At 41.1% G+C, this 144179-nt stretch overlaps 1 protein-coding gene across 3 annotated transcripts; it reads left to right on the top strand.

Annotated features, from left to right (window-relative positions):
* The first annotated feature begins 58486 nt into the window (after positions 1-58486).
* Positions 58487-138278, top strand: SPTLC3 (serine palmitoyltransferase long chain base subunit 3). 3 transcript variants are annotated; one of them, XM_071582117.1, is made up of 12 exons: positions 58487-58925; positions 87461-87649; positions 89101-89255; positions 90169-90317; positions 101162-101286; positions 103385-103478; positions 112767-112872; positions 120086-120305; positions 122408-122534; positions 134145-134280; positions 135393-135522; positions 137811-138278. In XM_071582117.1, exons 1-12 carry the CDS (start codon positions 58812-58814, stop codon positions 137922-137924), a joined length of 1659 nt encoding a protein of 552 aa, XP_071438218.1. In that variant the 5' UTR covers positions 58487-58811; the 3' UTR covers positions 137925-138278. The 3 variants fall into 3 exon arrangements, with proteins under 3 accessions (XP_071438218.1, XP_071438217.1, XP_071438219.1); XM_071582116.1 differs by having other exon boundaries at positions 87458-87649; XM_071582118.1 differs by lacking the exon at positions 58487-58925 and adding an exon at positions 79802-79869.
* Positions 138279-144179: the final 5901 nt, after the last annotated feature.

Below are 144179 nucleotides of genomic sequence, written 5' to 3'. Positions count from 1 at the left end.
AGCAGCAGCCTGCTCTGCCTGAAAGAGAATTAAGAAGGGAAAGCATGAATTTCCTTTGTCGATCAGCCAGGTCAGAAAATGGTCACTTTTGCCCTAGGAAATATGATCATGACACCCCTCAGAAGGTCATTTGATGCATCCTCTGCCCAGAGACAGAATTAAACAAGTTTCTTATTCCTGGCAGAAGCTTGGCCATCCTGTTTCCCTGTTACTTTTTTAATTGCTCAAAGAGCAAATGTTGCTTCCAGGCCTGTTTTGTGATGAGTCATAGATCCTTCACTTACATTGCATGATATATAAGCAATACCCAGGCTCACATGAGAATGGGGGATTACTGGATTTTTTCTGAAGTTCTTCCACAGAAATCTGAACAGCAACTGGATGATCCTAATTAGATGGTGGTCCCTGTTTTTTTCTCAATATTCTGCTGTCACATAGCCTTTCATTCTCCAGACTTTGACTGTTACAACATCCATCTGAAAGCACTCAACAGACTTCATCGTGTTCTCAAACTCAACATCTTCAGAACAAGATGAAATATTGAGGAAAGAGCGCTCTTGTTTACCTTTAGGTTGGTCTCTTTGTTTTTTTCCACATGTTATGACAGCACATGAAGATGCTTAAAGAGCTGGTCCCTGACCAGTTACTTCATGTTTATCATTCTCTCTCATGCAAGTTCTTACCACAGCCACTTTTTGTCATGACATTTATTTTATATAACTGGTCATTTTGTCAGAATACACTGTCCTGGATCAGACAGTCCAAAAATAGAAGTGGCTGCTATACAGCCTTTAGTTTCCAATAATAAATTACAGTGAAGACCTATCAATGCATGTACTGGGGGAAAAGTGTCCAATGGACAGAGTTCCAGCCCAGGGAGGAGCAGCTGCTGCTGTTCCTTACTGCCCATGACTAATTGACAGCAGATTGTTATTGAAGCCCTTCCTTCTTTCAAAGAATATGGTTGATTTTTTCCTGACAATATGAGAAAAGTACTTTCTGTGCTGAGAAGGATTAATGGCTAGTATCCATCAGTCTCATTTTCTATAAGGTAATTTCAAATCCAGCAGAGTCAGAAATAAGATTTTATGGGTCTGCAATTTGGTTTGGGTTTGTTTTAAAGGATTAAAATGATTTAAAAAAATAAACTTCATTGGTTATGATAGTGTATGATAGTAATACAATTTCCTGCTGTGGTTTTTACCTAAGTCTGAAGCCACACAGGCAGTGTAGCCAGGTTAAACATCTGGCATTCAAACTAGTTTGATAATCACAAAGTCAGCTGTCCCTGTGCCCCAGTGAAGTGATGGTGGAACTGTGGGGTGCCGAGTTCCATAAGAAGGGCAAAGACTGTTGGTGTTTCCTTCCAAAAAGAAAAGGGGAGCTTGGGGGAAAGGACAGATCACCCAGCTTGTATGTAATATTAGATAACTACACTTGGGGATAATGAATTAGGAGGCCTGGATTGATAACCTCATCAGCTGAAAGAGATTCAAACTCACCTGTCTTGGTTCCCAAGGGCAGGTCACACTTCGGCTCAACCCCAGGTGGTCAAAGTCACCTGCAGATGTGGAGATGGAAGGAGTAGGAGTAAACACAGCATTGCTCTCACAAAATCCAAATGCAGCACAGTAAGTGCTGCTTAGAACAGGGGAAGGACTGGCGGGAGCAGTGAAGTGCAAAAAGTATCTGTGGTTTCCTGTCCAGCAGCATCTTTCAGGATGTGTCTGGGTATATCAGGCTTGGGGTGCAGGAAGGACAGTGTCATTGAATTGTAAACATTCATCCCTTTTCCAGTTTATTGGATGGCTTAGGCAGCTACCAGAAGCCTCTTCCTCCTCCAGTGTGCTGGCTTATTAGTCCATTTTTAGGAGTTAAGGTCTCAGTGTGCCTTGTACAGGGTTATTGGACACCCAGCTTGATTGTGTGTCCCTCATGAGTCTGAGCCAAGGAACTCATGCAGTGGTTCTTACAGCTCACCTGTGGGTAGCTGTGGTGAAGTCTCCTTTGGAAGCAATATAGGAAATTATTGATCAGGATCTTGGTTATTAGGAGGGGATGTTCAATGATTAGAAGCTCTGGAGCTTTGAAATTTTTTGTGCTGTTATCTTCAATAATGTATTAACAGAATATAGTATAGGAAGAAGTGCTTCATTATGTGGATATTGGCCTAACAGGCTCAGGACCCAGTGTTAGGGAACTGTTCTCCTTAGTATTCCTTATGGATGTTATAAATACCAGTGTAAGAATTTCGGTCCCTAAAATCTTCAAAAAAAGGAACCAGTGATGAATAGGGAGTAATGAGCACAGCTGGAACAGGACTGTTTGAAATCAGGAGCACAGAGATGTTTGATTGTGATTTTAGGGAACGTAATCTGCTATTTGTGAGCTTAGCAATTTTAACTCCCTTGGGTTTTATAGCTCTACTGATTTATCTTTAACTTCTTTGCTAGTAGTATGGTTGAAAATATATCTGTAGTGATATGTTCTTAATGAAAGCATAAATATCTGAGTGAAAGTAGCTGGCATGTTCCAGGTAGCAGGAGTTTCTGTGCAGCCCAGTGAAAGGTGGCAGTGAGTAGAACAAAGCAAATTAATGATCAGGGACATTTTTGTTCAGAATGCCTCAAAGTGCCTAATCTAGTGCCAGCAGTGCTTTTGGAAAATGTAGTTGCTATTCCACCAGTTTCTTTATTTTAGAGAGGGAAGCAGGGGGAGGGGAAAGTATGTTTGTAGTCTAAATAGTTCGGTTTTTATTTTCAAAATAATGCTTGGATTTATTTTAGCTGAACTAGATTTTTGGAAGATTTTCTTTAATAAAGCAGGGAGTTCAGAATGGTAATGAAGTGCTCCACTTAGAACTTAAATTTATTGAAATCTAATTTTGCAATTTTTACTTTTGCCTTTCACTGTAGGTGTTTTTCCTTTGTATTAGGTAAATCAGATTCCTTTTGCCCTTCCTTGCACAATAAGCTAAAGTATTTTTAGACAAATCAAATAATTTCTTATTACAAAACTCTACTCACCTGCTCATCAAACCCCAAACATTGTCAGGTAGCTTACCAGATCAACACTGCAAAACTGTTCAGGATTAACAATTAACTGTGATTAATTGTGTAACCACTGTACCATGGAGGTGACAAACATATTCATGACACTTCGCAGCCCGATCCAGAGGTACAACTGGCTCTCCTTTGTCCCAACTAAATACCTTTTACACTAATGTAGGTGGCCTTTTGAGTCGAGCCTAATTGTCTTTCTGTTTACACCACCAGTTGTGCTAAAGCCTCGCCTAAGCCTTAGTTAATGACTCCCTGTGGTGTAAATTATCTCTGTACACATGCACAGACTGGATCTTCTGTCTCCTTAGTCTTCAGGAGGTCCTTAATTCATGTCTGGAACAGAAGACTAATGAACACAATCAGAAAAACAGGCAACTGCTTCCTTTTCAGTTTGCAGAAGAGTAACAGCTGTGTAGTCATAATTTTCATACTTGTTGGTTTTTCTTTCCCCACACTGCTACTTCTGAAGAAACATGCAGATCACAACAGAGATGGACCATCTTTCAGATAAATCTACTGAGCAATAACCCATCCTAAATGATGTGCTTCTCATTTGCAGTAGTGAAGTTTAGTGGAAGCTCAGGCCACCTGAATAGGGTACATGAGACCACTTTAGCTGTGGACAGATGTGGTCCTGCCCTCACTGGAGACCTCCATGTATTTACTATCATGTACTTACTGCCTTGCTTGCAAAGCAAATCTATCTTGCAGTTGCTCTCATTGCTATGTAATCAAAATTAACACGAGCAAACACAATTAGTGCAGGGCTCCAACAAAGGAAGGGTATGCTCTTATCCATTTTCCACCTTTTAATTTTCCACTTACTAATATTTTATTAAAGATAAGCAGAGCTTATGCCAGCAGAAGCAGTTTTCTTATGTGAGTAGTGAAAGAGGAGGATCCAAGACAAGCAGACCTCAATCAATAGAATTGAAAAGGTACTGAAAGCATAAGTGCTCCTGGTTTTGAGAGCTAAGTCATAATTTATTTCAGCCAATCTATCTCACTCGGTGTCTCCTTTTGTTAGGGATGAATTTAGGACTAGAAGGGAGGCAGTTCACTGTCCTCTCTTCTTTTATTCTGCTCAGCCACGTTCCTTCCAAGAAACCATGAACAGCAGAACAGCCAAGGGCAGATGTGGGAGAGAAAGATTGAATTGTGGTGCAGTGATCAAGGGCTGAGGAAATGGGATTTTGGCAGGGAAAGAGGCAAAGCCAGGGAATACTTTTGCAGGGTTTGTCCCCTCCCTGGCTTACACACAGCTGGAACTCCAAAAGTCTGTGCTATTGCTAAGTTGTAATAACCTGACTGAAGCCAATTTGAAACTTCTCTGGTGGAAAAATTCTCTCCTTCCCTACTGTAGTGAAGCCTTCTGTGATGCAAAGGCCATCTGAGGGAGGGGCTTGCCCCTGTTGGGGGAGTGTTACTCCAGTAACATAGGACAGTTCTCAGTGGGAAGGGCTGAGAGGATTTGAAACACTGCTCATCTAAACAGCAAATGCTTGTGCTTTGATCTCCTTTGCATTGCTTGTCTGACAATCATTCTGTATGTAAATTATCCTAAATCATGGTTAGATGTATAAAGGTGTTTTTTTTTTTTACTTTTGGTGCTTTTTACTGTATTTCCAGATTTCCAAGGTACTGGAAACATGGGGATGATGGTGGTTTGTGGTTTTATTCATGCAGATAAAAGGGCAGCTCTCTAGGACTAGTTCTGTTTGTCTGAAATTGAGGGCTTGACCTGGGGAGAGCCACAGTGAGATCCTACAGAGCTCTTTGACCAAAGATATTTGACCAAATTTATGTGATATTACTATGGCATTTCCCCCATTTATAGTACTTTATTTAGTCTTTAGCTAATGTCTCATCATCTGTGATAGAATTTAAATTTTACTGGCAAGAATTACAATGCAGTTGCTGATTGGGATGCTCTTCACAATAAAGGTAATTACATTACTGTTACTGTATAATTCTGGTTCTCTTACATGTTTTGCATTTCCCAGTACAGGTAAATCTTTCTAGCAGCATCTTCTATTTTATTCCTGTTTTGCCTCACATTTTTTTATTTCACGCATTGATGTTATGCTCAACACTTTGGTTATATGTCTTCAGTGTGGCCAATAGTTCTCAGATTTATTATTTTATCCCTTGATATAACAATATACTTATTTTCTTGGAAGGAGTTCAGCTTCACTCATTAGTGTATCATGGAAAATCACTGTGAAAGAATGACATTTTGGTGAAGTTTATCTGGTTTACACACCAAGCAGGATAACAAGGAGCTAAAGCAGAGCAGCTCACCAGATTCTCTCCTCCTTTTAGCTTCAAAATCAGTTCACTTTCTTTTTCTTAAATATGAGAAACTTGCTGTTGTTGAATGGCAGAACCTAAAACACAGAATAGTCTCCCACACAGGTAATTTATCATAGATTTCTGTTTCTGGTCAATTAAAAATTTCTTCCAATAGCTGTTAGATAAATGTAGATCTGGAATGAGCAAAGTAAATAGGATCCCCAGTTGCCTTGACAGTGGGCATTGCAGCCCACGGTGTGTAGAAGGGAGTTCTTGAATAATTGTTCTCTCTCGAGCCTGAGCTGCCCCCAGCCCACCAATAGTGTGGGAATCTCAGTGTTATTCCAGCAGCTGGGAGGGAAACAATCTGTGTGGAAACCATTCTGGTTTCACAAACAATCCAAATCGAAGGAAAAGAACAGAACCAAATGTATGGTTGGAGAGAGATATAAATAATTAGCAGCTCCATTATGGGTAAACAAATATGGATCCTTCACCTTTTTAGGCTTATGTTAATAATCCATAATGGCAACAGGGCCCATATGAATATGTTATCAACTTCAGATAAAATACAATGATATGACATTTAGAATTAATTTATCCTGCTGAAAAGGCAGTAAGCTCCAATTATCTGGAATTCAAATAATCTAAGTTTAATTATGACTTTTGTCGCAACCTTAAATGTTGCTACCTCTACTGCACATTCTTTTTTGTATTGCCCACTTGACTTTCATTAAAAACAAAAATGTTGTGGAAATACCTGTAGGTTTTGGTTTAGTCATCCTGCTGAAGGCTGGAAGGAAAAAAATTATTCTGTCTCAAAATTCACAGTGCTTTGTGTTTTTAAAAGAACTAAAAACTTAACAGGAGAATATAAGGGTGACCGAGCAAACTTGTTATCTAAGAAACAGCTACTGAGATTGTAAATTATAAGAACTTTCAAAATATTACAAGTCATAACACTGAAAAGGGTTTTTCCATTACTGTTTTTTACTTTTTTACTCGTCTCAAGTAGAAATAGCAGAGTGTTTCAGATCCCCCAAAAGTTTTTTCTCCCATCTTGAGAACTCAAACCATTATTCCCATTTAAAAAAAAATAAAATCAAAGCAATTGCATATTTTTTCCACATTCTTACTGTAGTCCAGTGCCGTGACCCACCTTCTGTGTTCGTTGTGCTATGGTAGGTTGCAAATAACTGAGATTTGCGTGGCCGGGGACTTTGGCAGGTGAGAGTGAGCCTGGTGAGAATTCTTTCTCCTTTTCTTTGTTTTCAGTGAAGCATTTTTAACAGTGTATCCAAATGCAGTGCTCAGAAAAGCAGGGGATCATCAGCTTATGCTGGCAATGCTGAAAAGAGTAATTTCAGTTACCTGCATGTACCTCTGCAAGGGCACCTCAAAGCTGACCTGTGAAAACTTTTTCTTCCACCCTGACCTTTTGCAAGCAGATGGTGTTGGCACACATAAATAGCAAACTGTGCAGATGGGCTTGGTTTTTCTTGAATAAACTGAGAGCAACAAGTCCAGTGAGTGGTACACTGAATTTTGATGTGAAACTGGATCCCCAGGAGTGGGAAGGTTATTTGAGTGCTTCAAACCCATGGAAATGCCAGTTTCCTGAACAAGATTAATTTGATGGAGGAGAAAAAAATAAAAATCAAGAGCCTGCTATTCTAGCTTGAAGATTGAACTGAGACAGGCCTTGTCATCTGTAGCTGGCTGGGTTTCTTTCACGTTTGAATTTCACTCCTTGAAAATGCTGAATTAGCCCATCTGTTCACATTTAATTTTTCCTCTCTGCTGGGACTTGAGTTGGTCTTGTTGTGTGTCACTCGGGCACATTTCCAAAGCGCCTCCATGCAAAGTATTCGTGGCTTTCTCCTGAAATAGTAAAAATGATGCCTGTTATCCTCAGCTAACAACAGCCTGCTGGGAAACTCTGCAGTCCAGGGAACATCTGTCCCTAGAATCTGTGCAATGCCTTTGGTTGTCTTAGATTAATATTTTCCCAAAGAATTAACTGTAAACTCTGTCCTGGATAGTGTTGATACCCCAAATTGTTGTAGCTACACTGAAAATGTTCACACTTTGAGTAATACTTCCTTTAAATGGAGAGGAACAAGGATTGTCCACGGGAGCTTTCATGCACTTTGGATTAAGAGGAATTTTATGTAGTTTACAGAGGATTGAATGAACTATAAAAAAACAAACCCACAAACAACAACAAATCCACTAAGTATTTTACAAGCATGAATTACAATTTTTTAAATTTATACCTATTAGGATCTATACCTCACCAAGTGTTTGTTTAATAAGTTCTCTGAATCTGCTGACTCTGAGAAATTTCTCTTAATATTAGGACTGAGATATTTAGCAGTTGTGACCATGATCTGTGTTTGTCTCACCACACCAAGTCATTGTAGCTGTTAATTTTTCAGCAAAGTATGGTGTGTATGAGCAGTATGAAAACATAAGTGATATTCATTTTACTCAGTTTTAGCAACCCTAAAGTCAGGAGCTAATTTAAAGTGATTTACACAGAGTTAAACACTCCCAGAGAGCGATGCTTTCCACCCTGTTACAGGATAAAATCTTCTCTGGAAGTGTTCACCTCTTTCCTGATGTTACAAGGGGTCCTTAGAAGTTAAGGTTGTGCTTGACCAGGAGCATAATCAAATACAGTAAAGCTGAATTCCTTTTTCCCCTGACACTCATAACAAGCTTTAAAGTAAAGGGCTAACACTGAGTTTCTTCACCTTGCTGCTGTCTCAGTCATTACAGAACAGAGGGTTTGGCCAGGATTTTTTTTTAATGCAGGTTGAATACACACTGATTCTCAGCACAGCAGTTACAGCAGCCAGCTAAAGGTTGGGTTTGGCCCCTGTCTCAAAGTCAACTTCTGCCCTCTTGCTAAGAAAGAAGTCAAGAGCTTGTCACTCATGTAAGCATAAAAGTGAACATCTGAAATATCTGTAATCCCAATGTCTTACTTGTATAGCACTCCTTATTTTTATAATTAATAATTCAATACCTCGCAAAACAATACAAGTAAGCACGAGAAACACAGAAAAATATTTCACCAAAATGGCCTCTGTTAGTTTCAAAGACACTGTTAGCAGCAGTGTTTAAAATCAGTATTTAAGAACTAACTGTTCCTGGAAGTGGTCACTCTTTCAAATGGTGGCTTAAGGAGTCACTGCTGCAGGGACGTGACACTGTCAGGCTCTGAACGTTTTCAGCTGCCACTTGACATTTCTATGAACACAATTCTCTCTTCAGTGAAGGCCAGGAAAGTTCAGAAACAGCCTGTTTCCCATTCTTGGAAAGAGCACAGATGTGGTGGCATAAAGGCACAGCACAAACAGGTTCTCTAAAATATAGACTAAAACGTAAAAATCTAATTACCTGAATAGCTCAATATCCATGGAATTCCTGCTGACTAAATGTTGCCCTCCACTGTTTTGATGCCTCTGCTCAGCAAGAACATTTGGTTAAATCCTCAAATCACACACAGTAAAGCAGATCTTGTGCAACAGGTGGGTCATGGTGACACACACCCTGTGTATCTCAGTGCTCTGAAAGAGGCACAGGAACACATTGATGAGGCAGACCTGAGTGTTCAGGTTCTGTATGTGCACATATAGGCCAGTACACCCCACAGCAACCAGAGTTTGTCCTTGTGCACATGTACACTGGGAATTTGAACTTCTTAACTCCAGATCTCCAAAATATGCCGAGCAGAGAGGAAATTTTTTAGGCATAAATATTTTTCTTTCCTGGCACAAAGCACAATTAAGTTATGACAAGGAAGGGGAAAACTCTTTTTCTTAAAATCAGGCAAGTACTTGCTAACTGTGCTTTAGCTGTGTATTGCTTCCAAATTCCTTGGCCATGGGCAAAATGTGTCATTAAGTTTTTTCTGCATCTTTTCTTCTTTCTCCTGGGAAATTTTTCATTTCTCATTCTGCCATTTTCTTACCTAATACTAAACAAAGATGTTTGTGCCTTTTCTTCTCTGTATAAAGCTGAGAAAAGTTGAATTTTGTGTACCTTTTTATACAATTTGAATAGACCCTATCCTGCTCCTATGAATTGCAGAACTGTTTTGTTGTAGCCTCTGACAACCTCATTAGTTTGTTACCAGCGGCAATTCATTACAAACCTCGCAAGGAAAGCAATCCAAATATCCCTCTGTTGTTGCACCACTGAGAGCCAGACAAACTGACTGAGAAGAAACCAATCTCCTTGGCTGATTTTTGGGTTTTGATTTGCTCTTGGGTTGGTTTTTTTTTAATAGGAATTAATGAGATAATGGGAAAGGTTATATAAGAATCTAAGAAAATAGGCATCTTCTGTTCTATACATTAATTTTAGCTGAATCAATGCATGTATTTCTTGAAGGCTGCAGGACCTTGTGGTCTATGAGGACAGTGTTTCACTACAAGTACAAGTTTGCTTTGCACCTTCTTTTTTGTGGGAAAAAGAGAAGCCAGACCCAAGCTATGTCTTTTAATGGTGCTGCTGTTTTGAAAGCCAGTCCTTGAGGAAGTCCTGTCAGTATGATGAATGAGAGTTTAGAAAAGGAGCATATGCTAATCAAACAGGAGTGAGAGGTTGATAACTGTTTATTTTTAGCAGAAATTTTAAGCAAAAATGTCCAGTTAGGGTTTACTGGATCAAAAATGCAATGAGAGATAAAGTCTTTGTTTGCTGTGCTCAGGTGTTTTATCTGAGTCCAGTGGTCTGACATGTTTTGTGATAGTCCAGCCTAGTGCTTGCAGTGTGTTTGCAGGGATGAGGGAGAAGGTTAGAAAAGCAGATTTCATCCTTCTAAAGGCCATGTGCCTAAGGCAGTGTCTCTGTCACCGCAGAGAGATGCTCCAGACTCATTAAGTTGGGCTCTGTAAAGAATAATGCAGGACGAGCAACTCCCTCCCTCTCTTCTCTCTCCCTTCTCCCCTCTCCTGGACAACAGATTAAGCTGAAAGAGATTAACCTTCTTAGTCTAAGGCAGAGTATGGCAAACAGTCCCCAGGATACTGAAGTGACAGAATTTGGAAAAAAACATGAAATCTTCACAATTAACCCTGAAAAGGGTGCTGTGATAATGAAAGCTTCATGCTTGCAAGTCTGATGGCTGCCTCCAGCCCAAAGTGCAAGATAATTTGCAGAAGCTCATTTTCTGGCTCCTTTTCCGAAAAGGTCCATAAAAGCACTGGTTGGTTTTGCTGGTAATCTGTGAAACCACAACTGGACTGAAATCATTACTTTATTTCACACAGGCCATCAAATAGTTTTCCCCACATTAATTCTCAGCCACCGGTGTTGCTGGTTGCATCTGAATCACTGACCTGGAAAAGCTCTGAAAGTCGCTGCCAATTCCCCAGAGCCATCCAGATTCCCAGTGAGAGACAATTCTATGGGAGACCAATTAAAATAGCATCTGCGAATTAAATAAATCTATAAAAAGCATCTATTTTTCCCTGCAATGTGCATGGAAATTAGCAGAGCTTGTTTGGTTTTTTGGTTGTCTTTTTTTTTTTTTTTAATAAATGCCTGATGAACAAATAAGCCTCTTGGGAGAGGAGGGGAGGAGATAAACTTTTCCCTGCTTAAGCTTGGAATAATGAAAGAGCAAATGAAGTCAAGCAGTGCTTCACGCAGGTAGGAGCAAAGTCTCTCCTTCTGCCTCCTGTGCTGCTGCAGCTGCAACTCTGCCACTGTGCAAATGAAGAACAGGCCTCAAAAGAGCAGATCAAAGGCAAATTTGCCACCAACTCCATTTTCTCCTACTCTGTGGGCTTTTGGCAGGGGCAGGAATGGGAATGGGCAGGGACTGGAGGTCTTGATGTGGTGAAGAAACAAGATTAGTGTGAGACTTAAGGGAGAAGGGGATTGCAGATCCCTTAAGCTCTGTAGGTGCTTCAGTGCCCTGTGAAACCTGGGGTGCTTTATCTGTAATTTGGTGTTAGTCCTCAGAAATGCAGCTGATTGGGGCCATGCTGAGGGAGCCATTTCACTGGAATTCTGTCCCAAGCAAAACGCTTTTCAAAATTGACAGGTGGAGTTTTTCAGGAAGGAAAGAAGACACTTTTGAAAACAAATTTTTGACAATCATGTTTTCCAAATGAAATATTTTGTGTTGCTTAGTGCTTATTATTTTATTGTTGATGTCGCCATTTGTTCTGATTTGGGGGTTTGATATCTTAAATTCAATTCAACTGTGACTTTTTTACATAGCTAAAGAAATAAAAATCAAAATAATCAGAATGTCTAAAGATCTAAACCCACCTTTTAGAGTGTCCCATTAGATACTTTTTGATGCAGTTTGTGCATTTTGCTCTCCAGATTGAACTGAAGTCATGTTGCAAATCTCTGTATCTTTTGAGGAATGAAAGCACCTGTTTTCCTGCACAGAATCAGATATCTTGTCATTACTTACTGTTAAAAGAATGATGAATGGTGTCACTACTGCTTGATAGTAGTTTAGGATGGATTAACCTTCAGTACTAAATCAAAATTGTGCAGACAGCTTAAGATATAGAGTATTTCTCTTTCTTTTCTTGTGGTGAAGCTTTTTCATTGTTCCTTAGACTACGAGAACTTCTCTGCCTTTCATGTAAACTCATGAACACATAGTTTTGATTACTTAGCTGATCATTTAGCTGATAATTCTGCTGATGCCTATTTATCATCATAACCCTTTTTTAAATACATTTGAGCAACTGCTTCTAACCCAGAGGTAGGTTTTAAGTAGTTTCCAGCCAAAACTGACTGGCACAAAAGAAAGGGAGCTTTGATAGGAAAACTAAGCCTGTTTATATTACAGGGGTTTTTTTCAAACTAAAAAAGTCCTATTTTTACATATTGGGTTGTACAATTTGACTTTGTTTTGTAGCTCATACCAGTAACATTAAAGGGGTAACAAAAACTTAATATATCAAAGAATAAGCTTTGCACGTTGTGCTGCAGTACTGCAGGCATGGAAATGGACAGTTTGTGATGATTGGTAAGACAGTTGGTGAACACAGGTGTTTCTGAAGCTCCTGCCTCTTTATAGTTATTTGTCTTGCAACAGTCACTTGCCATAAGTCCATTTTGATGGTGCTCCTCCTGACCTCTAATTTTCTTCCCTGCTTTCTTGCTGTTTGCCAGAGATGCTTAGCCACTGCTTGCCAAGAGAGAACACCCCGCAATATGGTCATGTGCGTTACTCACCTAGAGCTCAGGCCCAGGCAGGTCTGTAGCAGATTGTCCTGCTGCTTTTGGGGACCTCCAGAGCCTGCTGTGAGACAGGTTTTCTAGAAGTTTGTCAGTGAACAGATTTGCCACCCACAAAAGTACAGACTGCTTCATGCATGTCAGGTTACTTCATGTCAGATTTTCCGCTAGACAAGATGAAGGATAAATTAATAAGTTTACCTTTGCAAACGTGGAGAGACTTATTTTTAAAAGTTATTTTTAAAACAGCAAGTTGGGTTTTTTTTTAATATTTGATTGCAGCTGCTATAGAGTTTCTTGTGGTTTAAACAGCTAATTGCACTCCTCAGCTCTCCTGGGTTTATTGCTAAAGACAAAATTGGAAAGACGTGGTACGGGCAATCTGTCTCTTTTCAAGCTATTGTTTAATTAACTCTTTTTCCATGTTGTTAGATATTGGTTCTTGGGGTGTTTTCTGCCAACAAATAGTATGGAACCTTATAGATGATGGGACATACTTAGACTATCATGTCCTATTGATCTGCTAATGCTTGTCCTTCTGATATAATGTAATTTTATCTCTGTTCATTCACAGAATCACACACAGACTATTCTGCATTGGAAGGGACCCACAGGGATCATCAAGTCCAACTCTTAAGTCAATGGCCCACGTAGAGGATCATAGAGGGATTCAACCCATGACCTTGGCATTATTGCAAACAAGTTTTAACCAACTGAGTTAATCTCAGCTTCATTGCTGCCCCAGCCCAGACTCTGCTTCTCAAGCTCTTCATGGTGTGCTCTCTGACAAGTTCTTAACTTTAACAGACACTGGGTCTTTTTAGTGCAGCAGAACCTGTAACTTGGCACCTGTTTAAGCCCTGAGCTGCACTCTTGGCAGGCTTTGCTGAGGCTGAGCATTCCGAGCTGCTGCCGCCTGGCAGTGCCGCAGTGCCCTGCGAGGGGTGTGTTGGGCTCTGAGCGCAGGCACTGCAGGCAGGGAGCACTGCCGTGTGGCTCTCATGGACCTGCATGTGCAAACTTGGCACTTGCTGTGTGATACATTGCACCTCACTCATTCCATCCACCTTGGAGGGAATTATCCGTGAGAAAATACAAAAATTGGATGCTTGTCTTTCAGATGATGGTACTTCTGACACAGTTGGGGTTAAATATAGGAGGAAAACTGTAAAAGAAACTCTTTGGCATAAGCACATGATTGTGTGAGTTCATAGTAAATCTTGAAGGCGAGAAAAGATTAATTAGGCCACAGCTTACACGTGTCACACTCAAAGACAGTTTTACTCAAGAACTCCATGGAGAGAGAAAAGACAGGTAAAAAGTTCTAACTCCCCATTACAGAATATATCTCTTCCTTATTCCCACCCATAGCTCCATCCCGTAGGTTGAACCACAGTGTCCATAAAACTCATCACACCTTTAATTGGATGACACTCTTCAGCAGATGTTCATTTTTGCTATGAGAAAATTTATCTCTCAAGATTCCTTTCTTGTGAGCAAACCGACCTGAAACCTTTTTATCTTATTTGTTTTGCTAACTGTTGGTCTTTTTCACAGAACTAAAATCCTGCTCCTGTCAGCAGGCCCCAGAACTTCATCTGCCATTGTAAAAACCTTTTTTCTCACTCAAAAATCTTCCTACACTTTGGTTTCTGTGTCTAAATTACTACAAACTTGTGTCTCCACTGAGTTCTGGATCAGGCCCTGTATTGTTTTCCTTGTACATTTGTCCATAGATAATAATGGCATCAGCTTCTTAATTATTCCTAATTTTTTCCACAAGTTGCAAAGAACTGGAAATGTTCCAGTGCCTGCTACCAAACAGTAACACATTTAACCAGTCTCTTACTTGAACAGATTGTATCTCTCGAGTTTATTTGCTTTTTGCAGAGCTATTCTCAGTTCTTCCCAAGCCTTATTAGCTATCATTTGAGAAAGGGGAAAAATGAACCACATTTTGATTACACATATTGATCTTATACCTTAATCTTTGCTGCTCAGATACAGGTATGTCTGGCACATGCCTTGACAGATACCGAAGATTTATGGAGCTTGAAAGGATTAACTCTAAATTCAAGCTCTTGGGTTTGGTTTTCTTTCCTCCTCATTTAGGGTTTATTTTATAATTCAATGGATGGACTTAAACCAGCTCCTTCAAACAGGTTCCTAAAAGCACATGTATAGCAATAGATCTATCCTATTTACTCAGGGGTGAAATCATATTAACATTAATACTTCATAAGCAAAAACATATTGTGTGCATAGATGATGTGTTAATGCCCTGAATGAAAGGAATTTATTTTTTTTCCTCCAAGTCTCAGAGCAAATTAAAGCTTGTTCCTGCTGACTGTTCCTGACTGATAGGAAGCTTATGATCTGTGCCCCCCCGCTTCAATAAATAAATAGATATTTTTACAGTATTTCCAAAAGAGTTCTTCATAAAGGATTATATATTCTGTAGAGGTTTAGTACTTATCCCACAGAATTCCTTGTTATTCCTGCTACCTTCTCCATCACATCATCTGCCTCTGCAGAGGAAAGGAGAAAACAGCTTGTTCTGTGGAGAGCAGTGAGCAAGCCATGGGTGGGCAGGAAGAGGGAGACACATCCACTTAGCCCTGTCTGAGTCCAGTCTTTAGGCTCTATAGCATGGGGTTTGGGTCAGAACTATCATAGGGTTACCTTTGTAAAGTCTCTAAATAGATTAGATTCATGGTGTGTAATTGCTTGGCCAAGGACACCACAGTACTACAGATGACTCCTGTTCATTGAGCTGCCATCACCCTGGGAGCAATTCCTTTCCTTCACTTTATTCCTAGTTCTTCTTATGGCACACAGGGATCACTCAGAAAGTCAAATAATCCATGCAAAAAAATTGGAATCTAGGCAGATAGGCACTAGTATGGATTAAAGTCTCCAATGACACAAATTCCAGTAGATTTTCCTGAATAGACTGTTTTCATGAACAGTCCTCCCCCCATCCATCCTTCATGGATCAATCAGCCTTGGTTCTTTCTGCCACTGGACCCACTTCTGTCCTCAAGGACCTATTTGTCAGGTTCTGACTATTCTAATAGAAGGGATGAGTCCATATCACAGCTGGTCATGGAGAGCAGGGGATTTCTGACTGAATACTCTTTTGGCTGCTTCTTCATGATTCCTTGGACTTAAATGAAGCAGTCTTAAAGGAGGCCTGATCCCGACTGTTCTGAATCTTGGCACTTGGTTGGATATTTCCCAAAGGTCTCCATGTTAAAGGGAAGTTGAGATATTTGCTCTGTGGAGCTTGTACCTTTGTCTTTATACCAACATTTTGAATATTCCCTGCTGTCCTGTGCCAACATGGCCCCACATCAGCTTAACAGCAGCTTCTGAGTGACATGGCTGAGACATCAATGGCAAGAGTAAGAGAAACCCCCAGTTACCACAACAAATATATTATGAGAGCCTGAATAGAATCACCAATATTGTGACATCTTTCTATTCTGGCTTCCCTTTTTGAATATGCACTTGGCAGCTGGTCATCACCAGCTGCAGTTCAGTCATAGTATTACTTTCAGCTTACCTGGGTTGAGGCACACTCAGCCACCACCATCCACTCTGTGATGGCACTGCATTGCTTGTGCTATTCCAGTAGATTAGTCTTGAGAGCTGTTTTTCACCCTGAGCACAGTGCTGTGCAGGTTTCTGCTTTAGTAACCCCCTTGAAAATCCTGGACGCTGTAAAGGGAACAATCCAAACTTAGCCCTGCCAGGAAAACATACATAACAACCCAAAAGGAATAGAGGCTACAACGAACAAGTCTTGGCTGTTGCAGTCACCTGGCCAGCATTTCCAAAGTCTGCATTCCTAGTCTTTGGGTCTCAATCTGAAATCAGCTTAGCTATGGATTTGGAATAGGAACTAAGTAATAGGTTTTGGACACTAATCAAGCACTATTAAGCAAAACCTACCTGGGTGACTTGCTGAGCTAGAGCAATACTCAGTTGTTTTCCATAAAAGTCAGCACTGCACTTCCAGAAGGCAGCACCAATTACTGTCCAACGGACAGACATATCGATTTTCATAAGGCAGAAAGGCTAAGAATTTCATTTTGATGTATTAAAAATGCACAGACTTAGAGAAATTCCGTGCCAAATAGAAGCCTGACTAAGCAAAAAATGTGGCTCAGGCCTTTTTTACATAAGGGACTGGCTGTTCTGAGATGGTTTCATGACAGCTGTATTTATCAGAGTGTTGATTAGAATAAATCATCTTATACTGAAGCCATTTATTTGTAAAAGCCATCAGCAAGACTTCAGGACACTCCTTGATTTCTAACTTGGACCATCAAATTTTTGCTTTAGAAGGTCTGCTGCAGAGTCCTCAGGTGCGTGTTGTAGAGCTTTATCATGGAGTCATGGATGTCAATAGTTCTACATCCTAGTGCAGGAAAAAATCGGCAGAGCATCTGATGGGAATGACAGCTGTGCCTTTCAGAAAGGGGGAGGACACTCAGTGGTTGTGGCTGTTCCCTAACAGGCAGGAGAACTTCTGCCCTGTGGTGTCACAGCAGGATTTAGGATTACTCCAGCTCCCAGGCCACTGATGAAAAATGCATGAACGCAGATACCCGTGCTGGTACTATTAAAAAGGTGATTCCCCCTGAATTGGCATTATCATTCCAGCCCAGCTCTCCTTGTGTGTGCTGTTTATTAGCTTGATCTACTCTTGCTTGAACAGTTGTCTTGGATATGCTCCCCATCTTTTACAGCTTTCTTATGATAGTGACAGTATTACAGAGCCTTCTGCGTGTTTGAGGAATTTAAACAAATGTGACTGGTGTGAATGAACTTCCCAGTTTAGCAGAAGCCTTGTTAGTGTGGATTTTCAGTTCTCATTAGTTGATCCAGCGAGGAATTTCATTTCCACTTGGCTTATGGTGGGCACAGTGGCCCAGCCATGGTTGAAAAAGCCCTTTTTATGTAGAGAAGTAGGTTAAGACATGCACGTTGTTGATAGACATCTCTGGGGCTTGGTTAATTAGTTTGCATACCATCATATCTACCAGAAATAGATTTCATAGTATCAGCTAAAATAGCCAAACATAACAGAAGAAATACTGAAAAATGGGGGCAAAGAGAACACCTTAAGCTCACAAAACTTGGGCTGTGTCAAGTAGATTATTGTGGGAAATATATGTGCCAATTAAGAAATGTGGGAATATTTTACTGCCCAAAGAAAAATGTTTTTAATTAGCATTATGCTCCAATATGTTTTGAAAAGGGCATATCTGAATACTCAAAAAGATTCATATAGCTGAGTGCGTAGAGCCCTGACGTATTTAGAAATGATACCATAATCACATACAATTTAATCTCTTTCATTTCAAGTTAGTGTTGAGGGGTGTCATGCTTGTAAAGCCAGCAAAGTACACGTCTGCTGTGGCCTGGGGGGTGGAAATCAAAAAATGCATAGATTTCAGACATGTATGTATAGATTTCTATGTTATATTATTTTTCATATATGAAAGAAATACATAAAATATTTAGCAGGAACAATAGGAAGCTGACAGCCACCCAGACATGGTGAGAGTAAAAACACCAATACCTGTTTGCCAGAGGTTGGAGTTACAATAATGGGTGTGGATATCTTAGCAGCACTTGGAAAATTTCAGATTTAATGCTATTATTCCTGTCTAAATTGTTGGAAGATACAGGTTTGTGTGCTAATAACATTTTAAATCTTTATGGTTCCTTATTAGTTTAGAAATTCCTATCAGGGATTGCTTTTCTGTTTTTCAACATCTGGTTTTTTAATTAAAAATCCTGGCGTGATTTACAGCTCGTTCCTCATCAGCTTGTCCTCAGAACTGTTGTCAAAACCAGTTCATTGGCTGTTCTGTCTAAATAAGTGAAAGGGAAGACAAAAAGCCATGGAGCTTCCTCAGCATTGTTTGATGTGATCAGATTTTAAAGCAAAAGAGCACCACCAAATCAACAAAAGCTGGTGGTGCTGTCTCTTGGCTTTTGATGGCTCTACATCTCAACTCCTTAGTTTCACTACTGAGCTCTGTACCATGTAGGCTTAATTTCCTTGTGCAATCTGAAGTATTAATAGGAAAATCTTAAAACCTTCTTTGCAAGATCATGTTTGAGGGATTGTGTTGGTCAGCAGAAACCGCAGCTTCCAGTTTGGTTGCTCCATTTCTTCCTCTCCATATCTTTGTGACAGGTTTGAGCACCAAAATTTCTGTCCAGGACAGAGCAGAAGGAGATGTTTATGCTCCAAAATCACAAATGTTTTTGTACAAAAAATGTACAAAGATCTAGAGTTGAGTATATATGAGTAAATACAGAAATGTCTGACTTTCAAACACAAAGGCATTTCATCTCTTTGTCTGCTTTAATAGAAATGCTATGCCTAGGAAAGATAATTTTTGTGTTTGTTTGTTTAACTTCTGCCTGTTGCCAGAGATTTTTTCAATACCCATTATATTTGTGTTCAGATTGTATAATATTTCTTTTTGCATTAGGCTGTTCCATTATGGCAGGCACACAACAGCAGTACAGGAAAACAATAAAGAGATTTTTACAATGCGGGTAAAATATATGAGAAGAAATATTATTTTCCTTTTTAGCAGCCTTTTATTAAGCCAGAAGTTTCCTCCAGGGAACAGACAAAGGAGATCCTCACAGTCTACTGCAATGTGTATTAGCTGGTTTGGTTCATCTTTCATTTTGAACTGGCCGTGGATGCAAATAGAAACCTTTCCAAACAGCCTGGAATCTTTCAAGCCTCCCAAGACCTGAGCCTCCATCTGCAACTAATTTTGCAGATGATTCATCTCATGTCTTCAAAGAAGATATGGGTGCAAATTATAATCCTACTAAGGCATCTCAAACTTCTGAAATGTTCAGATGAATACAAATTTGCATCTGTTTTCTTTACAACAGACTGAATCAAAACTTTAACACTTAATCCCCTGAGCTTTTAGAGCACTGGATCCTCTGTAGTTGTGAAAATCAGGCCAGTCATTTCTGTGCTTATCCATGACTCCTGGTGTCCATACTGAGTGCCAAGTCCATCACACTCAGAGTTTGTCCAAAGGTAGAGCAATTGCTAACACAGAGTGACATGCCAAGTGTCCCGAGTCCCACAATTGGGTTGCATGTTACAGGGCAAACGACCATTTCAACAGATGTCCAAATTACAGCCAGAACTGCAGCTCAGCCTGGCTGAATAATACTGAGCCTACTGGCCATGCATGAGATGGTAAATCTTTGTCTCACGTGGGGAACAGCTGGCTGCTCAGCTGGACCCAGAGAAAGCTCCTTTCCTAAGAGGAGGACAAAGGTGTTTACAGCCTGGTCTGCACTACACAGCCCTTCCTACCCTGCCTTTCTACCAGCCTTCCAGTTTCCCCTCTGGTATTTTGTGTACATGATGCTCCCTTCCCACCTGTACTCTGAGACATAGGCCAGGCAAAAATATCAGAACAGTGCTAGCACATTTGTAATGCCAGTTTGGGGTCCATGTCTGCACTTTTAAGCAGGGTCAATCTCTGCTGATTTACTTCAACGTCAAGAGTACCTGGTCAGACCTTTAAAACTGTCATTTTGGTTTTTAGCCTTTACTTATATCTCTTTTTTGTGTCAACACTGTTATACACCACAGAAGGTCTGAACCTCTTCCTTTCATCACCATTTCTTGCAGCTGCTCTTCTCTGCTTTGGAGCTCCTGCTCTTTCCCACAAATTGTGTCCTCTTCTCTGTAAGTCCTCAGGGGATGGGTTCATATGGGTCACCACCTGACCTTCACCAGGATGTGCAACTGGCATCTCTTTCTGATTCTGGTAAAGAGAAGTTTATGGTGGGCCATGTTTCATATTGTCAAGATCTCAGAGGTGTTTAGTTTCTGTGGCAGAATAGCTTTGTGTGTTATCCTTACAGGAGCTGAAGGTTCTCAGCTTCTTCCTGATGCTATGTAATCTGAATTTTACACACTGTTCTTTTTAGAAAATGCTGTGGATTCCTTCTCTCTCCTGGATGTCACTCCTAGTTTAGGCAGCCTGTCTCAAACTTTACGTGTTTCCTTGATTTTCCTTTTGTGTTCTGTGTAATGGCAGTGCCTGTATAGCAGAGTCTCACTTGTCTAGGCTGATTGTGCCTGTGTTTTGAAGCCTAACACAGGAGCTACTATGAAAAAATCTAGCATAACTAATTTTTATAGTTATATGGAAGCATGAGGTCAGAAAAAACTTGGTGCCAGTGGTACTGAAAAATGCTGCAGTGCAAGTGCAATGCTTGCTGTGGTGGGTGTTGAATCAGCACCCAAGAAAGCACATGATGGTGTGGACAGGGCTCAGTTCTCCAGTGTCCCTGCATAAGAACCACTGTCCTTGAGCTCCGGGCATTTACTGCCCAGCAATGCTGGGATCTGTGTGCCTTGTTCACTTTACGTTCTGTCTATACCTGCAAGTGCAAAGGAATAATTCAGTCCTGCCCACACTGTGCGTCTCTGTTTTCCATTCACTTCCCTTTATGGACCAGCCACGTGGCTGCTGGTTGTACTGGTTCCACACTCGTGGTGAGGGAGCCAAGCAGGGCTGGGATATGCAGAGTGAAACAACGTGTGCTCTCAAGTGGTTGCTCTCTCAAAGTGTGTATTGCATTGGGGTTGGGTTATGTTTTACTGGTGTTAGTCTGACTCTGTGAACTGGCCATTATCTTGGACACTTTCTTGGGCATCATCTTCCAGTCGAGTACATCCAACAGGGATCCAATTCATGCACTTTGAGACAACTCTATGCCACAGGAAAAGTAAAGCTTGTAAGGACAATTGGGAGATTTGTTTCAAAACAGGACACAGATCCCAAATGAAAAAGTTAAAGAGGACTGATGCAGGAATCCCCAGAAAAGAAGGACTTCGCATAAAGGTGTGTGCAGGCCATCATGTATCTTCTAAAGAACATGGAAAGAAGAAAGAAGGCTGGATGCTGGTCTGTGAATTCCTGTCCTGTGTGGGACTGTCTGGTCTGTGCAGGACAACTGACCCTTTTAAATAAGTCAGTCTCCTTCTGCCCCAGGGTAAGGAGGTTGTTGTGATTTTGTTTGGAGGTTTTTTTCCCCCCTTTCTTCTGAGCTTTTCAACTGCTGAAGATTTCCTTCACTTCAGTGCTGTAGACAGCAATATCCCCTTTAAGGGTCATCAGAGTTTCTGTTCCCATTAGTCAGGGGTAGAGGCTTCTTATCAAACTGCCCTGTTGATTTTGTTAACACATGGATACCAAGATCTTTGGCCATTCAAGCAGTAAAGTTATTGATTTGATGCTTTTCAGGTGTTGAGTTGTTGCCTCAAATCTTGAGTGAGCCATTTTTACGCCAGGTTTCTCATTTACAATAAATCACCAGAAAGTGGTTGAAAAGGAGCAGATCTGCATGGAAACTACAGGATTTGAGTTTGGAATTAACCTTTTCTGTACACTTAGCCACAAAACTGGCATACTGGTACTATCTCAGCTTTAGAACCTCATAAACTCTCAGCTTCAAGTGATCCAAAGATCTTTGAGTTTCAGCTGTATTTGTGAGTACTTTTGTTTTCATATATGCAAAAATATCTGTGTTCTATAGCTTGTACACAGATTAGAGTATGGCAAAATATTTGCTTCTTTTTTAAAAGTATCATAGAGAAGCATGGAGATATACTGATTCCAAATACCATTGTAGTTCTGTATAAATCTTACAGCCAAAAAGCATTAGCATGCAACAGCAAAATCACACTGCAAAACAGAAACCTTTTGTATTAACTCGTGGATTAAATTGGTTGCATAGAAAATGTATTGCTGAGCACTACATGTATTTGTGTTTCTGCAGTAACAGTGTAACTTCTTAATTCACTGAGCCTGAGGAACTGTGGGATGCCTCATTCTGCAGGAAAAACGGACCACTGGGTAGCCTTGATTGTGATGTTTAGATTTATTGACTTAGGGGAGGAGACAAAGGAAAGGAAAAGAGAGGGATCAAGGTGCTTTAGGAAGGCACAAGCATGGAGAAATAGAAGGGGGGTAAAAGTTACCACTCTTCTGATCACACAGTTTGTCCTGTGTTGTTGGATCTGTAAGTCTGGAGGGGTTGATTAAGTGGGATCCATTGGCATGTGTGTGTCTCCGCATGAGGCAAATGGAGGTGAAAGAATCCAGGGAAAGATACTGGATGGGCTGAGTGCTTGAGACCAGTTACTGGAAGGATGTCTGGTGTGCAGCCCAGAGCTCTGTGGGGCAGGAGCTGGAGTGGGGCTGCTGGTCCTGAGGTGCCTGCAGCTGGGGAGAGAAGGACTGAGGGCAAGCTGCTGGATAGACTGTCTGAGACCACTTGGTGTGTGTAGATATTGATGCCATGAGAGACCCCCAATAAACCAGGACTCTGAGCCACTTTAGTGTAGGATAAAATAAAAAGTAAAGGTCCTTTAATATCAGGCCTGCGGCCCACAGGAATACATGACATGCACGTGCCCTCCAAGCTCTAGTTTCCAATCATTACTTTACACATCTCTCAGTCCAGCCCCAGTCCTGCCCCTGTTCCAACCCCCCAGGAATTGAGGCTGGGATCATCGAGACCCTCTGTTCTTCATCATCTCCTCTTCTTCAGCACACAAAGGTCTCTTGGAGTTCTTCCAGTTCTGACTTCTGGGTCCCTTTGCTCTGTGTTTGTTTCATTTTGCAGGCTTTCTGATAGTGTTCAGCTCTTTTACCTTGAAGAGAGTCTAAATAACTAAAAGAATTTGAGCTCCCCATTCTGGGGCAGAGGTAGTGATAGAAAGACATTAAATGTAAGCCAGAAATATTAACCTACTAAAAATCTACTTTGCTACAGCTACAAGTACTTTTAAAATCTATAAAAATGGAAAAATCAAAAATTGAAAAACCCTTCAGCATCAATATATATATATATGTTTATATATGTGTGTGTATGTATGTTTTCCACTACCAGGCTTTTATCCTGCTCAGCCAGAGAGGACAAGGAGGAGGCTGTTGCTGCTTGTGTGAGTGCTCAGTGGTTTTATCTGCAGTTAGCCCTGTAACTGGCCATGTGTCTCTGCATGTTTTTATGGGTACCTATCAGGAGTAGATGCCCAAACTCACTATTCGTTGAACCTGGGAACATGGAGCTGCAGCTGCCTCCCCTCCATCTGGCTGCTGCATTTGGCAACCCCTAACATGTTTGTCACAAAACTCTATGAATGCTAAAAAGCAATAAGGTATTTGATATATATTTTTCTATTGTGACTGCTGAGAAATACCAGTAGGTCTTCATGAGAGAAATATTGCATAAATTGCTTCAGACCTCCTGCAGCAATAATTTGCAACTCTGGTGATCACTGAAAGGCTAAGCCAGAGGACAATATTCTGTTCTGTACAGACAAGAGCAGACTGGATTTTTTTGTGTGTCATAACATCCATGCTGTAACAGACTGGAAAAATCTGCTGGAAAAAAATAATTCTGATGAGGAAGAAAAGTTAGTTGGCTGAAAAAATATTGCTGAACAAATGCAGTCTCTGTTTCTAAGCAAGTTCCCCTGCAGATGATATACTGCCCTCACTTGGTGCCTTCAACTTCGGCTGACAGAAGTAGCCTGCTTGTAAAACATAGTGACAGAAGGCTCAGAACAGCCTTCCATGTTAACCCCAGTGAGTGCATGATGAAACCCCACCAAGTCAGCATGCTGTCCTTTGATCTGCATTCCCTATTCATTGGTACCTTGGTTCACACAGAGCTTATCGGAGCAAAATGCTTCCAAACCTCTTAGAAAAATCTAGACAACAGCCCTTGAAATAATGGCTGTGAATATTCTTCGTAGGGCTCCAATCCACTCATTGGCTTAGTCTGGGATATTTTTTTTGGTTCTCTTTTGAATAAAAAGAAAAAAATGTATTGTTTCCAAACCATCAAGAGGCTTAGTCACAAAAAATATTAAGTACAACGTTGCCCTCAGAAGAGAAACGTCTCACAGAGCTCACTTCAGGACTCATTACCTTGACATCTCCTAGACAAGGAGTTGAAACCTATGACAAGAGCTACAGTTTATGCCAGATTTGAGGTTCCTCCTCCTCATCCCTGCTGTCAGTCTGTTCTAGTATAAGTAAACTTACATCAGGCGCCTTCTGCAGGTGCGAGAAGGGTCAGTAAATTGGCTTTTCTTGCACTGGAATACATTTGGTTATGATCTGTTTTGAGTCTTATTCATTTTCTGGGAATGGGCCATGTGTAGTTGTAGGTTAGGCAATAATTTGCTGACAGACTGGCTGTCAGAATAATCCATAATTATGTTTTTCTTGGCCTGACTCTGGTGTCTCAGCAGCTACTGTCAAGACCAGCCTTAGGGAGACAAATCACTGCTGTTGTACCATTGAAACCAGTTCAAGTAACACCAGTATTACACCCACAGCCTCCAAATGATGATAGAGTGTCAGCAGTCATGATGACTGAACAGGGAATTTGCATTTAGGAGCTCTTGGTTGCTGGTTTTCAGGAGGGTCCATGGCTATACAGACCCAGGCTCTTCCTCAGACCTAAACTCAGTTGTCCACATTGACATGTTCATTTAGGAATGTTTCAGTAGTTGGATAACAGCAGCTGGGTTTCTCGTCTACATTTCCAGTGTGTTTTCTCATCCAATATTTCTCAGAAAAGTCTTTTTCACTCATCCAAATGAAATCTAGAGCTAAAGGGAATTCCCACCTGTTACAACCTCAAATCCCGGTGTGGGCTCCCACTGTCTCAGAGTGGGAAGAGTTACCCTACAGATATAGCAGACCATTATTCCAGATATCCAAATCATTCCCATCTAACAGCTGAACACAAGGGGCAAGGAGAGTTGCAGTTCTGCTGGTCCATCATCCTTGTAGGGAGCTAACCAGGTTCTCCCTGCCATGCAGAGGAACACTGCATAAAACCAGATAGAGAGCAATAGAGAAAGCAGCTTTAAAATACTGTCTTTAAAAATACAAATTATGCATCCACATTGCACTTTTAATAATTTTATTTAGTCCAAAAGTGGCAGGCTTGTACCACTACTTCCTTTTCTTCTGTTACTGAGAAAACACCGATGTTGATTGTGATCAGCCCATGGTGATTATTTCTGTGTGGAAATCTGATCCTCAGCCTCTGAAAAAACTATTGTAAAGTAAGTGTACAACTTTTTCCTGTTTTTTCTTTCTCTTTGCTCAATATTAGCTTTTCAGGTAAAATCTTTGTCTGATCTGAGGGCAGCAATCAATAATGCTGGACAGGCTGGTGTCCATGTAATCTTCCCATTTTGCACCACAGGCCTGTCATCTTCCTTCAGTTTGTTTTCTCATCTGATATTTCTCAGAAATGTCTCTCTCACTCATCTAAATCTAGTCTGGAGCTTTCATATGACAGACAGATTACAGTGTTCATGTCCTCCCATACTGAACCAAGCTACAAATGAAAAATAAATCTTGTCTGATCTTGAGAGTAGGTAGAAATGTAACTGTTTCCAACAATCCTAAGCCACATTTTACTCATTTTAAATGTGTCTTCTGTCTTCAGTTTATAACTTCCCACACTATTTGTCTCAAAAACATGAAGAAGAAAGTGACAATAAGTGTGAAATTTGTGCTGCTTTTGACTGGGCTTGCACAGCGACCTGCAGTGCAGGGCTGTGAATGAGAACTCCCAGACAGACCCCTCAGCAATTCATTACTGCTGTGATGGTTCAAGTTCCATTCACAAATCTAAAGATGGACCTCATAGTTTTCAGTCTCTTCATCTGTTGCCCAGAAGTGCATGTTATTTTTGTGTTTGCTGTAGTATTTGATAATCTCCAAAAAGGATTAGAGCTGTGTTGTTTGGCACAGCACACAAAGACAATGTGTGCCCCTGGAACCCCACAGTCCAGGATAACGAACAGCACAAACCAGAGAAGAAAAACAGTCAATGGGAATAAAAAAATTTATGTGTTTCTTCATTTATAATCACACTAGAAAACAAAGGCCAACATTTGACCTTGTAATGTGCCTTCTACTGATGTTTGTCACCTTCATGATGGTGGGAAAAATCAGGTTATGGAACCCAGAAACAGTTCTTTAATAGTGTGACACTTACCACGAGTGACTGTGAGGTGACAGTGTCAGCCTTGCCAATTTCTGGATACAGCTCTGTCCCCAGGATCAGCCATGGGGAAATCTCCTGCCTGCACCATCCATTCTTCTGCTGGGCTGGATCCACATCAGATGCAATGATTTTCACAATTAATGAAGTGTACTCTGACCAAGACTCGTACTAAAGCTGCCTTATGCCATTTCAGCATTATAACATTTCTTTTAAAAAGCATGACTAATTTACACCCACTGTCTGTAGGTCAGAATCTGTGTTGGCCTCTGTGTCTGACAAGTCTCCTGTTAATAGAAAGTTAATGATTATAAATATAATTATTCTCAAAATTGAGAAAATGGACATCTTTAAATGCAGACAGGTCTGTGCAAAATAATAGCTGGTCTCAGTTCACATGTTAATTAGGAGAGTTTCAGCATCACACAAGCGCCCTGAGAGGTGTCAGCCAAGGAAAGTGGGGAAATGCACACACTGGGAGAAAAGCCAAGCTTCTCATTCCCAGCATGGGCCCTCCAGAGCTCTGTGTGCCCGTGGTCAGTGCAGGAAAGTCTGCCCAGATACCACCAGAGATCCAGCTGTTCCAGGACAAGGAGTATTTCCCTTGTTTGAGCCATCCCTTCAGACTGTGATTTATTATTATTATTCCAACATCTGCAGGCCTGGGTATTGTACTAACAGGGGTGACAGCTCTCACCCTTCCAATCTGCCATCAGAGACAAGGCAAAGCAAGCAGTCAGGTAAAACAAAAGCCTAGGGTTGAGGAGAAATGGAATAGTAAAAAATATGCAGTACTTGGCCTTTTTATTAATTTATTTTTATAAAAACATGTTTGTTTCCTAAGCTTTAAGAGCTTTAATAGGCATCAACACATATGTAATGTTGTGAAGACTTAGAGAAAAGGAAATTCACACAATTGTCATAGGTATGAGTTCCTGGTATATGTCAGAACTGCAAGATTATTCTAAGGATTGATCAGTATTGCCTGAATTTTTCCCACCCGTGGTGTCCCTGACAGCCATTTGCAAGCTGACTTTTATCAGGACATCACTATAATTCAGATCAGCTGTATTTTGAGGCCACTGTTAATCTGATTGGAAAAAAAGTGAGCAGTATTGCTCACTTCTAAAATTAATTCAAAGCCTTCTGAATGCCCACATCGCAAGTATTCCATATCTAATTACCTGATGCCCTCCTTCAGTGTGTCATTGTATTACTTTTTTTTCTTTCTTTTTAATATTATGGAAATGTAAAATAACTTGACCTTGACTAGATACCTTGTGGGGATTCCTTTAATATATGCAGTGAATTAGATGAATGCCCGTTGATAGCTAAAGGAATTTCAGCTCTTCCATTTCATAACAGAGCTTTGCACTTCAGAAGCAGCAAGGTTTGGTGTGAAAGACCATTTGAATTTGCTCATTCATTGCATTTTTATTAATTTGTAATATGTCAAATGAATAAGTGATCTCTCTCACTTCTGCTGATTAAAAACTTCTATTAAGAACCTGGATGATAAATATATATGATATGAAATGAACTGAGTCATAAATCCAAAATGTAGACATAATGTAATAAGCCACCTTTTCCTCAGCATCATACTCCATTTTTCTAATGTGTAGACACCTATTGTCAGCTTAATTATTTTAAGGTAAGATCAACCTTAATTAATCAAGTAGAGTAAGACTGTCTTTGTAATATTTAATTTTTAAAAAGAAGCAGAGTAAACATATTCAAAGTTAATACAGTGCACATAAATTAAGAACACAAGAGGTTACACTAATAAATTGAGTCTTAGCAACCAAGTATGTAGTTGGGGGTAATACTTCACTGACACAAATAGGGACAACTTGCTGTGTTCATCTCAGAAATCAGCGTTATTGTGTCAGCTGCCAGAAAGTAGTGATGTAGTGCCTGGTGTGCCAGGCAGGCAGAGGAGAGGGATGCACCCTAAACTTTAACCAAAATGGGCTTATGTAAAGCTTTTTACCAACTTTTTGAGTTGTCAAATTCCTGTATAAAGTGCCTCTAAAATCATGAGTCAAGCCCAGCCATCATGTTAATCAGTTTAAGTAATCAAGCAGTATCAGGGCATTAGAAGAAATCCCAAGTTTGCTTTTAAACAGCTTGGATTTTGTTTGACTTTAGGTTTGGGTTTGGCTTGTCATTAATGGATTCAAACTCTGTTTACCTGGGGTCTGTTTTTGTAAGTGAGCACTCAGGAAGTCGCTGTTAAGCTACAGGCTGAGTTTCAGTCCTCCCTGTAACAAGCACATTGGCTGCTGCTCTGGCTTTTGCAAATCCTCCCCTGAGATTGGGGCTGTTGCACCACACGCATTTGAAACTTCTGCTTATTCCCACATGAACTGTGTCCTGAGGGAGAAGCAGGATCCACAAATTAAGGCAAGCCCTGGGAGACAAGGAAGCGCTGACAGCACCTTCAAAAGCCAAAGTCATCCTTTACCACCTGCTTGACTGGAGAGTCAAGGCAAGGGAAAAGGGGCCGGCAGGGACTGGCAGCCCCCAGCACTGACTCTGCTCACACAGTGTTAGCTCAGGGTCTGACCCCATTGGAACATCAGGTGTTGCTGGGAATGTCATCTTTGTGTGCACCTCTCTCTCAGGGGTAGTGTGCTTAAGGCTTCAACAGTTACATTCCACATCTAGAAACAAAGCAGTTTAAAATCCAGAATTGGGGGGAAATCTCTATTGCTTTCCCTTTCTCATTGTATGGGCATGCTTGGGGGAAAGGGGTGGGAAAAATAGGTAAATCCGGACCTGAATGTGGTGGGGATCATTGGGTTGCTGGTGGTGCAGCCCCCCCTTTGCTCTCATTGCAAATCTGGCTGATTTGCTTTTCCTCAGAGAGAAGCTTCATTTTTAATTTTTTTTTTTCACACAGCTTTTGTGCAGCATTTTTGTGGCAATTATGTAAATTATATGTCACACCACTGCATATTTTCCACATCATTTGATTTGACCTTTAAAACTAATATGAGAATTATAATTTTTATGGGTAATTTGTGTTTTATGCTATGAGACAGCAGGACAGGGACTGATGGGGAGAACATCAGAACACAGTTGTCCTCTTGCAAGGTAGTCCTGGAGGGCCATATCCAGTGTGTAACTGTGGCTGCTCTGAGCTCTTGAAGGGTAAATTAGAAGATATATTATGGAATAAACTTCCCAGAGGGAATTTTCTTTCTAATAACCTGCAGTGAGATCTGGGCTAGCCATTGTTTTTTGGTTCATAATTGTTTCAAATACATGCATTGATATCTCATCATAATTTATACGTAGACATGGATATATTTCAGGTAACATAATAAAGGATATTACTCTTTCCATACAAATGTTGATAGGTTATATCTCACAATACATATGCATGTCTAACCCCACTTAATCACACCAAACCCCTAGGTACATTTTCCTTAATTAATCAATTCTGCTGGTTAAACATACCTGGTATAATTTTCAGATATTTTTGACTAATTTTAAAGCTGCTGTAACAAACTTCTTTATGCATCCACTTGTTAAACCACTACAAAAGGCAAAACACTACAAGCAAACAGAATGATATATTTTCTTCCCCGAGACGTACGGAACAAGCATGATGTTAACAGGTTCATCAACAGCACAGTAATGTTCTTCTTTCAGCCTCCTTCTCCTTCAGAAAAGCCTCTGGAAAGCTCAAAGTGTCAGGAAAATTGTTGCAGAATTGTGATGAGACATGACATTCGAGCAGTGCAGATTTCCAGAACGCCACCTAAATGCCTTATTAATCTAACATGTGTCAGGTGAGATTTTCCGTGTGTTTGGGATGACTCCTGGCAGGAGCAGAGGATTTCCTGTGTGGGCTGTGGTTCAGGGAGGGGGAGAACAGTCTTATTCTTCTGACAGAAAATTAATATATTACATGCATTTAGCAATAATGGGAGCTACCCATATACACAGCCCTAGGAAGTGCTGGGAAAGGTTCACACCTGTATTTTGACCACACAACCAATTTTTATGTGGTGTTTGATTAATTACCAACAATTTTGTTTGGTTTTATTGCATTTTGTCTCTTTCCCTGTTCTTCAGGCCCTCTCTAGACTTTCTTTCTAACAGATTCTCCTGTACTTGTTCTGCCACACTTTGGGTCAGTAGTTCTGTGTCTCTCCACAGCAGAGGCATAAGGCAGTTCAAGTACTTGAACATGAGGTTCTGGTTACCTACTATGCAATGGAAATCTGCCTTGTTAGTGTAAGATCAGGAACCAAATGAAAGCAAAAAATCCCAAGGCCTTTTTTGCATAACCTGATTAATATTGCAGTTACATAAGACCTGAGAGAATCCTGTAAATACTCTTCTCACCTTGAAAAGAAGCTTGCACCTGTTTCTCCCAATCTTGCAATGCATTTGGTTCTTTTCCCACCTTCTGCTTCTTTCTTCATCTGAGCACACTTTTTCCTTTTCCTTGACACAGCATATCTTCAGGCTTTTCTTCACATAGAGAGATGTAACAAAAAATATGAAAACCATCTGACTTGAACATAGAGGCACCCAAAAACTTCATGCCAAGTTCCAGCTTTTTCAAGACAAATTACAAAAATGTTAAAAGCTTAGTAACTATAGCAGCACAAACACCACCACTACAATATGCCGCAACAGATTGTTCATATGTCACTATTTTTCCAAAGTTCCTTGGCAAACATTTCCATCAGTAAACAAGTCAAGTGAAAGAATTGTAAAATGGCCAGCAAAAAGCCTCAGATCTTCTCTGGATAGTGCAATAAAATTCTGGTACTTATCACTATTATCCTGTTCTTCAGTCTCTCTTCTTTCACCTGTGCTGACAGCCTACAGTTGTCTTTGTTTCTGCCTGCACAACGAGGCTTTTGCCTGTCCTGCCGCCATTATCTTTCCATTGCAAGCTTATCAAAGCACTGGCACATCTAAGTGTTGGGTCACACTCTCACCTGAGGGGAAAACTTACACAGATCCGTGAACTTTGTCAGAAAGGTGACAAATGATGTGAGCAGGTGAACTGACACTGCCTGTGTTGTGCAGCGTGGGCCACATCAACGGGACTGAAACCAACATCAGCAGTGCCAGGTCACTAACATTTAGAGACAGACTGATGATTCTTTTTTTTTCTATTATCTACTCTGCTTTGCTGCTCAGTGTGTCTGTATCGTCAGAATTTATTGTTGAATGAAGTGTCTGGGGAATAGGCCAATTCATACTGTATGGTAATGATGGGCAAATGCTAAAAGTTTGGGAGTTCTTGATTATTACTGGAATAATCTCTTGAAGCTGCAAATATGTATTTGTACCATGCCAGTACATACAGCATCTGTAAAACTGGAACTGGAAAATCACTGTATTTGTGGGAAAAGGGATCTCATTTACCAGTATTTGAAACTGTTCTGGAGGATTTTCTTCCTGATGTTTATAATTGCCTGTCATTTGAATGTTCCTTAAAGTGAAGCAAAGTTACATTATAACATTTGTCTCTTCATATATTGAAATAACCCGGAAAACTCTTACATTCACTGAAGCCAGTGGAAGCTTTGTTGTGAGCTTTGCCCTGAATGAATTTAACTTCCAACTCTTAATGTTTTCATCTTGCACAGGAAAGGATGTTCTGGCTGTGCTTTGACTTTGGCATTGGCTGGAGTTCCAAGCTGCAGGGATCAGTGAGCAACATACTATGAGGAAAAGAAATATTTCATTAAGCACCCAACCTGATTAAAAAACACTACAGAGATAAATGTGTAAATGTAAAAAAAAAAAAAAAGAAGGAGGTATAAGTGGCCACAAATACAAAATGTTGTGAATGTGTCTATAATGTGTATATTTAATAATAGAAAAAATACAATTTAAAAAATCAAGATTATGAGAGTCATTCAGAAGAAAGGAAGAAAGGATTAATTTTTCTCCTGGGCAATTGAAAACTCAAGGAAATTCCTAGATACTTAGCTATGTTCAAAGTGCATACACAAGACAGGAGAGGGAACGGAGCATAGTAACCCTTGTTCCCTCTTTCTGGCCTCGTCAGTGCTGAATTCTCCTTTCATGGGAGTGGTGCACCTTCTTGGGATGGAGCAGTGAGTGTCTGTGGATCTGACTGCCAGGTGAGAAAGGCTTTGAATTTGGGAGGGTTGCATCCCTTCCCTTCCCTATCCCAGAAAGGGAATGGATTTTATATTCCATTCCTCAGGTAGTGGTTTTATGGGTATACCACAGTGTTAAAGAACTGGACAATTTTGCTGGTGAACAGATCTCCTTGAAAAGCCCACTGCGGTTTGTAAAGGGCAGGGGGAACTGGATGTTCTCATGAGCCATAATGTATATCAAGTCATGTGTTAAAATGCATTTTATTTTATTTCCTTTTGTCTAAAACAATATCCCTTACTCCAGAGTTCACATCAGCTCTGTCCCCAGCATTAAAAAGGGAGGGCCCTGCAGCAGTTCCTCTGTCGTTCCCATGTGGCTGATCACAGTGTTTTAGCACAGCAGTAGCACAAGGACAAGAAATCATTATGTCAGTCCCAGGCTGTCCCACTGATCCACTTTTTCGCACTTTAACACATTCATCACTTGCTTTGATTCCACCCATCCCTGACTTAGCAAGCATGATGGAGTGCACAGGCAAGCCTTTTTATCAGAGCCTGCAGGAAGCTGCATCCATACATCACCTTCCCAGTTCATTTCTCTAAGTGCCCTTTGGCAGTGCTCGTTTCTCTCCATGCAACATCCCAAGAGCTGTGGTGCACCAGTTTAACTGTGGCTTATTTAACTGGTGTCACAAACTGAGACCCCTGCCCTCACCAGCCTGAGTTAAGTATGACTATATTAGCAACAGGATTTTAATCTTAACTTCTGTTCAAGGAACCTGCATAATTCACATCATGAAACAGTGTTGAACAGCGTGGTTGGCCTTATTTCCAGTATTTATTCCAGTGCAGCAAAGCAGGGAGTTCCCAACAGGCTTAAAAAGGCACGAGTACAATACAAACCCAGTTGTGACTTTCCTGTTGATTTCTTCTCACCAGCCAACAGGTGCCTCATACAGAATTCAAACTAATAAATGCTGAAAGACAAAACTAACAACCTTACAATGAAATGTGTCAGGGACAACTTCTAATCCTTTGTTTTCATAGTAGTGAAAAGATGAGAGAGTGAAAAAAGAATGGAAAAAGAAGAAGGGCATGGGAGACAAAGAAGAAAATCCTGAAAGAGTTGGTGCCCTAGAGAGCTGCATAATGATTAACAATTCTTTTTTCAAATGGTAAGTGATTCCTTCTCAGTCCTTGATGACAATAGAATCATAACTCCATCAAAATTACTTTGAATAGTCTCATTAATGACATACAGTCTTGGTTTGTCCCTGCCTCAATATCTGATAATATTTTCATACCCGCTATTGAATGTGTGTTTAGCTTTGTCCTCCTCATTTGTACAATACATTCATACATATCAGATCATCTGCTTTTGTACTTGGATGTTCAACAATTCAATAAAAGGTTAACAATAAAAGGAGGGCAAAAGAGGGGGAGGATAAGATGGTTTCATTTCAGTACAAGCTAACTAAACAATGGAAAGGAAAGTGTATTATATCATCTGTAGAAAGCAGCCTACTTCATCCAATTTTAGCCACAGAGGATATTTAGAAAGCACAGACCTTAAATTTGATTTATTGAAGTACAATCTTGCCTTCATTGCATAGACTAGAGGCGTTTTATTCAGAAATAGCTGATTAACAGAAGCAGTTCCCTTAAGAACAGCTGCACAGAGTATTCCTGTCAAGCCTCTACCTTGTATAAATATTTTTAATTAATAGATGCCTTCATCAAATACAAGAAAAAATTAAGCCTGAAGGCTCACCAGAGATCCTGCTATTAGGGCGATTATTTTCGATTTCGTTTCATTTGCAGATGTCATTAATTTCTCTTTAATAGATCGCTAATTTAGTTTTATCTCTCTCTTGTTCAGTTTTTGGAGAAATTAACAGGCTGTGCTTCCTTCAAAATCCGCCAGCTTTCCCCTCCCACTTCCTTCAGGCTCTCTCCTCTCCACAGTGAGTGTGTTTAAATTAGCTGGACCACTGCAGGCTGAGACACCGATGACTCTGCACATGTGCCACAACAGAGGAGTTCCTGGTGTAGCTGGGGGACTCAGAGCAGCAAACAGAGTTCCTGCTGCAAGTCATCTGCTCTGTTTGGGGAGCAGCAGCTGTGCCACACAGGAGCAGCCTGCCCTTCAAGTATCTTCTGCTCCATGGCAGTGGGTATTGTTGCACAGTGTATAAACCTCATTTTGTCAGCTTCATTAAGCACAGAATTGACTTGTAAGACATTTGTACTTGAGGAGAGAGAGATGAGCAATGTCCTGTCTGTAACAAAGGAATTGTCAGCACAGAGGGGAGAGACCTGACTTGGTTTCTTTGAAAACTACATTAGTGCGTTCAAAGTTTTACCTCACCTTCTTCTGCTTCATAGGTGTCTAAACTGGGTGTTTGTGTCCAGGATGAGGTGGCTCCCAGAGCAACATGTCCGAGAGCTGAGCATGAGCTCGAGCAGCCCTTTCCTTGGTGTCAGTCTCAGCAGTTTTAGGTTTGTGCCCACAGGGTTCAGTGCACACAAGAGCACTTCATGATTATGCTGTTGGCAGGCTGAGAAAGTTGGAGCTGCTCAGCCTAGAGAAGAGAAGGTTGTGTGGAGTGCTCAGAGCAGCCTTCCAGTGTTTGAAGGGGGTCTACAAGGAAGACAGAGAGGGATTCCACCAGGAACTGTAGTGACAGGGCAAGGGGTAATGGCTTCAAACTGAAATAAGGGAAATTTAAGTTAGATACATGGAAGAAATTCTTTACTGTGAAGGTGGTGAGGTGCTGGAACAGGTTGCCCAGAAAAGTTGTGGATGTCCCATCCCTGGCAGTGTTCAAGGCCAGGCTGGTTGGGGCTCTCACCAAACTGGTCTGGTGGAAGGATTCCCTCCTCTCCCTATGGCAAGGTGGTTGGAACTGGATGATCTTTAAGGTCTCTTCCAACACAAACCATTCTATGATTCTGTGTTGCTGCAAGTATGATGTTCAGGAAGGTAAGAGTTGGGGATAAATCTTCTTTCTTCCTTTTAGACTAAGACAAGAAGTGAAGGAATGAAAAGTTTCTTCACTCTGTTTTTGATCTGGCACCTCTGACACAGAGGAATGACATGGCTTCTTTTTCATTCACACAGAAACTTTAAAGAAGAGTTATGAGATGAATCCTGATCTTCCTTGTTGTTTTATTACCTGTGAGTGGTATTTCCTAAAGGGCAGTGCCATAGTCCAGTCAGCTCTGCTCTGTTGTAGTCAATATATACTTTATCACTGACTTTAGGATAAGCAGAGTACACAGTCAACCATTACCAGAACAGAAACTGCTGATTTTATATTGATTTAGCGGGTGAACATCTCCAGCAGTGTGTCTCAGCTTCTAGCTGGGGTTATCTCTAGATTTAATTTTAATCAGATCTCTTCCTAAAGGGATTAAAAGGGGCCAGTTTTGATGAGGCATTTCTACTTTCTGGACACATTTTTTACTTTACTTCAGCAAGTTCATTTAATATGAGCAGTGCTTCTGTGGGGGTAATTTTGACTCTTGCTGTTCTTAGGCTGAATATGAACCAGTACCTCATAGATTTAAGGACCTGTCTCCTGTCTGAGTCAGAGAACTGAGATTGTTCATTCATACATTTTCCAGTAAGTGAATGGATGGAGAAAGAAATTAATAATACTTTTAAAAGACATATGCTGTTACTAAATGCGTTATAGTAAAAATACCCAAAAATACAGATATTAATGTAACCATTTAGGTATGTCTGCAGACCAGCTGGATTGTGGGCACCATGAGAATCTTCCAAGACCATATTGTATCTAGGAATGGGATTCCTGTGGCTTGCCAGTGAATCTGAAATAGCCAAGCATACGTACATGTAGATAGAAGTCTATTCATAGCAACCTGATATTATCAACACTGCTAAAATGAGCATAAGGGATAACTGTGCAGACATGAAGGCAAAGCACAGTTGCCCCTCTTGTGCCTTTTAAGTCAGCTCCAGTGACAATGGGCTGCTGAAGCTGCTACATCCTGACAAGGAGGTCAAGGAATGGAGTCTGAGCGTTATCATCTACATCAGAAACTCTGGAAAATTTTCCTAATTCCTGGGCAGGACTGTGAGTGAGTGCAGAAACTCAGGAGTTTACACTAAGGGTGTGAGTAGCACTGACTTGAAGACTTTGCCATAGCATGAGATGTCCTGTCCATATCTAGAGATACAATGCTGGTCTGTTCATTTGCCAGATCAGCAGATCTGACAAGCTTCAACTCAGAAACATAAAAAAGTTAAATATTCTGAAGCAGCAGGGAATTTGGTAGAAGAAGGAATGGAGGCTGCAGGGAAGAATCCCAAATTTTAGTTAAATCTGAAAACAAAGTAACAAGAAAAGGTGTGGTAGCCCCATTATGGATGCATTATCTGTAAATATTCAGCCTGCTTCTAAGGAGCTGTTGATAATGTCCATCAACACTGGAATGAACAAGTACTTGTATTGACAGGGGTCCTGGCAGCATTCCACAGTGCCCCTCTCCTATGTACTCACATTTCAGAATGTCACTCTTGCCCACAGCCAATGCCACAAGTTATTTTTGCTGCTGGGGATTTTCAGTTTCATCAGATGCCAAGGTAGCCTTGGCATATGTTAAGAGCCCTGGCTGCGATCGCTCCTCTGTGGGTAACAGCCTGTCCCTGCCTGTCCATCGCTGCATCAGCCACACATGGGCACGAGTGTCTGTGAAGAGCTCCTGCAGCTTCAGCAGAACCCAGTCTGGACAACTCCCAGCATCCTGGCAATGGAATACAGTCATCTGTTGAAGTAAATAAAGTCCTACAAGAAAGAGGCCTGCTGTATGCAAGATAATGACACCGTGGATTTTAGGAGTTGCTGAGAGTCTGCGGAGATTGATTCTCAGCAGACATTTTGTTGGTATTTGCTTGGTGAGTCCCCAGTGTGCAAGGACTTATGGAAACCATAACATTTCCCCTTAGACTGTGAGCTGTGTCTGCTACTGGACCAGGAACAATTTACCTGTGGTTGTTTCACTTCCCATTTATCCTGCCTTTTAATCTACTCTGCTGCCATATAAATGTGGGCTACATAGTTTTCCAGTAAAAACCTGGTCATTGGTTTGGGTTTTTTTCTAGTGCTAGTGCCACACAAAAATTTTTTGCCTGTTAATTGTTGCAGATCAAAAATATGCTGTGCAGTATATGCTTTCAAAAATACACCCAGGCATCACAGTAAAGGCAAGACTGTCTTTATTTGCAGAAGAAATTAGAGTTCCTTATTCACTCTCCTGTTTCCAAATGTTGCAGGTTGAAGTGTCAGGGTGGTGGATCAAAAAGGACCTCTGGAATATCATGACTGTGATCAGTGTCATATCCCTGGTCTTCTGCCTGCTCTTGTTCACCAGCATGTGCATGTACTGATCATCATCATCCTCATAATCTTTGGCAGCTTGTGGAGATTGGGCTCTGGTGGAGGAGTCCACCCAAACCCATTCTGCAGAATCTCCAGCCATGTGTTCCTCTCTGATTCAGCCTCATCCTCTGGCCTCATGTTCATGTTTGAGCTCTACCATGTCAAAAAACAACCCTTACCAAGACAGAGGGGACAGGCAAGGAGAGGATTTGATACCATGTGAACTCTCTAGAGTAAGTAACTGTAGATAATTTTTTTCATGTTTTCCAATAAAATAAACTTTTTGCATACCTTTTAATCATCAACGTTCTCTTTCATGTGGTACCATGGTTTTAGAAGCAACTCCTTACTGAGGAATGACATATTAAGGTAACTAACAGCAGAAATTACAATTGATAAGTTTTATTTTTCCTTTCTCTTTTGAAATTAATAGTGGTGTTTTTCCAGAAAGTATTTTTTAGAATGATTACCTAAGCAACTTTGAGCTATAAATTGCTTTTGACAACTTTTCAGAGGAGGTAATAATTTATTGGGCATGTTAATGTTTCTGTTCTCCTAATGGCTGAGCCATAAATGTTTTTATCAGGATTCTAGGTTTTATCCTAGAATAGTGAATTTGAAACTGCTTTTCTATAGGGATTGTTTGTGTTCTTTTCTACCAGAACTGTTTATTTAAAAAAAACAACAAACGAACTTTAATCTAGGCAGTCTGCTTTCTGAAAAGGAATAAATTTGTATATTTGGAATTACAACCCCCAACTGGGTTTCAGCTTTGATCAAATAATCTGGACAAAACTATAAGCATTTTAATGACAAAATGCTATCATATTATCCCCTGTCCTTATTTCTCTCCCTGAATTGTCTTCCTAAAGTTTACATTTCATATTGCATTTCCTGTATTTCTTAAGAGGAGAAAGCAGCTTTTTTTTAACCTCTGCATATAAGGGAATACAAATTCCATGAAGAATGTGCCTCAAATCCAAAATATTATTGCTTCTGGCTAAAGCATTTGGAAGGGGGGATTCTTCCCCGAAGTTTTCTGAGGATGGCAGAGAAGAAATTCCATGTTTTCAAGTGACCACCACAGGAATCTTTGCTGGCATAGGTCTGACGTGAATGTTCTCTGTGGAATGCCAACCACAAAAGTGAATTTTAACCACTGAGTTAAAATTGGTATCCATGTAAACATCTGTAGTTTTAACTCTTCTGTCCACTAATATGAACTATACTCCTTCAAGTTGTGGTTATTTTGGCTTTTGAACAATGGATTGTCCAGAATGAAGTCTGATTTATTTTAAATCCTAAAGAATAGAGGGGATTTCACTCTGACAATGGTGATTAATTGTAAATCTTTAAGTCTATTATGGACTAAAGGTGTTCAAAATTATTCTTGATGAGCTACTGCACTGATTAATCTTTTTTTCCTTTTCTCCTGGTCCTGAACTGATCAGGTTTTCCATGAATGTGTTAATTGCTTAAAAATTCTTCTAACTCTTGCCACTTTAAAAAAACATAAAGCAATTATGAAAAAGGGGTTTTTAATGAACTATCCCCTGCTATTAGTTCTTTAAGAATCTGTTATTTCTTTTCAGGCATTTGATTTGTCTGCTTAGGCAAGTCTTCTGTTTCTACACTATGGTTAGATAATTTAGTCTGTTAAAATGAGAAAATCACTGAAAAGATCTATCCCATAATGATTTGCAATATTACTTTCCAGCATGGATAATTATTCACTGACTATTTGTGAAGTATTTAAGATTCACAAACATCTCCAGGGCTAAAAGCATTTGTCATGCAGATACACATATGCAGTTGTTAATAATAAGCCACAAATAATAACTGAATGAGCTGACAGTGCTTATGGCAAAATTATTCACTATTTTTTGTGGTATTCAGCCAAGTCTGCTTAGGCTCTGTAAATAACTACTGACTTAGAGATTCTGAAGGCCAGGTAGAACTACTGGCTCATTTTTCTGATTTCCTAGGTAGTGTAGACCAGGTACTGCCTGCTTATGCTTATGCTGGATGATGATTATATCCATCTGCTGAGTGCACATAGACTGGAAAGGCTTAAATAAAAGCAGGAAAAATCTGGTGTAGAAACTGATGAAGCCTAAAGAGAAAAAAAAAATTAATACAGCAGTTGCATATTTAAACAGTGCAGTACTCGGGTCGTAGTTAAAATTTTCTCCATATACAAGGTGGAACGCTTTAGATAATGTCTTATTCCTTCTTTTTGCAAAATCCTGTACAATCCTGATGGGAAATAGATTCCAGAGAACAGTGACAGTTGTTTCTCTGAAGCAAATGTGATTGTTAATGGAAAGAAATGCAAGACAGCCATCTGTTGGCTTGAGCAGCAACCTGCTTGTTTCCAGGTCCCAGGGTGGGCTGCTGGAACCCCAGGCAGGGACAAGTGCTGTGCTCATTGCAAGGGCAGATGGTGTTTGTGGGCAGCTTAAACTCAGGCTGAGCTTAAGTCCACTAAGACGGAAATGTGTGCGTGTGAAAATGGGCACTGGGAGTGCTGCAGACATCTGGGATGCAGGCAGGGCTTAGTCAGCAGCATGTTACTGCTTGTAGAGAGGGTTTCTTCAGCTTTTCCCAAGGAACAATTGCGTTCTGCAGGACTATGTGGCCACTGAAGGTGGCGGATTCAGCACTGATCCACGGCCTGGGGACAGCAAACATGCAGCTGATCTCCATCTGTGACAACAGGAATCTTGCTTGTCCCTGGACTTGTGTGACACCTTCAGGTCTGTCCTGTACAGAACACAGGAGTGAAGATCACAGTCATTTATCTTTAAATACTCGGGGTTAGTGTAAGGTTTGAATGACGTATCTTGGATCTTTATATTTTGTACATTATGTGCTCTGTTTAGGAGCCATCATACAGATCAAGTGATACAGTTAATAATTGAGTCTTTGATTCTCCCAGATCTCCAGATCCAGATTTAATTTGATAAATGAGACTAGACACATATCATTGCCATTCGTGCTGAGGGTCTCAGCCAGGATATCTTTTTTCCCATCTGAGATACTTTCCTGGGGTTCTATTTTGAACTGATTTTGTACCTTTCCCAGATCTTGGGCCATTTAGGGAGGTTTAATTCCCAGTACAAAGGAGGTAACTTCACCCTGCTGCCTGCCTCCAGATCTTTTTATAAGATAGACAAAATAGGGGCTATACTGACTCTCCCTCTTACCACACCTTCAGGGTGATGCTTGAGCACAGGTTCTCTCTCCTTCAGGTGACAATAACACAAAGGAGAGCTCCTGATGTGGTACCACAGTCCATGTGTTTGGGCAGGGATTTTGTGAGCCTCTCACATATTGCTGCTGTCACTGGCCAGTTCAGCTACAAGCTGCTACTCAGATTAAGCTCCAAACCACAGTGATTTCAATGGAAATTTTATCAGTGTTCTTATCTGGTACAGACTGTGCAGTTTTTGAGAGGTCCCTGGCTTGCTTTTCTTCTTTTTTTTTTTGTCGCTGCTGAGGACAATTACACTTTAAGCTAGAAAAAAACTGAGCCACTGTTGAAAATCACACCCTGTATGTTCCTCTGAGTAAAGATAGATTGAATTTCAATTAAAAATCAGAGTGAAATTAAAAGCCACTTGTTAATTCTAATGTAATTTTAAATGGGTGTAAATTAATTTTGTCTTTTTCTCTGTCACATGTTCAGTGAAATCAGAAGAATGGAAAACAACCAGTGGTTATAAAAGGTAAAGGCAGAGGGGCAAGGGGGTCTGAACCATGAGAAAGGTGTTCAAAGAAGTGATTAAAATGGAGCAGAAGGCTATGCTGGTTGAACTGCACTAATGATTGTTTGCTGCATTTTGTGGCACACATCCACTGTGACTATTTGACACGGGTGATTGCTTTGGTGAAGATAAGCAAATTGTTTGCAAACACCAAGGATTTGACCGCTGCATTCCATGTGATAATCGTGTCTCCTGTTGGGAATTCCTGTGCTGTTTCCCACCCCTCACATCCTCCTCTCATAATTTGACTTAGATTGTGACAGCTTCTGGTTGTGATGCATTTATCCCACATGTTGTTATCAGTAGATTAATATTCTGTGTTAAATGAGGATCAGCTAATACCAACTGATAGAGCTGGAAGGATAAGGGTACCGGCTGGGATAGGCCAGTTTGTTAACATCCCTCCAGATCTTACTGTGTGCTGAGTGCCTGCCACTCAGGTTGTCACTCTCTGAGAGTTTTAAAATTGTATAGGGAAAATTTATTAACTACAAATTCTCTAGTCCCTTGCAGAGGGTCAGAATTACCCTTTGATATGACCATATACCCTTAATGCACAGAAATGTTCTCAGATATGTACAGGACATAAATCTTGTGGTCTCAGTTCAAACTCAATGAACGCCTCAGTTGGAAAGGCATTCCAGTCTCTCTGTGTGCTGCTATTAGAACAGGAGTAACCCTCATATCCCACTTGGGAATACAGAGTCCTCTTACCTGAACACAAGGATGGAAGAAAAAGGTTATATGGTTCCAGGGGAAATGCCTGACTGATTGTGTGCTGCTTTTGAGAAGCTGGCCTTTCTCCCAGGTAAGGTTTTACTCTTGCTTCATCAGCAAATTGTAAGAAAAAAGGTCTAGATTGTTTCTGATTTTATGTTATATTTAATGTGAGTTTCATGAATTTACCTCCATTTTAATCTAGAAAGTCTGGATTTTTCTCTTTAATTTAAATTACCTGGTTTCAAAATTGCTGACTGCTGCTCTTTGGGGGTATTCACTTCCAGAAGCTCCTGGGGCTGAAGGGACTGATCCTTAATGTCAGAGGAAGGTACAACTTTTATCCTGCATGAATAACGTCATTCTCAGAAGCTGAGAGTGTATCTGGAGTGGGATATAGGAATTGATGTATTGGTTTGTGTTGAAGGCAAGGAAAAGGTAAAACAGCTCCAACAGAAGAGGATGATAGGTACATTACTGAAAGCAAAACAAAAACCCTTAGAAATTTGGAAGGAAAACCAAACCAATTTATTAAATAGAACAGAACAGTTTCCCAGCAATTCTGAATATATTTGATTCTGCTAATAACCTTCTCCAAGCTTTGCCTTTGACCCCAAAAGCAAGAGAGAAGAAGGTTTTCCCTTTGTTGCTCAAGACAGATGAGCTCGTTAGAGCCAGCTAACAAATATGGATTTTGTCACTGCAGTACGGAAGGGGAAGGTGACACTTCAGGTGTTGCCTCTGGCTAAGTCTGTGAGACCACTGCTGTGTTCTGATCTAAGCACAGCCTTGCTGCTTACCTTACAATAAATTAAACTGACTACTTGTCTTCACTAGGGCTGGAGCAGCTTTTTTTTCCCTTTTTTTTACCTCAGGGTAACTAATACACCTTTGTTTTCCCGAGGTAAAACATGGTGAAGGCGAGACACTTTAGTTTGCAAGATCAGTGCAGTGCATCTGCCTAAGGCTGACTTACCTCACACTGAAACTGAAGTACTCTGACATTGCTGTCTTTTTTTTCTTTGTCTTCTTGTAATTTAAAAAAAAAATACTCAAACACCCTTGTGTGTGCTAATTACCCCAGCTAAACACTGGGCATCTTGAGCAATGAATGACTTGTTTTAACTGCAGCGTTCCTAAGTTAGGCTTGTATGGAGATCACAATACTGATGGTAGAATTTGTGTCTTGGAAGTAGTTTATCTCTTCCCATGGGAAAGCAGCGTTTCTTCCTCTCCTGATTATCGCTTCACTGCATGTTTCAGTTTGATTCACTCGTGCGGCATTCTGCTGTGCTCCTTCCCAGATGTTCCTGCTCAGATTGAGCTGCTTCTGAGGTACTTATCCAGCTGGTGGCTTCCTGTGCCACTGTCACCTGCTCTCCACTGAAGGAGATGTAATTAACTTAGGACCAGTGTTTGGTATCTCTGCACAATTTATTCTTCCACCTCAGAGTGGCAGCCTGAGGTTTTGTGACTTTCCTGCACTTATATAGGCAAACTCCCTTTCCCATGATCCTCATTTAATTGGTTCTCTTCTTTGTTAACATGAATTAATAGGTCAGGATTTGGATCCTCTTCCTGTGCCACTTCACTTCTTCATTTCACTGTACACTGGCAAAAAGTCTGCATATCAGTGTTTAAAAAGAAAATTAGTATTTCCTTCATTCCCACTTCGCCCAGTATTTTCTGACTACAATATTGAAGAAGTTATACTGGGTTATTTTAGGCACTTTCTAGCACACAGTTTCACTTTATAATATTACCAAGGTTGGTCATAACTTTGAGGTCGAAAAAGTTCATGAAATGTTTCAGCTCAAATACTCTTATATTTCTAGAAAGTACATTGCCAGCAAGATTTTTCTGTTTACTAGAGAGATTAAAGAAGTTGGTGAGTGTACAGTCCTTTTCAATATGGATTGGGCCAGCCTGCTGCCTCAGCAATCTGAAAAATCTTCCACTTAGAGTAAATTTAGTTTAACTTCCTCACTTAATGGTAAAACAAAATTTATCTTCTTAGGTCAAAAAGTTCTAGGTATAGATTTGATCAGAGCCATTTTTGCATAGCATTCATCTATGCTACCAGTGGCAGTTCAGAAACCAAAATTCAAGTGAGCAGAAGCTGGATTTAGCATAATGCTCTCAAGCATAATCAAGCATAATAATAATTTTTGATAAATTGGCCAATTTTCCTGCTCATTTCATGATTATCCCAGAAAATGAACTCTGAATTGTACATTCTGTACAGTTTACTGTAAAAGTCATTTGATCAAGCAATTACTTGACCCAATAATGATTAGTAATTTTTTTTAATTGTACAAATCCTTCCCAGTTTAAGGACACTCCAGTAATTGAAGACACATACTTGACTTTCTAGTCCCAAGTCACAATTCTCAACATGAACCCACCATCCAACTGGCACAATCCAAGCCAAGTAAGAAATGTAATGGGTGTATTTTGGGATGTTGCCATGCACCTGTGAGAGAGCAGGCTGTAGTTCAAAGCTTTCTAGCCACCAGTGCTTGCTGTCTCTGCAGCAGGTGCCACCAGGGCACCCCTTTTCAACCATTCTCTGTCACAAGGAATTGTATCACTCACAATATTCTGCTTCTTCACCTGCAAATGAGTCCCTCCCCTGCCAGTTTTAGGTTTCCCCAAGTGCTGTGCTGGACTTGCACTCAATTTATAGCACATAATAGGACCTCAGAAATAGAAGTGGTGTAAGATAAGAGCATGATCTTTCATGATCACTTTAGTCTAACCTCTCTTACACAGAATCACACCTGCTTGTGTTTGAAGGTCCCAACTAGTGATTTTACAGCTGCTACCACGGCCTCTGATACATCTCTTGGTTTTGACAAAGCCCACTTGGCTGGCAGCATAAAGAGCCTTGAACAAGGTGGAAATGGGCTCAGGGAGGATGCTGTCACTTTGCTGGGAATTTTTCCTCAGTGGCTGGAGTTTTTTCCTCAGTGGCCACTTCAGGCTTAAGGTGCTTCTGGGTGCCAGTGCTCTGTTCAGTGTGTTGGGTTCCTGTGAGCTGTGATTGCAAAAGCTCTTCAGGAGGATGCAGATCCTGTCTGGCAAGTTCAACCTTTAAACTCCCTGTCTTCATATACAGTCAGATTGTGCAGCAATTTAACCCAAACACTGAAACAGTCTCTTAATGGCCTTGTGTCATCAACAAGAAGTTGGCATAAAACTCTCCTTGCCCCCTCCCTGCAGAGGATCATCTGTAATTCAGGAAAGGCTTTTTGGCAATGTCATTGGCAATCAGGATTCCTGTGCCGAGACTGCTGCCTTTACATTTACTTTGGAAAAATGTAGTTTCGTCAAAATAATATTTTGCAGCACTATTTCCATCCCAACTATACTGTTGACTGAAAAAAAAATCCATGAGTTTATATTGCTTGCATTTTCTTATTTACTTTTGTCTTTCTCATTTCCTTTTATTATGCTATATTTTCAGGTTTAATATTAAATTATCAAAGACATTTCAGTATTTCAAAATTATGAATTTTTCTCCAAAGTAGAACAAAATAAAATGGTGAGAAGCCAGGCCATCCAATAAGATGGAAATTCTATAGCTTGTTTTATGTTCCCATCTGTGCTTTTGAGCTCCAAGAACCTGATCCAAAGCCCACCAAAACAAATAGGAATCTTTCTTTTGAATTGAATTATTTCAGACTCAACTTTAAGACCAAAGAATTTTCAAGAGTTGTGTTTTATTCCTCTATTGATTTTAAATAGCACTGGTGCTGCCTCCCATGAAAATCCAGTTGTGCTGAACGTCCACATTGAACCCACCATGAGGAAATGTGAGGGCTCCTGTTTATCTCTGGGGCATTGAATGTGGAGCTGAGATGGAGCAGAGAAGTGACCTGTTCACATGTCAGTATTCAGGTATGACACCTCAAATGGTTCAGTGTTGCCTCTGAGCTCTCTAACAGGCTCTTGATGCTTCAGGAGGAGAGGCCAGATCACCTCCTCTGTTGCACTGTGATGAACCTGTCTGCCTGTTCAAGATCACACAGGGAGAAGTGGGAAGATATTATCTTATACAAAGTGCTTCCCTCATGCTTGGTATATTAATAGAGTGATAGTTTCACATAGGAGACTGGAAGTTGCTGCTCTAAGACCAGTGGATAAAGCCCTAGAAATTCCCAGAGTTTGCCTCAGGGACAAACCCTTGTGAGATAATCTTGCCAGAATGAGGTCTGCTTCCCCTCCAACACAAAAACTTCTTGGTGGCTCAGGTGGGCCCATTGCAAAGATAACAAGACAGATTCTACCATTGTGACAATGATTTAAGTTCATATGTTTCTCCCAACTTAGCACCCCTATAAACTGGGTCTTCTGCACTGCATTTTGAACTCAGCAGCCATGAAAATTGTGACAGTTTTTTTCCTGCTCATGTGTTTTCTGCCCTATAAAATCATTCATAAATATGAAATAAGGTGGACAGGTGTTTTAATAAAACCTTGTGAAATTTCTAAGTAGCTGGAACACAGAAGGACAGACACCCCATTGAAAATAACTTCTTTTTTTTTGTGAACATTTGGCTTGTTTATATTTTCACAGTGCTTTCAAAAGAATGACGATGCAAAGCAAAAATAAACCCAGGACTCCTTTATAAATCATTTGGTTTCCATCTCAAAAGAGCTTCTTTTTTGCCAACATTATTTTAATTGGAGCACTGGTGCTCTTAAGGAAGCAAAGTTAATTGCAGTACCACGTTTCATACACATTCACAGCCATCAGAGGTCAGTGCAAGTTCGTTCATCCAAGCGGCTTTAAGGTCCTTTATTCGTCCAGTTTCACAGAGCAAGTTGTTGCTAAACATGAAAATGATCCTGCATGTCTATGACATCTTACTAGATAAGATTTTTTGGAATGGTGAGAAGCTAATGAACCCAAAATATATGCTTATGCTGATGTCTTAATGCCATATAGTGCATCAGGGAAAGTTTGTTCTGGTTATGTAAGTATAACTCAGAAATTGCCAAAGGAATAACTATACCCAGTGCTCTTCCAGAATTTGGTTAATGCCTGTGCCCCCTTGAGATCTACTGGACATTAATCCCACTGATTGTGAATGTTCTGCTGCTGAGAGTGAGCCCCAGGACAGCCACAGCAAAGAACCTGCACCTTGCAATGTGTTATTTCAGCGGCTCATCTGAGTCCGGTGTTAATGGGTCACAGTGAAGTGCACACTGAGAAAATATCTAAACAGTCCTCAGTTAGAGAACATAAAGCTTTGAAGGCTACATTCTGTGGATTTATAACTGGTATTACAATATGTTATATTTCTTTCCAAAATCCCCACCCCATGCTATAAACCACTAAAAAATCGAAAGTGTAACAAAGCTCTGAGGAAAAAAAGTTCAGGAAGATCAGAATTTATTTTTCCAAACTAATATTATTTCTATATCCTTCTACATCTGTTTCACTGAAAATTTTTCCCTAAAGGAACGTGAATAAAATTTTATTTGGCTATAGGGTGGGAGAGTGGAAGATAGACAGTGAATCTAATGGTTTGAGTCCCTGCTGCAGAAAGGGGCTGAGAATCTGTTATGAATGTGGCAGAGAATGAATTTGAACTTCTGTCTCCCACCATGAAAATGGTCTATCAGTTATGGGACCTTTGCCCTCTAGAGGCAAATTCAAAAAGTTAAAAAAAAAAGAGAGAGAGAAAAGAAAAAAGAAAACGATAAGTCAAATAACTAGAATGGGCTTAAGTGTTTAGGAAAAAAACTTTCTAAACAGTTTTGGGTTTGACCCAAAAGAAATATTGAAACATAGAAAAATTGTATGAAATATGGTTTTTCATTCCCTGGGCAGCAAAAATAATAATGTGAACTGCTTCTTATCTGTAACTAAGCTATGAAAATAAAATTCGAGCACAGAAGGTCAGTTGAAAATTAAAAATGCAATTTATTATGTTGATTTTATTGAAAGAAACACTGAAACTCTGTCTCAGAGGATAATAAATATTACAAAATGCTGCACAGCTAGAATTGCCAAGGCTTCAGGTTCAACTTGGATCTCACTGTATTGGTTGTTTATCTTGAAGCCTGGTTCCCACAGCCATTTATCATCTGAGAATCTCAGCTTTCCTTTAGACACCTCGTTGTTGCCTTTGTGCCTGTAGAGGACCATATGAAAACACAAAAAAGCACTAACTCAAGTGTTCCTCTACTGCCTTTAAAAAAAAAATGAAGCTAATCTCACCAAGTCCCATTGCTGCAGGAGCTGGGGCTGCAGGAGAGAACATGAAATGCCATGAGAGCAGTGACAGAACTGCCAGTGCCAGCTGGCAGTGCCAGTGTGGGAGGAGATGCCTCTCCCAGTACTGAGCCCAAAGGGGAGAGCAGTAAATACATATTTAGAGAACCAGCTTTGAACTGACTAGAAAACCTCCTTAGTCCTGGTGAATGATTTGGGAAATGCCAGTATCCGATAAAATACAGATGAGGCATTATCACATATGCTGTGAGCTGTGAACAAAGGCTAAATAAGGCAGAATCTTGACTTTTCTTGCCGCATCAGCTACTGTTAACCCAAAAGTCTTTGCTTTTTACTGACGTTCACTCAGTAAAAATTAGCTGTCTCATATCATTACAGGGTTGCAAAACAACTTGGATTTTGCTGAGAGTGATGCTGAGTGACAGAGATGTGCTGTGAGGTCTTAGGAAGGCTGTGACAACCCTGGAAAGAAGATTCCCTAGAATCCAAACTGTACCCACATTTAATAATCATGATTTGAGAAACGTTGTAAGAATGGTCAGGAATTTTACTGTATATTATAAATAATTATTCTCAGCCTTACCTTTACATTGTGAACAGCTGCATTGATTTGATTGGAAATATCCAAAGTATGTATGGACCTGTAGGAAGGCAGAGATGTTTGCAAGAAAAGCTTTAGTATTCTGGGAGTGACTAGTTTGTTAAAAAGACTTAAGTTAAAGGAGCTTTGTGTAATCAAAAGGTCATCATAATGAACAGTGGTTTGAGTTCTTGTGAATCCAATGACAATTCTAATTAAGCATATGTGGAAAAGAGGAAATACGTGGATGAGTTTCTTGCTGTTCTATGCTACATGAAATCTAGGTGTTATCTTTAATTACACCACTTCCTGAAGTTAATTAAAGTATTGCCCTAAGCATCATGTGGAAGGTGGGTTTGATATGAAATTTCTTGTGCTTGATGCCAGGGTGGATATCTAACCTTTCTATAAGTTTCAGTAAGAGAGTGAATTAAGTTAGTAAGAATACAAGCAAATTTACATTAGGCCTAGATAGACCCAGGTTTAAATCTTAATCTGGACAGAGTGCCTAGAGTCAGCAGAGCCCTGGAGAGGCACATGTGTCTTCTTAAGGAGAAGGCCATGACTCACTGCAGAGGATTTTTTTTTTTTGGTTTCCTCTCTAGATTTTATTTTTACACAGAAATGCTGATTGTGTGCGTTTGTCCCTTTGTCTTCAACATCAAAATCTAGAGCTGGGTAATACTCAACATGCTGTGAAAGTGTTACGTTTTCTACTGTTGACCAATTCTCGTTACATCAGAGAATTTTCTTGAGAGATTCTTCAGTCAAACTCAGATCACTAATAGAGTAGAGCACCAAGCTTTGGACTAGGAGAGTGCCCAACTGTCTGAATAAAATTGTACTAATATTGAATTTAAGGATTCTAATCTTGAATCTAATGATTAGCTGTGTCTCCTGGCTTCAGAAATCTAATGACAAAGATGTAATCTTCATAGTGATTTAAAAGGTTAGAAACAGCATTAGAATTCTGAAATTCTTCCATGACAAGGGGTAGCACATCCTAAGTTGGCTAAACCATCTGCTTGAACTGGCAAAGGTTGAAGCATGGCAGTTGCTGTGGGAAGGAAAGGAGGAGTAAGGGATTTTTCCTGGTGTTTCTTTCCCAGAAAGACTATGGTAAACCTCAGTCTCAAGAATTTCTCCCAACAGTTCTCAAACTCTGCTCCTCCCCTTTCGTCTGTTTACCTTTTTTCCATGGAAACAGAGTCTATGAAGCTTCCCCCCACCCTGCTGGGGGTGATGCTCCTCAATCCTCCACAGATTGGTGGGAGTACAACAGGCAAGCCCACAGCAAAAGGGACAGGCTGAAGCTCTCTGGACTATCAGCTGGGCCAGGTGAAGACTGTCCACCAGCACTGCCTTTGCCATGGAGTGAGGGATCCACCATGGGCCTCCAAGGGACTGGAGTGTTGCCAGGAATAGGTCTATCCCATGGATGAGAACAGCAGGGGACCAGCCAGGCATTGGAAACCTTCGCAGAGCCTTTCCCACTGAGGATTTAGTTTTTGCCTATCTCAGTCACAAATCTTGAGTAATTTTTAGCAGATAAAAGGAAGAGAAGGAAACCTTACTCAAACATTAACGCTGCAGTAAATCTATGACATCAGCTGCTGTTTGCCAGCACAGTGCCAGCAGGTGAGGGAAAGAGCTGCTCCAGGTAAAGAACTGTTCCAGCTGTCTGTTAGCCAAAGTGCTGGAGCTGGAGGACAGGCACTGGTCTGAGAGCCAGTTGTAGCTGATCACTTAATTGAAATTGAAGCAGCAGAGGCCCCCTCTGTCCTGGGTTACAGTCTCACGTGCAGGAAAGGTTGCTTTGAAATGCCCTGCAAGCAGCAGGCTGCTAAATGGAGCTGGAATAGGCACCTCCCAGGCTGAGGATGAACAGCTGAGAGTGGAGTGAGACGTGCCTAAGAGTCCTCTAAGGCCTGACTTGCCTTCTCCAGTGATAACGAAATATGCAGCTTGGTTTGAGAGGGATTTGTTTCAAAAGAGAACTACAGAGACTGGGAAAAAAGTAACATTTGATTCCAATTTTTCCTGAGGTCTGAAAAGCTTATCTTGTGAAATATTAAAATCACGGTTTACATGGAGTATAAAAATGAACAAACACCACAGGAAAGAAGGTTTAGTTTTCTGTGTCTTGGCATGAGAGTTAAAAGACTCCAATCATAAACATGAGTGGGTTTAATGAAAATCTTGTGACTGAAACTAATGTGTTGAATAGGACCTGCTGCTCTGGGAAACCTTCAAATGACTTTTTTTCTATGCTATATGCAACAGCCTTGAGCTGAACTCTTGGAGATCTGGCTCCTGAAACATGGCAGTGTTTTTGGAATACCAGAGTGTGCTCCTAAAGCTTCTGTATCAAATCCAGGGTCTTTCAGACTTGTACACTAAACCTTAAACAAATAACTCCAATGAAGGAATAACATTTTGTTTTGAAAATTGTATAGTGTGGTTAAATATGCCTTAAACCAACTTCAAAAAACACTCTTCAGGACCTGGTGGATTTTAAATTTTTTTTGGATAATTTTGTAATGTTGCCCTTCCTGCACTGTATTTGGCAACAATTTCTGGGATGAATTTTTAAATTCTTACTCAGCCTTTCAGCCTCCCTTCTGACCCTTGTTGCCTCTACAGAGCTCCATTGACTTCAGTGAGGCATGAAATTCAGAAAGAGTCACAGCTAAAACTGCTAAAAACAGAACTGCAGCAAGTCTGCCAAGCCACAGGTGGAGCAAAACTCACAGCAGTCAAAAGAAACTCTGCACAAGTGAAAATACTTAAAGAAATAGATCTAGCAAAGCTGTTGAATATTTACAGTAAGTAGGTAGAGTGAACAATATTTTGGTTTCTCCCATCAGTTCCACAGTGTAGGCTAAAAATAACCAATGTCAACATAGTAACGTGTCATGAGGCAACTGAATGAAAAATGTTCAGTTTTTGTAAGACAACCCATCTACCAGTTCTTTACCATAACAACTGACAATAAATATGGAGTTTGAGGTTTTGGGTTTGTTTGTTTTCTCTTGACCTGTATTTCCCTGAGATATAGGATGGACAGAACTGAAATTATTAATAACAAAACTATAGGCAATGACAACAGGAAATGAGAGAGCAGAAAACCCATGGATGGAGTCACATCTAACACAATAATCTAATTCTGTGTCATGTCTTGAAATTATTTGTTCACTGGCAATGGGGAAGGCAAATAATCTCCTGTATTATTTCACTAAGTTCAGCAATGCTAATAAAAAAGTTTTGAAGCATAACTACTATGGATGAGTAGGGTTGTTGACCTCACTGGGTCTAATTCAATGAAGGGCTTCACTGAATGACTAAGAATTGCAAAATGGAGCCACTTGTTAGATTAAAAAATGGGGTATTTTGCAATGCTACCTTCCCCCCCCCCCCCCAACTGTGCATTACTACTTCTCATCTGGGCCTGTGTAAATCTCATGCTTCTGTAAGCACTATACAATTACATTCCAAGAACAATATGCAATAACTTCCAAGTTTTGTGTGAAATCACTTCATAATTTCCTGTTCAGAGCCTGAAATTTCATCATTAACCTCAGGTTAAAGCTATGTCTGTTTTGTTGACTTTTATTGGCAATACTAAGGAGATTTGTCTACCTGGTTAAGTATCAGTTGCCTCAACATTCCAGATGTTTGTAGCTAAGAATGGCTTGTCTCAATCAATGTGGCGATGACACAGAGAAGGAGCAGATGGCACAGAGCTGTCTCTGCTCCATTCATAATGTCAGCAACTGGAAACAATGGCAATACCACACTGGCTCATTGCAAACTATGAAGCAGAGTAAACAATTAGCATGACTGGCAGGAGGTCTCACAAAAGCAGACTGAAGTCTGCCTTGGACAGCAGAGGTCACATGGCTGCTGACAGAGGTTAGTAGAAAAATATCCCAAGAAAGAAATTCTGCCTGTACCTGGTGCTTTTATTGTGGTTTTTTTTCAGCCTTTGGCTTGGCTGAGTTGTTCTGTTGACTTCACTAAGTTTTTTATAGTAAAAATTGCAGATTCAACTTGATGATAATTTTCCAGATAAGACTGTAGTAGTGGCATGTTACTTGTACTTGGAAGAAGCTGGAGTAGAAGTCTTACTTGTGCTTACTGCTGGGTTTTTGCAGCAGGCTCTTAGTTACTGTACTGTTATTCTTTTGGTCTTGGTGCGATTTTTTTGTATTACTGTTGGTTTTGTCTAATTCTAGCCAGACATACTTTTTAATCATAAAATAAGGAGAGAACTGCATCAGTTTTGCAATTTAGAAAGTCTTAATTCTTGCAAGGGTGCTACAAACGTTCAGGGGTTAGGTACAGATTCCTAATCAGATATCTGTATCATATATCGATCAGATATATATATCACATTAAAAAAATCCCAATAAATTTCTAATGCTATGAGTACTCCCAGCTTAGTGAGATCTGGATACACTCAGAGAACTGGTTCTGGTGATATTGCTTAAGAAACCAGGGTGACGGTATCTTTATAAGCTTATGGCTTTCACCCATTGTCCTGTCATCTCACTGTACTTTGTGAAAGAAGGTGCAGAGGTGGCAGGAGGCAGCCAGGCCAGCCCCAGGGCTCTGCAGATGATGGACCTGCCAGATGTGGAGGAGCCCTGCCTGTTGTACCATGCCTTCCTGTCGCAATGCTCGTTGCGTGCACCCACCTGTGCCCCGGTTCTGAGGTGCCCTAGATTATTCCCTGACCAATATCAAAGCCTTCTGTGCATCCTTCATGTTGTGCAAGGGCACTTGAGGGGATCTTTCAGCACTGGGGTGCAGCTTTACACCCAGGTGTAGTGGCATATCCCTGCTCATTGCCACACAGGGATTGGCTGGATAGGGTGTAAGAAGCAAACGTGGGTTAGTGGGTCTTCCACGTGAACATTTAGGAAATTTAGCCTACAGCCAATGCTGGTGAAATGTGGATGAGTTTCCAAAGACATCCGTGGGGCTGACTGACCAGCTGATGGCTGGTACTCGCTGCTGCTCATGTTGCTTTGTTATGGTGTTTCCCTATTAGTTCATTTATTTCAGCCTCGCTAGTGTTGCTCTAGTGAAGTCATTTACATATCTGAGGCAGGAATTGCCTCTGACATCCATGTATCCACATATATTAAATATAAAAATAAGTCATCAGTGGTGCACAGAATTCATGAGATAGATTTGTGTTGTAAGAGAAGTGATTGGGAAAGCCAGCAGGATTTTTTACTCTGTACTCCTCTATTGGAGCATGCTCTGCTACCAATTTAAACATTATTAGAATCTTGGGTTTTAACAAAGGAATAGACTTGGGCTCCCAGTTTTTTCAGCTCCTGTTTGGTGTCTGTCCAGTGAAAACAAGCATGAAGCTACCTGATGTCTTTGTATACATCCTTATTGTTTCATGTGGCATTTAAATGTGCATCTGTCATGAACTGAAATTATCACATCTCGCAATGAGATTGCAAGACCATTTCACAACTGTGCCACAACTAACTGTAGCCTGGGACGAGCAGGAATCCTGCAAAATCCCTCTGCCTTATGGCATGACAGATTTCTGGGGCTGAGTTCTTGTGTTTTCTTGCAGCATTTACTTCTTTTACTGGTAGATAATCCAGCACTGCTATTATAAATGGGGACGTTGCGGATCCAGTATTACAATAAATGGGGACATTGTGGCCACTCCAATGACACTACATGCCTGACTCGGCCAAAAGTCTAATGGAAGGCTAGATGTTTTTATCCCCATTTCTGGAGTGCATCAGCCTTTCAACCTGTCCTATATAACACTGAGAGTGCATAATAGAAAAGTGATTTTCTTCAAACACTGGGAGGCTACTTAGGCAGAGCCCTCCCCTCCCTTTTCTCTCTGCTCTCTTGTTAAACTTTTTTTAATTAACTGCATATATTTTACTTCACTTTTGCAGCATGCTCCTCAGCAATTTGTCTCAGAGCATTTACAAAGGATTTAAACCCTTTTATCCTGATTTCAAGAGGTGAGTTAGAGAAAATCCAATGGCATTAACAGGATAATGACAAAATGAGGAATAAAACCTAAAACCTGGGAATTCATTGGCAGTTTTACGACAGATTTATAGTAATTGTAGTCATGTCTTGCAAACTTTTACTAGCATTTTTGTAGAACATGGTTTGTGGTCTGCTAGCACCCTTAGAAATTCACCATCTTCCTGCCAATGTATGAAGGGTGACCAGTGCTCGAGCCACTAAAAAACAGCACATATAATCTCAGTAGGATTGGTGTCCCTGCAGTTAAATACACACAGTTCTTGTACTGTCAGTGTAGTAAATTTTTTATCTCCCACTTCCCAGAAAGGTAAAAATAAACAGGGTATTGCTAGTAGTGATTTTGGTGTTGCAAAGTACTCAATAAGTGGGTCCTTCCTCCAGTGTCCATGCAGGACAGACTCACATATTTGTGAAGATTAGATTTAGGTGCAGGTAACCCATAGCATGATACATATGTATATAGAAGCCTGAGTAACAGGTATCTTTGAGCAAGATATAGTTTTGAAGAGCAAAATTCAATTTTTATATATATATTTTAAGGAGAAATACCACATTCTGTTTACAGTTAATTTCTCTGTGTTTGGCCAGACTTGTCCCTTCTATAAATCTTTTGCTCTGGATGGAATCAGGACAGGAATTTTACTCAACCACCAGTGGTGTTTGTTTTGTGAGCACTGGCTTTTAGAGCATGGTCAACAGATATCCAAAGGATGGCTCTTCTCTGAGGTTTTTTCAATTGCTCATTTAAAACTCATCTTTAAATGTGATATCTTTTTTTAAGTGCTATTTGTTTGTGATCTTAAATGTTGTAGACATTGAGAACTAAATTAATATAACATATTGAATTCACTGTTTTATTGATCCAAGGACACTACATCGATAGGCCTTGAAATAGGGAACAAGTGCAGACCTAGAGCCTGGGACTAGTGACAGCATTTGCATTATCTAAACTGTTATCTAACTGGAGATTCCACCTCCCCCATGAACCTAATTGGAAAAAGAAGTAAGACGCACATGAGACGTGGATGATCTCGCACAGTGGCAGAGGAGCCAGCTGGGACACGGGGACAGTGCCACTCCGGTAAGTGTTCCTGGCTTACCTTTCTCACAGCAGGGTGAAGGTGATCAGCAAGTGACTGAGCAGAGGGCATGTTTTACAGGTGTGTGATTTGCTGTGACAGTCAAGGACATAATTTCCAAAGGAGAAAACTTCTTGGTGGGAAGCGATGGCAGGTGCAGAGCAAATGCCTTATGTTACCTTGTTCCATGTATCAGCATGCCACAGGTTACAGGGATACAAGGAAATACTACTAACCATTCTCCTGCCTGCTTCTGGCTTATCTTCATCTCGGTCTCATCTTTTCCTTGCAAATATGAACTCTTAGCCCGTTAAGACCAACCATTTATTTTGTCACTACATAGTCACAATTCATTTGTCATTGAGTTATCCTTACAGGTGCCTTAATGAAGCCTAAACAAGACTGATTCATACAAAAACAAGGTATTCTTGCCTAGGAAAAGCACCAAAAAGAAAAAGATTAGGAAATCTGAATTCTGATGGACAATCTGGTATAATTATAAAGCAAAACATTTTTGGTGTTTATGTTTCTGTGTCATTTTAGTCAGTTAAGGAAATATTTTCTTGACCCAAACTACTACGGTCTTATTAATTGCAATACATAAGTAAAAGTTCTTTCCAGTGATACAAAAATCCAATCTAGTTAGGGATGGGCTGCCTTTTAAGTTGTGCTACTCTGTAGTGTAACCTGGAGGGTTTCTGCAGCTCTTTAGGGAAACTGTCTGGATGGTATGAAACGAGGTGAAATGGAGAAGGAGATATACAGACTTTTCTTTTAAACACAGATCAGTTTAGATCTCTCTGAAGCAGGGAACAAAGCTTTCCAGCACATTGAACGCTATCTCACCTTGCAAATCACTTCAAGAAAGAAAATACACTTTAGCAATTTAATGGGTGTCTAGGACAAGTTTTCAAAACAAATGCAGTGTGTTTCCCTGTGTACTTTAACAATGCTTGATTTAACATTTAATCTCCTGCATTCCACATACTCAAGCTGTAGGCTGTTTTTTCTATATACCCCTTCCATTTCATTGCCAAGATGGCATCTTAATTTTTTCTAATTAAAGTACTTCAAAATTTCTATTTTCCCAGCCTTTCATCCTGTTTTTCAAAATTGAAATTATCATACAGCTTTCCTATAATCTGTCTCCATACTATTTTTAATTATTTTGGAAGGAAGGGAGTCTCTTAAATGCTGTCAGAGATGACTCTACCCTTATGTTTTGTCACTAAAATCTTACACATGAGAATTTGGTTCAGCAAAGACAATATATGTATTTCCATAATCAATAAACCTTTTCCTTAAGAGAAAAGATGCATGTTAGTCCTCCTTAGTAGTTTCACATGTGATTAAAGCCTGACTTGTTTTAAAACTAAATGAATGAACTTTATAAAACTCCACTTCTCGTTAATTACAATGGCATGCCATGACTGGCCAAACTGAGTTTAAAGGGACAGTTCACTCCAGTGAACACCTCTGCATGTGTCCGAAGGATAGGGCTAAATATATTGTTTCTGCCTCTAGATAAACTGTCATTTTAGTACTAAAATACTTCCCATTTCTTTGCAGGGTTAATGTTGTGTCTATCATGCTACCTATGTAAGAATAGATTAAAAAGAAAGCTAAAAAAAAGGTGTTTCTGTTCTACTCAGTGCTGTACTACTTTTCTCAGCTAATACACTCTTAGCAAGATGAAGCACATAATTTTAAACATTACTCTGTTTAAAATTCCAAAGCATTTTGTCAGTTTTAATGTAGTAACGTGGCTGCACCTTGAGCGTAATTCAGAGAAAAGAAACTGGGAGGCATTTAAGAGGTAATGTATCTTTAAGTGTCTCCGCCTCTGAATCCACCCACTTCTTGATAGCTGCAGCAGCCTTGTTGACTCACAGGAGCTGTGTTCATGCAATAGCCAGCAAGGAGCAGTATTTTTCAGAGATTTTAAGAGCACCCCTTCTGCTATGTATTTCGCATTCTAGCTTGCTGGGGCTGAAGGTGTATGAAAGAAAGTTTTACGTTTCGAAGATATTGCAAAAGATAGTTCTTCCTCTCATCCTGGAAAATCCTGACGGACCAGTTGGATACCTTTCGGGCCTTAACCAAGAACTTTATCTTCTCATCCCACTGTCTTTTTACAGTAGAAAGACCTGAGACACCCTTAAGAACTGAGAATCTGACTAATTTAAACAGATGGCTAATCCCAGTGCTGTCTGCAATGGACATCTACATCATCACCATCAGAAACAGAATAACCTCTTAAAAAGTGGAATCTATAAGAAAAATGGAATTACGAAAGGAATGAAGGTAAGCTTTGATTGTTTACACTAATTGCCTCAACATTGAAAACAAATAGGCACTTGCAACATTACTTATTAAAGTAGTTTTACAGCGGTCTTAGTCTCCATTGAACAGGTTGTATGGATTAGGCTTGAGTAAATTTGCAATCGTGGGACTTCACACAGCTTTTGTCTATCCTCCTAAACTGCAGAGTTGCAAATGCTCATGCAAATATTGCTGTTCCCATGGACTAGCTAAACCTCTAGTTCCTATCAGACACAACAAACACATGCACACTGAAATGTAGTAGCTTCCTTCTAAAGCCTAACCGGTGGTGGAGTTGACTTTGCAATGTATTAATCACTCATGGAATGCTGTTTTGTCAACTTCAAGTGTGTGTGGGTTAAAGTGTGATTTGTTACTGTACATGTATAACAACAAAAAAAGGTAGGCAGGGGAAGCTGCTTTGTCTTGATGTTTATGTTACTGCAAGGTTGGTTTAGCTGGTGCCTGCACTTCACTTGCACTGTTTGAAATCCAAGGCAGTTTGCCTACTATTTTCTCAAGCTGTTGCCTTTGAAGCAGCGCTTCTCACTTATGTGAGCATTTTGTACAACAGTTGGCATGTGTAATATCCTAAAGAATGAACCACAAACCCAACTTTTGGCAGAGGAGCCCAGATCTTAAAGGTTGTCTTTCTGCACTACCTCTTCTGACTGGGAACTCACTGTCTGTCTCGCAGTGTCCTAATTCTGGATCTTGATGTGATCATTAGTAGAAAGTCTCGTAGTGACTAGTAAAGGACTGGCACTACAGCCTGGTGTGATGGTGAGACGGGGATGGAGTAGGTTGCTTTTGGAGCCTGAGTGCTCACCTGCCCATCCCTGATGGAAGCTCTGGACAAGCACTGTGGCCAGGGCTCCGCTGTTTTACAAATAAACTGCTATCTTCTATCTTTCTCTGTGGGACTTCTCACACGCCTCAGCACTCTAATGAAGGCACGCCCAGTGTCATGCTTAATGATTGTCTGGCTTTAGGTGTCTCCCTTGGTATGAGTGTTTCCCAATCATTGGCTTGTGCTGGATAAGGAAAGCAAAAAAGCTTGTGCAATGATTGAAAAAGGCCTTTCTTGGATTTGCTTCCAGAAACCAGCATCCTTTTACATATCACATATACCTACCCATTGTTTTGTACATTAGCTATTTGCCACAATGATGTTCTAAATCTCTGCTTTCCATTTGAGTGACAAATTTCAAGGACTAAGCTTTGCTGTTCAGTTACTGTAGTTTTGAAAGCAATAGACTCCGAGGAGGGGATTAATTAGGATTTACTCCCTAATAGGAAAGAGAACTAAAGTAAACAGCTAGAGAAGTAAAACATAGTATTACGGAGGATGAGCAAAAACTAAATAAATATTGGGCTGGAAGGGGTGGCAAAGAAAGGAAGGAATTAGTAGATGTAGCTGCTAGACTAGAGAAGTCTTACAAGCACCATATGATTGGAGGAGAAGGTGTTTTACTCTGCTGTGTGATGTGTGAAAGTAGCACTGAGCCACTGGCTGAGGAAGTGGTGAGGAACTCAAGCCTTGGAAAGTTCAGGAGCCGTATCAAAGGTAGGTTTGGTAAGTCTGGGTCTAGCACTGTGTTCCAAGTTACATGCCATTTCCCCTTTCTCGCTTCAAACACAGATTGGGAAAGAAGGAAACAATAACAGACAAGAGTCCTGCATGAACCAGGAATCTCATTCCTGGCAGGAATCTCCCCATTCCTGTCTGGTCTGTTTCCCCGCCCCAGCTGCCTCACCCTGCTCAGTGCTTATATGCTATTTTACAGGAACAGATACTGCTCCTTCCTCCCTGCTCTGTTTACATGCCTTGCTGTTGGAGCTGTGCAACTCCACACGGTCTCCCAATGTGTTTGGATTTGCAGCTCCTCGCTGAGGTGCACTTCCCACTCCACAGCTGGGATCTCAGGAGCAGGGAATACACAAGGATGCACAAGGAAAGCTGTGCAGAAACCAAACCCAGGTTTCTTGTAATTCCAGTTGTTCTGTTCCCTTCTTCCTCTTTTGCTCTTTATCCATCTTGCTCCAGTTTCTCCTGACACTCCAACACACAAACATATATGTACTTTACTCCCTTTTCAGTAAATTAATTCAGCACGGAATTAATGCTTTATATAGGAGAAATATAGTGCTGGGATATTCAATGTATGTGACTGCTGATGCTGGTTCTAGAACTTGAGTCTTGTGGCAGTTCTGAAACTCTTGGGGTTAGTTACAGCTGTGTCGCTTTGCAAGGAGGGGAGGAGGGAAATCTGTTCTGGTTTGAGAGGCAAATGGTGCAGAGGCTGCAGCATGAGGATGGCACAGTGAAGGCTTTTGGAAGCCAGGAATATGTAGCAATAGTTGCACACGACTGACTGGAACATCAGGCTTTGCAGAAATCAGCTCCATAAACCTTTTTTTTTCCCAGGGAGCCCACAGGAAGCATTGGCTTCAGGAAATGCAGGCTTTGGAAACGCTGCTTTTGAAAATACTGGCTCAGGAACAATGTGTTTTGTATCTTAATGATGTAACATTTTGTGTGTCTGTGCGTGCAAGACAGAAATAGAGAAGCAATTCTGATACCACAAAACTCCTCAGGTTTCTAAAGAAAGGATTCTGTTTAATGGGTTGGGAAAGGTAATTAGGAATGATCAAATGTGGGGGAGTTGGGAGGCTCTCTTTGCTCCCAGCACTCTGTGGCATAGCAAAGGCAGAAAGGAGGTAGCTGAGTGATAAAGAAGCAGTGAAGCATCCTACTAGAAGAGAAGCTGTTGCTTTTGGGAAGTGATAAACTGCTTTGGTGTGGGACTGCTTGATTGAATAGCTTCTGTGATTAGGTCTGATGCACTCAATTGTAGCTGATAGCACAGACTGTCATGTACTAATGGACATCAGGCTTCGCCATGTCCCCACAGCCTTGCTGCATCCTGGCATTCTTGGGAAGTTGGGCCACGGAAAGACTAAGCTGTGAGAGGTGGGTCATGGACACCACCTTTCACTTTGTTAGTGCTCTAACACAGAGTGCTTTGTGTTCTTCCAGAACCCATAACCTGGACTTGTCTTTATCCAAAGCACAGCTTGGTAATTAACATATTTATTTTTGTAACCGTATTGACCAGGGGAGGTCTTCTCCTAGAGATGGTTTCTTTGCTGTTATATTGCTGTTGATTGGATGCCAATTATTTGGGACATTGGATTTTTAAAACAACAAATGAGTTTGTCCTGTGGAAATTTTTGTCCCTATAGAACAATTGTGTTTCTTTGATAGATCATTTCCTTGGAAACAAGAGCCCGGGATGAGATCAAATCTGGTAACGTCTGCTCCACTTACCTGATGGACCAAAAATGCAATAGTGTCCAATATTTGGGGGCTGTAAAATGCAGAAGCTGTTGATATTTACCCTCTGTCCTGTGACATCTGAACCTCCTTCTAACAGTTCTACTCTGCTATTTATTTAATATTCCAGCATCCAGTCTCAGTCTCTTCCATGCTTTTGGCTCCCCCAGTTTTCTTCCACTCCTTTCTGCACTACAATGTCACTTACTCCCTAATTAAGGACTTGAAGAAAACATTGATTGTTCAAAAAGAGAGCCATGAAAGGAGTATGTTATGCAACTGTTCTCATAGGAGTAATTTTCTCATACATTGTAAAGGCCACCTGTAATTTCTCTGCTCTGTCCTCTCACAAACACAGACAGCACATCATGTGTTTTTGCAAAAGCCAGTGTAAGTGGGGCATTTTGGCTGCAAACTCAATATAAATGTTAATGAGTCCTGCAGGGAAAAAAATAAACTAATTCCCACAATCAGAGTCATGCAATAAAGCTTATTAATAAGAGAAGAGTAAGGAGAGAGGTTAAGGCTTACCCGGCTACAGCCTTTCCAACTGTTTGCAGCCTCAGTTGTGCAGCCATAATGATCTACCCACATAATAACTTTTTTTAATGAAATATCTTCATATTTTGGATTGGTTTGGGTAAAAACATCTGAAAGGGAACCTTACTGGGTTCAGCCTGTTTCACCTGCAGCAGCGAAGGCTTTTGGACCTGTCTCACTGTGTGTATGTTCGTGGAAAGCACAATCCCCATGAGCCCTCTGGATTTCACACCTATAGTGACAAAAGGGAAAAAAATGATGCTTGTTTTCCAGCTGGATTCTCAATTACTACACCTGTTGCTTCAGCTGAACCACAGATATGACCTCCTCATCCTCAGTTCCTGCCTTCTTTTCTCCTTGGTTTCGAGCCCCAGAAATGTGCTGCTCTGCACCTGCACTCTCAGCTAATTATCACAGGTCTCGGCTCCACACCCTTGTGCTGTCATCTGCCCTGCTATGTGATGAGCTCAAGGCTTTGGAAGCAGGAAACACTAAGGACATCTTTCTGCAGCCCAAGATGTCACCAGAGTGTGGGCATATGTAACAGTCACTGACTCTTGCAGCAATGCTGTGAGTGTGTTGCATGAGGCTTCATGTGCACAGCTGGGATTTTTCACGTACTGAGTTTACCAGTTGGTCTGCAGTCACTACCCTGTTAACACCTGGAAATCTCTAAATTCAAGTAATTGAATTTTAGAAGTTTAAGCCCTGACAAAAAATATACTGATTTACTTTGGCTCAAAAGATTTAGCATGTCATGTCTTTAAGGACAGCCTCCTCTTAGAACAGTAACAGCTCATCCTGCTACTCATGAGAACGAGTTTGTGTGTTGGGAGACTGGCCAAGTAGATAACCCATGACTGAGCTCTAGTGCAAGAAAAAAAAAGAAAAGCAACATACAAGAGGTAGAAGCAGGAATGGGCTATGAAAGAGGAGTTTTGCAGCATTGCAGGGGCGTGTAGGGGTGGCATTAGGAAAGCCAAAGCTCTCCCAGAGTCAGCATTTACAAGGGACATCAAGGGTAGCAAGAAGAGCTTTTACTGCTGCGTTAGTAGTAGATGAATAAAAAATATGGAAAATGTATCCCACTGCCAAATGGGGTGGATGACTTAGTGACTGCAGGTGCACATAAGGTGTACTCTGTGCTTGCTTTGCCTCAGTGTTCAGCTCTGAAGTCTCCCAAGCCTCTTGTGTTGCCCCACAACCAGTAGTGGAAGAAGACTGAGTCATGGATCTCTTGAGAAATCTCAGTCCATGCAAGTACATGGGATAGGAGGGAAGCGCCCGAGTGTGCTGGCTGATATCACAGTGATATCACACCATCTTCGAAAGGTCCTGGATATCAAAGATAAGGCAAATGTTGCACCTGTGTTCAAAAGACAGATGATTTCTAGCAAGGGTTGTGTCTGGGATCATAGAGAGGAGGGTGACTGGGAACAGCAAGCACAGATGTACCAAAGATTAATGATGTTTGACTGACTGTCTTCTATGATGAAGTGACTAGATTTGTGAATGAGAAGTGAGTGACGGATGTCATCTACCCTGACTTTAGCACCGCCATCCTCACGTGCTACTTAGGACATTAGGGTCTTGATGGGGAGGCAACTCTGTGGGTTAATAACTAGCTGGATCATTAGGCTCAGTGGGCAGTGGTTAATGGTTCACACTTTGCCTACAGGCCGGAGCAGGTTCATGTATGGGGAGGGGAAGCAGGAATCAAGATCCAGTGACAGCAATGGGATGTGTGGAGTCTTCCAGGGCTCGGCTGGGCAAAACTCTGAGCTCCTTGCTGGGAATTTGGTGTTGACCTGCCTTTGAATAGGAGGATGAACCAGAGGTCAGCTGAGTGCCCATCCAGTCTTGAGTGGGTCTGTGACCCTTCAGTGCAAGGAGGCAGCATTTCTGTGGTGAGGCTGCAGCAGTGATCTAAAAATGGACAGAACTGATGCGGAACCCCAGTGGGGCTTCTGTGGGTAATTACCTGGCAACCAGTTTATTCTTGCTCAATAGAGGTAATTAGTAAAAGAAAGCCATGGAGTGGCTAGTCCCATTGCCTGCCTGCTATGTCCCTTCAGCATGAGAATTAATTACCTTTGCAAGCTCTAAGTGGCAGTCAGGCTTTCAGAAACCAGAAAGGTAACACACATTTCCTACCTGCCGTGTCAGCGAGGGACACAGCCGGTTGTGTTCCATTGCAGAACAAAGTCATGAATAATAATGAGCAGAATGATAAGATTAGGGCTGCTTAGGGACACTCTGGGTGAGCTGGCACATGCAGGATGCAGCAATGACCACAGAACCATGGATGAAATGCAAAGAGTAAATTAATTTTTATTACCTTGTCAAACGGGAGGTCCCCGAAGGAGCACATGAGCAGGGACAGCACGGAGCTCAGTTCATGCCTGGTCCTTGCTAAAGGATCGCGGGACCTGCTGTTTTCACCTGTATTTCCAGGGTTCTCACAGGTACAATTTACCTCCCTGCTTCCATGTTTTCCACAGGAGGGCAGGAATCTCAAGCATTTTGGATAGAGTAGCTATAAGTCTATATTATGGAAACACAGACATTCTATTTATCCCACATGCAAAACTAAGCAACAATCAGTACGATTTGGGTGGTTTTCTACACCTCAGCTGCAGGTCACCTGGGCATACTTATAATTCTCAACAATTTTCCCACAGTTTCTATAAAACCTGAATTTTCACCAGAAAAATTATTAGCATCATGTTGCTTCTCACAGCTTGCTGTTTGCATGTGAGCAGTGGTGATCCAAATCCTGGTTTATAGAGCACTAGACAACCATAAAGATGCCTTAATTTATTGTGATGTGCAGGTCTGGTTCTTCTGCCAATAGACATATGAACTTCTCAACATTATTTTTTACTTTCTTTTAAAAGAAAATTAACTTTTGCTGTGACTTGGACTGTGGCATTAACCAGCAAAACAGGAAATTAATCTCCCTACAATGACCAGTGGCTCAGCCAGACAATTCCTGCCACTCCTGGCAGATGATTTTTCCATAGAAAATACTTGCAAAAAGTAACCAAGTCAGAAATTTTGTGAGGCTGGTGTCTGAGAGAGTTGTCATTGTGGGATGGATGTTGAATTTGGAGGAAAAATGTCATATAAGGAGAAGAACAGGCAGCAGGACCAGCAGTATTGTGTGCCAGGCTGGAGAGGAGCTGGAGCATTTTGCACTCTAAAATTCATTAATTCAGCCTGTTCAACATTTAACCTGTTCTGTCCAGGTGTCTTTTTCCCTCCTAAGATATTTTTAATTCCTAGGAGAACATCCAGTGCAGATGTAACACAGCAAAGCTTCATTTGTTCTCCTGATCCTCTGAGTCTTTTTGGAAATCATTCAGCAGTATCCTTTCCTTTCCTCATTTGGTCAAGCACAGGCATGTACTCTGTCATTTCCCTCTCTTCCTAAAAATCTGGTTTTCTCCCTCACTTTCTACCAAGAAGTGAGGATTTATTCACTTAGCAACAGGAATATGGAAAGACAAATTTGTGGTGCCAAGCTGCGACTCGTAGCCATTTCAGCTGGCACATTGCTGTACTCTGCTTCCTCCAGGGATTCCCATGGGAGTTCTTGCTTCTCTGCTACTGATTCCATATAGGCTGAAGAGCTGCCATATGTCTCCCTCTCTGTGACTCACATACAGCTATCTGAGCCCTCAGCCTGGCTAATCTCACAGTCCAAAGCTGCCAGCCTACACCTGGAATCACAGCAGCCAGTTTGTACATCCTTGAGCTCCCTGGGGCTGTTCTCCAGAAGAGCACCTCCATCTGCCCTGCTGTTAGAATTTCCTCTCCATTCCTTGTATCTCCACAAAACATTTCACCCTTTGTGGTCACCAGGTTGTACTTCTGCAGGTAAAGGTGAGCTGCAATCTGGTGTCTATGCCCAGTGTTGTAGGGGAGAGATCTGTATAGATCAGCCAAGCTCCTGCTGGGAGAGGGCAGGATACGGGTAATTCCACCCAGTCCTTGCAGCCATGTGTGATTTGGATGGGAATCCTGGAGATCAGAAAATGTAACTTGAGAATTAGATTTAAGACCACTTGTGCTCATCACATTGTACCTCGTTGTCCCCTGAAAGACTCCCAGCCCCATGATCTGATCGAATATATCTCCTACTCAGACCACCTGCTGCCCAACCTCAAAGGTTCAGGTGCTACAAAGATTCCAGCACCAAACTACAAACCAATTCTAAGCAAATGAGATTTGTTGAAGGCATTTCACGGTCAAAGAAAGCATTTGGAAAATCAAAATGTTTTCCCCACTTTTTAGGCTCATATCCATGCAAGTTACTGAGTTTGAGCTTTTGAACCTCCTGCAATCTCTTGATATCAGTCATGTTCAAAGGGAACGTTTTGCTTTGTTTCTGGCACAAGAATGTGAGTCTGCATGTCTGTGGATGTCTCTCCTGTATGTAAGGCCATGCTCTCCTGTGTAATTTTTTCTGTGCATCAGTGATATATAAACAGCTTTTTTGTTTGCATCTGTGGGTGGTAAGATTACTTGGGAGGTTCTAGCAGATATCAGGGTGTGTTAATCTTAAAGCAGGAAATCTTGGCTTTTGATTGTTTTATTTTCATCAGAAGGGAAACGAAACCCCACTCCAACTGTTTGGATGCAATCTCCACCCCTTTTCCTCTCCTCTGATCACAGTCACCTTCACCTACAGGCTGTCGTCCTTGGTTCCTTTTTGCTTCCTTAAGGTTACAGAAGAGCCCATAGTGAGATTTTTATAAACCTTTAAGTATTGGATTGGTGCATCTGTGGGTGAACATATAAGGGGTGTTACAAAGCAGGCTCTTGTTTCTCTGTGTGTGCAGTCCAGTTTCATCCCAAGTTAGGAAATAAAGAATTACTTTCGAGTAATCTGGGAAGTAGGTGAAACTTGTCTGTTATTACTTTCTGGCTCTCAATACGTTTTTTTAATGATATCTCTTAAAGTTTAACTCAGAATCTTTGTTTCTTAAATCTGTTACTTACCCATAACCAAGCAAGAAGTTCAGACTCCAAAACAAAAGTGGGTGTTTGCCAAAATCTCCACCTTCTAAAGAAAAGTTGAGAATTTTGATTTTCATTCCATGACAAGTATGCTGTTGATATATGCTGTGTCTAATAATTTTTTCTTAAAATCTGTTTTCAAAGCATATCAATTCCATAATCTGTTTATTTTCAGATGCATATTAATGTAACCAATATGTTGGCATGCAGTGGTGTGAAATGTTGGACATACCATGTGCACTAGTGAAACTTGGCAAAATAACCATGAGTTTGTGTCCTGAGACAGGAGACGTGCTTTGGGAAGTGAGGAGCAGCTTTAATAAAACTGAGTTTTACCTTGGGTTAAACCTTTTGTCCCAAAGAGGTATCATTTATTACATTCCTGAAAAGGAATTATTTGGCCTCCTCACATCTCTTGCTCACCAGTGAAAGGTAAAGAAATAAAATTAGGAACAAAATGACTGTCTTGAGCCAAAGATATACAGGATCAGGAAGAGCTGCAAGGAAGCTCTTCTTTCTCTCTGTGTCTGTCATAAGGATGGAGAGCTGAGCAGGCCCCTTGGTGCTCAGTGTAGAATTCTAGCAGAGGATTTGTTTTTACAGCAGCAGTTTGCAGCATACAGTGATGTCTGCAGGATCCATCTGTCTCTCTCCATGTTCAGTGCCTTCCCAAGCACACAGGTTCACCTGCCCATTGCCAGAAAGCAGTTCCCTGTACTTCATTGGTGTCTTGTCTCTTACTAAATTTCTGTTGTGACAAGAGAAATCTCTTTATTGCCTTTCTCTATAAATGAAGCCCTGTCATCACCTCGTTGATTTGGTAGAGAAACCACTGTGGGTTTTGCGATCAAGATCCATCTCTGCAGGTTACGCAAGAGTGAAAGTCAGCAGACACTGCTGGTAATAAACAAGTTGGCATTACCAAGCATGACAGATCAGAAAGGGAGCCCTGTCAGCCTCCATTCTCAACCCAAAGTATCAATTAATTTATGCTTTTGACAATCTTGTGTTGAATCCTTATGCTTACCCAGCATAAATAAATCAAGCAAATTGAAGGTAAAAATTGGCTTTACCCATCAATAGGCAGACAATATTTTCACATTTCCAGAGATAAGGTCTTATTAGCAGGTTTTTATATCTGTGATTCAGTGTAACTGAAGACCTTTTGAATTCCTGCATGTGGGCTGAGAATCACATGGGTTTATATAGGTAAAATGAAGCATGTTTTTAATCTGTTTTTTTGTTATCATTATCAGAGAGTTTGGCTTTTTTTACTGTTTCAGTACGTACCTGCTGAGAAACAAAGTGTTGTAAGCCTGTGATTTTGTTACAGAAGTGTTAACAGCTACAGGGAAACCAAATTTCATTCAGTGGCAAGTTATGCAGGTTCTTGAGATGTCAGGTAGGCAAGCTTGCTTTTATCCCCCTCTGCACACTTTATAGGTGTCAAAAATGTGTGTGCTTGGGGAAGGGAATTGTTGTATGAGGAAAAAAAACCCCACCTGTGTACTTTGTGCTTTCAGCATGGTAGCATTGTACAATCTTGGCTGGTTTGGGCCTTGTTTCCTAGAGAAACAAGAGTTATTTAGTGATACTCTGTCTGTTAACTCCTCAACAACTTGGTCAGCTACTTTCAGTCCAATCTGACAAAGGCATATCTTCCACTTAAAGAGGCAGCTGGAAACAGGAGAAAGGCCCTGAACATCCCCTGCTGAAAGAGAAGCTCCAGTGTCATTCCTCTGGAGAGTCTGCAGAAGAAAGGAGATTTGGTCTATGTCCCAAATAAGAAGGAAGTTTCTGTCAGTGCATTCCTTTATTTGACACCAAAGTCAGCCATGTGAGACACAACCCCCCCAGAATTTATTATTCCCAGAGCTCACAGTGCTTCTGCTCTAACTCATTTCTGCACAGTGCCCATCTTATCATCGTATTTCTCTGGAATTTATTGAGTCTGTAAACTTGCTGAGATAAAGACATTTTTTGTTCTCTTCTTGTAAAGTACTTGACACATGTAGGATCAGTGTCTAGGAACAGTAATTTTATTTACGGGGTTGTTACCAAAGTCTTTCCACTTTTTCAAATATCAGTGATTTGCCATCAGCGTTGTGTAAAGCAGTTGCCCTGTCTCCTGTTCTAGTTGATGCTGTTAAGTCAGGATGGAAAAGTGTGTCTTGATCTCATTTCTCCTGGGACATTTCTATCACTCTATCTACAGATGAAACTTGAGTTCATGTTAAATGTTACTGTTTCACTGTAATTCCATTCTAATTCAGTCAGGCATCAGTTCTTCATCCTTAGAGCAGACTGATGCAAAGGTGAGCAGTTTCAAACTCATCGTTTTCATCTGGCAGGTGTTCACCCTCTTTCACAAAGGCTGTGTCATTTCAGTTCCTGTTGATCAAGGATCTCACCTGCTCAGCAGCACCGTTCTAGTGGCACTGTATGTCAGGACATCAGCTTAGAGGCAGAAAAGCAAACCTCTCCCTGTGACAGGTCCCTTCTGTCATCTCAGGCTGGAGGTTGATGGAGAGGCAGTTTAGAGGGCTTTGATGCTTCTGCCTTGAGATTTACGTGATCATAATGAGAATGTTTTAATTTTCAGGGCTACCCATGGAATTACTTGAATAGTGTGGAAAGACTTTAAAAATCCTTTGAACAGCTCTTCAGGAAAGGCTTGTGTCTTTAAAACATAGCCTAAAACCACTGACATAAGATGGTTTGAAGGTTCTTTAGTTGTCTTGTTACTTTAAATGATATTTTTGCTGGAGAAGATAATGAAAACTTCTCTGGGTGACACTTCTGAGTGAGTAACCACCATGGATGACTGACAATAATTTGTTTGCAGACTCCACTGTTCACTGCTTATTCCTCACTTTCTTTTTCCCAGCCCTATACATCTTCCTGGCTTATGGGTAACATTTCCAGGCTACATTTAGTCACTGCTGCACAGTATGTGGCATTCTTGGCAGTGCTAAATGCCCACTTGACTGTGTGGCAAATAAAAAAAAAAAAAGAGAAATTTTCCACAGGATTCACACAGAGCTTGCAATGCAGCATTTCAGCAGAGATATGAGATGGGCATCCATTATGGGTAGTAAATCATACTTGCCAACTATGCCTTCTTTGAATAGGAAACATTTTATCTGTGAGATTATGATGATAAACAGAGTTATCAAGTCTGATGATAAATATTCTGACACAATTTCTTGAAACGTGTGGTAGAGATAAATGAACCAGTATTACTATTGGAAAAACAGATTTTTCTGAACTTGAAGCAGCTGTGCTGGAGTGTTGTTTCTTTATTAGCCTCATTAGCCATAGTTAAAATAAGCAGACACACCTGTACTTTATCTACTCGCATTTTCTGACAGATCATTGCAAAACTGGGTAAGAGTTTGTGATTTTGGCTTTTTTTGCAGCCTATATTGTTCAACATCTAAGATTTAGCAGAGCTCATAAACAACAGTATTTGAACAACTGACTAGGTAAGAATATTACCAGGACATTGAAAGATGCAGTGTTTTGAAAAGAGAGTTAAATTGGGGGAAGGGAAAATTAAAAAATGTGTACATATGCAAGGCTTTGAAAGGGAAGGGTGTCTGTAAAGCTGCCAGAAAGAGGTCCTTGTATATTGATCCTGGTCACTTTTGCAATAGGAAAATTAGTTCTCAAGCTACCTAATATCTAATTTACCTAATACTGGTTAGTTTCCATACTAAGAGTACTCATCAGCTGGATACAAAGCTGTGGATGTCAGAAGCCAAGCAGCTTGGGAATACTTACTTGGGAAAACATCCTTGGGAATGAGACATACATGCATGCAGCAATTCGTAATTATTCAAGTGTCAGGGCCAAGGAATCATAGTTGAACGTCTGTAACTCCTTCTCACCTTCAAGTCCGGGTCAGTAAAATCTGTGTTAGTCAGTGGAGGCACAAAGGGCTCTGTCCCAGGTGACAATTGACCGGGGCGGGTGGAAATGAGCGAGAGAGATAAAGCCGCGGTGGAACCGGCGGGTCCGGCTCGCTCGGCTGTCAGAGGAGGGGCAGCTTTCGGCGGAGCTGGGGCGGAGCTGCCCCGGGCAGCGAAATGCGCTGTGAGAACTGGGTCAGGGCAGTGCCAGCGCTGGGGGTGCCGCGGGGCCCGAGGGCACGCAGGGAAAGCCACGAGCAGGTGACAGGTCGATGGGCTGAGGCTGCGGCAGGTGAGCTCAGCCGGGCTGGTGGCAGGGAGTGGTACAGGGACGGCAACGTGCAATCCATAACCAACTGCAGGCAGGAGTTGGGTATCTTTCTTTCCTTTCTTTTTCTGTAAATAGCAAAGAAATAAGACTGGCAAGTGGATGGCTGCAGAAACAAGAATTATTTCACAGCCAGCATGTGTATTGACTAGCATGAAGAGCTCTGAAATGAAATATTCTAGTCCTGTTTAGTTAAAACAGAAGCAGTAGTGGCTGCTAAGGCCAGCTCTTCTTCATACTCCCATTAGAAGAATTCCAGCACATCCTCTTTTGTAACTGTTTGCAACACACTTGTTCTGTTTGTGTGAGCCTCTAAGAGCACTTTAATCCATTTTGTCATACATTCTTCAAGGATATATTTAACTTTTTTACAATTTCCTTTCCGACTCCAAAATTTAACTGCAGTATTTCTGGGGAAACGTGGTTTCCTCTGCAGTGTGTCTGTCAAGATACCAAAAACAGGTTTGAGGACTGTGTGAGATGGATCTTGGGAAGTGAGGTTAAAGTTTCAGGTCTTTGTGTAGGATTGCAAGCCTTCCACATTATTCTACTGGGATTTGTAACACAGGAAGAAAGTTGGAAGCGTTTAACTCTGGAGACACAAGGACATCCATGGAATTTTGAAATAATTCCACTCTGCTTTGCAAACTAAGCAGTCAGATCTTTGGAATGGCTCCTACAGCAAATAAAAATATTTCAAAATTCTGTGGTCTCTGATATTTTCTCCTGACAGTGCAGGAATGCCTGTGTTGAATATTTTCCATTCCTGGCATGGATTTATTCCCCCAGAGGTTATATTCTGTTTTAATGCAAATAATCTACATGGTGTGATGCACCTGAGTGAGGATACTTTAAAGACTTGGCATTCCATTCCAGAGCCTTAAGCATAATGATCTTTCCTTTCTATACCTTGCTGTGTATCTTCACTCACCACTGCACTGTCTGACAGTTGCATTTTCAGTTCTCTAGACATGGTGTAGGACCCAGTCTCACTCTTTGGCTGCTAGAATTCCAGTTTGAATACTCCTCTATTGTTCAGGGGTTTTGCATTCAAGAAAAACCCTTCTAATCTGTTTTGCTCATTATCAAATAACAGAGGATACTGGATTTTACCCCATGCTCTGTCTTACAGAGATTCTTTGAGAATGAAGCAGAAATGTATTGGGCAGGGCAGACCTGTAAGTAAAGTACCCAAAGGGAATCTGTTCTACAGTAATTGATGTGAAGTGATACAATCTCTCTGACTCTTCTGAATTTCTGTTATTTCCACACAGCTCCAGTGGACATGGCAGTACTGAGCACTTGGCTTGGTCTGAACGGCTTTAACCCTCCTTTCATCCAAAAGGAGAAACCTTTCATTCATTTCTCTCTTAACTTAAAGACAGATCTCATTTCAGGGGTTCGGCTCCAGAACAGGATGGAGATGTGACCTGCCCTCTCCTTCTGTGTGGATGTAGGCGAGGCTCAAGCCACACCGCTCCTCTGACTGAGCTGACTCCAATTCTAGAGCCGCTTCCTTTTGCAGAGGGAAGGAACTGCTGAGGTATCTGCCTTTGTGAAACAGCAGCTCCCAACCCTGTCAGCTGCTGTACAGGCTGGGAGCAGGAGCCCCTGCATGTCCCTCAGGCCAGACTTGCCCCCAGGCATTGCAGCAGCACCTGCCACATGCACTGACTGACTGACTGCAGAGTGAGGAGCTTGGCTTGGCCGCTCAGGGAATGAGGGGTGATGTCCTGGAGCCTGGAGTGGAAGCACTGCTGGTTAAAGGGATGACCAAGACACTCTATCAGGTCCTCCCATATTCAAATAATGATTTAAACAGGTACCTCCAGCTAATTACATAGTTTAACCTTTACAGCCGACCATTCTGTTTTTCTGAAAGCAGAATTAATGGGTTTTGGAAGTTTCTCTCCATCCTTGTGCCAGTGGCCATAGCTGTGTTTCCTGAGCTGTGCTTTATTTGAAGCTCACCATGCCTCAGCTGTATTCCCCCATGGACAGACCCTGCACTGTGCCTTGGGAGTCTCTGCTGTTGGGCAGCTCTACCTGAGTTTTGTTCGAAGGGCTTCCACTTGCTTCCTCCTAAGCAGAATGCAGCAAAAAAAACCAAAACAGATGTAGGAACTGCAGGTAGTATTTTACCACACTTCTTATTTTCTAGCAGCTGCTGTGCTTTAAGACATTAGCTTTGATCCATGAAAATAAAAAAAACAATGTGGAGAAAAAGAGACAACCATACTATCTGGTATGAATTTGGTCCCCCAAGGGGCATATTTGTGAATTATGATGGTTATTCTGCGCGTCCCTCTGGTCATTCTTGATTTTGTATCAACTGATTTTTCACACAGGCTCACGTTATTACATTAGTCCATAAGGGAGCTGTCAAGATGGGCACAAAAAGTTTCTTAATTCAGTTTAGGATGATTAATTTCATATTGAGAATAAGGGGAGTGCAGAGCTTCCTTCCCTGTGGAAGGGGAAAGAATGTAAAATAAGGAGTTACCACAGTGTACTAGTATTGTTTCATAATTCACTGTAAAGCAATACATCTGCAACATCTAAATACTTACCTACAGGAGTGTCTCCTGAGACAGAGTTTGTGAGGAGTTTATGTGCATGAGACCTCAGGTAGTTTGTTGGGTTGGTTTTCTTTCCTCTCTTGTAACTGAGCTTTATTCATTCTTTATTGACTGATTTCTACCGTGGGACATGCTGGTGAGATCATATTATTTTGCACATGTGGACATTCCTTGGAAGCAAATAATGTTTTTCTCTGCTAGAGGGTAGGATGTAAGTATGTAGTTCACCCTCTCAGGGGAATTACTGGATGTACTAAAGTTGTCAGAACAAATTTGAGGCCTCACTCCACTGCAGTTGAGAGAGACACCTGCACCTTTTGTCATTGCTCATAATTTGCCACATTGCACAAATGTATTTGTAGCAGCCATTATAGAAGGGCTCAGGTTTGTATCTTTTTCCTTTTCTTTTTTTTTAGCAGATGTGGAAGGATAGAGATGAAACATGAGGTGTATTTATCTTCTCTGTCAAGTTTTACTGTCACTTGCTTATCATGTAAACTTTAAACAGCAACTCATAGTTTTCCAAGTAGAAGACTTTGACTGGTATTTCAAACATTTATATTTTAAAACTACATTCTAAGAGAGAGTGAGCCTTCCTTTTGGCTTTTGTTGACAGGAAATAATACAGGTGTCCAGGTATCTCCTGTGACCCTGAAAGATGTCAGGCAGCTCAGGAGAGCGTGTTGCTGGTCAGAGCTTCAGCACACCCTTCTGCATGGCCCTACCCAGTCTGTGCTTTGCCAGCCACTGTTGCTCTATCTCTGTGCTTCCCAAATTTAGCAGAACAGGCACAGATGTGTGGACAGATGTGTTACCCTAAGGAAAAATCAAAGAAACATCCAATCTTTCAGAGCATTGATATACTAGGATGGTAGTATGTAAAGGTGTCAATGTGATAAAGATAACGGGGGTTTGTCTGGCCACAGAAGAGGAGTTAAAATACTCTATATGGTCTTTATTAGACAGAACTTTGTTCCCAGATTTGTAAAGTGTGCTGAACAGATTTAAGCTCTCCAAATACAGACAGAGTAATTAATTTTATTTAAATTTTAAGCAGAATCTCTGTATATCTATTTGCTTCTTCCAGCATCCATGATTCAGAGGTTCTCTCTCTCTGCTTTCATTTTGCCCTGTGAAAACGTGTATCAGCTCTTCTCCATCTTTCTGTTCCACATTTCCTGTCATGCTGAGGTTTCTGAATAGCAGGTAAATGGGAAAATAGGTTATGAGGCGTAAAAGTATTTTGAGATGTCATCTAGTACAACAAAGTGGACACAGTTTTATAGCCAGAGCTGATATTACACTGGAATATCTTGTTCTGGAGCCTCTTAGCCCATAAGCTGTGGATTCAATAAAAACCAATAGCAATGTTTTCTGCTAGACAATATTTGACTATACATAAAGTGTTCCTGCCAGAGGTTTGTTCATGGCCTTCTTGAACACCTCCACTGCTCTAGCTTCGTGATGCACTGATTTTATCAGTACAAAGTTCTTTCTAATGTCTGATTTAGATCACTTTGGCTGTGATTTTAGCATATTGATGCTTATCAGTACATAGATTACTCTCTTCCTCTTGCAGTTACTTTTTATGTGTTTGAAGACTCTTAGGCTGCCAATTATTAGGGTTTTCTCTTCTCTTTAGAAGAGGCAATTCAAATTCTTTCATTCTTTCCTCATAACTTCCTTGGCCAGCCTTTATGCTTCCCTTCCCAGCTCTCTCCGTTTGGTTTGCCTGTTCTTTCTCAAAAAGCAGTGCCTGAAGCTGGATGGAGAACTTAGCTGAGACTTGCATACTGCTTAGTAGCACTACAGTGGTTTGTCCTTTTGCCCTAATGTTAGTTTCCTAGGAAATGGCCGTTTTGTTTGTTTTTTTTAAACTCCTTTTACCTTTAATATTACCGTGGTATCTCCTACTACTTCTGAGTACAGTTGTGCTCTCCTGAAATCTGTGATTTTGCTGTTCCATTTCCTGCTTTTCCTAAGTCCCTTAATTTCTACCATTTTATGATCAGTATAAATAAAAACTTTGAGTTGATACCCTCATGTCTACTGAAAATACTTCCATAGTGCAGTGATGTTTTGAGTGTTGATTTCCAATTTGCCCTACATCAATATGGGAAACAATAATATTGGAGGTAGGGAAAGGCTTTTGGAGTGCCCACAACCATTATTTTTCTCAAGGTGGTAGATGATGTCCAGCATCCTGTACCACCCCAGAACATCCCAGCCCTGCCCACCATGTCCTTACTTTTCCGGTGGGCAAGAGACAGAATGTGCTGAACCTCGTTCAGACCTAAATAGATGCTGGTTCATGAGTTATTGCTTGTGCAACTCACTCCAGGAATGGCCAAAGAACCAAGTTATTGCTGTCTGTCTTTCAGGTCAGGAATTTGGATCCCTTTGCCACTATCAAGGTCACATTTTCCTGAATGTTTCGGGAAATTTTGTATCTTGAAAGTCTCATCAGATCTGCTTGAAATTGGTCTGTGAGCTCAAAACCAAGTAGAGGGGTTCTTGCAGACAGAGGGGTCACATGAGGGCATTGGCCATTGCTTTCTTAGAAAACAGGTCAAAATTTATCAAACCCAAAGGCCAATTTAGTTGACCTTTTGCTTCTTGACCTGCATTTGAAAAGGTCTCTTCTTTTGCTGAAGTATAAAATATACTTGTCACTCCTTTCCCCCAGTGTTCTTGCACCTGATTTTTGTCACTTGAATTTCTGGTGTGCTTCTTTTTTCCTCATCTGTGTCTTTTCAGCCAAGAACCACAGGCTGTAGGTGTTTGCCTCTAGGTAGATGTGGATCCACTGCTGGAAAATTAGTATATGGTGGGGTGAGGGGTTTCCTTTCTGTCTGTGTCTACCATAAAACCTGTGGAGAGCATTTATTTAAGGGTGTTTCTGCAAACCTGATAGTTAGAGAAGGTTCAGGTGAGAGAAAATCAGCCATTCATCGTCAGTATTATGATTTACATAATTACTGGGACAACTTATAAAGAGCATTTTAATATATGATATAGTAAACAAAATCATATAGCAATTTATTTTTTATTCTTTTTTATTGATCTTCAAGTAATTTGAGTAGAGTGCAATTATTTTGGTTTGAGCTTTAAGACTGGATTTAACAAAATCGACAATTTAATTAAAATTAATATAAATACAGTTAAGTAGCCATTAAAAAGTCATTTTTTCCAGTTGTACAGGGCAGAAATTTAAATCAGTGGGAAGAGATGGCCTCTTGCAGAGCTTTTATACCTGGAGGAATTCCTCATAGATACAGACATGGGCATTACTTAGTCATAATAGATTGAAACTGCCTTTTCTTGGTATTTTTCAAAACAAAAAAATAGCTAGAAAAAGATATTACTGTTTGTGTAGGATTTTAGGTGAAAAAAAAGTCATTGGCTGTTGTTGGTTCAGCTCTGCAGCTTTTCTCGTGAGGGCACAAGTTGGTGAATCCGGGTTACTCTGTAAACCTTCTCCTCTTCTGCTAATCTGATGATGGGTGGGTGGCAGCTCGTCATGTGAAATGAAATGGTGCCCTGGTTTGCTCATGTGCCAGTTCTGATGCTGGTTTTGGTCGGGGGATCTGGCTTGGATTGTGCCCTGGTCACTGCTGCCAAGGTGCCTGATGATTGGCTAAGTGAGTTTGTGCCTTCTTGCGTAAGAGCTGCTGTTGTGTTTGAAGGTGTCAAGCTCCTAATTTTCCTGACATGTTCATAGGATGGCTGTCTCCTGGGACTAATCCTCGAAATCTTCTGCCCTACAAACCTATGTGCTATGCAATAAATGAATTTATTCAGAATTTTTTTCACCCTACAGCTCCTTTTTGGTGCTGAATTCTTAGCCTAGCTCAGAGGTGGACTTTGTCTCCCCAGATGGTCATCTTCCTACTGAGGTTTTGGTTCCCCTACCTGTCACACTAACAACACAGATCTGATTGCCTCTTTCCCAGCTGTTCTTGAGAAATTCTGCTTTCCTCATCATTAAATTGTTGGCGGGTTTTAGTATGGATTTTTTCTCTCTCTTTTTCCTCTCCTTCTGTGGTATGCCAAGATACCTGTATTTAAATATCATTTTAAAGTAGTTAATTACTTGGAGGAGGTAGCACAAATCCAGCTGAACTCTGATTGCATGAACAAAATTGGCAATGACTTTCTCTTTCATCACCTTTCTGAAATATGTTACTCCTTGCAATAATGGGAATGTCTTGGAGGGCACACAGTTTCAACTTAACATGTACATAACTCTCAGAAAATTAGAATAATGTGCAAATTATTCTAATGATAGATTTTTAGGTAAGAAATGGGAATGCCATAAATTCCATTTGTGCTCCTTTAACAAGAAATGTATTATGCCTTCCAGAAGTCTTTATCCAAACTGGTGCTGTCATCTCAGGATCCCAGGGTGGCCTGGGACTGCTTCTGAAGATTCAGCACATGAAGATTTCAGCTTGTAATGTGCCATCCAGGATCCATGGCCACATCTATTCTCACAGGCAGTCTGTGTCTCATTGCTAAACTCTGTTTGTCACCTCTTCAAAATCCTGGCCCTATGTGAAGCTGTTGTGCCATGTAATGGGAGAAGGTCTGGGATCAAATGAGGATTCATTATGCAACTTCGTGCAGAAGATGCAGCATTTTCTTCACAAGGGAATTTTGCACAGGGAGGAATTTGATGGCTGATTACATTTTTTGGTGTTCTTTGCAAAGTCACCATGGAGGAAATTGAGTTGGTGGATTTTTTCATGTTAGCTCAGAATCCACACTCGGCAAAATCATTAACAGTCTGATTAGAACATCTCAAGTATCTTTCCATTCAATTGCAGTCTTGATCCAAATATTGATTTCTTATAAAAAATGTGTGTGAGATCCATAGGATGAATTTCTAAATGCTGACTCACTGCTGGAAGAAGTTTCCTGTATTGGTAGATCATGGCCAGTGGTGTGCAGCCTTTGAAGTGCTCCCACTTCATCAGCATCTTGTTTGTTTGTTTAGTTTTAGCTCAAACCCATAGGATTTGAGTGATCAGGAGATACGCTGATGTGGCCTGGCAGTGTGAATCCTGCAGCTTTCTATAAGGTTTGGAAATCATAACAAGCACTCTGCAACTTGGCACCATGAGTTGAGTCAGATTGCTGTAACCAAGGCTCTTCATCCAGCTCTCTCTGAGCCAACATGCCTGCCCTTCTACCCTGTAATTGCTGTGAGGTTTGGAAATACCTTCTGCTGTTTGGAAGTGTCTCTTTATTGCTTTGTCTCTAATATTTTCAAATTATTAAGCTCCATCTTTGCCCTCATGCCTTCCTAGTTACATTAAGCTCGGTCCTGGAAGTTTCTGGGAGTAATGGCAGAATAATAGCTGTATAAGGCAAACATATTCCTTTTTCTTTCTAGTGTTTCTTATTATTGCTTGCAGTGTACAGAGGTAAAGCCACTGGGAAAATTTAGTCTGCAATTTTTTGTCTCCTGTGTACGGTTGATGTCAGTGCTTTAGTTACTTGGTATTGGATAGTAGCTGTTATGGTTTATATGGCAATTTCTGATACTTGAAGGTCAAAATTGTATTTTCTAGGACTTCTCTCCCCATCATAATATTCCATTTTCATGGGTTTTTACTGACATTTCTCCTGAGTCTGTGCTGTAAAGAGTTGAATGTGGCTTTTCTTTTGGCAAACACTGTAGCGTGACCATTCTGCAACATGCAGTTCTACTTGATGGACTCAATTCATACCAGATAAAAAGATGTGCTGATGTTTTCTATAGGTTTTTCAAAAATTATACACATTAAACAGTTTAACTAATAATTGCTATTAAATATGCATTGATGCTGGAGTGCATGTTGCTTGTAGTGTGTGCAGGGCTAGAAATTCTGATATGCCAGCCTAAGAAACTTCTTTAATAAATATAAATCTGTGCATAAAAACTTACAGAACTAAGACAATGAAATGTGTGCTTTCTGAGTTGATGTTTCTTCTCATCTGGAACTCCTGCCACTGCTGAATGTTCTTCCTCAACATTATTTATATCTCCTGTATCCTCCCAACCTGTTATGTTGCACTCAAAAGTATCACTTTAGCATCAGAGTAAAGGGTTAGTCTGAAAATTGCATAGTATATGTATTGCTTTCCTAATTACAGAACAATATTTTCTATTTCACAGGTGTATTTCCAATGCATTTGTCATTCACATCTGCATTTTCATAGTATTAGTGTCATAGTCAGCGTTGCAGGACTTGATTATTTGGTGCTGAAAGAATTATTGCAAGATGAATGTGTCAGAGTTTAACTTGTGTTCACCTGAAAACATGATGCAAGTGTGGAAGGTGAGGATCCTGCCCTTTCATACCCTTGTGGTGTTTGCTGCAGGATGCTGCCTTGAAGAAAGGCTACCTGGTTTTAGTCAGTAATTAGATGACAGTTAATTAACAATCAAAAGCCATTTCCTGGTGCTTGTGAAAAGTATGGTGAAGACCCAGTTTTCATACAAACCTCGAGCAGCAGAACAGAGCAAGCAGCATTTAATACTGTTTACAGGGAGCTTGACTTTCCGGCATTTCTGAGTTGTTAAATTCTCAATCTCTGGCAAGTTCGAGAGTGTGTGGATTCCTAAGTGATTTTGAAAGTGTCTTATATTTCCTAAACCTTCTGGACAGTCTTGGAGACTTTACTCTTAGTCCTTACCGATTGCTTTACTACCAAGTATATTTTTTTCTTGAAACTCCAATATAAATCAATAATCCTTCTAAACAAGGATTCTGCAGACACACAAATAAGACTTTTTGCCTCGGTTGCTATTTATAGTTTATGCTGTGTGAAGGTTATACTTTCTCTTGGCTTTGCCACATTGCACGAGGCTGTGACCTTCATCTTAGCACCTTCTAAACCTAGAAGTTTTGTAACTATTTTAATTTAAGTCTTGTCTCTATAGCTCAGTAACCTGTGAATTCCCCATGTAGCCAGTTTTGGTTTATGGTTTAGAAACCTGGGCATGTAAGATCTGGCATGTGTTGTTCCAGAAAAGAAATACCACACACTTGAAGTGAAGGATATCATTGCCAGGAGATTTGTGAAGTAATCTGCATTTGTGTCTGTGGTATATTCATGATAAGGAACTTTAGATTTTCTTAATTTCCATTCCCTTTTTAGTTCTCCTGGGAACTGCATACAACCACTCAGAATCCCCCAGTGTTGTAAGGGATGCCTGGGTGATTTGAGGGGAAATATAGTGATTATGACACAGAATTGCACACCACACTTCAGGCTGTGACTATCCAGTAGCAAGCCATGAGTGGGATTCAGCTGGACCATCCCCTTCTCATGGCTGAAATGGGTCTCTGTAATGCCCCATCCTCAGCTCCTGCTCCAGAAGGTTACAGGCCTCTGTAGGTCCTACCATTTATTGACATCATTATTTATGTAGATATTTATATTCTTCCCCATGTGGCTGTCTCACACATCCTGGGACATCTGAAATCATCCCCATGTAGAGTCCTGTCCCAGCTGCTCTTCCTCAAATGCTTGGGAGGAAACATCTGTTTAGAAGCAAACCATCTACAATCCCTCAGTGATTATGTCTGTTCTCCCATCAGTGTTTTTGCTGTAGGAATGCACTGTCCTAATTTGCTCAAGATTTTCACTGTCATCTTGAAGTCTCGTAGATGTTGAGCAAACGTGGTCATCACTTGGTTCACAGTTTTCAACACCTATCTCTTCATGTTCATATCTGTCTGGGGAGCATTATGCAGATCAGTCAGCTTGCATTGTTTTTTAATAGGCTGTATGCAACAACTGGATAAAATCTGATCCAGAAACATGCATAAAACAAAGTTGCATCTGCTTCTGGATCAGATTTTATTCCTAGCAGGGCACTTATATTCAAAGACTTTATTGTTTTAGTAGTTTTATTTCAAGGATATACCTGTCTGCATCTACTGCTGCTATACTGAAAGTAGCTGAAAATAATTTAGTTAAGAAGTTTCAAAGAGCAGATTGGGATTTCTGGGCTTCTTTAGAGCTTGTTGTCTCCACAGAACAGACTTGCATGACAACCTGAGTTCTTGGGTCTCAGTTTCCTTGATGCAACTCCACTTACACAGGTTTACTCACACCTTGTGCCAGCATAAATGGGCACCTCTTTTCTGGTAGTTTAAGCAGGGCCAGCACACAGGTTTGGTGCTGTGACACTCTGTGCTGTTCAACTGTTCACTCTTGCCTTCATGTGAATCTGGCTCATGCCAATTAGCACAATTCCAGCAGAGGCTGCAGGACCTAAATGCAATGAAATATTACCTCCTAGCTTTGAGGGTAGTGTGAACAAATATTTAAGTATTGTTCATCCTATTGTATAGCTATCCCTGTGTTTTTCTTTGCTAATGCAAATATATTTTGTAACTATTCCTTATGAAGGTGTTACTAGGAGTGTGCTTCATAGACTTCAAGCTTAGTTTACATCATTATTAGAGGAAGCTATTTTCATGAAGGTTGTGTGACTATTATATTCAGTATTTTATAATTATGCCCATTGTAATAGCACTGTTATATTTGTTGACAAATTATTTGAAAAACTGAAGACATTTAAGAGGGGATTCTTCATTATGGGAGAGTTTCAAAACACTTTGAGTAACTAAAGAATATGGGAATCTAAGAGGTATTTAATTTAAAGCTGACTTTGCTGCATTGGCATCACTCCTGTTGACTTCCCTGGCATCAAAATCTTGCCCAGAAATTCTCTGTCTGCAGTGTCTTACTGGAAACCAGTTAAGCAAAGACTCAGCACGTAGAAGTTGCGTGCCCTGATTGTGTTTTTGTTTCCCAAGAGGTCAGTGAAATCCAGTGTTTGTCAAATTTAATGGCAAAACATCCATTTGATTGAATTTCATCCATTGCTTTCCTGCATTGGGTGTCTTTGTGTTGCATCCATGGACGTCCAGCATTTGTCTTGGAAAGCACACTCTGTGGCAGGCTCCTGAGAAACTGTTTGGACTTGGAATGCCAGCAGAATGTTTTAAAAAAGCCAATAAGATGTGGATTAGCACATCACAAAGGGTATTTAGTCAAGATTTTTAAAGGAAGCCAAACATAAAATTGCTGAGTAACTCTGGGCTGTTTCTTAACTTGGCTGTTTTGTCAGAGAAATTGGGGGTTACAGATAAATGATTTTTGAAAAGGTGACCTGGGAGATGCAGGGAATGGACTCCCAGGGATCACTTATTGGATATGTGCTCTCTCATATTCTCACAATGGTCTGGAAAAAAGGGTGAGGAGAAATAGGTGACAATAAAGAATTCTTCAGGTGAGTGAAAATTAGGTTTGAACAGCAAACACTGCAGAATTTTCTTGTTGATAGTTTGTATTGTTGATAAAACAGTAGACAAGTTGCAGGTCACTAAATAAAAACCAAAGAATTAATTGGAGGGGCAAATGGTCCTAAGAATGCACAAATAGCAGTGTGCTCTAAATGAGGTATTTTTGCAGTTGAGGAAGGTTATATGTAATCATATGAGATTTTTTTGAAACTGTGAACTGTGGCAGAAGGCAAACAATCTTCAAAAACCAACAGAAAAGAAGGCGAAGCCTTATTTGTAGTTGTATAAATCCATTTTGTACCCTCAGGTGTTTATCCAATTTTAATTCGCTTCCTCTGCATCTCAGAAAGGTTTTATTGAACTTTGCAGGCTGAAGAGAAAGTTGAGCATTAAAATACAGAATTTTTTTGTTCTTTTTGTTTTGTTTTGTGTAAGGGCAAGGAAAGTAGACTAGAACTGTATAGATCAAGATTCTTCTAGCTTGGGAAGGCACAAATGGAGAGGCAGAATTTATTTAATGACAGAAAATCATAAGTTGTGCAATTGGCTGAGTAGGAAAGCTGAACAGACAACAGTGGTCAAAGTAAATGGTCATGACACTATCAGCTAATTTTATTATATAAAAGGAAATACTTTTTTACAGATGAAATCAAGTAGCAAGTGTTGTAATTCATTTTTGCAGCATTTGTAGGTTCAGAAATTAAGAGCACATTCATAATTATCATTAAACATGATGACACAGGCTCAGACTCATGAAACCTCAAAGCCAGCAATTGCTGGAACTCAGGAGAATATATATTTTTTAGAATCTTTGCTTAATCAATTGCTACAGCAGAAGATACGGAGCTCGACAGTGCCCTGTCCACTGCAGGTGTTATTACAGATAATAATGAACTTGGGAGTGCACAGTCCAGCAGAGCACCTGCTGGGGAATGGTGGAACTAATGATCTTCTGAATCATTTCAGGCATTTGGGGGAAATCTGCTGTCTTTGATTTCAGTTCCAGCAGCAGCTGAATAACATCTTTCCTCACTGCCTACATACTTTAAATGCACAGTCTCCAAATCCACCTCTTCCTTCTCAAGTTCAGCTTCATGGTAACATATAAAAAGTAATACAACAGTAATTAAGTGCCAAATGACAGCCACCCATTCATCCACTGACTGTCCAGGCTGGCTGAGATTGCTGAACTTCCTCATGATGTTCAGTCAGTCACTTATATCCTGTGCTTGGACTTGAATTGCTACATAAAACCACCCCACTACCACGCTCCAGAAGCAGCAAACCCAGTTGTTTTGTTTATTCCCAATATGACACTCTTTCCTTGCTTTTTTGTGGAACTCTGGGGATGGAGGAAATGCTCTTTGGTTTCCTCACTTCAATTTTTAGACAAGATGTCACTGTATTTTTTAATTTGCTCTGCCAGCCTTATACCGGCCTTGGGCTGTTTGGAGACACTTGGTTCTCATCATTCTTAGACTGGAGAATGTGGAGCACAACCTACTCTCAGAATTCTTAGTTCCTTACTCTTATGGGTGTCATTTCCTTCCAGGATAGTAGGTGAGAGTGGTTGCCTTTTTAAACACGTCATACTGACTGCATCAAATGGCAGCAGCTGGAAAAAGGATTCCACAACAGAAGAGTTTTATTGTGGAAGGAGAGTGTGGCAGTGCAGAAGCTTCCCTGTGTTCCTTTACCAAGATAGACAGCATTAAAGTGTTTCTTAATAAAACTGATAAACAGAAACATGATAATTCACAGCTTGATGCCAACTGAATCCAGCACATCAAGCTACAGTGCCACCTGAATCTCCATAGATGGCCATAAATACACTCTGAGCTTGTGGCAAATGTAAGGCTATAGGACTGAGCTTAACCTGAAATACTTACTTTATCTGATGGCTGTGTGCACACAGCTGTTGTGACTCATGTGAAGTTTGACTTGGCCATGTATTTAACTCATCCTCATAAAATGTTTTTCATGGTAAATAGGTTGCCCTAAAAGAGCAATTAGCTGCAGGTAGGAGTGCATGTGTGGCATTGCTTCAAAGGTGTCCCCTCACACGGGGAGGGCCAGCCCTGCATTCCTTCTCCCTTGCATGGCAATAAGTCTTTCCAAAGTCTAAATGTGGGTTTGTTCAGCTCTACCAGCATTTTTTCTTCCTTTCTGGGTTTCCTTCAAAGCCTTTTCATTCTCTCTTTTGCCCAACGTGATTTTTAATTTTATTTTTTTTATTTGTCTCTCTCCCAAAAAACCCTTTGTGAATCCAGGATGGGGCAGCAGGTTACAACTGAAATCAAAATCCTTGAAGATGAAGACATTTTAAAGAACAATAATACTCTCCTATAAGCACAGAGAATTGGCAATTGTTCTTAATATGAATATTCCATTTCAGCTTGCCACATTACATAACTAGATGATCCATTTTTTTTAATTCATCCATCTCACAGGCAGCAGTGTATGAGTGGTATTTCTTCATATGCTGGTAGTCTTGCTTTGTATTATGCTCTAAATGTTTGCCTTGGATTTTTTTCTTTTTCTAACAGCGAAACTGTTTTTTCTGGATTACATTTTGCTATTTTTAAATTGGCAGGTTGGCTGTTGCCAGATAGTAACTGTAAGGGCCAACATATTTTCCAGAAATAAGGGAGTTACCTCTCTTTCAATATAAGTTGGTTTGAGAAGGTGGCAACTGAAAAATTTAGTGTCTCTAATTGGAAAATGGAAATACTGGAATATTTTCATAACGAAATATTTTGTCCACATACTGTTGTAAATGCTTAGAATTTGCTCACAATGGGCTCACTAATGCCAACAATCAAGGGTATCTGTGTATCTCTTTTTAATATTTATTTATTTATTTTGCTTTTACTCTTCTTCATTTTGTGGTTAAGAGCCCTGAGAAGCATGGGAGAGGTCACTGAAAATGTGATTAAAAGCATTTGTGAAATCAGAGCAGAAACAGAAGGCTGAGGGAAATATCCAAACCCATTACAATTCCAGATATGAAGAACACAGTGGCAGAGATGCCCTGTTTTAGGCAGGATTTGTTGTATATAGGTTTGTTGCTGCAATGGGTTACACAAGCCTTCCAGAGGCAGTCAGGAACAGTGTAGGTGAGTTTTTAATGCTGCCCTTCCCTTTTTATGGCTCTGTCTTGCGAGACAGAGTATTGTGGTTTCCATTTAATCACTTTTGAAATAATTGTCCAATTACACAATAATATATTGCCAATCCTGCAGAGGTTTCACATGTTTCAAAAGAGACAAGGGAGTGGTGTTGAAGACACCTGCAATTGAGGACATTGGTGGAGAGGAGAGAAAAAGGAAAACACTTGAAGGGGTCAGTAGCAACTGCAGTGTTCAAGGTCCTCTCTTCAGCTGATACCTTGGGAGGTCTAAATGTCTCTCCTAAATAAGCAGCTTTGCCTCGAGGTCTGAGCTTTGATGAGATGAAATGTATTAATCACAAGTTTCTGTTCTGTATTTTCAGAAGAATGGCATCTCCAACGGAACTCTCTACAAAAAGACTTTTATTGAGCACTTTGAACAGGCACCAATGTATGTTGCAGTTTTTACTTTCGTGGGTTTTGCAGTGGGAACAATATTTGGCTACCTGCGAGATTTTATGAGAGCCTGGGGACTAGAAAAGCGTAACATTGCTGAAGAGAGACAACAACAAAAAGTATGTATGAAAAAGACGTTCTGTATCCACAGCTGAGTTTTCCCCTGCTTGCAAGTGATTTACAGCAACCTGTCCAAGTAACAAGGACCCATCTTTCATCTTGGAGAATATTGCATAGGGATGAGAGGAGTGACACACACTGCAGTAGCTTTATGCATGTGCACATTTATGCAATAATATATATAGGTAAAATCATGTTTTTTGCCCAGAGAGATGTTCCCCTTGTTCTAAGAGTGCCATAATACTCTCAGAAAAATAGAATTTCAGTGTATTAGGTTGACCCACAGAAAAAGGAGACTCAGAAATGCCTAATTGTTAAATATATCATCCTGCCAAGTGTCTTAAACCCCAATTTTGTCTTTGTCCTGTCTGGCTGCCTTCACAGCCACAGGCAGTGATTTCTGTAATTGCTGGCTCACGTTTACTGAACTACTGGTCACAGAGCACTCGGGAATCGTGTCCCAGCACACACTGAATGTAGCCTGAAATCTTGCCTGACTTAGAAATTTTTTCATCCCATATAGTTCTGAGTGAAACTTGCAGCTTACCAAATTTCTGCCTTCCAGTTTTGTTTAGAATTTTTGGTTGCTCCTCATTCTCTGAGCAGTTTGAGTGGTCATTTACAGTGACACCTGACACAGTGAAGGAAAAATGGAAATAGTGTTACTGTTCCTCTTGCAAATAAAATTCCTGAAATTGTTTCCTGGTTTATCTTTTCAAAGGTGTATGTTCAACTTAAGGAATGTAATTTTCGATTCACTTTCTGATTTGGCCATTTCTTGATTCCAGTTGTACCAGTTAAATTTGCTTTTTTGGGTTTTTTTAATTGTATCAAGTGTCCAACATGGATATATTGCTGTTTCATATAAAACTTTGTTAAGATTCCTTATGTTTTTAAAATTTAAGATCCAAGTAAAATCCATGAATAGAAATTGTCAACAAAACCAGTTGTCTAAACTGGCTGTTTGCATGTCCAGTCTAGGCCAGTAATACCCAGATCACTTACACTGAACTAGTGCTCATCTAATGTATCCAGAATTTCATCAAACTCTTTATCCTAGTTTTCCAATCTGCTCCACACATAGCAAAATGCACAATTTGAAGCAGTTGGTTTCTCCAAGTGAAAGAATCTTAAATTTTTCCATTTCCAACTTTCAAGGTATATATGGAGCGTTAAACCAACTTGTTAACAATTTTAAAAAATAATCAACCAACCAAAAAAAAAAACCACCAAAAGCCAAGAACGAACTCTACCCTCTAAAATATCCAATACTGTGTTTCAAAAGAATTAAAGTAAGATATTTGCTGTTTGGAGTTGTGTGTGACGTAGGATCATGTGGCTGTTATAGCTTTTTACTAATGAATCAGTTTTTGCTTGTTAATGGGAGTGACTTGGGTACAGAAACAGACATTTGCCCAGTAACATAACCCTGTGCATGTTTTCAAACCAGGATTTTGTGCCACTTTATCAAGATTTTGAGAACTTTTACACCCGAAACCTCTATTTGAGAATACGGGATAACTGGAATCGTCCAATTTGCAGTGTCCCTGGGCCACAGTTTGACCTCATGGAACGCGTTACAGATGATTACAACTGGACATTTAGGTGAGTCGTCTCACACTCTGCAGCTCTCAGCTTCCAAAGAATGCTCCTGATGCAGCTGTAAAGCACAGAAAGTTGTGAAGTCTAGTACACATCAATTTATTTCTTCCTGCAGTCAGTACCATGCTGGCAATCTGACCCTTTCCTTCTGGAATTATTTGGAAATGCAGAATGGATTTCCAACTCTGTCACAAAGGGGTTTGTTTGGCTGTGTCAGCACAAGTCAAACTGCTGGTGCTTCTTTTATAACAGACCTTTACTCAGGATATTACAACAAAATTTGTTGTATCCCTTGGTTAGGATTTAAATCATCCTTTCTTGCATTGCATGAGTGTGGCTTCTTGCTTTCACATCGAGTCGTTGGCAGTGGGTTTTAGGCAGATTACAGCTTGAAGATTTTGGAGTATTGCAACTGAATTAAATAGCTGTGGGATTTCACTGCATAGACAATGTGTAGGTTGGCTGTATTTCAGCTTATTGAAAATATATCATAGTGTTTCCCACAACACTTTCATCACATTTAATTTCTCTGTGTGTGTGTGAGAACACTGATGGCTTTGTGGAAGCCGTTGACAATTTGCTTGAAAAATTAGTGTCTGTAAGTTGTTCCTTAACTCAAGTCCTATGTTGGTTTGTTTGTTTAAATCCATAAAAGCAGCCTTTCACCTAATACCAGGATATTGCCACCTACAGCTTGGCTTATAGGAAACATTCTGGCCAAGAAGTAGCATTAAGTCAGGAAAAAAAGAAAGGCTGGAACAACTTCTGGGTTGTCAGTCTGAGGATTGTAAATTCCCAAATAGGAATTTGAAAGTGGAACAAAATTTGGTGGAAAAATTTTGGGGATTTTTTTTTTCTTTTCATTTGTTGCCGGAGGGAAAGTTGCACTATTGTTTAAAATTTGCTTTTATTCTAGGTTTACAGGAAGGACTATCAGGAATGTAATCAATATGGGTTCTTATAACTACCTCGGCTTTGCAGAAACAGATGTTAATGCTTTGAAAACTGTGACCATTGAGTTAGAAAAATATGGGACAGGAATCTGCAGTACCAGACAAGAAATGGGTGAGTAAACAGCTGGATGACTACCAAGATTCCTGTAATTATATGGGGTTTTTTTACAGATATCTTGAAGGAATTGGATACTTGTAGAATTTAAATCGTGTCAGCAATTACTTGTTTCACAATTAAAAAGGATGCTGTGTTTTATTTGTTATCACATGAGGGTTTTTTCAAAAGGAAAAATAATACTGATTTTGGGAAAAGCAGAACTCAGTGTGTCATGTAGTGGCCTGGCAGGTTAATGACAGAAGTAACAGGCTTATTTTTTTAAGAGAAGTAAAAACCACATTGAGACTTAAGAATTGTTCTAGGGCCAATCAGTTGCATCACAGATTTGTATCAGTTACCACACACAGAGGTTTCAGATTAGTAAAATGAGCTTTTACATATTTTGTTTTTTAATCCCATGCTCTAAGAACATATTGAAATGTTCTATGAGACATTACTGGCACAAAATTGAAATTTCTAATGTGCCTTTAAGGAATAAATTCAGGAAGGCTCCACCTGATTTTTTTTTGTTCATATGTCCTTTATGATTTGTCTGCCTTGTTGGTTTGTGGGCTGCATGTAAGTGTTACCTTCAACTTTATATTTTTACACAAAGCCATGCATTCCTAATGGTGCAACCGGCTTACATTGCAGAGAAAACAATTTCAAGCCATAGAAATGCAACAGGAGTTTTCTTTTCAGACTTCATCTTTCTTAGGAGTTAATAAAAAAAAAGGTAGGCTTGTCAGAATGTAGAAGTCTGTAAAAATTTCATTTTGTATCTCACAAAGTCAACTCTGTTCATCCCAAAATCTCACAGAAATAACACTGTATTTAATTTGGGGGTTTTATTTAAAATCTCATTTCCAGATGAAATAACATGAACCTTGTCACCTGCTTCTTTATCTTGTCAACATGGTTTGATTTGCTAATAATCACTGTATCAGTGGCATCACTCAGAGAGGGTTTACAGATTGACCCCACTTCCCTTTTGTAGGTGACCCATCTGGTGACTGCACTATCTTATTTCACCTGAATTGCATGCCTGAAAGTGGTCACCATTTCTAGTCATCTAAGGTATTGAAGGAAGCTTTCTCTCTGTCTTTGGCTCTTGGATTTTGTCTAAGAACCTTTCAAGTTGTTTTCAGTATATCTAAAATTGTGGCTGATGTAGCTCATCCTTTATCTTTTGTAGAAATTTTTTATGGAAGACTCATGTAACCTTGACTTATTCTCAAACACCCCTTCCCCCCCCCATCAACTTATTATTCATAAAATTAAAATCTCATTAGCTAACTTCATCTAGTCTATTTTGAGAGCAGTGTGTAGAGATGTTTAGGATTTTCTCTTCATCAGAACTCCTGTGCTGTACTCAGAGTTGTGCTGATGATTGAGCAGGTTTTAGATTCACTCCAGTTGCTTTCTGTACTGCATCCAGACCAGTCACAGTGCAAGAATGGGCTGCAAATAAAGGACATCACCCAAGTCTTGTGAGTATCAGCCCTTTGGAAGTGAATTGCAGAGAGCAGCCTGGACATTCATCTATTGGAAAGGGAAGCGGAGTGGTAAGACCTGACTTGGCTGGTGCAGCTGAGCAGGCTCAGCACTTTGTCCTGGGCAAGGAACAGAGAGCTGGTGCTGTGTGCTCAGTGCGGGGAGAGGTTGTTCTCCAGGACAAGTCTGAGCTGTGGTTCCTCCACTGGCCCTGGCTCTGTTGGAGCCTGGCTGTCACCAGGATCTATATAAACAACCTAAGGAAAACAGCCTCTTATCCACAGTGTGGATACCCTTTCCCTGCCTTCAGCTCTGTTCTCACCACAGCCAAGCAGATTTGAAAAATTCTGAGTGAAATATGTAGACACATATACATTCAGGAGAGGTAGGGAAGGGTCTGCATTAAACTATCTGTTTAAACTATCATTTGTCATCTTCATCTTGGATAAATAGAACAGAATGAGTTTGTTTCTGGAAAGATCACATTTCAGAACTTTTTTTGTTAACTGTGTGGCTGAACTTAAGTGGTTTTGAAGTAAAAATGCAGTGAGCTGAAGGAGCCAAGGCTGTAAATTGCCTGTGGGGTCCTAATCCAAGAGAGCACTTGAACATATTTATATTTTCAAGCTAATTGACTTTGAAAGTACTGTTCTGCTTGTGTGCATTTAAGTGTCTGGCATGTCTGAGTTTTACCAGCATCTCTCTGAAAGCAGTGATAGCTCTCTCTCTCTCTCTCTGAGAATGATCATTCCACTACTTTCAGAAGATTTCACAGAGAGGGGAAAAGGAAGAGGACAAAAATAAAAGTAATTTGAGTGATGTTTCAAAGAATACGTGACGGTATAACTGTCCTGTGTGCATTTCTGTCTAACTCTTCCGCCTGTAACTGTGCAGGCTGTGGGGTGGGTGTGCAGTGCTGTCCTGTAAGGATGTTGTTGCAGGTAGTTTGCTCTCAGAATAAGTTGATGTGGACCTTTTATCATGATTAAAACTGATAAAAACAGTGGCTGACCTTAGATTTGTCCTCTCTAAAAAGATTGAAGGCTTTTTGCTCCATCTTTAATTCCATGCTCTTCTTAAATTCTAATAGCAATAAATCACTTTCTTACTATAGTGGTACCTTTGAGACACATTCTTGAGGCTTTTGTGGGACTTTCAATGTGAAAGAAAAAATATTTTCCTTTTTTAGGACCAAGGTAGCTATCATCCCTTAGGAGCAAGATCTTGGAGTTATAAGTAGGAGTTCTGTGAAGGCATCAGCTTATTGTTCAGTGGTCAGAAAGCAAATAAAACACTAGGAATTATTAGGAGGTGAATAGAAAGCCAACCATAGAGCCTTAACATGCTACTGCATAAAGCTACCATGTGGTTGTTTTGGGTACTCTGCAGTTCTGGTCAACAATGTTTAGCAGGACTGGAAAGTGTAAGAGAAGGGCAAGGATGATCAAAGGCCTCAAACAGCTCCTGGATGAAGAACTGCTGAGCTTGCTGTCTTCAGCTGTCAGAAGTGCCTGTCATCTGGCTCAAAAAGGGCCTAAAGGGAGAAATTATAGAAATCAAAGTCATGTGTGGTGTGGAAGAGGGGTCAGGGTTCACTGTTCATCTTCCATCCTAGACCTACAGGGCATTGTGTGAAGCTGGCAGAGGGTTTTCACCTCCGTACTGGAGGCAGCTCTGCACACTGGGGGGAGGCAGAGCCGGGAACTCATTGCAGAGGAGGCTGCAGGTGCGAGAGCTCTGCTCTCCATTCATTCCAAGGGTCACTGGCCACATGCAGAGCTGAGACCATTGAGAGTAACTACAAAAGCACAAACTGTTCTCTGATTCAGGGTGTCCTTACTCTGCAGTTAGTCAGACACTGGGATGCTGCTGTGTGTGTTTGTCCTGCCTCCATTCAGCCCCGGACAGCAGCACAAGACCACTGTCAGATGAAGAATTGTCAGCAAAAGAGACTTTTTTGTGCTGTGGTACATTTAGTACTAGTTGTTCAGCATCATTTACTGTAATTAGCTGCATAATATTAATTTTATTATTACTTACATGCCTGTGGCCATTGCTGCACAATCATTAATAGTGAAGCTGTTGACTGACAAATCTTCATACAAATTTGACTTGACCTGGGAACACACATGTATTGCTGTGGAGCTGGGCAGTACTTACAACAAGGGCAGCATGTAAGGAACTAATGGAGCAGTAACCTGGCTGTTTTCAATGTTCTGAGGACACTAAGATTAAAAAGATTTCATAGGAAGAGACTTAAATCAACCAGAGAGAGATGCACATCTGCTTGGGGCTTGTCTTCTACGAGCAGTAGCTTGGGTGAATGTGTGAAAGTGGTTGTTTGCAGAAGGCAAAACCCAGTGATGATGTTGTCTGCTTAAAGGGAAAGGCTTTGCAGTTCTGTGGGGTACATGGGATGAGAGCAGTCCCTGAAGGATCTTGGCAGCAAAATTTTAAGCAAAAATAAGATTGTTCAGAAAATTTCAGAGCAGTTGGAGATGTAGGATGAAGATCTCTTGGTGAGAGGGGCAGGCTGGGAGGAAAGAGAGGACCATTCACCTGTAATGGTAAGAGCATTCTGAGCACATCTGAAAATGGTGAGGTTAAATTTATCAAAGCCAGAGGAGAAGATACTGCGTTAAGTGTGTGAGATGCCATGGGAGGATACAGAGAGAGATCTGGCAAAACTGGCCATGAGTGTTACTTACATTAAAACAGCTTTTGTCAGCAGTGATCTCTCCTGTAGGTGCAGAAAAGGTAAAGCTTTTTTATTTCTTTGGCTAGTTCATTATATATCAAGAAACTAATTAGGACATGAGAAAACGGGAAGTTTTGTTTTTCGGGAATAGACATTGTATCTGAGACAATAATTATTAAATGTTGAAGGATTTAAGTAACCATCCAGTACCTAAAGGTGACTACAAGAGAGCTGGAGAGGGACATTTTAGAAGGGTATGGAGTCATAGGACAAAGGGGAATGTCTTTAAATTGTCAGAGGGCAAGTTTAGATAAATGCTAGGAAGAAATTCTTCCCTGTGAGGGTGGTGAGGCCCTGGCACAGGTTGCCCAGAGAAGCTGTGACTGCCCCATCCCTGGAAGTGTCCAAGGCCAGGTTGGATGGGGCTGGGAGCAACCTGGGAGAGTGGGAGGTGTCCCTGCCCATGGCAGAATGGTTGGAACTAGGTGGTATTTAAGGTCCCTTCCAACCCAAACCATTCTATGATTCATTCCATAAGTAACTGGACAGCAACTCGTCAATTAACTGGAGTGTTTGGAATATTAGGGTATTTATTGTAAACTACCCTCAGAAAATCTCTATGTTTTATGTACTTTAATCTTCCTCTCAAAAGTGTTATTTTTTAGCTTAATAAAATTGCCAGCAAATAGGCATCTAAATAAATTTGAAATAGCATGTATTCCCTCTAGACAGTGGAAAAAAAACCGAAAGAATGGCAACTTGAATGTGAAGTCCTTTTTTTCATTCAAATCAATGTATTTTAATGGCTGGAGTGGGAGTTGGCCACTGTTAGAGGCAAACTCACAAGCCTTTTGTCTGAGCCCATCCTCTCACTCTGTGTGTGTAGTCAGCCTTTTCTAAGCAACATAACTGAAAATTATTGAGAAACAGGCAAATTAGTCTCCTGGTTGCTGCTTGCAGATGAGAATAAAATCAGTAAAGATCCAATTCTTTTAAGATAAGGCAGATTATCATGCCCTGAACCCTCCTGGGCTTAGCAGCAGGCTGGTGACAGGGCTGTCACATGGACAGCTGGTAGTTCCAATGCTCCTTTTATCCGAGTCCCCATTATTCCTCATGGAGATGATCTACGTGAGTAACTGGAGCAAATGTATCATTAGTGCCACTTAAGCAGCCAAGCAGGATTCCTGCCTTTTGAAATCCTTCTCCTGTGATTATGCCTTGGACCAAAAGACAAGATGGAGCCTGCACAGAACACTTGCAGGGTGATTCACTCTGGAGGGCATGGTTAGGAGATTACCCTTTAACACCCAACGTGCACTCAGCTGTAGGGCTTTTTTTGCTTGTTTGAGGATTTTTTTATGTTTGATTGTGATCTGATTTCTAAAAAGCAGATCTGAAAATCCATGCCAACGTTTAAACTACAAAAGTAGCTCCATCCCCTTCGCTTTCTTCTGTTGAGTTTTCAGGCCTAATAGGAATTTCTACCAGCATTTCAAGAAGGTGAAAGTAGTTATTTGACCATTCTTTGTTTTATACCACTTCAGAGCTTCAATGAGGGCCAGCTTGTTTTAAACTCAATGCTGTAAAAACATGAATAAATGGTCCATTTTTCAGTTAAGAGATAAAAAACTCAAGTTCCTATTATTTTACAGTTTCCAAGTAGGAGCTTAAGGAGAAATACTGGCACATAAATAAGAATTAGTGTCTATGTGTTTGTGTGTATATATATATATTTCATAACTGCTTTCTGGTGGGATATGGTATGAATTAGGAAACAGTTTGTGAGAGGAGTTTTCTTTTGTCATTTCCTATGGCATCATTTCCCTTTTTGTGCCTACCCTTTCATAAATAACTAATCCAACTTACGATCAAAGGGTCAGGTTTGTTCCTGGTATCTCACCATTGCAAAGTATACTTTGCAAAGCAAGATTAAGCTCTGCATAGTCCATCTGCCGGCAGGTGGAACTGAAGGCATCTGGGATAACTAAGGGTTGTGTGACCTGTTTAAAACCTCAAATATCTCCTATATCTGATGTTATTGATGCACATGCAAATATTTAGATACATAAGATACTGCCATTCAGTTTAAGAGGCTAGACTTAAACTGGTTTATTAACCTTGTGTTTTTCTAAGGGGAAAAAAGAAACAAAACCAGAAGATCTAAATTAAACTGGAACTTTTGTTAAAATGAATCTACTTTTTTTTCTGAGAATCAGTAAATTACACAGGTGCATCATTAGATCTCTGACACCCACAGCATCTTTATGGCATGAAAGCCCTGCCAGCTGGTGGCAATGTTAAGAAAACTTGAGCATTTCCTTTCTGTCAAATGATTCCTCAAAACCCCACCTATTCTGGGGCTGTTTTATACACATGCAGTGTTAAATGAGGCCTCTACATAACACTGCAGTGTGGTTCTCTCCCTCTCTTGCCAGTATGTCTCACTCTACAAGTTCAGGCTTTGCCCTGGTGGTGGGCTCTGCAGGACAGTGATACCACCTGCAACATCCACTCTGCTGGCATGGTGGAAGTAACATCTTCTGTTTCTTCATCCTTCTATTAATAGCTCATCCAGTCTTGCTTTTGTAAAAGCATGTATGTGTTTCAGTAATACTATTTTTTCATCTCTGATGAATATCTCAGCAGGCTGAGTTTGTGTCCTTATGTTTCAAATGTGACAAGGAAGTTGGAGTGTTTTGTTCTGTTCCCCACCCTCTTAAGGATGGTTCTGACAGACCTTCATTTTCATGGCATAATGGCTCTTATTCACCTTGGTGAGTCACACCAGGGATGCAAAGGATTCCCAGCTGTTATTTTTTCTCTCAATGACTTGCTGCTTGTATCAGTTGACTCCTCCAGCTTTTGTTTGGCTTGAGGCAAGCAGGTGTTTTCCTGTCTTCTTTGGGTTTCAGAATTCCAAGCGTAAAATTCCATGACAGGATCCTGTTGGCAGTTTAACCAGTCCATGTCATTAGTGCATAAGAACCTGAAAGACTGTTGGGCAGAGTAACCAGCAGCATAAACCACCTTGTCCAAGCTGAGAGTGTCAAAGCTCAGTAATGACTGTGGATCATGGGAAGTGCATTTTCAAGCTTTATCTGCCTGTTAGGCTGACAGGGACTTTGAGCCCAAGAGTTTGGGTAAGCCTATGAGAAAGCCTGACAAAACACAGTGTATTTCATGTTCCCTGTCACCAGAGTGCAGTGACAAGTTAATGGAGGGAACTGGGTCATCAGATTTTGAAAAGGAGGGGATTTGCTTTGAGAAGAGAAGTGTGGGAATCTGTGGAGGTGGCTACCATTGTGAAAGTCCACTTTTGATAAGATCTTCGATCGTAATGCCTCTCCAGTCTCGGGTCACAGTAACTCCTGCTGTACTGTATTGCATGCAGCTGTTCAGCAGGGAGGAATCACTTTCAAATTATTTCATTTTGTCTCTTAAAGGTCCAGGTAGCTTTCTCTTTTTTCTTTGTCTTAAATCTTTCTCAGTAAGTTGGTGTACATTATTTAGTTGTATCCTTATTTGTTGGGTCAAACCAAGCTGTAGTCAGCATAAAAATCAAAATAGATGGGGGAAATTCTAATGTCTGTGTATAGGGCAAGTGTAGACGGTATCTCTTTATACAGTGTATTAATAAAAATGTATCTAGTGTATCGCTTTTCATTCACAGAATCACAGATATTCATCAGATCACAGTGTTGGTCTTGAATGTAGCACAATACAAGACGTGTTAAGGGCCATGATAACCTGACTTGACACCTCCAAGGTCGTATTTAAGGAAGAGCAGTGTAATTACTGCCTTTCTTGTGTAGCTTGAGATGCCGATGTTGTTTCAGCTTGTGCCAGTTCCTTTGAATCAAATTTGCATCTGGTCTGGTAGTGCTGTTTATGCTTGTTGGGGGGGTTGCTGTGACCAGCTGGGAATGCCAGTGGACAAACCTCATCCCAGCAGAGCATGCCTGAACCCTTGTTTCCTCCAGTGGAGAGAAGTGATTGATAAATAACTGATGCCATTTATAGTGTCCAAGGACTGACCCATTCTGGAGATGTCTTCTGATATGATTAAATAAATGCATAATTTATTCAATAAAACCCCAATTAATTTAACCTTGACAAAATGGAAGCTGATATGCTTTATCATCTCTACTCAGTGGATACTCAGTGGATCTACTCAGTGGGAGGTTCAGCTGTCCTGAACCTCCCACTGCCAGTACTGGTGTGTATTGTATTGCTTCTGCAAGACCTCACCTACCACCTCCAATTTGGCCACAATAATTAATGTCATTCAAACCCAAGGCTCATTTTGTAAATCCCCGTCACTCAGGATTTTATTTTGCAAAGTGATTCCAATTTTTATTCCAGGATTTGTAGGCAATGGCAATGTACTCTGTCATCTTCATTCACTCTTAGGATTAGTAAATAATAAGTAGGAATCAATCACTTGCAGAATGTCTCATTCTTCAGCATCAAAAAATCAATAAAAATAGGTCCAAAATGTGCTGTTCCTTTGTGGGTCATCTAATAGATGCTTTAAGAGAACACTCTGTATTGAGTCAGGCTTTTCTTGTTTGTCAAAACAGAAAACATATGATGCAACCCCAAAAAAGCAATTTAGCTCCACCCCAGTAGTGTCAGATTTACTCCTGGAAAAGTCAGGGATAATTTTGTCGTGCTTTAAAATGCTTGCCTTGCCAAGCACACACGGCCTGTTTCTCGTGCTTTCACAAACTTCCTTTTGTGTGCTGATATCCCTCAAGGGACAAAATAACATCTGCAGGGAACACTGGGGCAGCTGGTCAGGCTGCAGCTCTGAGTTGTCAGTGAGTGCTGTGACCAGCCTGAAGACAAACTGGGCCCAGTTTGCAGAAATTACAGAACTAGCCACAGAAATACACTCTGAGACCTGCTGGGCTTACAAGTTGAGACATAGATTCTCACCCTCATTTCCAGGGAGCAACTCAGCTCACTGAGCAGTCTTGGCCACTACACTGTGGCTGTGTGTGGAGCCAGCGCCCATCCATGTGTGTCTCGGGATCTACAAATTCAAAATACAGCCATCCTCAAAGAGCTCCATGCTGAGTCAGTTCGCATCTACTGCAGCTTCTGCAGAGCCAAATTTTCTGTGCCACACTGCCAAACTCCTCGGAGCACAGGGACAACCCAGCCCCATGTCCATCCAGGGTGATACAAGGAGTGCAGAGACACTGTGGAAGCTCTACCAGAGTTGACTCAGGTCTGGCAGAACCCAGGCAGGTTCGGTGCAACATCAGCACTGCTGTTCTTTATTGCCATGTAAAGGTTTTTCCAGAAGCCACATGATCCTTACTCTTTGTCTCCTGCCTGGTGGAGATTTACCTGCCTGCATGATACATATTTTTCACATTCTATTTCCAAATGATTGTCATTCTTACTTCAGATATTTAATGAGAAAAATTAATGAAAACAGCACTGTAATCAGCTTAGTACTGTTGCTCAAACTTCTCCTGCCATTTATATTAGATTTTTTAATGAGCTCTTTTCCATGATGAAGGTAAGATCATCTTCCTGACTCATCATTCTTGTTCAGACACTCCAGCCAAGCTTCTGTGTTCCTCCATTCATCTCCCTTTGTCCATCACAGTGAACGCAGCTTTCTTGTTCCATCAACTGTAATTCACTTTGCCTATATTATTGTGACATCAGTTTGTGTGGTGCAAGTGAGGTAAGATATTCACTTGCCTGATTTTTGTCTTCTGTTCCCTGATTACAGCCTTACCCATAGGGGAAATGCTCTGTCAGAATCCACAGGCCACTTTCTTTGCTTCCCACAGATCATGCTGTAAGCGCAGCCAGGCACCCAAGGACTAGAGAGCAGGCAACAGAGATGATTTCCTTACTGTTCAAAGCTATTTGTTATCTCAGTCTCTTAACACCACTTTTTGTTTGTTGCCCTTTGTACTTTGTCATACTCCACTGTAAGCTGGGCAGGAAGGATCCTGCCTTGGTTGGATATTGGGAGCACCTTATTTGTTTGGAGACATCAGGAACTCACACTAGATAATGAATATGCTCTCTAGTGTTGCCTTATCATTTATGTTTGTTGTTGAGAGGAAGGAAGGAGGAGGCGTAGCATCAGTTATGGAAAGTGGAGTAACTTCCAAAGCAGAAAAATATGGAGAACACTTTTGTTTGTCTCTCCATGTAAAATCCTATTGAAGGACTTTGTACACGTATTTAGGCACTCAGTTAAAAATGGAAGAATCTTCTTGCCACCGTTTTGTGCTTTCACATCCAGAGAGAACTCAGGAATGCCTAAAAGGTTTGTCTCACACTTCCTAGAAAAAAGAGTTATTTTTGTCCTCATTGCAAGGGAGAGAAAAAGGCAAAAAATTAATCTTCAGGATAAACTATGTCAAAAGTTATGGGAAAAGGGAGCTTTTTTCCCCACAGCAGCTGCTTTGCTGCTTTGACAGCAGCAGTATTTATTAGCATTTGCCACAGCTGGTTTGCACCTTGGCTTTCTCTTGCATTATCCCACATGCACAGGACACAAATGGAAAACCTTTAGAACTTAATGTCACGTAGCTTAATGACACACTTCTGTCCTGTTCTTTTGTATGTTTTGTGCCTTAATAACTTTCACAGTTTAATGGGATTTAATATTCCCTGTGCTTTTTTTCTGCAGGCACCCTAGACAAACACATAGAACTAGAGAAACTTGTGGCCACGTTCCTTGGTGTGGAAGATGCCATGGTGTTTGGAATGGGCTTTGCAACTAACTCAATGAATATTCCAGCCCTTGTTGGAAAGGTGAGGACTTCCCAAAGGAACAATTGTTTATTAATTGCTTTAACTGCTGTTGCAGTATCCTGGGCACTCAGCGAGTGGGAAGGCTTGATCGAGGAACACAGCTTGGTATCAGGAATGTGTGAGTCATAAGGTGATGCCCTTGTGACCTTAAATACAGTCCTGCATCACTTTTGCTAGCACTGGGTGTTGATATCACACATAACATCTATTTAAGGATCAGTGATACGGCTGTTTAGCTCTTCTTAATGAAGTTGCTCCTCCCTAAAAAGTAAGCAAACGTTGCATCCCATGGCCAGGTGTTGTGGGATGAAGTATTTGCGCTGCTGCAGAGATATTGCCCAGCTGCCTGTGGTGAAAGGTGACTGCTAGGATAGATTTTACAACATTTTCAGAAAATAGAAAGCACAGTGCTCTGGCATTCCTGATGACCAGAGCTCCAGCCAGCCCTGCAAAGAAAGCTGGCAGCAAATGCAAGTCTAAAGTTGTGACCATATTACAGAATTTGGGTTCTTACTCGGTGCTGAAGGGACTTTATCTCTAATTTGGGGTACCTAAAACAAAGGCATGAATATCCACCATCCTATCAATCCTAACTCCAGACATCACAAGCAGATACACTGTGCTGGGAATTTAGTTCTTCCAACTGTGAAGTGTGGCATGAAAGTACAAAACATTATCCTTGGGGGAGATGGAGTGAATTCCCCTTGTGGTGTATGATCAAAACTTCTTCTGAAACACCAGCTTAGAGGTGAAGACACTTCTTCACTCACCCTCGAAGATGAATACAGTTTTGCAAGAGATTTCTAAAATACATGTGTACAAGTGTTGGGCAGGGAGAGCTTCAGCTGCCCAGAACATGAACTTCAGTCTGCAGTGGGACTGGAGAAGTTGTCCAGCACTTTCAAAGGGAATGGATACAGAGAAATAATGAAGGTAAATTTATGAAATTAAAGACTTCCATAAAAGCACAAGATGCTTGTCCCTTCCTTAGCTGTGTAATAATTTCCCTCACTTACCTGGCCTCATGTGGAGACCCAAGTCTCTGTCAGAATGTGGGATATTTAGATATAAGTGGAACAAATTAAAATTTTACTGTATGTATTATATATATATTTAACAATTCAATGCATATTATTATTATACAGTATTATTGTATATTACAGATATTGTTTAACTGCCAACTATTTGGGTGATTTTTTCCTGTGTTTACCTCTGTAATTAAGCCTAGCAGCTACATTTTCTTGTCAAGGTGCATATACACTTCCTATTAGTGCTGCACACCAGTCTCTAGGCAGACTGTGAATATCTCTGAACCCAGGCCTAATCCATGATTCCAAAATAAGTATTTATTTAATGTTGTGTTGCCCTTTGGGTAATGAAATCGCAGCACAAGATGTTTAATAGAAAGTAGAGCTAAATTAGGGTTCAGGCTTGAATTTCAACTGTGAGTCTTGGCTCCTGTTAATATAATAAACTTATTTCTCCTGCATTTCTGTTTTAGTTTCTAAAAGAAAATGAGTTTTCAACTGAGTTAATTATTAAAAAGTAAACTCCAGGTCAACTGTATATACATTTTCCAGAGAAGGACTCTGCCTAATCCTAAGCTTTATTCACATCTTAATGGAGGTGGGACTTAGTCTCTCCTGATCTCATTTCTGAAGTCCCAAATGTTCATGTCAGTTCATCTTTTTTTTTATTACTCCTCCTTACACTACTGTCATACATTTTATATATGGGGAGGCAGCTGCATTTTCCTTACAAGTCAAAAAAAAGGCTGTAGACAGCTGGCAGAGGAGGCAGCATCACAATTTTACTATACAGCAGTCAATCTTTAATAGGGTTATTTGCTGCTTTCCAGTTACAGGGAATGTTTGATCCCATGAACCACCTGAGATTCTAATGCCACAGTGTGTGCCTGCCTTTGCAGTGCAGCCTGGCACCTGCAGAAAAGCTGCAGAAAATCCGTTTCATGTTTAATATTTACAGTTTAATTGGTGCAGTTCTGTATCACAAAGGTGTGTTTGTGCAGGCACACACATGCACATGTGGCAGGAGCCTCCCAGTTCATGCAGGTACTTACTGTGCTCCTTCTCCACAGGGCTGCCTCATTCTCAGTGATGAGTTGAACCACACTTCTCTCGTTCTTGGGGCGAGGCTTTCAGGTGCCACTATTAGGATCTTCAAGCATAACAGTGAGTATTGAAGTTGGGAATATTTAGAGACAGTTGTTCATACCTCAAAGGCAAGAATGCTTTCTTTCAATGCTTACTTTGCTGTCACTTCCCAGGTAATACTTTTGCCCAGGCAGAAGGGTTAACTGTTAACTGTTATGAGTGATTTCTGATGAGAAAAATTAATAGTGCAATACTATAATTACTGTTGTGTATGTTTTGTGTCATCAGGTTCGACCTTAATTTCAAAATTCAATCTTAATCTCACTGCTGTCTTTTTGACATGCTAAATGACTGTGTGCTGTCATAAAGGTTTTATTGGTATTGTCATTATAGACCAAGCAGTAAAAACATGTTTACAAAAACATGCCTCTGTTTCCAGCAGGTTCATTGCAACCAGAGTTACATTAACATGGCATTACTTTGAAGAAGTTACTTGGAATTCCCAGGGATCTAATACCAAAGATGCAGATGATTGTATCAAGACCATCATCCCAAATTATCTTTGAAGCAGAATTTTAGTATAAAAATCACTTTGCAATCATATAATTATCTTCCCAAATACTCCTCCTTTTTAGCTTTTATTTAGTTAATGCTGCTGTGGTTACTGTCAGAGACAATGGGACTGTCATTGTCAACAAGAGCTTGCTCTTTTCCATTGTTCCCCATTGCAATTCCCCTTTCCATTCCCATTGCTGCCACCAGGCAGTGGTTGCAGTAGAGGTTCAGAAGCTGGAGAAGTGGTGTGGAATAAGATGAGAGATCTGATTATCTTTGTTAATAACTAATACAGTCCCTTTCCTTTATTAAGTGTTGTGTTCAGCCTCAAGGGGAGCAAAAATTAATTATGCATTTGCTGTAGAAGGCCTAAGGATGAGTTAGACTGAAAAGCATACTACAATTATAATGTAAGATATTGTTATAATTAATATCTATTCATAATTTGGGCAAGAAGCCATTTCTGAAGATCATTCAAGAATTAAAGATCATCTTAACACAAATGTTTTTACAGAAGTAATTATTCACAGATTAACCTGTAGCATACCCCAGCTGGGTTCACTTCCACAAATCTGGATGCACTAACCATGGTTGCTGTACCCATTTTGTGGGGTTTTTTCCTCAACTTGTCTCTAATTATTCAAAGTCTTATTCCATTCCAAATCAGGTTTACATCACATCTTGCAAAATGACCTCTCACTACCCAAACCCACATGTTCTCAGCCTCCCCACCCACCCCTGCTGCAGACATCCCAGCTGCTTGTGTCACTTCCCACAGCATTCCAAAGAACATTCCAGTCTGAGGGGTGAATTACTCTCAGCTGTGAGGACATCACCTGGAGCTGTCATCCTTGCTTTAGGGAACTTGGTCACTAACTGTCTCTCAGGATTTCATTGCCCTCCCCAGAATCTGATCCCTACCCAGCCTCTGCTTGTGCTTCTGAGAAATTAAAGCTGGTGCTCTTTTGAGTACCGTGTGAACCTAAAAATAACAGTGAGCTGTCCAAACAGCACCAATCCAGCACTGGGAAATGTAGGCAGTTCCTTTCAAGGTCTCAGCAAACCTCAGTGGAAGCCCACACAAGTTTCTTTGGAAAAACTCATTGGTTTCTAGATTAGAGATCTTATTTGCCAAAGACAATCTTGTGTGCCATTGCTGAGGCATCCCTTTAACTTATTTTAATAATGAAACTGTGGAAATTTTTGAAAATACTGTTTGGAGTTGGAGTTTTGTCATCACAGTTTTCTAGGCCTTCAGCCTGAGCCTAAGTTGCACTTAGAGAGCTCTTCACGTGAAGAAGCTTCACACATTTATGGTTTCTCTTGACCCAGTGTATCTCTGTGTAGTTCCATGGCTAGAAGGTTCTTTCTCTTAACATCTCCTTAATCATACCCATGAGTTCATATCACCAACAGCTTCTAAAATCACATGTGCAGAGATGTATGTATGTGCCTTTTGCTTTGGAGGATGTGGAAAGCAGTGGGAAGTGTAACCCAACAGGACTGCCTTTGTGGGATGCACAAAATGAAGCAGACAAACAACCTTGTTCTTTGTGGATCTGTCAGGGAGTAATATAATACAAATCAGTACAGCAGATTAAATAAGGATATACATAACAAAAACTTGCAGCTTGGGTTGGGAGGGTTCTTTGCAGTTAGGCACATGCTTGTTCTGTTAGATCAGAGCTTAGTGGTTTATGCTTCCAGATTAATTTCTTGCTAATGTGTGGACACACAGCATATAGACAGGCATGCCCAGATTGTCAGAGTGTGTTGGTGCTGTCACTGTCATGCTCATGAACAGGGGAATGGAGCCATTCTCCATGTCCCACCACTGCTGTGAAAGCAAAGCTCCTTGTGCTGTGAACAGAAACCTTTGCACCTTGAGTTACCCCTTTCAGATTTCCAATAAGCATGAATTTCAGCATCGGGAGTAACATGCTTTATATTACTTTTGAAAACCCTCCCCTGTGTTCTAGTTGAAAAAGACAATACCCTCTGCCTCTTTTTTCCAAGGACAGTGGGTTGATGGGTGTCATTTCAGGTACAAAAACTAATGACCTTTTAAAGAATTTGGCCCTGGGCATCAGCTGGGGAATGTTGCTGTGTCAAAGGCATGGCAAGGGCCCTCTAAAGAGCACTTGGAACTTTCTCCAGCAAGGTGCAGAAACACACACACTCTCCCTCCCTCTGTTTGACCCAGTATTATCTTCCCCACTAAAGACCAAGGAAGAGATGCCAGTCAGCACCACCACTCATGCCAGAGCTATGCTTTCTGTGCAGGAGCATCCAGACAAACTCAAATGAGGCAGCAGATTTGGAAGTTCCCTTTTTTATTTTAGAATGCCACTTGGGGAACCAGCCTTGATTGCATGCTGCTGGTTGCTTACATCAGGCTCTTGAAATGCTGTGTAATACCCTTGGTAAAAGTGCCTGGAACATATTTACTTTGGCTCCCCCTTGGTTGTGTAGGTGTGGAGGAGACACGGGGAGAAGGGTGAGGTGTGACTGTTTGCTGCAGTTATTATACGTGGTTATCAACACGAGGAGGAATAATTATGTAACAATTTAGTGAAGCAATGGTATATTTTCTGAACTAGCTGCTTTTTGAATATTATAAAAAAACCCTGCAGAGGTGTGTGCTAGTAACCTCCCTTTCTAAGAAGCTTGCAGCTCTCTCTCCTTTCCTGCCTGCTATGGAAAAACTATTTTTCAAAGAAAAATTATTGGAAACTTTGTTCTATGATAAAAATATTTCATGGAAAAGAGAGTAAAATCTACCATTTTAAACTTACTACTGAAGCACCTTCATCTTTCAAAGGCTGTGCTACAGCTAATTCTGTAAAACTGTGTTATTTTATTTCAAAACATATCATCTGTAATACTGGATTGATTTTTCATCTTTCAAAAGTAAATAATTATGCTTTTATTATAAATAAATATTTAATTAGTAAGACAAGAAATAATCTCTACCTATCACCTTAATTACATATGATGTAATTCTTATTCTTGCAGAAGGTAATGAAATTCTATTTCAGCAAGTGGGTAGCTGTCTTAGACATTATACTTTTTCATTAAAAAATCTGAATAGTTTTTCTAGAACAGACAAAATTTTTAGACGTTTATGCTTGTCCTGAGTAAAACAAAATAAATGTATCCAGATGTCTCTCCATTTTGACAAAAACATTGCACAGGTGTATGAGAAGGTTTTCAAGCCTTAAGGTGAATAATGGAACAAAAATGTGCCGTGGACCTATAGGTCTGTTTGTATTTGGACACAGGAATGTGCTCTGCATCCTGCCTGCCAGTGAACAATCCCTTCCTTGTAAACAGACAGGAATTTACAGGTCTGGGCTGAGAGAAAAGCACAGGCACACACCTACAGACCATCTGTGTGAGAGAGATTTAAGAGAATATTCCATTGTAGCCCCATAACTAAAAGCCCCTGGACAGGGCATTCCCTCCCTCTGGGCTCTCATTAGCACTGCCTCTAGTTTTCACCTTGCCAAGGTTATTGCCAGTGTGGCACAGTGGTTTGGGCCTTTTAGGGGCTTTTTCTGGTGCAGGGAGCCCCTACTCCAAGGCATTGCTCCAGGGGATTTAAATTTTTTTTTTTTTTGGGGGGGGGGAATCTCAGCACTCCTCAATGTATGTAGTAGTGTTTTAGTGGACTGCAATCACTCTGACCTGCCCATAAACCATCTGCCTTTTGTCTCTCCCTGCTGGGATATTAATTCAAGCTACCATTTCACAGGCAGTGATTTTTTTAGGAAGCCAGGAAAGGGTTGTATCCCTACACCAGGAATGCTGCCAGCAACATGATCCAACAACCAGTATGCAGTGGGAGAAGGTGGGAGGCTGAAACATCTCCCCACCTCTGTGGCAGCAGCAGCCTGGCCTTGGTTAGTTTTTGTGCCAGAAGGTGTGTCTGATGTTATCCCCACCAGCCCTGGGCTCCAGGGTGTCTCTCCCACCTTCTCCAAGTGACGGGCATGGGGGTCCTGCAGCTACATGGATGTTTTTATTTCCTGTCTCAGGGAGAGGTCGACTTACCACCTGCTTTATTTTAGTTTCTAAGACAATCTTTTAAGAATACCATATATTTGAAAGCCCCCTTCTTCAGGACCTCTGACTTTTGTCTTGGTTAAATATTAGCCAAAATCCCTTGACCCTTCCAATGAAACCTGAAAAGCAAACCCAAATATTTAACCATTAATCATCCTGTGATTTTATCAAGGGGTTTCTGTTGCCACAACTCTGGGTCTTATATTGGTATCAGGAGTTCCTTCAGTGGACAGGTGAGGTTTTATGGACTAACTACGTCCAAGTGAGTTCTGTTCTTATCAGCCCATGTAAGAAGGCACCATACAAGGCTTAGGAATTGTTTGTTCTTCCTAATTCTACTACATTTTCCCCATGTAGCGTCAAGCAACTCAACTGCAGTCCTGTTTTCTGGTTTAGATTTCCAATGGCATGAACAGTCTGTGGGAAATGTTGTGACTGGGTACAGAAATCAGGCCATGTGGGAAAAAAAAATTCCAGTTCTCTTCATTGGAAGGGAACCTCAGTGAGCAATCAGAACAAGTGATCCTACAAGGAGGGCAGGCACAGCCAAGCTCCTTGGTTAGGTGAAAACCCAGCCTCTGATCTGGTGCTTGAATCCACATCTGAAATGGGAATTGGGGAAGGACATTCCTAGCTCCTCCTTACACACCTTTTCAGTGTTGTGAAAGTACTAAAGGGGTTTTTTGGTTCTCCCAGATCACAGGTGGTTGATGACAGAGGTGTGTCATGCAAGTGTGAGCTGTTCAGGTTTCCATACAAAATACAGTTTCCTGCTTTGGGCAACTTTTGTGAATTTATGTTAATCCAATGCTGGCATTTCTCAGTTTACTCAGTCAAATTATTGCTTTGGAGTTCAGATACAAGTGTCATGAGGACATCTGAAAGAGAAAACACAGTTACCTGGAGGAGTTGTAGTTAATACTGAAGGAACTTTTAGATGGCAGAAGGCCCTGAGTTTTCAGTGCAAATATATTCTCTTGCTTAAAGAAGGAAAGAAAGGGGGGGGGGGAGTGGAAAACTCTTAACTGCATGTCTTTAAGCAAGCAAGCAAATGAAATCAGAGGAAATAAAAGAGATAAATAAACATGTAAAAGTCAGCAAAAGATCTCTTTGGTTGCCAAACCCCAAGAGTTTGCAGTGGTTTAGTCCAGGACAATTCCTTAATTTATAATTTTTTTTCAAAAGTGTAAGCAGCCTTCAAATTTCAGAAGGGAGGGCAGGTTGTAGCCATTACAGAGCAGGATGAAATGCACATTACCCGCTGAGGCTTTGCCTTCCTTGGAGCCTCTGGCCACTATCAGAGACAAGATCATTGCAGCAAATAGGAGGACTGCAGCCTGATCCAGTCTGGCGTGTCTGTCTGTGCCTGTGACACACACACAGACGCTGCCACGGCAAGGAGGAGACTGGAATATCCTGCTCCTGCCACGCTGTGTCTTCAGCTGCCCTCTGATTTGGGAAAGCATGTCTGACTTGAGTGTGAACAGGGAGCCCTCCTGAGTGAGTGCCCCTTGCTTTCACATAGATCTCTATGTATTGAGGGGCAGGGAGGGCAATCTCAGGCTGTTACTGTGGCTTCAGGAATCAGCACTCCCACCACCGCACTCCAAATGAAGACATTCCTGTGTAGCCACAGGGTCTGCACAAATGAAATTTTGTGCATGAGAGTGCCAAACAAGAGAAACTGAAAATCAGGGTTACAAACACAAAGTGAAAGAGAACGTGACAAGAGTAGTAGCAGCCTGTTTATTTAATTAAACAGGATTCAGCTGACATAATGCAGGAGCTTTCCAGCCCACGCAGAGGATGGTGATGACATCCCCAGCATTGCAGTGCAGGGATGAGGGGTGGAGACACCGTGGCTCCCTGAGCTTGCCTGGGACAGGGCAGGGGCCCCTCCAGGAGCCCAGTGTCCCACCTGCACTGCAGGCAGCATGACACACTGCTGCCTGCCCAGGTCCAGACTCGCTTCAGCCCCTGGCACTTCGTGTTCTTGGTACTTTTGTTGAAGTAACTTTGAAAGATCCCGAACAGGAATTGTGCAAGTCCACTGATCCACTGACAGATCCACTGTCCCTTCTTAGGAAACTCTGTCCTTCATATCGAGACAATATGCCACAGGTAAAAGGTGGAAAGTGAGGCAAATATAGATTTGGTTGTGTTTTAACTAATTAGTATGTGGAATTCTCACCACCCTCTCCTGTGCTGGTGAGCGGTTGTTTGCTATTGCCACTGAAAACCCTGGGCTGGTGGTGATCTAACCAGGAAGTACAGTTATTTTCCCTATTAATGGTTATTTAGGATGGACTTGGGCAACTCATCATCTCAGTGTCCCAGTGTTTCTCAGTCTAACTGTATTTAATGGGCAAATAATTTGAGATCTGAAAGTCACCTGGGGTTGCGCTGTTGTTTTTCCTGCTGTTCAATATATTCCACTTTCTGGAAAGCCTAAGCCAAACCCCACAGAGCACTGTGTCTTCACTTTGAAAAACACAAGCAGCCTTTTGTGGGGAATATTAAAGGCTCCAGATTTTCCCTTCCTCTCTATTTTCCCTTTCCAAATGGGGCACTACAAGTACAGAGTTAAAAGGTCATTAAAACTCATTTGCACCTAAATAAATCATGTGCTGACTGTTACAGGCCTCAGAAAGGGTGACCTATACATGTTTTTCAGAATGAGATACTGAGAAGAAGGTGAGATTGTCCTGATCCTGCCAGCTGACATGCTCTTAGCCTGTACTCCAGCAGGGCTACCTTGTGTAAAGTCAGGCAAGCTCATCCCTCACGGATGTTCTCCCCTGTCTGTGCCCTCATGTACCACAGTAGTTTGCATAAGGGATCTATTCACATCCCTGTATTTTTTTTTAAACAGAGTTGTTTACATTTCACTTCTCTCTATCTCCTTTTTCCTGTTTGTTTTTTTTCTCCATGTGAATATATGTTAAAACAACTGAACCTTCAAGGCATGCTTTTAGCTCAGAGGCAAAATACCTTTCCTGAAGTCTACACCCAATCTGGCCTGATACATAAAACACTAAATTGAAAGACCCTGTGTGATTCAGAAGGGGGTTTCAAAGGTCCCAAAAGGGTTTAGATGGCAGTCACATCAATACAGAATAATTCAGTGGAGAAAAGGAGGTGTCCAGATTTTACTGCGAGTGAGCTTTCAGTCATTCTGGGAGAGCCCTTTAATGGTCAGAAGTTAAAAGGATTTCTAAATATCTACTCAAAAGAGAACGTGAGCAGCTGCAAATGCTGAGCTGGATTGTAACTTGCCCTTGTATAGCACCGAGGAACTTTCATTTCCTTGCTTGCCATCTAGTGGAAACTGTGCTGTCTGCATCACAGCGTTCGTGGCAGCACCTGCACCGCGGAGCTCACTGAGCCGTGCAGGGGATTGCACCACTGAAATCGGGGGCAGTGATGTTCTGTGATTTGGAAAGTACAGCAAGGACTTGCCAGACCAGGAGCTCACACTGTAAGGGTCAGACTGGCAGAGCTGTTGATGAGACCTTCATTTTTCACCGACATCAGTGCATGTGACCAGCAAGAGGGTGGAAGGTTCAAGTCATTACCTGGTCTTGTCTCAGGTCACAGGTTATTCATGATGCACAGTTAGTGTGCCAGTGGCCCCATTCTCTGGGGCAGAAACCAAACTGTAGATCAATATTGGTATTTCAAAGCTGTATTTTCCTCACTTGGGACAACTGCATTCTACAGATTAATTTGTACTATTTTAGAAGGTTATAACTGCGTTAAGATGTGTTACTGAAACAAATGAGGTTATGTCACGAAAAAAGATTGATTTTCTCAACGCCCAGTTTGAGCTGATCTGTCGTGTTTCTTGGCGCATTACAAGACTCTGTAAGATGTTCTTTGAAAACATTTTGAAATGTCCATCCAGATTCCTGAAAAGTACCAGAATAATTCATTTTGGAGAGTGTTCATTCATGTGGAGACACCGGAATGCTGGTTAGGTTACAGCCCTGCAGAGAGTCACATTTAGTCTGACCCTTGTTCCTGTGATGTTTTTTCTTGCCTCTTCTATGTTTTTCAGAGTTTCAGTGGCTTTCCTTCAAGAATTGTATTAGATTACCCACATTCAGCCCTTGAGAAAGCAGCCAAGTGCCTCATATTGTTCCAGCCCCCCTTATATTAAAGTCCATCAGTGCCAAGCATTTTGGCATCAAATTAGTGCATCCATGCCATGTGCTTGTATCCACTTTCTTCTCCCTCTCTCATCAGCAATCTTTTACTCTCTTTCCTTCTTGAGAAGCACTTCTCTTCCTGCCCCCTGATGTCCTTGCAGCCTTGTCCAAACCTTTGCTGAAGCAATGCATGTTACTCAGGAGCCTGTGATTGGGAAGCAACCAGAACCTCACTATCCAGAAGCCCTGACACACTGTGAGTTATCAGAAACCCCAACAGAGGAATGCTGCCAATTAACCACTTAAGCAAAGTGATTCCCTTTTGCCTTTAAATAAAAATGTATGCCAAGAATTTCTAGAAGTTTCCCAGATAAGGTGCATAACTGGAAGCTTTTTGTAACTCTCCATGTCACTGAGCTGCATTTAATTAAATCAATTGTTGGATCTGGCCTATTAAAGGAAGTTTAGGATATTCTCTCTTTTTTAATGTTGTCTTTTTCTATATAGGAAAAGCAGCACCCAGGATAAAATTGAAAGTTTTTTAGAGAAACCTTTGTTAATGTTTTTCCTTCCTTCTTTTTGCTGTGTTTAAATGAAGATATGCAGAGCCTCGAGAAGCTGCTGAGGGAAGCAATAATATATGGCCAGCCTCGCACCCACAGGGCATGGAGGAAAATCATCATCCTCGTGGAGGGCATTTACAGGTATGGGGTGTTTCAGAAAGATGAGTGGTCTACCCTTCCTGAGGACAGAATGATGTATTGAGTGAAGGAAACAGACCTTAAGCATCTGAGGGAAATCTGAATGAGAGTGGAAGTTACAGTAACATTCTGTGGTCTCGTAGCTATGTTGATTTCCATTATGTCAGGCTGAACCCTGGATCTTGGAGCTCCAGTTAGATCCTGTACATTGTTCTGCATGTTGACTTAGCAAATCACAGTGGAGTGGGAGATGGACTGGGAGAGAGTAAGACAGAACAGCTGGTGTTTGTTGTCACAGGTGTGACAAAATTCATAGAGCTCTAGTAGGTGAGTTCTGCTGAGTGAGTAAGCTGAGTTTTCTAGAGTTGTTTGTTACACATGGGCAGATCAAAAGGCAGCTACACAAAACTAATGAAACTCTGCCCAGTTCTCACCCAGCTGTTGGAATCTAAAATCTAAAGCTAAACTTAGGCTAAGTGATACCAGCACCTTTCCAGTAATTAGTGCTGGATCTAATAGACTCACTTTAGCAGAAAAAACAATTAAAGACTGGCTTTTAAAAAATTATATAATGGTATTCCATGTAGTCCTGGAATTCAAATGAGAGTGGTACCTTTGATAATCCATCAGATAATACCAGGATCAATAACACCATGCAATTATAGAGCATCCTGGTCAGGTAGCTCTGGTTCACTCATGTGGTGCATTTTACACTCAACCAGAGAGACAAAGTCACCAAGGCTGAGCAGCAAAGCAGTGGCACCAGCCAGACTCACTATCCTGGGTTTTCTGCAACCACCTCCATGAGGAGAAGGTTACTGAGAAGGCAGTCATGAGGCTCGTGGATGGCACAGAGGGGCAGCCACTGGTGGTTGAGGATCTGGAGAAGTGAAAGGTGGAGATCATGAAGAGGAGGGAAGGGCTGAAGAAGCAGGGGGTTGCACAGCAAGAAGGTTTTCAGGGATCTAGGCAAGGCTACTGTGGTGGTGACAAGAGGGGAGGAGCAGGAGAAGGAAAGTTTGGGGAGTAGCAACACCTGCCTCAGAGAGAAGGGAACCAGAAGCACTCATTCACAGGACATGACATGGATTAAAAAAGCAGCATTAAACTTTATGTGTAGGGATCATATCATGTGTTGCTGAAATACAGCCAGACTAGATGGGCAGTTACTCACACCATTCAACTGTGAAGTGCTGGCACGGTCAAGCCAGTTCGCTTTTTTTGTCAGAAATCTTTTACAATCTCATGTCATCACAACTTCATAGTTGTCAGTGCTTTCTCTTTACCTAACGTTTTCCATCTGCAAAGAGACCAAATCAGTCCTTATCTAAACACCTGTCACTCAGAGCTGAAACAGGTCAGCAGTAGATCAGCTGATCCAAAGCAGGCTGAATGTGTCCTTTCAACCAGAATAAACAGAGCAAAACTGCAAATAAACATTTCTTGGCACTACTAAAAGAAAGCTCAGATTTAAGGACTTTGATCATGCAGAAATTAAGTGGACCACCAACATTTTACTGACAAATATCTCCATTGGCCACATGCATGGCAGGAAACCCCCCAGCTGCTAAGCTTTGTTCACTTTTAAATCCTGTACCTTGAATATTGACCACTAGGGAGCAAGAAGGTGACACAGAAGCACAGATCAGTCCAAGCAGTGGGACAAACCCACTGTCAGATATTTAACTATATTAACTATATTTCCAGATTTATGTTGGATGTAGAGTTTTCTTTTCCTCTAGTTTAGCAGTTCATTTTAAAAGGGAATTTCATTTTCCAGAGTTCAAAGAACCTTCTGTTGGAATGCAAATGTTAAAGCTCAGAGTGCCTCACTAAAAAAGAAGCTTAAAGTTCCTTCAGCTCCATAAGGGCTAAATGATGTTAAGACCACTCATGCCCTGAGTGTCTGTGCTTCTGGAAGGCAAAAAGTAGCAGAAAACCAAAGCTCAGCTCTCTACCAGTCTCTGACTGGAAACCAGCCCTAGCAGCAGCTGGGTTGTTGGTTTGTTAGCTGTTTTCATAGTCCAAGCAGATCAGAAGCTGCAGAGGGTGCTCTGGTTGTAAAGCAGGTCTGCTCTGACAGGAGGGCCGATGCCACCGCACCCCACTGTACCATATCCCTGCCAGCGCTGCCAGTGCCAGGCACACACAGCAGGGCTGTCCCCTGGCCCTGCTGAACACGCTCACAGCCCAATAGTCTCAGCCAGTCAGGAGCTAAGGACACTTCATGTGCACAAAATAAAAACAACTGGAGAAAGACATATAAGAAATATGCTTACTCTTTTTGTGTGCATGTTCTTTCCTTTCTTGGCCCACACTTTTTGGAAAACTAAAATTTTCCAGCCCCCTATTGGCTAATGATAGTTTTCTTGAAGGCTTGCCAGATGACAAATTAACATTCATCAAAAGGGTTGAAGAGGAGGTAGAGTGTAGTTAATGTATTCTTCTTACAATAGTTAATACTGCTGCTTTTTTTTCCCCCCCATAAAGGAGTTAAGTTATGCTTCAGGTACAGCTAATATAGAATTTAAATAACTTGGTCAAAGCCATTCTCCAAGTTAAAATACCTTGATTTGCAAGCTTGGCAAATTTTTACAGAAATCCTTTCTGCAGAGATGCAAAAGAAAACACTAAGATTTCCTTCTTTAAAAAAATATTGTTATATGGGACACCATAGTCTTAGTATGGTGAAGTTTATAGTATGGAAAGAAATTTGCCTTCTGTTCCCATTAGGAGTATGTTAAAGTGTTAGCACTGTGCATAAGCCTGGATTTACCAGCTGGCAAAATTTGAAAAAGGTCATTGTTGCCAACAGGAGCATTTGTGGAAATCAGACTTGTGTTTGAAACCATAAGCCACAGATTTTGCTTGGTTACAACTGAAGGCAGAATTGGCCCTCAACTTGGGAAGCACTCAAGCTTCATGTCAAATCAATAGCAATGACTATACATTTGTTTGCCTTTTAATGTCTGTGTTATGTTAGAAAGAAAGAAAAAGTCATCAGGAGTAAATATAACTACTAATGAAAGCTGGTTCTTAACTTGGACTAGCCTAGGAGCAAATATATTCCATTTGCTTTCCAAACTGAGGGAGACCATCTAGCCATCAATCTTCAGCACAAAAAGCATGAACAACTTTTGGCAGTGACCAGGGTACAAGTTAAACTGCCTTGCTAAATCATATTTTTATTATTTGAATTCCAGCTAATGTTTTCCTTGGCTTCTACTGTTTCCAGTCCAGGATTAATCAGTTACTGTGTTCTTACATGGTTTGTGGTAGGCTCTGCTCTCTTCCATGCCTATTTGCTTAGGAGTCAGATAGGCCAAGGCCCAGGGCAGGAGTTATGGGGCATCAGAAACTGATCAAAACTGATTGGTTTTCATTTGTTTTTTTGCCCTGCTTTTAATTTAATTTGGGTATTTTCCCTTCCAGCTAAGTAAATAGCTCTGATCAGTTAGATGTTCTCCAGTGCCTTTTCATGTGCATTAGAGGTTCCTTGGGATTCAATGCCAAGAGTGTAGGAAATTTATCAGGGTTATTTTTTATTTCCTGGGATTAAGTGACTGGACTTCCAGAAAAGAATGAGGTAGCATTTAATGTCTTTGGCCTGGAACCAATATTAAAGGTTAAATTTCTATCACTTTGGTGTATGATTTGAGGGCAGAGTTGGAAGGTTTCCTTAAAATGATTACTCTAAACTACAAAACAGAGATTGTTGTTTGAATGTAGAAGGTTTATGTAAGAAAATAGTACCTAAAGGAACTGTTAAAATGGAATGAACTGTTAAAACTGGGAGTAACAGGCCAGGAAAGGAGGGAGTTTCCCAATTACAAACTAGCCTGAAAGGGGAACAGATAAACTTTTCAAATGTTGAAAAGATAGTGGTATTATCGGGCATGTTTAGAGATGCTGAGTGATACAGTTATGAAGTAGATAACAGGTTGAGTATTGGTAAATTAGTTTTCCTGACAGGAAAAAAACCAAAAAACAACAAACCAAACCAAAACCAACAAAAAATTGAAACTGTGGTACCATAGTTGGATGTAGAAAACTCTTTTCCCAAGAAGTTTCAAAATAAACTGGACAAAAAAACATCCTGTCAAGTTTGAACCTGTGCTCCAAGTGAAGTGACCATCACAAGTGCACACCTTCTGTCTCTCAAAGAACCTGCTCTACGTTTCATCAGCTGCATCAGGAAGAATGTCAGGGGTCTGATAGGGATTGAGTCAAGTTTCAAACTTCAGTGTTCCCAAAATTTAAGATTATCTCCTCACATCTGGCAGTAAGTTCACACTGAGTGTCTACCAACTCAAACGTTTGTGCCTGTCCACCAAAGAGGGTGAGATCAACAGATTTGTACAACATCTGTTTGTACACAAAGCTGGGTGACACAACCAAACTGAGACAGAACCATTACAGTTCACTTCTAGTTTAAGCTCAGTTGACATCAATATTTACTAAAGAATTCAGTAAACTTCCTATTTGAGCTTCCCAAGGGGTAATGTGAAGTGAGTTTTCTCTTGAAGCAATTCTAAAGTGTTGTGCATATCACTAACCATCTCCCAGGGTCAAAAGAGAGACCAAGAACAGAGCAGGCAGCAAAACAGGTCATCTCTGCTATCAGGAGTGCTGAGGCCTGTTTGAATGGCAGCACAGGATACATACATGAATCCAACAGCACTTTTATCTACTTCAAGGCCATGTTGGGATCTATGTCAACTATTACAACATTTATGTCAGTCAGCATCTTTCCAGAGCAGTAAATCAACCCTGAAACAAGTGCCTTGTTTTGCTTAACAGCCCCGAGTTCCAAGAGAAATCTCTTACTCATGTGAGTAAGAACAAAGTTATCACTAAATCTTCTTACTGGCTAAACCTTGAACAGCCATGAACCAGCTCCATGCACTCTGGAATTCAGCAGAACTTTGCTTCCATCCCACAAATATGCAGTGTTTTTAATTTACCATTTTTACTCTTTGTCTTTTTGAAGTTAAATGCTGACTCTCCCATCTGAATGTCCATGAGCCACCAAGCCTAATGATGTCCATATAAATGTGGAAAAGCTGCTGCTGTCTTTCTCTGCCTTGCTGGTCTGCCCAAGCTTTGCTGGAAAGTGTAGGGTGGGTTGGCTGCTTGCTCCCCTCCACAGAGGTGCTCCTTGGCACTCTCTGTCTGTACATCCACCCTGCAGACCCACCAGACACAGCTGAGAGCTGCCAAAGCCAGCAGCTCCAAGCACACCCAGTGGCTCAGTGTGATTTTTAGCTGACTAATGCATTGACTGAGCTGAGTGAGAACTGTGTGCTCTGCCCTTGTCTTCTTTAGGAAAATAGCTGTGGTGGTTCAAGTTGCTTCTCCCCCAGCTGCCAAGTGTCATTTGGGAAAAGTGAGAAAGCCCAGTCTTCAGGAGCTTGCAGTACAAGCCCACCCTTCCTTGCTGCAAGGGACTATGGTGCCAAAACACAGCCCCACAGTTGCCTCTTTTATGGCTGGGCAAGACAGATGGGCAAGATTTTCCAGCAGTCACCTACAGCAAAAAATATGCCTCCAGGCACACACAGCCAGGCTGTCTGAACCTCCCAGTATGAAGAGCACAGGCAGTCCTTGTCCGTGCCTACACCCCCATGCTGTTAAACTAATGGAGACTTGCTTATGGGCAGGTCTCCTTCAAAACTGGAGACCAAACAGTTTCCGTCCTTACTCAGGAGACCAAGGGATGAAGAAGGACTAAAATTGTCAGGAAGTTCTAAAAGCACATGCTGCTACTTTTGTGGTGCCAAACTTGCAGCTGCACAGCTCAACTAGAATGGCAATAAAACAGCCTGTGAAAGGAAAGCCACTGGTCCAGGCTCTGAAAATTTCCAAGGTGTTACTGATTGCACTGCTCTTTTGTACTTGCTCTTTGGTAACAAACTCGATGTTTTTACTCGCTTGAAACTTGTCACATTTGCAAGCAGATACCCCTCAGCCATGGGCTGTAGCCACAGAGCACTGGTTTTGCTGGCACACAGCACACTGACTGTGTTTGATAGGAAGCTTTTAGTGTTTAAAGACCAGCTTACTAGAGCTAGTGGAAGAGAACATGTTAAACTCATTGTGAAATGCATACTGGGTGCATCTGAGCTGTAGTCATCTCACAAAGGTTTTCAAGACGTAAGTCTTCACAGCAATACTGTGGATCAGAGAGCACTTCTTATTTGTTTCCTTGGGCATTCATTTTGCTGTACACCTCCTCTGTGCCTTCTCACTTACTGACATGGCTGCCGACAGTACAAGAGATTTATCATCTTTTCTCATTTCTGCAAATCTCAATCAACCATTAATAAAAGAATGGTTTGGGTTGGAAGGGACCTGAAACATCATCCAGTTCCACCACCACCCCCCTTTCATGTGCAGGGACATCCCCCACTAGACCAGGCTGATCACAGCCCCATCCAACCTGGCCTTGGACACTTCCAGAGATGGGGCATCCGCAGCTTCTCTGGGCAACCTGTGCCAGTGTAAGTTCAGAATATCTCCTTTTCATGCATGGCTGTAATAAAGGGGAAAGAAAAGGAATGGAAACTTCTTCCCTTTTGATTACGAGGTAGCAGGCTACATTCCTAAAAAGTACATATTGAGAGCAACAATTGGCAAGAGTGGATTTGAGCTGCGTGTTCTAATCCCTGACCTCTGTTCACTCTGAAGGCTGGGGCTGCTTAAAGTTGTGGCACCAGCTGTGGGTTTCATGTGGCTCATCTTCTCTGTGTGTTGGACCCAACTCCTCTGCACCAGAGAAATTTACTTTAGAGCTGTTGTGCCCAAATATTGCCACATTCACTGTCAATGAAGTGAGCAAGGACCAAACTGAGTTACAGCAGTTCTTTATAATTCATTATAATATTTGTTTTGTAGTGATGAATTGTAACGTGCTGCTTTGGGTGAGTATGTCCCCCTTGCTTTATATATTTCCTTCTCCTTTTTGGCATGCTGGCAATTTGCAAACCTTCAAAGACTTTTCGACTGGTTTTGATTGAATTCTAAAACTTCCTTTTGACTGTTTTATACTCACCTGCAAATGCAAAAGGATTGCAGATTTTCTTTGAACCGTAAGCAAAAATTGAGTTCCAGAAGGAGTTTCATGGAATAAGGCAACTAATGACTGTATTTTCTGCCAGTACCTTAAAGAGAACAAGTACAGGCTTTGTTGCTCATCCCTGACTGTCCCTACCTGCAGCATGGAAGGGTCCATCGTGCGCCTGCCAGAGATCGTCTCCTTGAAGAACAAATACAAAGCCTACCTCTACCTGGACGAAGCCCACAGCATCGGGGCGGTGGGAGCCACCGGCCGAGGGGTCGTGGAGTACTTCGGAATGAGCCCTGACGATGTGGATGTCTTAATGGGAACGTTCACAAAGAGCTTTGGCGCAGCTGGAGGATACATAGCTGGCAGAAAGGTAAAAGGAAAGCATGAACAATTTAACACCGGGGGGTGGGAAGAACCTTCTTGCTATGTCTGATATATTTCAGTGTCTTTTTGCACAGACTGCTTTACTGAACACTGTTCTGCAGTTAGTACTGTTTTTGCCTGGGTCCCAAATGCACATCAAATAGTCAGATTTTCTTATTTTTGTCTCATGTTCATATTATGTAATTTGCTTGAGTTGGGTATGTCTGTGCCACCCTGATGACTGTTGTTTGTCTTGGAAATGTTTGGACACGTTGTGGTTGGCCAAATATACTTCCCTACATTAATTTGCATGCAGATTGCTCATTACTTTGTTTAGCATTTGTAAACAGTGTGTGAGGCAATACTGAGAGATTAAACCCACAGTTTCATCCACTGATAATAAAATTCCTAAACAGTTGTGGGTTGACATAGTTGCAATTTTTAGGAGAATGGACAAAGAGGGTTACAGAGGGACTTTTGCAATAGTAAATTCTGTGTCCTCAGTTGCTCCGCATACATTAACAAAACAATTTCTTGCCAACAACAGATGTCAACAAAAGTAAAGCTGAGCTTGCTTTAACTGGGAGTGTAGAAGAAAAAGCATAATCAGCACCATTGTGAAATGTCATCAGTTTTGTTGCTTGACAGAGAGATCAAGTGGTTGCTGATTATTTGCCCTTTTCATACCCTGCTGAATATATTTTTTAAGGACTCTGCTGAATGAGTGGGAAGCCTGTTTACACAGCCCATATGGTTGTCAGGATAACATTAATGAGCAGTAGAATATAAGAAACTATAAACTGTATATTTCTTACTGTCTTTTTTGGGTTTGTCCCTGGAGATTTTAAAACTGGGTGTTATAATACATCAAGAATCAATTTTCTTTGTTTCCTTGGCTTCCTGAATTCGTATCTGAAGGCTTAACTCTTACCAAAGACACTGTGGCTAATGTAACTAGAAAGTATAGAAAGACTAGACCTGTGAAAAGTAGTCAGAAGTAATTCATGCTCTTAATCCTTGGAAATTTCTTTAAGTGAAGACAGGTAGCTCTTTTCACGCCTGTGTGGATTAGTAAGCTTTGCCTCAGGCTTCTGGAAGGCTGCTCACCCATTCACCCACTTACATTCACTTCTGCAGCCAAAAACTCAGGGTGGCACTGTTTATTCTGCATCAGCTGCAGCACAGAAGCCTTCTCAGCTATTTAACCAAACCCTTAGGAGTACAGTTGCAATATAGTCATGCATAACCTGTGTAAGGTTAGGTAAATCTTTATCCTTAGCATTGGAATTCCTGCATAAACTCATACAGCTCTTTTGGCAGTAATTTGTGTAATCCTCTTTGGTTTTGGGTTTTTTCTGATCTGTTGTTTATCAAAGTCCAGTTTTCAAGCAAGGTTCATCTCTTTCTCACTGACATGCATTCAGCTTTTTGTGTGGTAACGACTGCTCTGATATTTGCACTAGGAGGTGCAATAAGCTGTTCTAACAATGATGATCTTCAATAAAATCTGAATTCCTACTGCATCCCTGGATTCAGGAGAGTTACTGGTGCTTTAGATGTGCCTACAGGACAGCAATGCTTTTTCTAGGAGCACAGGAAATGTTAAAGCAACTATATTGATGCCAACATGACTGCCCCTGCCACACTGGTGGGAAGTTTCAGTTGAAAATTTCCATGCTAATAGACAAAGATAGATCCCAATAATGTTCCTTTTCCTGGACTGGGTGATGTGGCAGAGAAACTATAGTGAAGACCTGTAGGCTTTGCTTCATTCTCAGAGGGGAACTGAGCAGCATTATTTTAAGTGCAGCTGTTCATTGGTCTTGAAATTGTTTTGGCTCCTTTGTAATGAGTCTTAGCACAGAAGTAAACATTATTCTCTTCCAGACTTTTGTTTAAGCTGTAATTGCCCCACTTATATGGTAAAGTATTTGCACCTGCCTGATGTTTCTTCAGGCCTTGTATTAACAGTGGCAGCCAAGAAAGCAAACCAGTAGCTGGTGAAACGTCCTCTTGCTTTTGCACATTCCCACTCCTGCAGTAGTTAAGATGGAGACCTGCTGTTTGGCCAGCTCAAAGCTCATTCCTGCTTTGTTTTGCTTGTGTAAGGACCTTGTGGACTTTTTACGAACTCATTCTCACAGTGCTGTGTACGCCACGTCCATGTGTCCGCCCGTGGCAGAGCAAATCATCAGGGCAATGAAATGTCTCATGGGACTGGACGGGACAACACAAGGTAAGCCACCTCCTTCCACTTCCTTCATTCCAGCTGCTGCCAAAGCATCTCCTGGGTCAGGCACGTGCAACATGGCATCCAGCAGCAAAGTTGTATGGTAATGTCACGCTAATGACATAATTATTACTGCAAAATTAATATCCAAATCATCACACTTCTGAGTGCTGTCGACTCTGTTTCCATGCAGCAGGGATGGAAATATTTGGGAATTCTGGATCAGTAGTTGCCAGTCCACCCTGCTTTGCAGCAACAAATAGAAATACACAAATTTCCCTTTGAGTGTATTATCAGACTTTGTAGGAGGGTTCATGAGGGTATGCCCTCATTTCTGGGGTAGGTGCTGTCCCTTGAGCTTCTTTGTAAGTGTGGTCCTTGAAAATAGCAAGCAACTCAAGCATGGGGCAGCATTTCAGAAAAGGTATTCTATGTTAAATAATAGTATGAGAAGATGATTATAATAATTCCTACTTCACTCAGACATCAATTATGGTGTCCAGAGGCTAGTTTTGAAGTGCATTTTGTCCCAAAATAATTGGCTGCTTGGTGTCTTTATGAAAAATCAGGTTTATTTCTATTCCTCCCCTGAGGCTGTAGATGCAGGTACTGTCCAATCCTCTGTATAACAGTCTTTCTATACAGCAAGCAACAAAACAACTATGTGACTTACCTATCTGCTACTATTTCAAAGTGATGTTGATATGTATTCAGTGTTCTAGGACTTAAATCCCACCATGGAGAAAAACTGATGGGCTTTGAATTTGTGCAGTTTCTTTCAGGAATGCCTGAGAATCATGTTGTTGTGTACAATGCAGATGAAGATACAGATTCTGCTCTGAATTGCAATCTCTCTTATGCTGGTCCAGCAGCTTAGGCTGTGCTATTTTTTCTTTGTCAAAGACTAGCAGAGTTAGTTCTGTATTAATCCTCCTTGATAGATATGACTGGGATAAGGTGGGAATGGAAAGAAAAAGGGTAGATGAGAGCAGGTGAGATACTGCTCTGCACTATTCTGTTGCAGTGCCCTTAGAGGGCAGTTTCAAACCACGATAGACACGAAGATATTAAGACGTTTATCACAGCACTTCAATGAGGCCAGAATTTATAAGACCCCAGAGTGCAGAAGGAGGGACAGAGAACCCATCCCAGTGCCAGGGCAGCAGAAAGCACTGCAAAGCTCCAGCAGGACATGCTGGCAGTGGGGAAGCAACGCTCTTGTCGTTTTGGCAGAGAAGTCAGAGCATAACATCTTCTTCCAAATTTAAATTTGAAAGGTCGGGGTTGCATATAAAGATGCCTAAATCCTGTTCAATACAAGGGACCAGCTCTGACATCCTCGTTCAGCCTCGGGGCTCTCCGGGGCCACTCCTGCCGTGAGAGGGCGGTCTGACACTGAGCCTGCCCGGGACTCGCAGCCTTCAGGCTCTCGGAGATGCTGCGTGTAAACCATGAAACACGCAGAGCATTGCCAGGCCTTCAAAGCCTGGTGAAAATGCTGTTGAGCCAGCGTGATTCTGCATGCATTTGGTGCAGGATAACAGGAGAACTTGGTTTCAAGAACAGAGTCTTTTAAGATGTGCGTGTCTGTCTTAGGGGCTGAGTTTGAAGCATTTTCTCTTCCAGAAGCAGAGTTGTTTAATGACACAGTGTTTGTCTTTCTGCACAAAATAACAGCTTATTAAGTCTTCTGCAAATCCTTTATAAAATAAATCAGTGCTTTGTCAGTTTTTTAAAAATTGTCTTGTAATATGAAATGCAAATGAGTAGAAAAACAAATTAATAAATCATATATCACAACTCAAAGCATTGCACAAAGGCCAGCAAACTGGCTATGATGTGTAAAAATGTTTCTTGCCCTTCTGAGCCAGACCCATTATTTTAGTCTATTGGGTTTTCTTTCATGTGGGCCTCCCTTCATTAGGCTGTCTTGTGGACTACAAAAAAAACCCACAACCCAAAACACAGGAAAAAATGCTGTGCTGGACCACACTCCAATGCTGCTTTGGCACCAGAGAGGGGAAGGTGGCAGCTTAGGAAAGAGGGGGGAGCAGAAGGGAAAAAGCACTGTCTCAGATATTTTTTTATTCCAAGGACAACAGTGGCCTTGGCAGAGTTCTTGTGGTCTGCTGGCATAGAAGATGGTGAATCCTGCACTCAAGTTGCTCTTGTGAGAGCATGAGCCGTGTAGCAGAGATACCTGACAAATTTCAATTGAACTGGAGCTGTTGCAGGGTGGTGCCATTTGTTCTATTTGTTCTCTGGAAGCCTGTTGAATCCATTGAAAGAGTTTACTTTGCAATTTATTTCAAGTCACATTCTCTCCCCACCGGATGATTTGGGGAACCCTTTAGAAGGAGATGCCCACTGATGGCTTGTCCTCCAGAAGTCATTCCTGTAGTAGAGGCAACCTTGCAAAAATTACTGGGAATATTTTGGAAAATGATGAGATTAGAGGTTGCTAAAAAGTTCCATGTGAACTACAGTGTGCTTGTTGAAAAGAGGATGAAAAAAGGGGATGACAGACATCATAACACATAAGTGTGTTCTTACATCTGAACTTCATGACTGACTCCTCAGCGTATTAATAGAAAATTAAGAGAAGGAAGGAAGATTGATTTGGTCATTTAAATTGCTGCTTGGAAAAATCTTTGGGTTTTAGTACTTCACACAGTCTTTTATATTTTCCCTGGTATAAGGCTTTTACATTCCCTTCACTTTCTTGCTAGTTATTGTCCAGTAATTTGTTAGGCAAGCAGGTGATCTAGTAGAGAGTAGCATAGGTGGAATTATATAGTAGGTAATGACAGAGGCCAGAAATGCAGCAATACTGCTTGTGTTTATCCTGGTGTGTATCCAGTTAGTTCATCTTCCATATTTTCTTGCTTTATTTTCAATTAGTTAAATATGGTTGTTCATTTGGAAGAGGAATCGGGATGTGCATTTCCAGGATAGGATCACTGTACTAGATGTAGGACTGCAGGGTATGAATAGATGCTTTTAGGCACAAGAGGTACAGCTTCTTTACAAGGAAGGAACAGGTTAATACTTTAAAAGTAATTCTGTGAAACCTAAACTGTTCAGCTGGAAATTATCCATAGGAGGAGTCTGTTTCAAGCTACAGTGTGTCCCATATTTGTGATAGTTGGGAGACATTAGTGTCATGATAATGTAACTGGGAGGATACTGCAGATCCCACAGTCAACTATTATAGTTTCCTTCTTTTGTCATGTTTTTTATGATGACTTGAGAAGATGAAGGACAAGAAATGCTGAATTAGAGAAGGTAGTAGCTCCCTTTAAAACTGATACACACCATTGTTCCTGCCTGGGAAAGAGAAATAGGTTGAGGTCACTGTGACCAAGTACTTTGATCCTTGAGTGACCTAGAACAGTCAGAAATCGACTACAAAAAATGCAAATGTATTTCCATTTTCATGTGAAGTCTGATTTTTAGTAGAGTAGAAGTCTTGGTGTTTTTCAGTGCCCTGTTTTACAGGACTCTGAAAATTGATGGTTTGTAGAACAAGACACATTTGTTCTCAGTACCATAATGTCATAGATACTATCATAGTTCCTATAATAGAGTTGTTCTAAAAGGTATGAACTCTTGGCAGTTGTATTTCCATTAGTATTGTCACAAGGCAGCAATCTCCACAGTTCAGTTCATATAGTCTGTTTAAAAAAAAATTATTTTATCCCTCTTAAGCCTTTGTGGCCTTTTCATCTCAAACATGTCTCTGCTCATTTATTAGGAAATATGGGAAGCAGAAGTTCCCATGGCATTCACTCTTTATAACTCATAATAGAGATATTCTTTCTGTGTTCTCCTCATGGCTTCTCATTACACCACTGGAGACACCTCAGGAAACTCAGCAGCTGCCTCAGTGGTTTTATCCCCGTGATGAGACTGTAGTTGACTCAGAGCGTTTGGACCCCGCACAGATTCTCAAGTACATTTCCTTGCATGCAACACAGCCCCTCCAGCTGTGACCTCAGACCTTTATTTCCCCCCCTTTCTGCATGAGAATACCAAAAGCATATTTTTACACTTAAATTCGATAGGTAAAAAAAAATAGAACCACTAGACAGACAGACTGTTAGAAGATCCAAAGCAATTTTCTTGCTGACTTAATAACAGATTATTGTGGTGTAAAAAGCAAATTGCAGCATTTGCAAAGGCATCATTTTTCTGTTTAATCCATGGCAAATGATAATTCACCAGCAGCAGTGGGCATTTTTCATATGTTTTTATGGGATGTTGAAAAATTTGAAACCCTGTCCTCTAGAATCTACTGTTAAGAGATTTGTTATGTTAAAAGATAATTCCTGGGGTTGTTTAGATTTAAATTATTTCTTTAAAATGTTAATATACTTTGTCATTTGTGCAGATTGGTTTATCTTTATGCAACTACTAGTTTTAATTTTTGTTTTTAGGAAACTCTGAGTTCTTGCATTTGAGCTCGTTCAGATTGTGGGAAGTGGCAGAAAGGTGCTTTCTGTTTTGACTTGGCATTAAAAAGATTGCTTTGAAAAGATTCCTTCTTAAAATATTTCTGTCTGCCTTAGATTTTTTTTACAACTGGAGGACCAGCTCCTGAAAATCTGTAGCCAACATTTTCCTCTGCTATCTGTGTTCTTTCAAAAACATTAGCTTTGCTTTGTCAGGGTCCTCTGTAAATTCAGAAGTGTTAGTTCCACATCACTACAACCTGGCATAAACCAGCACTCGTGCAAGGAAGGGCAGCCTTGTCCTGTCTTTCCCTCTCCCCCTGCCTATCCCCTTACTCGTCCCCCTTCTCCCTCTGCCAGTGTCGTGTTCGTGCAGCCATGCAATGAATGAATCAGAGAGCTCATCGAGCTGAAAAATAACCAACCCTCCGACAAATGCTTTGCCTGCAGCCCAACTGGTTCCCTGAGCCAATCTGCCATATGGCTCCATGAATCCCAGTGCCAGGACCTGAGCAGCTGGAGCTGGGAGGAACAATCCCTTTTGCAGCAAAATAAATCTGGGCCAGCCTGGACTGATGAGGAAACTATTGCTGTGAGCTTTAGATCTGCAAGTGCCTTAGCAATGGACCCCTTGAACCTGCTCAAACAGCCTGCAGAATCAGTCATGCTGAAGTCTATCTTTTCCAAATTCTCATTTTGCTGCTTTTTTCTCAGGGGATTGCTTCTCTCAGGTCCTTATCAAGCAAGTATATGGTTACATTTAAAGCTCTGAAGCAAATTTATTCCCTTTTTGCACAGAATTGGCTCCATGATTAGAGTTCCCAGTCAAGACAACAGTGAAGATGGTAATGATGATAATATGCTGTCATGAATATTATTTGTCTAAGCTGAACATCACAGATGTTTTCCCAGCAGTGGATGATGAAACAGAGCTGGATTCTGACATCTTCACACAAAATGAGTGAGACATGCTATTCCAGGGGAACCACCTGCCCTGTGTTCCACTTCCCACAGGAAGCCAAATGTATCCACGGAAGGTCAGTTGACCTGAACAAGCAGGGGCCTTGGACTAACAGTGTTTGCAGTGATTGCAAGATCTCTGAGGGTTGACCAGATTCTCATTTGAAGTCACTTTTTCCATATTCAAAGCCAAACAAACCAGTGTTGTAGTGCTCTAGCAGACCTTACCCCTGGATAGATGTCCCCTGCACCCTCAAATACGACAGGAGGGATGTCACCACACTCGGGTGTGACCTGCAGCCTGTCCCCCAGCGAGGAAAGCTCCGCTTTGCCAGGGACAGCACTAACAGCTCCGCCTCCCAGTGCCCTTGTCAGGGCGTCTGTGCTGCCGGGACAGAGTGTGAGGATCCCTCCGATGTTCCAGATGCTGCGGTGCCCCAGGAATGCAGCGCCGTTATCGGCCTGGGGAGCACAGAGAGAGCCGTGCCCGCTGCGGCGGCGCTGGGACCGATCCCTGGCACTCTGGAACACCCGATGGGGGGCAGATGGAGCGCACTGGGCGCTGGTTGGTGCTCAGGGCAGGACCGACCCGCTGTGATTAATCACCTGCCCAGCGAGTGAATCGGGCTCGGCCAAGCCGGGCTGCCCTGGTCCCGCTCTTGTGCGGGATGCTGAATACTCACATTGTAGATCTGACCAGAGATAAGGTGCTGTGTAGGCAGAGCTGAGTCATTTGAGAAAAGAGGTAAAAATTACAGAAGCTGTACAATTTTTCTCCTTTCTGCTTCAACTGAAATTGGCACTTTTTTCCTGCTTAATCTGCTCTGGAAAGTGTTTTGCAGAAGTTCACAGTTAAAATTGGACTGACTAAATAAGTCCTTAAGGGCTTATTTAGCAGCAGACTTAAGCTGAAATTACTAGGTTTCTAGTTAGCATTAGACTGTGGAAGAAAACATCTTCGCTTTTCCCCAGTCCATAGCAAAGTTGTTTTTTTATGAAGATTGTTTTATCTGAGAACATATTCCTTTAGGCACCCCAGTTTTATAGCATTCTATTTCTGATTTAATGCATATGGAGGTACATATGTGTTACTCTTATAATGGAACCAGAGGGGGAAAAAATGAAAATCTGTGCATCTGCAATAGTTTAGTGGGGAAGAGCTATTGTTTTCCAATTTTTTTTTCAGCCTATGAAAGTTTGCTTTTTACTATCTAGTTGTTAGTAAAGGAGGGAAGGGAGTGGAGTTCTCCATCCAAGCAACACTGACACTGGTATGTAAAAGTTCGATAGTGTAACTAATTATCTAGAAAGACCCCATGAAACAACAGCTGGAGAAGATTAAAGCAGGTGGATTTGGGTCTTGAAGAGTCCACCACATGCCAAAACCCACTATGGCGTGGGATTATCTTTCCTGGAATGGCTTCAGGAAAAATAACTCTCCTTCAATTAAAATACACCTGAGATCTTGATATGAAAGGCTACAGGTTGCTTATTCCTGTTTTCAATATAGTGAGTCAGAATTTCCGAGGGTAGAAGCCTAGAGGAAGAGTTCAAAGGTAGAATGTTTGTGCAGGAATTGAGCACAGCCAGTTTCTCTGCTTATTAACAAGTTGCAGGAGGGAAAGGCAGACATCTCTGGAGGAGGAAAACAAACTTTTGTTTCAGAGAGCTGATAGTTTTCCTGCCTCTTTCACTGCCAGGATAAGATCCTCAGCTGGCACAAACAGCAGAGCTCTGCTGAAGCACTGGAGCTGTGCCAGGCAAAGCCCTCAGATGAGCAGTCAGGACACCTTCCTGCTGTCAGATGCCAGAGCAGCTCCCCCTGGGAGCATGTGACAAAACTTCTACCAAGTCTCTTACTCCAGGTGGTTCTCTTAAAAAGCTCGTTGCTTCAGAGAAATTATGAGCAAGCCACTATCTTTTATTATTTCTGTCTCTCTTGCCCTCTCTTTGTATTTTTCCTTCAGCCAAACTGTATTAATTTTGAGCTATAAAGCTTTCTAAAAGCCTGCAGAAATTAATGAGCGAAAGCCGGCAGGATGCAGTGATGCGTGTCACATAAAAATATAATCAGCATTTTCCCAGAATTGCCAACACCTTAGGACTTCACAGTAAACCAAATATTTTAAAGTGGTGCAACAAATGTAAACTCTAAATTTGCCAGCAGTAGGTGGATTGCTGATGCAGTAAATCTGGTTTTCTTGTACCATCCAGGCAATCAATCCTGTACTTCAAAAAAATCCTAATAAGCTGGCTGTGTATGTTCCAAGATAACTTGCGAAATTTGAGAATTGTTTATCATTCACTTTTCTCTCTTTCTGTCCCTTCTTAATTCAGCTAAGAATATGCAGAACTGTCTTCTCTGCCTAACTGAAAACTCTGGAGCACTAGTGAGCTTACTTTTAACTAGTGAAGGGTTGATTTTCCCTGTCCAGGCTGTGTTCTCCAAACATGTGCTGTGTTGTGGTTCACATATTGTATGGAATATAACTCTCTGGATATCCTGCATGCTGTGCTATAAGCTCTTTGCATGGACTGTAAATCCCCAAGGATTTTGCAAACTAAGAATTTTTTAACACATTTATTTGCTGTCTAGGGACCTGATCCTCTAATTGGTGTCATACAGTTAATTCTTACACTCACATAGATGCAGCCATATCCTTTTAGCTCAAGGGTCTGCTCTGCAGATTTTCACTCAATAAATAATAAAGTATGCAAGATCACAGCCTTAGGAATCAAAGAAAATACTTTTTAAAAGCAGTGTCTTTGGTTAAACATACCACAGTGAATTTGGACTAAGATCTGATTCTAAACTGAAATCACCACTCTCAATCAGCAGTGTAGGGGGGAAATTGGGCCAATGGGGAAAAAATAAACATTTTGCTCAGATCTGCCTCCTTATCTGACATTTGAAGGTCCCGTAAAGGAATGAAAAACAGCGTTGAAATACAGCTACGAGCTTTAAGGTTTTATTGCTCTTATCAGGACAACGTATAAGCTGGCTGTGTATATGATGTGTAGCTGTGGTCTTTGACCACAAAACTTAACATGAGAAAGGAAAGTGTTGACACTTGGTAAAGAAATAGGTTCCTCCCAGCCACCCACCCACAAATGAAATGTGTGTAGCAATCGTCTCCTAATGTGCTTTCTTTCCCTCCAGATATATGTGAGTGCTCTGATCTTTTATTTGGCTCTTTAATGCAACCCTGCAAATGAAATTAGCGTTCTGGGATGTTACTAAAACATTCAAGTGGCTCTTTTGCATCAGCACTGGCTGGCTTGAAATGAGCTCCATAGGGAGTCTGGAAAGGGGATCCATCCCATCTCAACTGACTGAGAAGATAGAAGCAGCAAGGGAAGACTGGAAAAGGAAAAGATGTTTGACTTTTGGGGGGTTGCCTGAACCTCCTTTTTCAGCTCTAACGTTTCCTTTGCTGTTTTGCCCTCCTTTGGACTCTAAAGTCCCGGTACTGAAAACAAGTAGAGACAAATGGATCAAGTCTGGGCCCTGCGCATGTGGTTTGATAAATAGGGAACAGCCTGGAATCTTGCACGGCTGACACTGTGTTTCCAGCTTTGTGGTAAACAGCTGAATAGGAAGGAGAAGGCAGCAAGTCCTGAACTGCACTCGCCAAGAACATCTGCATTTATGAAAACTTTCCCTAATTGAAAATGTAGTAGTTTCAAATGCTCTCCAACTGAGAGGCTGGAAACCAGCTCAGGGGCTGCAAAGATAGCGAGAAACAGCAGTGGGTTTGAGCTCCCAGTTCAGGTCACTCCTCCACCCTCCTCCTTGTAAACAGGGCCTTGAGGAGGTGCTAATAACATCTTCACAAATTTCTAACAAGAGAGAAAGTCTCTCCTTAGACTTCAGCCACATCATTCTGCAGTTCTCTAACTCCCTTTCCTTGCCATCATCTCCCCTCCCCTCCTCCTCCTCAATATTTCCTCCTGTTTCTTTGAGATCTACTACACCAAAAATATTTTTGGAAATACCACAGACTATTGTTTTTATTAGTGACTGGAAAGCTTTGTAGTAGGATGCTTTTGTGTTTCATTTGTTTTCCTTGCTCTGACACAGCTGTTTTTGTTTTAGCAGCATTAGAGAGATGGTTAAACTATTTGTGGCCTTTTCTAACCCAGCACATCTCCACTGAACGCTTTAAACTGAATGACTGAGACTGTAACTAACAGGTTGTCTGCGTGGGCAGTTTTGTGCATAAAGTTACAAATGCACTGGGTTTATGAGATCTTCTAATTTGTTCAAGCGAAACACCGATCACTGTGAAGCAAGTCCCAGTTTCCCTATAAATTTCCCAGCCAGAACACTGACAGAGCCTTGACTCGGGAGGATACAGAACAGATGAAGCAGTAGATCTTGATCAAAGTTCAGAAATGATTAATGGAGAAGAGGGTTACGTAGGTGTGGTGATCCCCACCTCAGCCAAGAGGGGAAAGAAGAAAAGCCAGAGAAGGTGGTGGGGAAGAATGTGGTCTGAGGACAACTCTGCCAAAGGTGGCACGTAGCAGCCACAAATAAATGCCAAACTGGCCGCTGGGATTACACAGAGTGAGATGGGAAATTAGGGATCAGGCATCCAGTCAGAGAAGGGTGAAAGAAAGCAGTAAATTAAGAATGAAGTGAACAAAAAGTAAAGTAAAATGAAAAAGTAAATGGAGAGTGAAAATGTAATTCATCTGTGGAAAGGCATCTTAAAAGCAAAGGGAAGAGAGGAAATGAGTTGTGCTGGAGGTTTCGGTGTTCATGTCTAGTGACATAATGTGATACTGAAAGTATGGGCTGATGAACGGCAGGAAGAGGAAAGCTCAGAGTGTAACTGTGTCCTGCTGAATCCCAGTCTTACCACACATTCCCACCACCCCTGTGGGCAGACACCAGGATCAGATTTAGAGACCTGGCCTGTTTAACAATGGTCTGGAAGTTTCGTTTCTGGCAAAATGACAGCCCTGGTTCCATTTGCCCTGTGGCTGTGCGAGCCCGAGACGGGCACTGTGGAGGCATGAGGGTATGGGGAAGGTGGCACTACCCTGCCAGCACCTCCCAGCATTGGAAAAGCAGCACATACATCAGCTCACTGATGAAATACAATGGAGCTGCTGTGATGAGAGGACATATTTTATCTCCTACCTACAGTAATGTAGAGTGTGACTCTTCCCTTTTCATGCAATGGGTTGGGAAGCAATTGCACTTGTCAGAAACCAGCTCCTTAGTGGCACTGCAAAAGAAAAGGCTGAGGTGCCTTTTCAAGCACATTTTTTCTCTGCTGGTTTTTTGTCCTTTTTCTTTATTAAAAATAATTGTTTTCAACTGAGTTTTGTGGGGGTCACGTCCATGGATCCATGACTGAGTGAGGGCAGGGACAATGCACAGAACAAATCCTGTGTCTTAAAGTCTTGAATGACTAAAGCCTGTTGTTAGATGATGCTATCAAGATAACACCAGCAACAGAAGAAGACAGAGAAACTGAGCAGAACTCAGCAAGGGGTTGCATTTGTAGATGCATATTAGAGTAACCTGAGTCATGCAGAATGTTGGTAACAAACTGCAGAAGATCAGACCTTCTGTAATAACAAACATTATCATGTTCTTTTTCTCTATCCAAAAAATTGCAACAAAAGCATCAGCTTGAGCTGACCCAAAATGCAGTATCGTCTACTTTAAGCTTTATTATGGTCTTGGATAGATAGATAGATAGATAGATAGATAGATAGATAGATAGATAGATAGATAGATAGATAGATAGATAGATAGATAGATAAATGCACTCACAGAATTAGCTAAGCTATAAGAGGACCCCTGTGGAATTATGTTCATGAGAAAAGATACTGACTTCTGTATCAACATCTGTAGATGTTGGTTGTTCACTTGATAGTCAGTTATGTTGAGAAAGAAGGTAACTCTCTGTACATGTCCTGTCTGCACAGAGATGTGTGACTGTTTCTCTACAGGGACTGTTCCTGCCCATGGGAAGGCACCTCACAAGCACAGGAGTGTCAGTTGTCCATCCCACCATGCCATAACAATCAGTGTAGTTACAATTAGCTCATTCCTTGTTTTTCTTCTCAATCAAATAGCAACATGTACGTTTCAGCCGCACTGTTGCCCACAGCCCTGAGTTTTGCCTGTTCCTGGATTCCAGTGCTGACCTTTGCACTGACTGTTGTCCTGCCTGGCTCGTTTCAGGGCTGCAGAGAGTGCGCCAGCTGGAGAAAAACACAAGGTACTTCAGGCGAAAACTGCATGAAATGGGCTTCATCATTTATGGCAATGATGACTCTCCGGTTGTGCCCTTGCTCCTTTATATGCCTGGTAAGATAGGGTAAGTACTGGAAAACACCTGCTGGCAAAGCCAACACTATTCAAGCTCATAGTTTACTTGGTGTGCACTGCAGAAAATGTATCCCTGTGGTACAAGCTTCCTGGGGAAACATGCACTGTTGAATTAATCATTTAGTTCTATTCTCTTTTAAATTTAGCCCTAGGCTTAATCTGTTCTAGTATTCAGAATTTAAAATTCTTTCTCTTATCCTTTTTTTAAACGTGGTCTGGAACAATACTTTTGATAACATTTTGATTTTTTTTCTTTTTTTTTTAATTTGTAATCATTAAAGGGTTCACATCGCCTTTGATGTATGAACTGGTTTGGACGGGTGTTCTTTTTCCCCATTTGATCATTGAATGGTCTTTGCATGTTTTACCACTCAGTTCCTCTCAAGCAGCACATGTGCACTGGCTTGGACACACAGACCAGGAGTCAGTGGCAGCACAATGTAAGGGTTGAGCTGCAGGGAGTATTTGCAGGTAGCTTAGGGTGGCTGTGTGCTCCAGGTCCACACAAAAGCTTCCTAACTTTCAGAGTAATTGTGAGAGCAGATAAATTATCACAGATTGTTTTATTCCTGTTGATGTGCAGGAACCAAGCTCTCAGACCTTCCAAAAACCCAACCCCTTCCATGCTTAGGGGCTGTGAGTGCCCACATGTTTTGCCTTTCCCTGACAGAAATGTGTCTGTCCTGCAGTGCTCTCTCTGCCATCACACTTCTAGTATTTGGCACCCACTTGTCTTCATGAGCTGCTAAGCAGCAAAAACCCTGAGATTAGCTCAGCTGGTTAAAACTTGGTTGTAATAATGCCAAAGTCATGGGTTCAATCGCCTGTGTGGGCCATTGACTTAAGACTTGGACTTGATGATCCTTGTGGGTCCCTTCCACGTCAGAATAGTCTGTGATTCTGTGAAAGAATCTCAGTCCTACTGGTGAAATTCTGTCTCTTAGGGAGATCAATAGGAATATTACCATCCACTTCAACTGAAGACAGGATTTTACATATTGTACCTATATTATATATAATATTATTATTATACATGGTTGCTTTCTCTCTGTGGCCAGTTTATTGGAGATAGTTTATTTTGTGTTTTTCTTCTCTCTTTAGGGCTTTTGCAAGACGCATGTTAGAAAAAAACATCGGGGTGGTCGTGGTTGGGTTTCCAGCTACTCCCATCACAGAGTCCAGGGCTCGGTTCTGTGTGTCAGCTGCACATACACGGGAGATGTTAGACACGGTAAGCACAGCACAGGGCCTGCCAAAATTAACTTCAGATGCAAAGGAGGTTGGGAGAAGTTCTGCCTCTGTTACTTTGAATCACAATAATTCATTTTTACATTTGTTTTTCTGGCCTCAGCACTTGATCTTTAAAGGCATTTGAGCTTTATATATTTTATTTTTTAAAATAAATGATAGGGCAGTTAACTTGTTATGTTCTTCTATTTCTAATAGTGACCAAATCTGTCATCACTAATAAAGACCTACATGAAGAGCACAGCAAGACAAAAGTTAAATTCTAGGTCAAAACTATCAGAGTAGGAAACCTGAAACGATATGGAAATAATTGAAAATCGAGTTTTCCATAACTGTATTTCCACGTGTTTCTAGAATTACAGAAGTGTATGGGACAGCCTTGAGGGTACAGGTGGAAATTGCAAACAGTATTTGGAACTGTTTGAACCTAATTAAGTTTAATTGGTGCTGTCTGGCCTGTCTCAGTTCTGTATCTTTCTCTGATATCAGAAATACCGTTAAGAGTATGTTGAGACTTCCATCCTAAACCTCCGTTCCAATGCAGTCAGAAATGTGTTTAAAATAAACTCTTTGAAATTTTCCATCTCCCTTTCTTGCCGAAGGTGTTTTTGGCCTGGCTTGAGACACGTTCCTTCATCCTCAGAATAAGCCAACTTAGAAACACAAGAGGCTTAAAAGTAAATTTCAGGCTTTCTTTTTCCATTCTTTGCACAAGTATGATGGTCAAAGCAAAAACTCTGTGACCGTGGAAGGCATTTGGGTTAAAAATGCCACTCCTTCATGCAGACAAGCACCTGTGCCTGCAGAGAGCTCCTGGCTCTGCGTTTGCATCCTGAGATTCACAGGGATCTTGGGGCAGGAGCCCTGCCCTGCTGACCAGCTCCCACACCAGTGCAGGTTGCTCTCACATTACATCAAACAAATCTGCCTGACATGTGTGCAGTACAGCATTCCTTCTGCTTTTAAAGGTGCAGTAGTTGTTAGCAAGGTATAATACCACAAAGACAGTATTTCCTAGAAGAGGGCATAGCAATTGTGTTGGGCACTGTCAGCTTTTGCTCTTTGGCTGGCTGCATTTTGGCTTATGCAACTAGTAATAGGTGAGGAAGTTGATATGGAGATTAAGCTCTTGAGGTCACTGCTTTGATTTTCTTCTTCTCCCCCCACTCCCAAATGTCAAGCCCACCACATTTTTGGGCCATCATTTCATGCTCATTACCTGGAGACTGCTGCTTCCTGCTACCAGTGAAGGTCTGAAATGCTCCCCAGTCATCTCTGAACGTGCTGTGGTTTTGCTGCAGCACTGCTGGCACTCTTTAAATGTCCTTACAGTCCATGGAAACGCTCTGAGCTGAAAAAGCTTTTAAGGCAAAGGCTTTGTGAACATACCTAAACCCAGGGTAACAACAGGTAACAAACACAATGAAAAAGTTTCCCTTTGGCAAAATTTGTTTTGAATCTCAGCATGGAACTGAGGAAAGATCCATGAAAGGGCAAGCTCTCAAGAATAACTTCCTTAATGACCTGGAAGCTCTCTCTCTGCAGAAACCATTGCTAAATTACTTCGTTTTGTTCATGAGCTCATTTAGTGGCTTAACAGGAACAGGCTCAAAATCAAGATTGCTGTTTTCCTCTTTGATGCCAAAACGTTGGCTGCTCTTCTATGTGAGTCAGATGCTTCAAAACACTGAGGTGTCTCTCTGTGGTACACGGTTCACTGTCTACTTTTTGAATCTACTGAGAGCTGGGGACACAACTCAGCAAATTGCACTACAGTATGAATAATAATTAATATTAATTGTGCCTGTGATATCAGTGTAAGGTAATGGAATGCACTGAAAGTGTCTTAAACTCTTCATGCTGACTCTGATCAGCACTGTGGGCTGAGTCCTATCTGAGAAAATGCAGTGGCAACTCCAGTCCTTGGCAGCTCTAGGGAGACACTGAAGTACAGCCTTACTCAAAGATAGCTTTTATCTGGGTTGTTATCTCTCTGTGCTTTTAGAAAACGTCTTTTTTTTCCTCTGCTCAATTAATGTCCTTACTAATAAACCATAACCTACTGAAGGAGTAAATTCTGTTCTCATAGATGCTGTTGTACATCTTGACTGCATTGATGTTCACTGCAGTAGAATGAATACAAAATTTGCCCATTTGTCCTTTAAACTTCTTTAATTGGTGTTTTTTATGATCTTGCTCTGCTGTAAAGTAGCGGTTACTAGAACTTAATTTCTTTTCCAAGAGAATTGACAAAGTCAAATGGTCTTACAGGTTTTGAATGCTCTGGATGAATTGGGTGATTTTCTACAACTGAAATATTCCCGGTATTCCAAGTCATCTCATCCTGAACTGTATGAAGAAAAGATGCTTGAACCTGAAGATTAAGTTTTCCACCCATGAAGAGAACATTATGATGCTATGAAAGGGCGGAAAACCCGAAAACTGAAAAACATGAATGCATTTCTTCCCTTCTAAGGACAATTTTTATTCTCAGTTAATTGAAAGGAGGGGAAGCTCGGGTGTTGCATCTTGTTGTGTCAAATTTCTGTGTTGAAGAGACTGCAATATTGATACAGATTTGCCTCCCCAGGAGATCTGGCCTTTACGGTGTTTCTGATGCAGAGTGAATGCATCCATTGATCGACTTGCTAACGTACAGCTTGTGGTATGGCCCCTTTTTATGAAGAGGCTCCAGATAGTCTTAATTGTGACTGAAATAATAAAGTTTTAAAAAATGAATAGATTCCAGTGTAATATAGCTGAGCTTCCTCAGTGAGGCTGACTTTGATCTGTTAAAGAGCATAAATCACGACCTCGGCGTGGACTGTACAGAGGAATGAGCACAAAGTGCCCTCCTTAACCAAGTTGCACTATCATGCATTTCTCCAAGGACAGAAAATGTAGAGAAAGGCTGATGCTGAGAACAAGGAAAGTAGCCTGATCAGATCAATGGCAGCTTATGGGAAAGGGAAAATGCCTCCTCCCCTCCAAAGACCTTTTCTCAGCCACTTTAAATGCACTCTGAGCTTCGAATTGTACAAAAATTTGGACTTGGACATAAACAGAAATGCTTTTGTGCTAACACATGTGACCTACAGGCTATCACATCTTCTCACAACCTCAGTTCTTCAGTGGGCTTGCTCCCTCTTGGTGGAGCAGTAGTAAATAATTTTAATAACCATTTAACTTTCCCGTAAAAACCTTGATCAAAACAGTCAGATACTTGCAGTTCACAAACTGCAGATGACATTTATGGGCCCATTCCTACGTTTCTTGAACTACTTATGGGCCTAATAAATTCACTAACAAGTACATAATGCTGAAGCTGTTGGTTAGACAGAATGTGAAGTTCAAGACACCATGAACAGTTCTGCCACCTGTTAAACAGAAAACTCCACCATTTCTATATGTGCCAAAGTCATCCGTGTAATAACATTTCTTGAAATATTCTTGTCTGGTTTATGCATGTCAGGGGTAATTTTATTTGTGTAGTTTTTTGGAGTTGTTTGTTTTTCAAATAATTGTTGTATCATCTCAGCGGGGAAGATGTCCTTGTCCCCTTGTCCACTGCCTGAATGACAAATGCTCCAAGCTCCTTGAAGGACTTGTCACAGCCAGCAATGCCACCAGCAGCAGCAGCATCCTCAGGCTGGTGTGGGCTGAGTTGCTGGGAGGAGAGTGGAGGCTTTTTCCCTTCTTCTTTTGCAGCGTTGAAAAGCAGGTCTGCAGCTTTAAGAATGAACTCCAAACAATGCCACGCTATCAAATGTCATTGTAAACACATCAGATGAGAGATGTTTAGCTTTCTGTTGCACAGATGTACCACACTTTCATGTTCTCTTGAAAGCTGTGGTGTAAACTTAACCCACAGCTGCAATATTAGATTTAAGAACAGAACAATTAAATTGTGGAGTACCAATTACACTATATTACTCCCTGCTTGTTAAAGCAGCTTTTCAGGATATAACAAGGCTGACTGATTATGAGGGCCCATTTTTTGTTGGATTTTTGTTGTTGTTGTTGTGCAAGTTAATAAAAATCCAGTGGTGCTATAACTTTAAGAATTGATTACAACACATTCCATAATATCAAGTGTCGGCTTTAGGAAACATTTATCAAGGGCTGGGGGAGGACCAAATGGTGTGTCATACGATTCTCCACTTTGGTAGACAGACTTGAAAAACGTTGCAGAGGTTCAGAAGAGCTGTGTTTGTGTATAAGGGCAAATTCACTGTACAAATAATTAAATACTCAAGCACAGGACAAGGAGAAATTAGGAAACATGAACTTTGAGTAACTTGGCAATTTGTGACACAGCTTTGTTACATGCTGAGTGCACTGAAACTGTGAAGGAGATGGGATGAGAAATTTCTGCAACCTGTTCCTCAAGAAAAAGTACTGAGTTTGATATATAGCTTTTTGATCTCTGTTGCTGAACATCTGCAGCCAGATCCTCAGTTGACTTCTGACCTCCCATCTTGTGGTGTATGGCCATAGTTTATATTTCAGCATTACACGTGCTGTTGCAGGCAACACGCTATTGCCCTCAAAGAGAGGTCTGAGACTGATTAAACTACAGAGTGATCACTTTTTGTCCCCCTACAGGGGAATGTTTTCAGTCTAAAGCCAAATTCTTCCTGCCCTCAGAACATTACTCTCACTCACAGTAAAGAGACAGGACAGCTATTTTTCAGAGACTGTCAGTTGATTTATTATGTGCCCTCTTCTGATTTCTTCCATCCCTTACACATTAGAGAAAGTACAGACTGACTATCCCTGGGCTTGGTGAACAGTTGGGGAAAATCCCTGTTCCACTGGTGCAATAATAAAACTCCCAGGAACTTCAGTCTTTTAGCTTTTCCCCATGAGGCTTAGTTATGGTCTGGTGCTTGCTTTTTCACCAGCAAGGAGTTTTTCCTGGTTTACATCAATTTTAATAGATTTAGAGTTGACCAGCATTTGGAAACTCTCTTGTAGCTAGTTGAGGAAAAAAATTATAGAACCTGTTAGGGAATTAACACCTCTAGCATAAGGAACACATATTTCCTAGAATGTGCTCCATCTTCAGGCATGCACATTCTTGGGAAACACAGTTCCCTGTAATTGCTTTAGAGGGTTTTGAAAAACTGCCTTCACTAAATAAAAAATGCTCTAGTTGTCCTATTTTAATCCAGTGGAAACGTAAGCATAACTCCACTAACTTTTTGTTGGCAAGCTGCATCTTGTTACCCTACATAAAATCTTGATTGACCTTTATGCTATGGGAAGACTCAAGAGTTTCTGTTTGACAGAGTATCTGAATTGTTTTCCCTTTTCTGTATCTTTGTCCTACCCCATCTTTTAAAAAGTCTTCATTTCCTGAGCTTATCAAACCTGTCAAAGTGGTTCCCCCCTCCACTTCTCCTGTGTCTTTATATTCTTCTCTCTGTTCTGCTGCTTTCTGTCCTCTGGGTTAAGGGGAGAACACACTGGCAGCTGCAGAGGACCTGAAGTGCAACAGTTGACTTTTTAGGCATTGCCCCACTGGGTGCTTTTCCTGCTATCCTCATCAGCTCCTGCAGACTTTAATCTTTTCCTTTCCAAATAAAAATTTCCTACTGATGGTGCTAAATTTCTGCACTGAACGGAATCTGAACCGCCCACACTGTTGAACCAAGAATGGGCTTGTTCTGTCCTTTATGCAAGTGTAGATCAGGTTAAGTCTTGCTTTGAAGTCAATACTGTTGGTGTAAAACCAGTACAGCCATGAGAGCAACCTGTTGGTGTGAGGTGAGCTGCCTGCATTTATTTCAGAGAGGTGTGAACACTGGTGTCTCTGGACTGTTTCACAGCTGCTGCTCTTCACCAAGAGTGGATTTATTTAAGGTAGGATTTCAGATGGTTTTTTGTTTTATTTTTTATCCAAAATGTGTTTGGTTGAAGGTGCATCACATTTTTCCTAGTCCTGCCAAGGCAGGGAATAAAGTAGTGATGTAAGAAAAGCAGTCTGTATTAAAGGTGTTTATGTACTTCCTAGCCTGCTTGGAAATCCAGTAGAGATTCTCCAGTATATGATCTGCCTTTTATTTGGGCATAAAGTTTAATTGCTCCTCAAATTAAAACACAGATCAGGACCAAATTTTAAAGAAACCACACCACCAGCTGAGAAATAGCAGATGTCATGCCGGTGTTGAGCTGAACATTTGAGCCTCCAGATGCCTTGAGAAACAGTGTCTAAGTGTCCCTCATCTACTCACACATCAGTGTTGGTTGTGATCACTGCAGAGCAGTTACAACATAACGAGGACTCACTTTATCCAGTTGGGAGGCCGAGCTTCAGAAAGGTCCCAAAACCACCAGCCATATAATCACACAAAACAGGAATTAAAGCATCATCAGAACAGGAGTCTGGGGTCTGAATCAGGCTGGTTTCTCAGCACTTACTGAAGAGGGGATTGTGTTTCTTTCCACATACATAGGGTGTCACTGAGAAGTGTCAGAAGGAAGCACTGATAAATCCATAGATATCGTGGTGATCACATTAAAAGGGTAATACAGAGGCACAGGACCTGGAGACACATAGTGGACTCAGAGACTTAGATCCAGTTGTGTGCAAAGATTTTTATTTTGTGCAAGCATTACAGGAGTTGTCAAATCTTTTTAACCAGCTAGGTGGAAAAGTGGAAAATGTGGACTTTAAAATGAACAGTGACTTTGAAGTAGGCAAAGAAAGACATCACACCCTGTGTGTTACTCCAGTTTGTTTCTGAAGAGAAGGAAGGTGCCATAGCAGGTGACCCTGATACTTGGTACCCTATTCATAGAACCTTTTAGGAGACCCACTTCCAGATGCTTTGCTAAGGCCCCAAAGTGTTAATTGTTACCAATATACCTGAGTTCCACAGCTCGTGCTGCAGGGGTAGCCAGGGTTGTGGTGTTGTGCTTGAGCCACCAGCTGCAGCGAGCTGTGCTCTCACTGGAAACTGTTCAGAGCTCATTCCAGTGGCTGGTGTGCACAGCATCACTGGTGGTTGTGATGCCATCACTGCTGGGCTGCCACCCCTGGGACTGGCTGTGGTATGGTGACAACCATGCCAGGCATAACTGCTGTGGCTCCAGGACAGGCATGACAGGCTGCCCCTTTTTTTGCAGATACAGAAGGATACGGGCTGTGGGTCCCTCCAGCAGATGAGTTTCTGGCAGTTCAGCTCAACCAGAAGATGTAGCCATGAAAGTAGGAAACTGTAGGAAGTCTTAGGAAATTAATTCTCACAAGTAAGTCAAGCACTTGTAGTAACAGACAGAGAAATATTGCTGTGTGTGACATGGAGCAATGGTGCTTTCCTCTCACTTCCACTGTAATTGTCTCAAGGAATTTGCTATGAGCATGACTGACTCTGCTATCCTGTGAGTGGGCCAGGGAATATGTGTCCTTCAGTTCCTGGAGCTCAGAACTGACCTCTCATTCCATGAAGTGCCATCAGGTTATCTTTGATATCTCTGTTTCCCCTCACAGCACTGCAGGCAGGAGGTTGGTCTTACCAGTTCAGAGCACAGCATGAGGACAGCTGAGCCTGTTGGGGTGTGATACAACCCCACATGTTCATGGCACAGCAGTGAGTGTTTCTTGGCACAGGCTGGCTCAGATATCTTCTTGTCTGAAGTGGGTTCCTCATCTATTTACCTCTCAAGCAGCTGTTCTGGAATAGCACAGAAGTGATGAAATCAGTGGGGACATTTCAAAAGCATCTCTTCTCCTGAGTGTTTCCTGGAGCCTGCTCTGACACAAGCATCCTCCTCGTGTGCTCCTCTCCCCTTGTTGTTGCCACACAAAGCTTGTGATGTCTGGCTCTGGGCTCTGGGCTCTGTGCAGAGACTGTTCCGTGCATTGCTGGCGATTCTGCTTTCATGTGGGAGCTGCTCTTCTACCAACCCTCACACCAAGGCCACAGCCACTCTCAGGCAGAGTGGTCAGAAGAGGCTTGATAATTTTTAGAGTTCCAGGACCATCTATTTACACTTCTAGCGTTTCCTGATGTGCAAAACATCCTGATACAAACACTCTGACTGCCACTGCACACTCTACTACCCATATTTTAAGAACTGCTCAGGGAACCACTGAAACCTGTGAATTGGAGCTCTGAACTGGATACAAGAGACCCAGTTCTGATCTGCCTCTGTTCTGCTAAGTAATTACAGATGAGACACATTAGTGTTCCTTGCCTCAATTTTATCCCTCTGTAGCACTCTGATAGTGATCCTAATTTGTTTGTAAAACAATAAGTTGAACTGATGAAAAGAGCTACAAAAGAGTGATGTGTTGTTATTTTCTGAGTGATCTTTTCATTTCTACATCTCAGAATGTCTCCATTAATCCTGTAAAAGTCACGAGCACTCTGTTTACCAGACCTAGTGTATGAGATGGTACAATGATGAAGACTAATTATAAATCATAGAAAAAAAATTTTGGAAAGCAGATTTCTTTAACATTTCCATTCTGTGCAGGCTTTGTCAGTGTCTTACTACAATGATGCCAGTTGGATTAGAAAGCTTTTTAAAATGTGAATCTATCTTTTCAAAGATTTGTAGTCAAGCCTTTCCAGTTTGTTAAAATGTAATTAGTGTCTGCTTGTTAATATGATGTTCATTGATTTTTAAAGT

Source organism: Pithys albifrons, chromosome 2, assembly GCF_047495875.1.
Source record: "Pithys albifrons albifrons isolate INPA30051 chromosome 2, PitAlb_v1, whole genome shotgun sequence".
In the NCBI taxonomy this organism is placed as follows: Eukaryota; Metazoa; Chordata; class Aves; order Passeriformes; family Thamnophilidae; genus Pithys; species Pithys albifrons.
This window is presented reverse-complemented; position numbering and strand designations above follow the sequence as displayed.

What these genes read in the sequence shown, in the direction of transcription:
- SPTLC3 (XM_071582116.1), top strand. Translation starts at nt 58,812, where the DNA reads ATGGCTAATCCCAGTGCTGTCTGCAATGGACATCTACATCATCACCAT. An exon ending in GAATTACGAAAGGAATGAAG is followed by an intron (nt 58,926 to 87,457) that starts GTAAGCTTTGAT and finishes CTGTATTTTCAG; the next exon opens with AAGAATGGCATCTCCAACGG. An exon ending in ACTGGACGGGACAACACAAG is followed by an intron (nt 122,535 to 134,144) that starts GTAAGCCACCTC and finishes GGCTCGTTTCAG; the next exon opens with GGCTGCAGAGAGTGCGCCAG.